This window comes from Oncorhynchus mykiss, chromosome 6, assembly GCF_057628025.1.
Source record: "Oncorhynchus mykiss isolate SJ-2025 chromosome 6, ASM5762802v1, whole genome shotgun sequence".
Classification (NCBI taxonomy): domain Eukaryota; kingdom Metazoa; phylum Chordata; class Actinopteri; order Salmoniformes; family Salmonidae; genus Oncorhynchus; species Oncorhynchus mykiss.
The window spans coordinates 12,736,235-12,880,413 of NC_143027.1; the positions used below are offsets into that span (position 1 = coordinate 12,736,235).

Consider the following 144,179-nt stretch of genomic DNA (forward strand, 5'->3'; position numbering starts at 1 on the left):
CAGGACAGACAGTTTGATGTTCACACTGCCCGTTGTTGAGGTCTGTCTCACTTTTAGAGGATCTTTTGTTTAGTGCACCCAGTGAATAACCGTTGACCTGAACTGAATGAGAGTCCGTGGTATCGGTCCTCTGGTTAATGCCTCTCAGAGACAGTGGTGTGTAGTGTGTGTGTGTCTGTGCACGTATATGTGTTTGTGTACACATCTGCGGTGTGAGTGACAGTGCAGCTGGTTGAGACATGGGACTGGTTGATCTAAAGGGGGAGCAGCAGGGCCTCTCACTGGCCCAGCTCTGCTCTTCCTGGTGTAATGAGTTCTAATTGAATACCTGGGGCCTGGGCTCCATGCTGGCTGACTTGTGTGCTGCTGAATCACATGGACCAATGGTAATATGCATCGGAGCCTCAAACAAGCCAAACAGACAGTGACTCATCTGTGCAGTGGAAATAAAGTATTATTGAGCTCATAAAATACTTTAGCATGTGAACGTGAAATGAATGGTGAGCATACATCCTCAGCCATCCAGGATCTTTGCTCTGCCTCTTGTCCATATTGCTATTGTAAAGAGGATATTCATTTATTCTTTCTAGTTCATGATAAATTCCATTGGGAAGCAGCAAATGTACTGTTGTCCTAAATGTCCTACCTTGGAAAGTATACCAGGGTTTAGCCCATCATTAAATAGGACATGATTTATTTTTAGACCGTGTTTGAATCGTCCGACCTGCCAGTCAAGTAAATGAAACCAGTTCTGCAGGATCAATTCTGTCTCCCTACAGTTAATGCATTTGTATAAAATGTTCTGCAGTTTGCTCTGTTCTTATCTAGATAAATATTAGCCATTTGAGTTCAGCTTCTCTGGGAATATTAGGTTAAAGCCCCAGTGAATCATGCCTGGTAACGTTTATAAGAATTTGATTTACACTCTTAGAAAAAAGGGTTCCAAAAAGGTTCTTCGGCTGTCCCCATAGGAGAACCCTATTTGGTTCCAGGTAGAACCCCTTTGGGTTCCATGTAGAGTCAGTCCTATGTGGAAAGGGTTAGACATGAAACCCAAAAGGGTTCTACCTGGAACCAAAAACGGTTTGTCAAAGGGTTCTCCTATGGGGACAGCCAAAGAGCCCTTTTAGGTTCTAGATAGTAGCTTTTTTTCTAAGAGTGATGGATTCATTCCATATCCTGATAGAAAGATATTGCTCTTCACGGAATAGAGTAGACCCGGGGTGTCAAACATACAGTGATTTGAGTCATAACAATAACAATATTTATATATTTTGGGGGGCTTAATTTTTTTTGGGGGGGGGGAAACTAACTCAATATACTTTAAAATGACTAAAACCAATTGGAAAGGGACTGTTCTTGACTGTCCAGCTCGCTAACAAGCAAAAACTATGGATCGAGGACAATTGTCTGCAAATTGTGACGCCGACGAAATATAACACACTTTCAGTGCGGCCCTCCGGACTTCAATGAAGACCAAATTCGCTGCCTAGGGCAAAATGTGTTGGACACCCCTCTCTCTAGACTTTCCTCCATCTTGTTAACCCAAATATGATTGATTTGAGTATCTCTGGTCGATAAATGAAGTGGGACCTTTATGGACATTGAATTTGATTGAATCCCTCTTCTATGACAAAGAATGGCTCTATGTGGCTAACCAACTAACGTGTTAATGTGTTAATACTGGGTTTTAACGTACCAACGCTGGCCACCATGCCGCCCAGGCGCCTGTGTGCCAGGGTCCTGGTGTACTGTATGGAGCTCATCCCTGCCAACATGGTGTCCTGGTGTACTGTATGGAGCTCATCCCTGCCAACATGGTGTCCTGGTGTACTGTATGGAGCTCATCCCTGCCAACATGGTGTCCTGGTGTACTGTATGGAGCTCATCCCTGCCAACATGGTGTCCTGGTGTACTGTATGGAGCTCATCCCTGCCAACGTGGTGTCCTGGTGTATTGTATGTACCTCATCCCTGCACTAGCTGGTCACTCATACACACACCCTGTTTGAACCCAGCCCTCTGTACTGAGAGCCTTTTGGATTTGTTTGAACCCAGCCCTCTGTACTGGGTTGAACATGTAGTGTAATTGCAGCCACACCTCTGAAGAGGCTCAGGTCTCATCACATATAAACCCTTTTAATGGGCTCTTTGATAGAATACAATGGTGATGGATCCCATGATATACTGTAGTTGAGGTTGTTGCTGTGGTTCAGAGTCAGACTATTTTGGGACTCGATGGTTCACACAGCACACTTGATCATACCAGGGAATGAGGAGACCTTTCTGAAACCCTTATAGGAAGGACAAACACACAGGTACATACACGCACACGCAAACACACACACAGACACACACAGACTCACACACACGCACGCACGCGCACACGCACACACACACACACACACACACACCAGCACAGTACTCTGGAGCCTTAGTCTGGAAAATGAATCCATCATCATGAGTGCTGCCATCTGTGTGCGCACGCGCACGCGTGCACACACACACACACACACACACACACACACACACACACACACACACACACACACTATCCTCAGTACACCCACGTCAGACTATCCAAACAGGACACGGCACTAGGCAACCATGCCATCCCAGCGCAGATGGCTGATCATGTTTATTTTACTCTAATGTACTTAAGCACAGATGCCTCCCCATGTCTGCTAATTTACATCAGTAGGGGGTCCGTATGGGGGCGCCGGTACGCTAATGTGGACTGTCTGTGACGTCAAGGGAAGAGTCAATGGCACTGTGACCTTCAACCATATAATTCCAGTCCCATCCTACCAACACTAAGTGTGTGTCCCACTGGGAACAGACATCAGTTCAACGTCTAGTTTTGATTTACATTTGGTTGAGTTGTCAACTAACGTGAATTCAACGTGAAAACCCAAAAAATGAATCACCATGTCATTGGGTTTAGGTTAAAATTGAGGTGAAAAGAAAGACGAAAAGCCCTGATGTTGATGACTCTTAGCAAACACAATCAGTTTTCCATGTTGATTCAACACCATCATGTAGATTTTTTGGGGGTTGAAATGACGTGGAAACGAAGTTGATTCAACCATTTTCTCCCCAGTGACGTATGTGTTGTGGTTTGCAGTCCGGTGTCAAACTTGTGCGTAGTCAACGCGGACAGGCATGAAATTCTAAATTGTTTTTAGGGTTGGTACTTAACGTTTACTTTAAAAGGTTCACTTTAAAGGGACAGTGGTCATCTTTGACTTTATTCCCTGTTCATCTTCCTCGTCTTCTCTCCATTCACTCTTGACTGTTGATAGGTGTGGTAACAGGATAGGTTTTCACCATATTTCCCATAATCGATCAAGGGCTCTCAGACTTTGGTTCGGGATAGTTCACCCAAGTTACAAAACAATGTATTGGTTCCCTGTAAGCAGTCTATGGACATGGTATGACAGCAGTCTATGGACATGGTATGACAGCAGTCTATGGACATGGTATGACAGCAGTCTATGGACATGGTATGACAGCAGTCTATGGACATGGTATGACAGCAGTCTATGGACATGGTATGACAGCAGTCCATGCTTTGGTTTTGTTTACTTGGCCACTGTTTCAAATGCTAACTTTTTAGCATCTGTGGCACAAATTCAATGCAAGTCAATTGTACCTATATTAGCATTTTTTTGCACTTCATGTCCAAATCATCTATAAGTAACTTAATTGAGTTAGACAATCACATTTTAGATACTTTAGGATGATTCGAGACAAGTAGATGATGCAATGTAAGGACATTGGGATCCAATCTCAGTCTTGGGCTCTTCTCTTTACTGAGGGAGTCTCCCTGGAGGAGCCGTCTTCTCTTGCCCTGTCCTGTGGGTTATAGTTCTGGAGCCGTCTGGTGAGTCAGATCTGTGGGAGAAGGCATTTCCCCTTAATGAGAAGCTTAGGCTCACTTTGGGTGTGTCCCATCAGGGTACAGCGGTGAACTAAGACAAGTGTAGTAGGCAGGGTTGACTAAAGCTTTCACAACAGGACTGCCAGGCAGTGAGGAGGAGGTTTGCCAACCATCCACCTGAGTGAATCCCCATAAAGTTTGCATCATGTTGTGCTGAAACAGTCCGCTCAGTTCAGTCTCTTAATACAATGCTATTACCCACGGGTCCTTGAAGGGCACATTTCTGTACGTCATCGCCTGTTTACTGGCTCGCCAACATCAATATTATTTTGAACTTCTGGTTTATTTCAATGGGGGGGTTGAACAATCCAAAGCATCCCTCTGATTGGTTGAGAGTCTTTAGTCTTGAAAAGAGGACTGACAACATTAAGAATCTCTCCCCACAAAGAGCCTTGAAGAGATTTTTCTCACATCAGAGGACTGATTTTCTCTCCCTTTCCCTTTCTCTCTGCCACTCATCTCATTCTGAGGAATGACTTAGTCAGAGACACAACAGAGGCAGACCCAGTTTCTGAAAGACAGGATCCCCCACTTAGATGAATACAACCACCTAATGAATCACCAGCGAGTTGAATGGAAAACATTTCTCATTTATTTCAAAACTCCCCAAACTGCTTCTGTCTCATCTCTCTCTCTCATTTCTCACTCTCGTTTCTCTCTCTCTCACTCTCATTTCTCTCACTCTCTCTCTGTCTATTTATACAGCGTGGCTTCTGTCTGTTTCCTCATTTCCTCATGTGTGTTTCTCTGCTGCCCAGCTTGGAGGAGCTTTAGACTGTTCATCCCCTTAGTGTGCTTCTGTCTCAACAGGGTTTGCTGTAGTGGCCCAGGCAGCTGCCAGTGGGCTGGAGGAGATGGGCAGGGATTGTGCCACATTTCCCACCCAGTGGCTGTTTGTGTTGTCGTTGTATCATAGGGCTCGGTCGATACCTCTGCAAAACAAGGGTGGACTCCAAACACCCTTGTTTTATTGTCCTTTGATTAGATAATTAAAGTGACACCCACATACCGTTCCAAGGTGTTTGCAGGCTCTATGATAACGCTAGTGCAAAATGTGAATTGTTAACGGTTTTCTTGAGTCGAAGGAGAGGCAGACCAAAACGCAGCGTGGTTATTATTCATGGTTCTTTAATAAAGAAACTATACATCAATAGACTAACAAAACAAGAAATGTGAAAAACCAAACCAGCCCTATCTGGTGCAAACACAGAGACAGGAACAATCACCCACAAAACCCAACACCAAACAGGCTACCTAAATATGGCTCCCAATCAGAGACAATGACTACCACCTGCCTCTGATTGAGAACCATATCAGGCCCAAACACAGAAACAAACAAACAAGACATCCAGCATAGAATGCCCACTCAGATCACATGAATGACTGATTCATATGAGATATTTTGCTATTTTTGTCACTCATGAATAAAATATGTCTGTGTGTCGACTGGGTATAGGGAATTTATTCATTATTTAAATCCCACCTCTACCACGCACAAACACACAAACACACACACACTTAATGAAATGTCAGTCTGTACATAGCTCATATTTTGTCCCATTTCTGTCAACCAAAACATTGCAAACCATGACAAAGGATAGATGATGCAATCTACACACACATTGTGAGATCAGCGGTGAAACCCATAAGTGCACCGTATTGACTCGTATATTGTATTGTGCTGAAGTGGATTGCAGTACTCAGTATATGGGGGCCTGGGGCTACAGTAAGTCTGGGGCCAGAATAGTACAGAGCACTATCGACCTTATCCTGCTGAGCATGTCACTGTGGCCCGATGCTTTCTGTTGCTTCACATCCCTCTAAAAACATAGTGACCTTATATCCCCTCTCTCTCACAACCTCTCTATTCCTATTCCCCATACCCTCGCTCTATTCCTACTCCCCATACCCTCGCTCTATTAGTATTCCCCATGCTCTAGCTCTATTCCTATTCCCCATACCCTAGCTCTATTAGTATTCCCCATAGCCTAGCTCTAGTCCTACTCCCCATACCCTCGCTCTATTAGTATTCCCCATGCTCTAGCTCTATTCCTAATCCCCATACCCTAGCTCTATTCCCATTCCCAATACCTTAGCTGTATTCATATTCCCCATACCCTCGCTCTATTACTATTCCCCATACCCTCACTCTAGTAGTATTCCCCATACCCTAGCTCTTTTCCTACCCCCATGACTTAGCGCTTTTCCTGCTCCCCATACCCTAGCTCTATTCCTACTCCCCATACCCTCGCTCTATTCCTACTCCCCATACCCTAGCTCTATTCCTACTCCACATACCCTCGCTCTATTCCTACTCCCCATACCCTAGCTCTATTCCTACTCCCCATACCCTAGCTCTATTCCTACTCCCCATACGCTCGCTCTATTCCTACTCCCCATATCCTAGCTATATTAGTATTCCCCATACCCTAGCTCTATTCCTACTCACTATACCCTAGCTCTATTCCTACTTCCCATACCCTAGCTCTATTCCTACTCCCCTTACCCTAGCTCTATTCCTACTCCCCATACCCTCGCTCTATTCCTACTCCCCATACCCTCGCTCTATTCCTACTCCCCATACCCTCGCTCTATTAGTATACTCCATACCATCGCTCTATTAGTATTCCCCATACCCTCGCTCTATTAGTATTCCCCATTCCCTCGCTCTATTCCTAATCCTCATGTCCTAGCTCTATTAGTATTCCCCATACCCTCGCTCTATTCCTAATCCCCATATCCTAGCTCTATTAGTATTCCCCATACCCTAGCTCAATTAGTATTCCCCATACTCTAGCTCTATTCCTATTCCCCATACCCTCGCTCGATTAGTATTCCCCATACCCTCGCTCTATTAGTATTCCCCATACCCTCGCTCTATTAGTATTCCCCATACCCTCGCTCTATTAGTATTCCCCATACCCTCGCTCTATTAGTATTCCCCATACCCTCGCTCTATTCCTACTCCCCATTTCCTAGCTCTATTAGTATTCCCCATACCCTAGCTCTATTCCTACTCCCCATACCCTAGCTCTATTAGTAATCACCATACCATAGCTCTATTCCTACTCCCCATACCCTAGCTCTATTAGTATTCCCCATACACTCACTCTATTTGTATTCCCCATTCCCTCGCTCTATTAGTATTCCCCATACCCTCGCTCTATTAGTATTCCCCATAACCTCGCTCTATCAGTATTCCACATACCCTCGCTCTATTAGTATTCCCCATACCCTTGCTCTATTAATATTCCCCCAAACCCTCGCTCTATTAGTATTCCCCCATTCCCTCGCTCTATTCCTAATCCCCATATCCTAGCTCTATTAGTATTCCCCATACTCTAGCTCTATTCCTATTCCCCATACCCTCGCTCTATTAGTATTCCCCATACCCTCGCTCTATTAGTATTCCCCATACCCTCGCTTTATTCCTAATCCCCATATCCTAGCTCTATTAGTATTCCCCATACCCTCGCTCTATTCCTACTCCCCATTTCCTAGCTCTATTAGTATTCCCCATACCCTAGCTCTATTCCTACTCCCCATACCCTAGCTCTATTAGTAATCACCATACCATAGCTCTATTCCTACTCCCCATACCCTAGCTCTATTAGTATTCCCCATACACTCACTCTATTTGTATTCCCCATTCCCTCGCTCTATTAGTATTCCCCAAACCCTCGCTCTATTAGTATTCCCCCATTCCCTCGCTCTATTAGTATTCCCCATTCCTTCGCTCTATTAGTATCCCCCATACCCTCGCTCTATTAGTATTCCCCATACCCTCGCTCTATTAGTATTCCCCATACCCTCGCTCTATTAGTATTCCCCATACCCTCGCTCTATTAGTATTCCCCATACCCTCGCTCTATTCCTAATCACCATATCCTAGCTCTATTAGTATTCCCCATACCCTCACTCTATTGGTATTCCCCATACCCTCGCTCTATTAGTATCCCCCATACCCTCGCTCTATTAGTATTCCCCATACCCTCGCTCTATTCCTAATCACCATATCTTAGCTCTATTAGTATTCCCCATACCCTCGCTCTATTCCTAATCCCCATATCCTAGCTCTATTAGTATTCCCCATACCCTAGCTCAATTAGTATTCCCCATACTCTAGCTCTATTGCTATTCTCCTATTCCCCATATCCTAGCTCTTCTATTAGTATTCCCCATACCATTGCTCTATTCCTACTCCCCATATCCTAGCTCTATTAGTATTCCCCATACCCTAGCTCTATTCCTACTCACTATACCCTAGCTCTATTCCTACTTCCCATACACTAGCTCTATTCCTACTCCCCTTACCCTAGCTCTATTCCTACTCCCCATACCCTCGCTCTATTCCTACTCCCCATACCCTCGCTCTATTCCTACTCCCCATACCCTCGCTCTATTCCTACTCCCCATACCCTCGCTCTATTAGTATACTCCATACCATCGCTCTATTAGTATTCCCCATACCCTCGCTCTATTAGTATTCCCCATACCCTCGCTCTATTCCTAATCCCCATGTCCTAGCTCTATTAGTATTCCCCATACCCTCACTCTATTCCTAATCCCCATATCCTAGCTCTATTAGTATTCCCCATACCCTAGCTCAATTAGTATTCCCCATACTCTAGCTCTATTCCTATTCCCCATACCCTCGCTCGATTAGTATTCCCCATACCCTCGCTCTATTAGTATTCCCCATACCCTCGCTCTATTAGTATTCCCCATACCCTCGCTCTATTAGTATTCCCCATACCCTCGCTCTATTCCTAATCCCCATATCCTAGCTCTATTAGTATTCCCCATACCCTAGCTCAATTAGTATTCCCCATACTCTAGCTCTATTCCTATTCCCCATACCCTCGCTCGATTAGTATTCCCCATACCCTCGCTCTATTAGTATTCCCCATACCCTCGCTCTATTAGTATTCCCCATACCCTCGCTCTATTAGTATTCCCCATACCCTCGCTCTATTCCTAATCCCCATATCCTAGCTCTATTAGTATTCCCCATACCCTCGCTCTATTCCTACTCCCCATTTCCTAGCTCTATTAGTATTCCCCATACCCTAGCTCTATTCCTACTCCCCATACCCTAGCTCTATTAGTAATCACCATACCATAGCTCTATTCCTACTCCCCATACCCTAGCTCTATTAGTATTCCCCATACACTCACTCTATTTGTATTCCCCATTCCCTCGCTCTATTAGTATTCCCCATACCCTCGCTCTATTAGTATTCCCCATAACCTCGCTCTATTAGTATTCCACATACCCTCGCTCTATTAGTATTCCCCATACCCTCGTTCTATTAGTATTCCCCCAAACCCTCGCTCTATTAGTATTCCCCCATTCCCTCGCTCTATTAGTATTCCCCATTCCTTCGCTCTATTAGTATCCCCCATACCCTCGCTCTATTAGTATTCCCCATACCCTCGCTCTATTTGTATTCCCCATACCCTCGCTCTATTAGTATTCCCCATACCCTCGCTCTATTAGTATTCCCCATACCCTCGCTCTATTCCTAATCACCATATCCTAGCTCTATTAGTATTCCCCATACCCTCACTCTATTAGTATTCCCCATACCCTCGCTCTATTAGTATCCCCCATACCCTCGCTCTATTAGTATTCCCCATACCCTCGCTCTATTCCTAATCACCATATCTTAGCTCTATTAGTATTCCCCATACCCTCGCTCTATTCCTAATCCCCATATCCTAGCTCTATTAGTGTTCCCCATACCCTAGCTCAATTAGTATTCCCCATACTCTAGCTCTATTCCTATTCTCCTATTCCCCATATCCTAGCTCTTCTATTAGTATTCCCCATACCATTGCTCTATTCCTACTCCCCATATCCTAGATCTCTTAGTATTCCCCATACCCTAGCTCTATTCCTACTCCCCATCCCCTAGCTCTACTAGTAATCACCATACCCTCGCTCTATTCCTACTCCCCATATCCTAGCTCTATTAGTATTCCCCATACCCTCGCTCTATTAGTATTCCCCATACCCTAGCTCTATTCCGACTCCCCATACCTTCGCTCTATTCCTACTCCCCAAAACCCTAGCTCTATTCCTACTCCCCATACCCTAGCTCTATTCCTACTCCCCATATCCTAGCTCTATTAGTATTCCCCATACCCTAGCTCTATTCCTACTCCCCATACCCTAGCTCTATTCCTACTCCCCATACCCTCACTCTATTCCTACTCCCCATACACTAGCTCTATTCCTACTCCCCATACCCTCGCTCTATTTGTATTCCCCATTACCTCGCTCTATTAGTATTCCCCATACCCTCGCTCTATTAGTATTCCCCATACCCTAGCTCTATTCCTACTCCCCATACCATCGCTCTATTAGTAATCCCCATACCCTAGCTCTATTCCTACTCCCCACACCCTAGCTCTATTCCTAGCTCTATTCCTACTCCCCACACCCTAGCTCTATTCCTACTCCCCATATCCTAGCTCTATTAGTATTCCCCATACCCTCACTCTATTAGTATTCCCCATACCCTCGCTCTATTAGTATCCCCCATACCCTCGCTCTATTAGTATTCCCCATACCCTCACTCTATTCCTAATCACCATATCTTAGCTCTATTAGTATTCCCCATACCCTAGCTCTATTCCTACTCCCCACACCCTAGCTCTATTCCTACTCCCCATACCCTAGCTCTATTAGTATTCCCCATACCCTAGCTCTATTCCTACTCCCCATACCCTAGCTCTATTAGTATTCCCCATACCCTAGCTCTATTCCTACTCCCCATACCCTAGCTCTATTAGTATTCCCCATATCCTAGCTCTATTAGTATTCCCCATACCCTTGCTCTATTAGTATTCCCCATACCCTAGCTCTATTCCTACTCCCCACACCCTAGCTCTATTCCTACTCCCCATACCCTAGCTCTATTAGTATTTCCCATATCCTAGCTCTATTCCTACTCCCCATACCCTCGCTCTATTAGTATTCCCCATATTCTAGCTCTATTAGTATTCCCCATATCCTAGCTCTAATAGTATTCCCCATACCCTAGCTCTATTCCTGTTCCCCATATCCTAGCTCTATTAGTATTCCACATACCCTCGCTCTATTATTATTCCCCATACCCTAGCTCTATTAGTATTCCCCATACTCTAGCTCTATTCCTATTCTCCTATTCCCCATATCCTAGCTCTTCTTTTAGTATTCCCCATACCATTGCTCTATTCCTACTCCCCATATCCTAGCTCTATTAGTATTCCCCATACCCTAGCTCTATTCCTACTCCCCATACCCTAGCTCTACTATTAATCACCATACCCTCGCTCTATTCCTACTCCCCATATCCTAGCTCTATTAGTATTCCCCATACCCTAGCTCTATTCCTACTCCAATACCCTCGCTCTATTCCTACTCCCCATATCCTAGCTCTATTAGTATTCCCCATACCCTCGCTCTATTAGTATTCCCCATACCCTAGCTCTATTCCTACTCCCCATACCCTCGCTCTATTCCTACTCCCCATACCCTAGCTCTATTCCTACTCCCCATACCCTAGCTCTATTCCTACTCCCCATATCCTAGCTCTATTAGTATTCCCCATACCCTAGCTCTATTCCTACTCCCCATACCCTCGCTCTATTCCTACTCCCCATACCCTCGCTCTATTCCTACTCCCCATACACTAGCTCTATTCCTACTCCCCATACCCTCGCTCTATTTGTATTCCCCATTCCCTCGCTCTATTAATATTCCCCATACCCTCGCTCTATTAGTATTCCCCATACCCTAGCTCTATTCCTACTCCCCATACCCTCGCTCTATTAGTATTCCCCATACCCTAGCTCTATTCCTACTCCCCATACCCTAGCTCTATTAGTATTCCCCATATCCTAGCTCTATTCCTACTCCCCATACCCTAGCTCTATTAGTATTCCCCATACCCTAGCTCTATTCCTACTCCCCATACCCTAGCTCTATTAGTATTCCCCATATCCTAGCTCTATTCCTACTCCCCATACCCTCGCTCTATTAGTATTCCCCATATCCTAGCTCTATTAGTATTCCCCATACCCTTGCTCTATTAGTATTACCCATACCCTAGCTCTATTCCTACTCTCCACACCCTAGCTCTATTCCTACTCCCCATACCCTAGCTCTATTCCTATTCCCCATATCCTAGCTCTATTAGTATTCCCCATACCATAGCTCTATTCCTACTCCCCATATCCTAGCTCTATTAGTATTCCCCATACCATAGCTCTATTCCTACTCCCCATATCCTAGCTCTATTAGTATTCCCCATACCGTAGCTCTATTAGTATTTCCCATATCCTAGCTCTATTCCTACTCCCCATATCCTAGCTCTATTAGTATTCCCCATACCGTAGCTCTATTCCTACTCCCCATACCCTCGCTCTATTAGTATTCCCCATATCCTAGCTCTATTAGTACTCCCCACACCCTAGCTCTATTCCTACTCCCCATACCCTAGCTCTATTAGTATTTCCCATATCCTAGCTCTATTCCTACTCCCCATACCCTAGCTCTATTCCTACTCCCCATATCCTAGCTCTATTCCTACTCCCCATATCCTAGCTCTATTAGTATTCCCCATACCGTAGCTCTATTCCTACTCCCCATACCCTCGCTCTATTAGTATTCCCCATACCCTAGCTCTATTCCTACTCCCCATACCCTAGCTCTATTAGTATTCCCCATATCCTAGCTCTATTCCTACTCCCCATACCCTAGCTCTATTAGTATTCCCCATACCCTAGCTCTATTCCTACTCCCCATACCCTAGCTCTATTAGTATTCCCCATATCCTAGCTCTATTCCTACTCCCCATACCCTCGCTCTATTAGTATTCCCCATATCCTAGCTCTATTAGTATTCCCCATACCCTTGCTCTATTAGTATTCCCCATACCCTAGCTCTATTCCTACTCTCCACACCCTAGCTCTATTCCTACTCCCCATACCCTAGCTCTATTCCTATTCCCCATATCCTAGCTCTATTAGTATTCCACATACCCTCGCTCTATTATTATTCCCCATACCGTAGCTCTATTAGTATTCCCCATACAATAGCTCTATTCCTACTCCCCATATCCTAGCTCTATTAGTATTCCCCATACCATAGCTCTATTCCTACTCCCCATATCCTAGCTCTATTAGTATTCCCCATACCGTAGCTCTATTCCTAATCCCCATACCCTCGCTCTATTAGTATTCCCCATATCCTAGCTCTATTAGTACTCCCCACACCCTAGCTCTATTCCTACTCCCCATACCCTAGCTCTATTAGTATTTCCCATATCCTAGCTCTATTCCTACTCCCCATACCCTAGCTCTATTCCTACTCCCCATATCCTAGCTCTATTCCTACTCCCCATACCGTAGCTCTATTAGTATTCCCCATACCATAGCTCTATTCCTACTCCCCATATCCTAGCTCTATTAGTATTCCCCATACCGTAGCTCTATTCCTACTCCCCATACCCTCGCTCTATTAGTATTCCCCATATCCTAGCTCTATTAGTATTCCCCATACCCTCGCTCTATTAGTATTCCCCATACCCTAGCTCTATTCCTACTCCCCATATCGTAGCTCTATTAGTATTCCCCATACCCTAGCTCTATTCCTACTCCCCATATCCTAGCTCTATTCCTACTCCCCATACCCTCGCTCTATTCCTACTCCCCATACACTAGCTCTATTCCTACTCCCCATACCCTCGCTCTATTTGTATTCCCCATTCCCTCGCTCTATTAATATTCCCCATACCCTCGCTCTATTAGTATTCCCCATACCCTAGCTCTATTCCTACTCCCCATACAATAGCTCTATTCCTACTCCCCATATCCTAGCTCTATTAGTATTCCCCATACCATAGCTCTATTCCTACTCCCCATATCCTAGCTCTATTAGTATTCCCCATACCGTAGCTCTATTCCTAATCCCCATACCCTCGCTCTATTAGTATTCCCCATATCCTAGCTCTATTAGTACTCCCCACACCCTAGCTCTATTCCTACTCCCCATACCCTAGCTCTATTAGTATTTCCCATATCCTAGCTCTATTCCTACTCCCCATACCCTAGCTCTATTCCTACTCCCCATATCCTAGCTCTATTCCTACTCCCCATACCGTAGCTCTTAGTATTCCCCATACCATAGCTCTATTCCTACTCCCCATATCCTAGCTCTATTAGTATTCCCCATACCGTAGCTCTATTCCTACTCCCCATACCCTCGCTCTATTAGTATTCCCCATATCCTAGCTCTATTAGTATTCCCCATACCCTCGCTCTATTAGTATTCCCCATACCCTAGCTCTATTCCTACTCCCCATATCGTAGCTCTATTAGTATTCCCCATACCCTAGCTCTATTCCTACTCCCCATATCCTAGCTCTATTCCTACTCCCCATACCCTCGCTCTATTCCTACTCCCCATACACTAGCTCTATTCCTACTCCCCATACCCTCGCTCTATTTGTATTCCCCATTCCCTCGCTCTATTAATATTCCCCATACCCTCGCTCTATTAGTATTCCCCATACCCTAGCTCTATTCCTACTCCCCATACCCTCGCTCTATTAGTATTCCCCATACCCTAGCTCTATTCCTACTCCCCATACCCTAGCTCTATTAGTATTCCCCATATCCTAGCTCTATTCCTACTCCCCATACCCTAGCTCTATTAGTATTCCCCATACCCTAGCTCTATTCCTACTCCCCATACCCTAGCTCTATTAGTATTCCCCATATCCTAGCTCTATTCCTTCTCCCCATACCCTCGCTCTATTAGTATTCCCCATATCCTAGCTCTATTAGTATTCCCCATACCCTTGCTCTATTAGTATTCCCCATACCCTAGCTCTATTCCTACTCTCCACACCCTAGCTCTATTCCTACTCCCCATACCCTAGCTCTATTAGTATTTCCCATATCCTAGCTCTATTCCTATTCCCCATACCCTAGCTCTATTCCTATTCCCCATATCCTAGCTCTATTAGTATTCCACATACCCTCGCTCTATTATTATTCCCCATACCGTAGCTCTATTAGTATTCCCCATACCATAGCTCTATTCCTACTCCCCATATCCTAGCTCTATTAGTATTCCCCATACCATAGCTCTATTCCTACTCCCCATATCCTAGCTCTATTAGTATTCCCCATACCGTAGCTCTATTCCTACTCCCCATACCCTCGCTCTATTAGTATTCCCCATATCCTAGCTCTATTAGTACTCCCCACACCCTAGCTCTATTCCTACTCCCCATACCCTAGCTCTATTAGTATTTCCCATATCCTAGCTCTATTCCTACTCCCCATACCCTAGCTCTATTCCTACTCCCCATATCCTAGCTCTATTCCTACTCCCCATACCCTCGCTCTATTATTATTCCCCATACCGTAGCTCTATTAGTATTCCCCATACCATAGCTCTATTCCTACTCCCCATATCCTAGCTCTATTAGTATTCCCCATACCATAGCTCTATTCCTACTCCCCATATCCTAGCTCTATTAGTATTCCCCATACCGTAGCTCTATTCCTACTCCCCATACCCTCGCTCTATTAGTATTCCCCATATCCTAGCTCTATTAGTATTCCCCATACACTCGCTCTATTAGTATTCCCCATACCCTCGCTCTATTAGTATTCCCCATACACTCGCTCTATTAGTATTCCCCATACCCTCGCTCTATTAGTATTCCCCATACCCTCTCTCTATTAGTATTCCCCATACCCTTGCTCTATTAGTATTCCCCATACCATAGCTCTATTCCTACTCCCCATACCCTCGCTCTATTCCTAATCCCCATATCCTAGCTCTATTAGTATTTCCCATACCCTAGCTCTATTCCTACTCCCCATACCCTAGCTCTATTAGTATTCCCCATACCATAGCTCTATTAGTATTCCCCATACCATAGCTCTATTCCTAATCCCCATACCCTCGCTCTATTAGTATTCCCCATGCTCTAGCTCTATTCCTATTCCCCATACCATAGCTCTATTCCTAATCCCCATACCATAGCTCTATTCCTACTCCCCATACCCTAGCTCTATTAGTATTCCCCATACCATAGCTATATTAGTATTCCCCATACCATAGCTCTATTCCTACTCCCCATACCCTCGCTCTATTAGTATTCCCCATACCTTCTCTCTATTAGTATTCCCCATACCATAGCTCTATTAGTATTCCCCATACCATAGCTCTATTAGTATTCCCCATACCCTCGCTCTATTTGTATTCCCCATTCCCTCGCTCTATTAATATTCCCCATACCCTCGCTCTATTAGTATTCCCCATACCCTAGCTCTATTCCTACTCCCCATACAATAGCTCTATTCCTACTCCCCATATCCTAGCTCTATTAGTATTCCCCATACCATAGCTCTATTCCTACTCCCCATATCCTAGCTCTATTAGTATTCCCCATACCGTAGCTCTATTCCTAATCCCCATACCCTCGCTCTATTAGTATTCCCCATATCCTAGCTCTATTAGTACTCCCCACACCCTAGCTCTATTCCTACTCCCCATACCCTAGCTCTATTAGTATTTCCCATATCCTAGCTCTATTCCTACTCCCCATACCCTAGCTCTATTCCTACTCCCCATATCCTAGCTCTATTCCTACTCCCCATACCGTAGCTCTATTAGTATTCCCCATACCATAGCTCTATTCCTACTCCCCATATCCTAGCTCTATTAGTATTCCCCATACCGTAGCTCTATTCCTACTCCCCATACCCTCGCTCTATTAGTATTCCCCATATCCTAGCTCTATTAGTATTCCCCATACCCTCGCTCTATTAGTATTCCCCATACCCTAGCTCTATTCCTACTCCCCATATCGTAGCTCTATTAGTATTCCCCATACCCTAGCTCTATTCCTACTCCCCATATCCTAGCTCTATTCCTACTCCCCATACCCTCGCTCTATTCCTACTCCCCATACACTAGCTCTATTCCTACTCCCCATACCCTCGCTCTATTTGTATTCCCCATTCCCTCGCTCTATTAATATTCCCCATACCCTCGCTCTATTAGTATTCCCCATACCCTAGCTCTATTCCTACTCCCCATACCCTCGCTCTATTAGTATTCCCCATACCCTAGCTCTATTCCTACTCCCCATACCCTAGCTCTATTAGTATTCCCCATATCCTAGCTCTATTCCTACTCCCCATACCCTAGCTCTATTAGTATTCCCCATACCCTAGCTCTATTCCTACTCCCCATACCCTAGCTCTATTAGTATTCCCCATATCCTAGCTCTATTCCTTCTCCCCATACCCTCGCTCTATTAGTATTCCCCATATCCTAGCTCTATTAGTATTCCCCATACCCTTGCTCTATTAGTATTCCCCATACCCTAGCTCTATTCCTACTCTCCACACCCTAGCTCTATTCCTACTCCCCATACCCTAGCTCTATTAGTATTTCCCATATCCTAGCTCTATTCCTATTCCCCATACCCTAGCTCTATTCCTATTCCCCATATCCTAGCTCTATTAGTATTCCACATACCCTCGCTCTATTATTATTCCCCATACCGTAGCTCTATTAGTATTCCCCATACCATAGCTCTATTCCTACTCCCCATATCCTAGCTCTATTAGTATTCCCCATACCATAGCTCTATTCCTACTCCCCATATCCTAGCTCTATTAGTATTCCCCATACCGTAGCTCTATTCCTACTCCCCATACCCTCGCTCTATTAGTATTCCCCATATCCTAGCTCTATTAGTACTCCCCACACCCTAGCTCTATTCCTACTCCCCATACCCTAGCTCTATTAGTATTTCCCATATCCTAGCTCTATTCCTACTCCCCATACCCTAGCTCTATTCCTACTCCCCATATCCTAGCTCTATTCCTACTCCCCATACCCTCGCTCTATTATTATTCCCCATACCGTAGCTCTATTAGTATTCCCCATACCATAGCTCTATTCCTACTCCCCATATCCTAGCTCTATTAGTATTCCCCATACCATAGCTCTATTCCTACTCCCCATATCCTAGCTCTATTAGTATTCCCCATACCGTAGCTCTATTCCTACTCCCCATACCCTCGCTCTATTAGTATTCCCCATATCCTAGCTCTATTAGTATTCCCCATACACTCGCTCTATTAGTATTCCCCATACCCTCGCTCTATTAGTATTCCCCATACACTCGCTCTATTAGTATTCCCCATACCCTCGCTCTATTAGTATTCCCCATACCCTCTCTCTATTAGTATTCCCCATACCCTTGCTCTATTAGTATTCCCCATACCATAGCTCTATTCCTACTCCCCATACCCTCGCTCTATTCCTAATCCCCATATCCTAGCTCTATTAGTATTTCCCATACCCTAGCTCTATTCCTACTCCCCATACCCTAGCTCTATTAGTATTCCCCATACCATAGCTCTATTAGTATTCCCCATACCATAGCTCTATTCCTAATCCCCATACCCTCGCTCTATTAGTATTCCCCATGCTCTAGCTCTATTCCTATTCCCCATACCATAGCTCTATTCCTAATCCCCATACCATAGCTCTATTCCTACTCCCCATACCCTAGCTCTATTAGTATTCCCCATACCATAGCTATATTAGTATTCCCCATACCATAGCTCTATTCCTACTCCCCATACCCTCGCTCTATTAGTATTCCCCATACCTTCTCTCTATTAGTATTCCCCATACCATAGCTCTATTAGTATTCCCCATACCATAGCTCTATTAGTATTCCCCATACCCTCGCTCTATTAGTATTCCCCATATTCTAGCTCTATTAGTATTCCCCATATCCTAGCTCTATTAGTATTCCCCATACCCTCCCTCTATTAGTATTCCCCGTACACTCTCTCTATCCCTATTCCCAATGCCCTCTCTCTATACCAATTCCACATACCCAACCCTCTCTTTATCCCTGTTCCCCATACCCTGTGTATTTCTATTCCCCATAACCTCTCTATTCCTTTTCCCCATACCCTCGCTATTCCTATTTATCACACCCTTTCTCCATTATTTATCCCCAGTACCATCTCTCTATCTCTATTTCCCATACCATATCTATTCCTATTCCCCATACCATATCTATTCCTATTCCCCATACCATATCTATTCCTATTCCCCATACAGCTCTGTTCCTTTTCCCCACACCATCTTTCTATTCATATTCCCCCATACCATCTCTCTATCTCTATTCCCCATACCATATCTATTCCTATTCCCCATACAGCTCTGTTCCTTTTCCCCACACCATCTTTCTATTCATATTCCCCCATACCATCTCTCTATCTCTATTTCCCATACCCTATCTATTCCTATTCCCCATACAGCTCTGTTCCTTTTCCCCACACCATCTTTCTATTCATATTCCCCATACGCTCTCTATTGCTATCCCCATACCCTCTCTCCATCCCAATTCCCCATACACTCTCTATTGCTATCCCCATACCCTCTCTCTATTCCTATTTCCCATACCCTCTCTCTACTCCTATCCCCATACCCCCTCTCTATTCCTATTGGCCATAACCTTTCTCTATTCCTATTTCTCATTCCCTCTCTCTATTCCTATTTCTCATTCCCTCTCTCTATTCCAATTCCCCAGGCCCTCTCTCTATCCCTTTTTGTCATACCCCCTCTCTATTCCTATTCCCCATACCCTCTCTCTATTCCTACTTCTCAAACCCTCTCTCTATTCCAATTCCCCATAACCTCTCTCTATCACTATTCCCCATACGCTCTCTATTGCTATCCCCATACCCTCTCTCTATCCCAATTCCCCATACGCTCTCTATTGCTATCCCCATACCCTCTCTCTATTCCTATTTCCCATACCCTCTCTCTACTCCTATTCCCCATACCCCCTCTCTATTCCTATTCCCCATACCTTCTCTGTATTCCTATTTCCCATACCCTCTCTCTATTCCTACTTATCATACCTTCTCTCTATTCCAGTTCCCCATAACCTCTCTCTATTCCAGTTCCCCATAACCTCTCTCTATTCCAGTTCCCCATAACCTCTCTCTCTCTATTCCTACTGCAGTGTGAGTTTTTATATGCTCTTAATTACCCCCTCTGTCTCTCTCACTCATGCAACCTGTTGCATCTCTCTCTTTCCCCCTTTCTCTCCCTTCCCCCCTCCCTCCCCCTCACTCCTCCAGTAGAGTTGTGTAATAATAATAGCACCCGTGTGATTGGGGATCTAACCACAGACTCCTCTGGCCAGTCTAACCACAGACTCCTCTGGCCAGTCTAACCACAGACTCCTCTGGACAGTCTAACCACAGACTCCTCTGGACAGTCTAGCTACCACTGATTCTCTGTTAGTCATTTGACCCTATCATCATCAATGTAAGTTAACACACTGTCATTACATGACATAGAGGCTTCCATAACTGATGTTAACTATAGGAATTTACACCACATGGTTCCTTACATGTTAATGAGTGGGTTAATTAGGAACAATCAATAGATCTAAGTTGTCTCCACAACACCACTTCTCAGATTGCAAAAACATATTTTCAAAGGTTACTTGAATTTTTTTTTTTTCCTCTAGATATATTTGATGTTAGTTTGAAAGAATAATGTCCTCCCAAACCTCTCTACAGCACCCCGAGCACACTTGGTGAGAGAATGAGCAACGAGTGAACTCTAAGCCCCTGAAAGTGCTTATGGTTTTTTCTCTATTACACAAAAAAGGAACGAACTCATTCCCACGATGTTGGCCGAGAACACTGATGCAGAGCACCATCTACTGGCATATTGGTGAACTACAACCCACCATATAAAACGTGAACAACGTTTAATCAAATACTGGCCAGAGGAGTCTGTGGTTAGTCTGTGGTTAGACTGGCCAGAGGAGTCTGTGGTTAGACTGGCCAGAAGAGTCTGTGGTTAGACTGGCCAGAGGAGTCTGTGGTTAGTCTGTGGTTAGACTGGCCAGAGGAGTCTGTGGTTAGACTGGCCAGAGGAGTCTGTGGTTAGTCTGTGGTTAGACTGGCCAGAGGAGTCTGTGGTTAGTCTGTGGTTAGACTGGCCAGAGGAGTCTGTGGTTAGACTGGCCAGAAGAGTCTGTGGTTAGACTGGCCAGAAGAGTCTGTGGTTAGACTGGCCAGAAGAGTCTGTGGTTAGACTGGCCAGAAGAGTCTGTGGTTAGACTGGCCAGAGGAGTCTGTGGTGCTCTGAAATAGATCACAACTTCACAGTTTCTACTTTCAGCTGTTCTATTGAAGGCAAATGTCACAAAACTAGAAACTGAATTTCCAGAAGATATTTCTGAAGGAATGTGTAGTGAAATAAAAGTGTGTGTGTGTGTTCAGCTGCTGAAAGAAAATTAGTTTTTGTTATAAAGGTGAGGGACGAGGAAATATCACAGATAGTACCTTTATCATGTTAGTTTGAAGACACACACATACAGTTGAAGTCGGAAGTTTACATACACCTTAGCCAAATACATTTAAACTTAGTTTTCACAATTCCTGTCTTTAAATCCAAGTAAAAAATTCCCTGTCTTAGGTCAGTTAGGATCACCACTTTATTTTAAGAATGTGAAATGGCAGAATAATAGTAGAGAGAATGATTTATTTCAGCTTTTATTGCTTTCATCACATTCCCAGTGTGTCAGAAGTTTACGTACACTCAATTAGTATTTGGTAGCATTGCCTTTAAAAAAATGTAATTGGGTCAAACGCTTCAGGTAGCCTTCCACAAGCTGTGTGAATTTTGGCCCATTCCTCCTGACAGAGCTGGTGCAACTGAGTCACGTTTGTAGACCTCCTTGCTCGCACACTTTTTCAGTTCTGCCCACGCATTTTCTATGGGATTGAGGTCAGGGCTTGTGGTCAGGGCTTGTGATGGCCATTCCAATACCTTGACTTTGTTTTCCTTAAGCCATTTTGCCACAACTTTGGAAGTATGCTTGGGGTCATTGTCCATTTGGAAGCCAAGCTTTAACTTCCTGACTGATGTCTTGAGGTGTTGCTTCAATATATCCACATAATTTTCCTCCCTCATGATGCCATCTATTTTGTGACGTGTAGGAGTCCCTCCTGCAACAAAGCACCCCCATAACATGATGCTGCCACCCCCATGCTTCACGGTTGGGATGGTGTTCTTCAGCTTGCAAGCCTCGCCCTTTTTCCTCCAAACATAACGATGGTCATTATGGCCAAATAGTTCTATTTTTGTTTCATCAGACCAGAGGACATTTCTCCAAAAAGTACAATCTATAGACACTAGAGATCCTGGTTAGAGTCCAGGCTCTGTCGCCGTGACCGGGAGACCCATGGGGTGGCGCACAATTGGCCCAGCGTCGTCCGGGTTAGGGGAGAGCCGGGAAGTCCTTGTCCCATCACGTTGGCAGGTATGCCCTTGTCCCATCGCACTCTAGCGACTCCTGTGGCGGGTCGGCGCATTGGTGCGGCTGGCTTCCGGGTTAAGCGGGCATTGTCAAGAAGCAGTGCAGCTTGGCTGGACGCACAGCTCTCGACCTTTGCCTCTCCCGAGTCCGTACGTGAGTTGCAGCAATGGGACAAGACTGTAACTACCGATTGGATACCACAAAATTAGGTAGAAAAGGGCATAATAAAAAAAATAGTATAAATAAAAGAATTCCCACCAAGTGGGTTAACCCTATTGGCTCGATGAGTAGTGTTTGCCATTGCGCCAGCGACCCAGGTTCTCTTCCCTGCCCCGCCGTTCGCGACAATTTGCTACAAGCGCAGTTCGCTGCAAGCACACAACAATTAAGAAACACAAAGCACAAACAAATTAAAGACAGTTATCTACAATAAATATTTATTGTCAAGTTGATTCATAGTTACAGTACATTTATACAGTGATGCTGTACAATAATGATATTCAAGACTTACTAAGTCAAAGGAATGTTACATTTCCAAGCTGAATGCTGAACGACCTACATTACCATACACACTGTAAATACTTGCAACAATGATATACTGAGACACCTTTGTGCTGCTGTCAGCAACCCTACGTCGTTACAGGATAGCCTGCTCCCTTCATTTTAAATCTGTAAAACAGATTTATACACACTCATGTGTAGTTTCATGGTCCGTTACTCACACACACGCACGCGCACGCACGCACGCACACGCACGCACACACACACACACACACGCACACACACACCAATACTCAACACAGAGGAAACGTGTCAGCATAAGCCAGTATGTGATCAGTCAAAATATACAAGGTCACATCGCACTACAAATCATCTTTCTCCTCATATATCGTAAGATGCCTCACTTTTCCTGTCGCGCATTGATATGTAGGAAACTACTTGATAGAGACAACATTCTTCTATTTGACCTCTGGACCAAAGTTAATATCCATGGGAGATACGCTGTAGACATATATACTGCATCATGTCCTCTAGTTAGGTCATCGTAGATGGAGATGGGGTCACAGCCCTCGTTTGCTTCTGAGTTAACCTTCATAGGCTTTCCATCTCTCTGTAGACCATTGATCTGGTGGAATTAGATGCTGCATGGTCTATCAGGCAGATGTTTCCTGCTGTAGGCTTCTCTTTTGTCACACACTCCCCAACAGAGATACTGCTGAGCTGACACACTCCATTCACATGTCAACCTCACACACACTCACACACATCTCCCGTGGTGCGTGCTACTGCTGTTAGACCTGTGTGTAGCGGATGATCTCACTCAGGTCGTAGCCCGTCACAGCGAAGGCGTAGCCGTCCCCGTCGCAGAACTTAGCCCCGCAGATCTGGGTGTCTGTCACACACTCGTTATACATGTGCACGATCTGGAGGGAGAGAGAGGGAGGGAGGCAGTCAATGTCTGTCTGTCTGTGTGTGCGTGGTGTCGTGAGGTCCCTCCCTGGTATGGTTTGAGAGGTTACCTCCACACTGTTAGTCTCTGGGGTCATGGTCAGATGCCACACTCTAACCAGAGAGTCCTCAGCAGCAGAAAGAAGCTTGGGGCACAAACACACAGACAGACAGAGACAGACAGACATGGAAAATTATCCATTAGCATCAGAATTCACTCCCTTGCATTAAGATGTTTTGCCTTTCTACATGGATCTCTAGTAGTTTGCTTTAAAATCAGTTTGCATACAACTGGTGATAAACACAGTCCATTGTCTGGAGATAGATAGTCATATGGAAATTGCCAATCCCTCCCACTGCCCCATCCTGACAGCATCTGGTGTTGACCTCACCAGGCCAGAGAAGGGGGCGATGTCCAAGGAGTAGATCCAGCGTGCGTGGGCGTTGACCTCTGCGTGGACGATCCCTGTCACGGCCTCGTAGAGACGGATCTGCCCTGTGCCATAGCCTGCCACCACGGTTCCCTTCCACAGCTTCACTGAGGAGCAGCTCATACTGGTACAAGAAGAGGGCAGAGGTGTTGAGGTTAGTGGTGGCATTTCCACAGATGCCAGGCCAATGGCAAGAGGAACTCATAACTACAAGGCCTCTATGGCCTTATCTGAAGAAGGGAGTTCAAATGTGGTTAAAAGATCCTACTGTCAGTAACTCACTTACTCGAAACCAGGGATCTTGTTGAGCAGCTGGAAGTCCTCTCCTGACTTCCACACACAGAGATTGCCAGAGTCGTCAGCACTCACCATGTCTGCAATGCACTCCTGGGGGAGGGAGAGCATCAACGACAGGGTCAATATCTAAAGCTGTGATTGATGCATATTGACAGACAACTACACCTTCATCTGTCTGTCGGTTCTACATGGTTACGGTTATTATCGAACATAACACTTGGCCCCAGATGGATAATGCTTTTCCGAAATTAACAACAGACACATACACATGGTGTTTGTGCATAGTACCAGGCTACCGGAACATTCTGAGGCCAAATCCGTGATGGACTCCTTGTGCTCCTCCAGCACCTCTGAGAGGGTGATGTTACTGCCTTTAATGGGGACGTCAAACACCAGCATAGAGCCAGACGAGATGCCTGCAGAGAGAGAGAGAGATGAAATTGGCTGGGTTTTGGTCAACATCCTGTCAGGTCTGAAGTGATTGCAGGAGAGCGAGGGAGAGGCCTAGCTTGCCGTGCTCATTCTGTACTTACCCACACAGATGTATTTTTCCCGCACTGCTGCAATCCCTCGAGCAAACACTGCCTGGGCTGTGGGTACAGATCAGGATATATCATCAGCAGGGTCCTCTGAGCTCACACACTCAACCTACAGTACACCAAACTCCTCTCCATGGTAGACACCCCTCCATGGCAAAGACACCCATCCATGGTAAAGACACCCATCCATGGTAAAGACACCCATCCATGGTAAAGACACCCATTGTGTGCACTGGTAAGGGTTAGAGGAGACTCAGTATTTGTATATGGGGCAGAAGTTACCTGTTTGGGTTTCAGGCGTGTCCAGTGCATGCCAGTATACCATTATGGATCCATCTGACTCATACATCTGGAACACAGACACACCTGTCAAGACCTGACCAACAGGCGGACACCATTGTACAAGGCCACACACATGTTACAGGAGGCTGCTGAGGGGAGGACGGCTCATAATAATGTCTGGAACGGAGCGAATGGAATGATATCAAACACATAGAAACCATGTGTTTGATACCATTCCACTCCAGCCATTAACACAAGCCATCCTTCCAAATTGAGTTAACACCAACCTCCTGTGACACACAAGCACACAATCCACTCACCTGGATGCCTTTCTGAGAGGTGAGCACCAGGATGTCACGAGATGGAAGGACACACCAGGCTGCCTGAAAGGAGAGACAGCAAGTTTCCCCTTCAACAAAATATCAAATACTGCACCAACTCATGTCCATCTAACATGGACATTAAAGAAGGAAGTAGCATATCATTCATGATCCACTGACACCCTCTTGGTCAGCGCTAATAACAGTCTACCTGCATGATGAGGGAGGAGCTGGTAGCTACGTTGGCCTCTTTGGACTGCAGCTGGCGGTGGGAGTAGTTGAGTCCGTCCCAAGAAGCACTGACCATATTGACCATGTTGGCGTGTACCACTGTGAAATAGGTCAGGCTCCGCGGGGCTATGCGCAGCACGCTCAGGTTGTTGTATAGCGCAGACGCACTGCTTTTCATCTGAATGCTCTTCTCTTTGTGGTACATCTTTCAATCTTATCAATTCAATTGGGTAAAAAGGGAGAGTGCAAATAGTGTACTTAATGACGACAATTCTGGGGAACAATGAGAAATAAAGCTGGTTAGTATTGCAGTGTGTGCCAGTATGTCGCTGTGTCTCCGAGTTGGGTGAGATGTGGGAAAAGAGGTAGCGTAAAATATGTCATACCAAAACACACAATGGCAGCTACATAATGTTGCCCAACGTGAAGATTATCATTCTCATTGAGCAAGTTCAGCGAACATGCTGACCTACTAGCCAGCTAACGTTAGTCATCCAAATGATTTTTGACCATGCCACACTGGGCCCTTGAATCAAGCTAGCTGTATAGCTAATCAGCTTGACATGCACTCCTATGAATTGGAAGACGTTAGAAGCCATCTAGTTATCAGTCTAGCCATTGCCGGCAAAGTTATCTAACGGATACGTTACATCAATTAGGAACTAAGTTAGTTAGCTAATGTAATGCAATTCAGCAAAATGTAGTTAGTTAGATAATGTATTGCAATTCAGCAAACATAAATAGTTAGCTAAAGTCGCCTTTAAAAGTCTATTCATCTTTCTTACGCTAGCTAGCTAACGTTGGCTAGCTACTGCTAGCAAGCCTAAGCTTGGAGGCAAGTATTGTCGAACAGAATACCGTATTGTGAACTACCGTTAGATTCTATCATATATTCTGCTATTCGCTAGATAAATACAGTTAGCAATATTATATGTTACGTTATTCATTCATCAACAAGTGCTAAATAGATTGCATTTCATTTAGCGAGGAGGAGATTACCATTGCGCGTCCTTTGCAGCCATAGTGACAGCTCCACCTTTGCGTGAAACGTCATACGTTTTGTGTACACAAAAAAAGGTAGTGGCGTTTTCAGTTGCCAAGCAATCCTGTCTTTTTGGGTTGGAAAAAAGTAGGGCAACGAGAGAAGTGTTCTTATTCTTCTCACATCAGATTGAAGACAAATATTTTCAGCCTGCTCTTTGTTTAAGGTACCTAAATATTGTTATCTAGATTAGAAAGCAACCTTGTTATGTTTGTTGATGCATTGCTTCACTTGGCTAGGTTGTTCAATCACTGCAGGCAGCTTCAAAGATTTTTCACTTCTTGTCCAATACAAAGTGGTGGTTCAGAATTATTGTTATTGTTGCACTCAGCAGACAGTCTGGTGTGTTTCAAGAAAGTGATAACTCTCTCCAAATAGAAAACCCACCAAGAAGGCCTATTGTAACCTCATCCATAAAACATAAATGTACAAATTAATCCAGTACTTTTGAAAGGAGTGAGAGTAGAAAAGGACAAGATTCTGAACCAGAACGTTATTGCTTTGAATGGCTGCACATTTAATAGTATCCTACATCTTTTTTTCACTCACACAATTCTTATCTAACCTCAGCAAAATAAGAAACGTCCCTTTTTCAGGACCGTGTCTTTCGAAGATAATTAGTAAAAATCTAAATAACTTCACAGATCTTCATTGTAAAGGGTTTAAACGTGGTTTCCCATGCTTGTTCAATGAACAATAAACAATTCATGAACATGCACCTGTGGAACGGTCTTTAAGACACTAACAGCTTACAGACGGTAGGTAATTAACGTCACAGTTTATGAAAACTTAGGACACTAAAGACTGACTACTGACTCTGAAAAACACCAAAAGAAAGATGCCCAGGGTCCCTGCTCATCTGTGTGAACGTGCCTTAGGCATGCTGCAAGGAGGCATGAGGACTGCAGATGTGGCCAGGGCAATAAATTGCAATGTCCGTACTGTGAGACGCCTAAGACAGCACTACAGGGAGACAGGACGAACAGCTGATCATTCTCGCAGTGGCAGACCATGTGTAACAACACCTGCACAGGATCGGTACATCTGAACATCACACCTGCGGGACAGGTACAGGATGGCAACAACAACTGCCCGAGTTACACCAGGAATGCACAATCCCTCCATCAGTGCTCAGATAGTCCGCAATAGGCTGAGAGAGGCTGTACTGAGGGCTTGTAGGCCTGTTGTAAGGCAGGTCCTGGCAAAAAGTGCTCTTCACTGACAAGTCTCGGTTTTGTCTCACCAGGGGTGATGGTCGGATTCGCGTTTATCGACGAAGGAATGAGCATTATACCGAGGCCTGTACTCAGGAGCGGGATCGATTTGGAGGTGGAGGGTCCGTCATGGTCTGGGGCGATGTGTCACAACATCATCGGACTGAGCGTTCTGTCATTGCAGGCAATCTCAACGCTGTGCGTTACAGGGAAGACATCCTCCTCCCTCATGTGGTACCCTTCCTACAAGTTCATCCTGACATGACCCTCCAGCATGACAATGCCACCAGCCATACTGCTCGTTCTGTGCGTGATTTCCTGCAAGACAGGAATGTCAGTGTTCTACCATGGCCAGCGAAGAGCCCGGATCTCAAACCCATTGAGCACCCTCTGGGACCTGTTGGATCGGAGGGTGAGGGCTAGGGCCATTCCCCCCAGAAATGTCAGAGAACTTGCAGGTGCCTTGGTGGAAGAGTGGGATAACATCTCACAGCAAGAACTGGCAAATCTGGTGCAGTCCATGAGGAGGAGATGCACTGCAGTACTTAATGCAGCTGGTGGCCACACCAGATACTGACTGTTACTTTAGATTTGGACCCTCCCTTTGTTCAGGGACCATTTCTGGTTAGTCACATGTCTGTGGAACTTGTTCAGTTCATGTCTCAGTTGTTGAATCTTGTTATTTTCATACAAATATTTACACATGTTAAGTTTGCTGAAAATAAACGCAGTTGACAGTGAGAGGACTTTTCTTTTTGTGGCTTATGTGCTTACTCAGGCTCCCGGCAAAGATGTCCCGCGCTGCATCAAAATCCCGTGCTGAGAAGGGGCGCACCAACTCTGCTCCTGCACCCCCCCCTCCTCCTTCCCAGAGTCCAGATGTGGTGGACATTGTCCCGGGCCGCCTGACAGAGTCTAACTGGGTGTCCATGCTAGTGCAGGAGGAAGGAGAGGAGGTGGTGGTGGAGGTCCTGTATGAATTCATGAACCATATCATGGAGAAATGTTACACTGTGTATCTCCAGAGACAGGTGAGGCCTTACGTTCACAGGTGGACACTACCTGTGTCAGACAGTAGTCGGATACATTCACTGTGCAGAGATGACATTCTGATTTTGTTTCAAACAAATATTAATAAATGTACTGTAGCCAATGAAGAATCCTTCAGTTTACGTGGCTTATCAGTTTAATGTGGGCAGTATACAGTGCATTCGGAAAATACTCAGACACCTTCCATTTGTCCACATTATGTTATGTTACAGCCTTATTCTAAAATGGATAAAAAAAAAAAAAATGTTCATCAATCTACACACCATACCCCATAATGACAAAGCGAAAACAGGTTTTTAGAAATGTTTACAAATGTATTAAAACAGATACCTTATTTATATAAGTATTCAGACCCTTTGCTATGCGACTCGAAATTGAGCTCAGGTGCATCCTGTTTCCATTGAGATGTTTCTATAACTTGACGGGAGTCCACCTGTGGTAAATGAAATTGTTTGGACATGATTTGGAAAGGCACACACCTGTCTATATAAGGTCCCACAGTTGACAGTGCATGTCAGAGCAAAAACCAAGCCATGAGGTCGAAGGAATAGTCCATAGAGCTCAGAGACAGGATTGTGTCGAGGCACAGATGTGGGGAAGGGTACCAAAAAATGTCTGCAGCATTTAAGGTCCCCAAGAACACAGTAGCCTCCATGATTCTTAAATGGAAGAAGTTTGGAACCACCAAGATTCTTCCTAGAAGAGTAATAGTAATCGCTGCTCAAGGTGCTTCAACAAAGTACTGAGTAAAGGGCTGCCCGGCCAAACTGAGCAATCAGAGGAGAAGGGCCTTGGTCAGGGAGGAGACCAAGAACCCGATTTCACTCTGATAGAGCCCCAGAGTTCCTCTGTGAAGATGGGAGAACCTTCCAGAAGGAAAACCAATACTGCAGCACTCCACCAATCAGGCTTTTATGGTAGAGTGGCCAGACGGAAGCCACTCCTCAGTAAAAGGCACATGACATCCCACTTGGGAAGACTCTCAGACCATGCGAAACAAGATTCTCTGGTCTGCTGAAACCAAGATTTAACTCTTTGGCCTGAATACCAAGCGTCACGTCTGGAAGAAACCTGGCATCATCCCTATGGTGAAGCATGGTGGTGGCAGCATCATGCTGTGGGGATGTTTTTCAGTGGCAGGGACTGGGAGACTAGTCAGGATCAAGGAAAATATGAAAGGCGCAAAGTACAGAGAGATCCTTGATGAAAACCTGCTCCAGAGCACTCAGGAACTCAGACTGGTGCAAAGGTTCACCTTCCAACAGGACAACAACCATAAGCACACAGCCAAGATAATGCAGGAGTGGCTTCAGGACAAGTCTCTGAATGGCCTTGAGTGGCCCAGCCAGAGTCCGGACTTGAACCTGATCGAACATCTCTGGAGAGACCTGAAAATAGCTGTGCAGCGACGCTCCCCATCCAACCTGACAGATCTTGAGAGGATCTGCAGAGAAGAATGGGAGAAACTCCCCAAATAAAAGTGTGCCAAGCTTGTAGCGTCATAGCCAAAAAGGCTGTAATCGCTGCTCAAGGTGCTTCAACAAAGTACTGAGTAAAGGGTCCGAATACTTATGTAAATGTGATATTTTTATTTTCTAAAAACCTGTTTTTGCTTTGTCATTATGGGGTATTGTGTGTAGTTTGATGAGGGCACAACACAATTTAATCCACTTTAAAATAGGCTGTAATGTAACAAAGTGTGGAAAATATCAAGGGGCCTGAATACTTTCCGAATGCACTGTGTATACGATTGATTTAATCAATTCACTTTACAATAAGTGCCTTCCTTTGCTCAGAGGATCAAATGCACTGTTTCAATCTGGCTGGTGACCAATTTCCCTTTACTATCCTCTCACCAATAATGCTGCTAATTCTTTACTGGACTGACAATGAAATGTCTCCTCTCTAGCCAGAGTTATTCACAACGTCTTGGGCCCGAGATTCTTTGGTGCAGATTCTGGAGTGGCAGTTCCTGGTCCAGGATGAGGGGGAAGGACCAGACAGTGCCCCCTCCTGGGAAGAAGATTCAGAGCCCCTGCCGTCAACTACAGACTCCTGGGCACAAGGCTGTGTGCAGGTTCTGCAAGTCAAGCCAACAAAATACCCTTCTCCCCTACAGGTAGCTCTGAACAATACTCCATCGAGCTGCATTGTGTTTCCACTCTAACAAGTCTACCTGGAAATAAGCCAAAATGTCAAGGATATATCTAGCAGTAAATATGTAGTAGTAAAGGAAGTAGATAACTCCATGAAGTATATTGTTTGAAGCTAGTTGCTTGCTTACTGGTGAGTGGCCGGTGTAATGCTAATACCTGAAAGTGAATCATTTAATCATAATAATGTAATCTAACACATCTCTGGTGTTTTCCTCCAGAGGTCCACTCCGGTTGGTGAGGCGGCTGGACGGACCGGTCATAGGGCCAATCACAAGACTCACACAGTGAGCCAGCTTAGTTCCTCTCCCAAGCATTCCAGAAAAGACAGAAAAGCCAGAGAGCCACCAGGTTTTAGGGGTTTCAAACTATCCCCTGCTCCCCCACCCATAACTGAGGGAGGGACCTGGAGGCAGCATCACACATCACCCACCACTCCTACAGAGGACTACCTGCAGTCTCCAAGGCATTCTCTGAACAGCTCAGTGACTGAGGAAGAAGAGTATGTAGAGACATGCCCAAACATTTCTGTCCAAAGTGCTAAGCTCCACCCTCAGCGTGGAGGCTTCCCATCCTTGCGGAGACTGGATCTTGCCCGTCTTCCACGCCATCGTGTCTGGCCCCAATATGAAGTGCTGGATGCCAGTCCCTCAAAGCACCATCCATTGAGAACCCGAGGTCCACTGGCAGCAGGGCAGAATCTTGAGAAACAACACACCACACAGACAAAGGCAATGAAACCCTTGACCAACGACAAAGGCCCATCCATGGCCCAGAGGAGAAGTCCCCTGACTGGGGCAGTCTGTCTGACCATTAAAAGGAGGAGTATTCCGCATGGGGGCAACAGTGAGGGGATTGTACCCTTCTCTGGCACCCTGATGCTTGATAGCATGGAGCTGGCCCCTGGGGTCACTCTCAAAGGCCCCCAGGGGACCCGTTTCAGCCCCCTCAAAGGATGCCCAGCCCAGCTAGAGCACAGCGCAGAGCTGAGGCCCATACGGAACAATCTGCCTGTGCCACTGTTTTCCCTGGAGCAGCTGATGTCCGGACCAGACCCTCAGGTCAACACACTGATTTGACACCAACTGGGCCATTACTCAAGAACTTTGGGAAGGTCAATTACTGAAGACAAAATAATGGGATCCATTTCATGACAATAACTTCAAGAATGAAAGAAATGTACAAATTGTTGAGATTAAATAACGTTAAAAAATATATATTTATTTTAAAATGTGTAATTTTCCAGTGATTTCTACATACAATGAAAGTAGACATTTGAGTTAACTTCACTATTCCCAACTAATCAGATATTTGATGCTCCATAGTGGAGCAGTAGGCCATATGTGGGCTTTCAGACTGAGGCAGAAAGGCATTTTATTTCAATGCTATGAGTAAATTTAACAAGATGGCACGGTGTCATATTTATTGCTCGAATTGTCATAAATTGACAGTATTTTTTGCAAATCAAGTTTATATTCGTGTGCGCTCTTTGCTGCTAGAATCCTAGTACGGCAATGGCGACACCACGTGACTAATGCGGAACAACAACAAACGTAAAAATTGAATTTGTTGCAGTCAAGAAGCCCTTGTTGGACGACAGTCACTTCCCTGAATAAATGCCTCTCGTCAGCACCAAGTCAAGCAGCAGCAGTTAATGTCGTAATAATTATTTTTTTTATATTGATGTACGCGATGTATGGAACATGGTTAGTTCTCCTTATACTTTCCCAAACGCATGGACATTGTATGTGCCAAAATCATACCACAAACTTCAGACCCAACATTGTGATGGTGATGTCCGATGCATTTGTAAGTACTGCCACTTTGACATTTTGTAAATATTTTTGATTCGTTTTACACAACATTCTCATCAGATTTTGTGTGGATTATATTGAAATGTAACTTTCCTGATGATTGATAAGTTGTTTCCACCAGTGAGTTTTAACAAGATTTAAGCTTTCTGACAATATCAGATATGTCTATATCCTGAGAAATGTTTTTGTTACTTACAACCTCATGCTAATCGCATTAGCCTACGTTAGCTCAACCATCCCGTGGAGTTGTAATATCCCTAGTTAATTTATCACTGCTCTGATAAGGTTGGAGGGTGGTCATGGATCAGTTATTATCAATAGAGACATAGTAGATGCTCTGTTACTACCTCAAAGAAGGGAGAAAGAATTAGGATGGATGTTTTTTTAAAGGTATTCAAACTCTTTATTTCCCTCTTGCTGAAGGATGGGCGGCTGACCTTTGACCCTGGGAGTAGGGTGGTCCAGTTACCATACTTAAACTATCTCCGGGAGCTAGGCACTGTCTTCATCAATGCCTACACCAATTCTCCAATCTGTTGCCCCTCAAGAGCAGGTAAGATGTTGGTGTGCATTTGTATGGAAGACCTCAAGCCAACAGCAGATCATTGGTCAATAATGTGGGCTATGTTACGATCCATTCACAACATACAGAACAAGAAGTTGAATTGCATAATGCTGGTGGATGACTCTGATTCCAATAGTTTGTGAGTAACAGACATGTTCAGTACAAAGGAATGGAATGTAACCAGCTCAAATTGTATTCAAACTCAAACAATACTACAACTGCATTTCAATCCAGTGGCCACCATAGGTCCATGGAAGGAAACATTTCACGGTCTGATTTATGTTGATTATTTTTCTCAGCTATGTGGAGTGGTCGCTTTGTCCATTTAACTGAGTCCTGGAATAATTATAAGTGCCTGGACCCCAATGCCACAACGTGGATGGACATGCTCCAACAGAATGGCTATAACACCTTGAGTGTTGGGAAGCTGGACTATACTTCAGGAAGTCACTCTGTCAGGTGGGTGGGCACGGCAGTGAGTCATGAATGTCAAACATACCCTCGTAAAACTGACTATCCTACCGATCCTTGACTTCGGCGATGTCTTTTACAAAATAACCTCCAAAATAGCGCTTCAGCAGGTATATTTCACTGGTCATCCCCAAAGCCAACACCTCCTTTGGCAGCCTTTCCTTCCAGTTCTCTGCTGCCAATGACTGGAACGAATTGCAAAAATCACTGAAGCTGGAGATTTACAACTCCCTCACTAACTTTAAGCATTTCTGTCAGAGCAGTTTACTGTACCTGTACACAGCCCATCTGTAAGTAGCCCACCCAACTACCTCATCCCCAGTATATCTCTACTTGCACATCTATCACTCCAGTGTTAACGCTAAATTGTAGTTATTTTGCCACTATGGCCTATTTATTGCCTTACCTCCTTAACCTTACTACATTTGCACACACTGTACTTAGCTTTTTCTATTGTGTTATTGACTGTACATTTGTTTATCGCATGTGTAACTCTGTGTTGTTGTTTTTGTCGCAATGCTTTGCTTTATCTTGGCCAGGTCGCAGTTGTAAATTAGAACTTGTTCTCAACTGGCCTACCTGGTTAAATAAAGGCGAAATAAATTTAAATAAATAATAATAATTTATAACAGAACTGACAGCATCATTTTACAGGAAACCGTGAGCTCACTTAAAGTAGCCAGTCTTGTAATGCTAAGAGATGCAGAGACTTTATGTGTAGATAGATAGGCTTGTGCATGGAAATGTTCTATTCAGTCTAATTTTCCCCAAATGTGAACAGTCCCTTGATTTCTGACTCATGTCTTTATTTAGGCCTATGTTTTTTCCCTCGTGTCAAGTTTGGTAATGTCACATTTTTATGATGTGTGTATTTCCACTCCAGTAATCGTGTGGAGGCATGGACGCGAGATGTGCCTTTCCTTCTGCGGCAAGAGGGCCGGCCGGTGATAGACCTGGTTGGGGACGCGTCCACAACGAGAGTCATGACCAAGGACTGGAGAACCACGGACATTGCCACCCAGTGGATCCGCCACAAAGCTGCAGCTCTCTCCCAGCCTTTCGCCCTCTACCTGGGCCTGAACCTGCCACACCCTTACGTCACAGACTCCTTGGGGCCCAACGCTGGGGGGTCCACCTTCCGCACCTCTCCTTACTGGCTCGAAAAGGCACGTTCTCTTCAAGAATTACTACTAGTTCCTATTTACAATTTTATAGCAGTCATGTGTCACGTTAGCAGTCTAGCTTTGTTTTAACTGTGCTAACCAAATGTTGATACATCTTCAGAAGCATTTGACTTTACTCTAGATTGTCAAACCATGTTGATTGATTCCCATCTGCAGTCTGCGCTTGTGTTCCATTTCGCAGCATGTGTAATAAGGAGCTGCTGTCCACACACAGGTGATGCCTGAATTCATCTCTATTCCAAAATGGCTGCCATTGTCCGACATGCACCCTGTGGACTACTACTCCACCTTCACCAAGAACTGCAGTGGGAACTTCACAGAGCAGGAGGTCAGAAAGATACGGGCCTTCTACTACGCTATGTGTGCCGAAACAGATGCCATGCTGGGTTAGTGGTGACTTAATTGTTTGTGTCTGGAATTTCATTTGGCCAAATGTGTACATCCGTACAATGTTTTACAGTGTTGCAGAATGTGGTGTTCAGCAATGGACAGTTTAGCAGCTACTGGTGTTATACTGGTTTATTGCAGATGTATTGCTGTTGGTGGTAAAACATCTAGCCACGTGCCAGCCAGGCAGCCACCAACCATAGGATGTTCTGCAACCTTGTGCAACTCAATCAGTTTTCATGCAAATCAAATCAAATGTTATTTGTCACATACACATGGTTAGCAGATGTTAATGCGAGTGTAGCGAAATGCTTGTGCTTCTAGTTCTGACAATGCAGTAATAACCAACGAGTAATCTAACCTAACAATTCCACAACTACTACCTTATACACACAAGTGTAAAGGGATAAAGAATATGTACATAAAGATATATGAATGAGTGATGGTACAGAACGGCATAGGCAAGATGCAGTAGATGGTATCGAGTACAGTATATACATATGAGATGAGTAATGTAGGGTATGTAAACAAAGTGGCATAGTTTAAAGTGGCTAGTGATACATGTACTACATAAAGATGCAGTAGATGATATAGAGTACAGTATATACATATACATATGAGATGAGTAATGTAGGGTATGTAAACATTATATTAAGTGGCATTGTTTAAAGTGGCTAGTGATACATTTTTTACATGTATGGCAGCAGCCACTCAATGTTAGTGGTGGCTGTTTAACAGTCTGATGGCCTTGAGATGGAAGCTGTTTTTCAGTGTCTCGGTCCCTGCTTTGATACACCTGTACTGACCTCGCCTTCTGGATGATAGCGGGGTGAACAGGCAGTGGCTCGGGTGGTTGTTGTCCTTGATGATCTTTATGGCCTTCCTGTGACATCGGGTGGTGTAGGTGTCCTGGAGGGCAGGTAGTTTGTCCCCGGTGATGCGTTGTGCAGACCTCACTACCCTCTGGAGCGCCTTACGGTTGTGGGCGGAGCAGTTGCCGTACCAGGCGGTGATACAGCCCGACAGGATGCTCTCGATTGTGCATCTGTAGAAGTTTGTGAGTGCTTTTGGTGACAAGCCGAATTTCGTCAGCCTCCTGAGTTTGAAGAGGCGCTGCTGCGCCTTCTTCACAACGCTGTCTGTGTGGGTGGACCAATTCAGTTTGTCCGTGATGTGTACGCCGAGGAACTTAAAACTTACTAACCTCTCCACTACTGTCCCTTCAATGTGGATAGGGGGGTGCTCCCTCTGCTGTTTCCTGAAGTCCACAATCATCTCCTTTGTTTTGTTGACGTTGAGTGTGAGGTTATTTTCCTGACACCACACTCCGAGGGCCCTCACCTTCTCCCTGTAGGCCGTCTCATCGTTGGTAATCAAGCCTTCCACTGTAGTGTTGTCCGCAAACTTGATGATTGAGTTGGAGGCGTGCATGGCCACGCAGTCGTGGGTGAACAGGGAGTACAGGAGAGGGCTCAGAACGCACCCTTGTGGGGCCCCAGTGTTGAGGATCAGCGGGGTGGAAATGTTGTTACCTACCCTCACCACCTGGGGGCGGCCCGTCAGGTAGTCCAGTACCCAGTTGCACAGGGCGAGGTCGAGACCCAGGGTCTCAAGCTTGATGACGAGTTTGGAGGGCACTATGGTGCTAAATGCTGAGCTGTAGTCGATGAACAGCATTCTCACATAGGTATTCCTCTTGTCCAGATGGGTTAGGGTAGTGTGCAGTGTGGTTGCGATTGCGTCATCTGTGGACCTATTGGGGCGGTTAGCAAATTGGAGTGGGTCTAGGGTGTCAGGTAGGGTGGAGGTGATATGGTCCTTGACTCATCTCTCAAAGCACTTCATGATGACGGAAGTGAGTGCTACGGGGCGGTAGTCGTTTAGCTCAGTTACCTTCGCTTTCTTGGGAACAGGAACAATGGTGGCCCTCTTGAAGCATGTGGGAACAGCAGACTGGGATAAGGATTGATTGAATATGTCCGTAAACACACCAGCCATGCGGTCTGCACATGCTCTGAGGACACGGCTGGGGATGCCGTCTGGGCCTGCAGCCTTGTGAGGGTTTACACGTTTAAATGTTTTATTCACGTCGGCTGCAGTGAAGGAGAGTCTGCAGGTTTTGGTAGCGGGCCGTGTCAGTGGCACTGTATTGTCCTCAAAGCGGGCAAAAAAGTTATTTAGTCTGTCTGGGAGCAAGACATCCTGGTCCGCGACGGGGCTGGTTTTCTTTTTGTAATCCGTGATTGACTGTAGACCCTGCCACATACCTCTTGTGTCTTAGCCGTTGAATTGCGACTACTTTGTCTCTATACTGACGCTTAGCTTGTTTGATTGCCTTGCGGAGGGAATAGCTACACTGTTTGTATTCGGTCATGTATTCGGTCATACATTGATTAGGTCTAAAACATTCTTGGCAAAAAAAACTGTTTTCAAATGTAGTTTGGAAGTTGAATAAGTAGTCCCTTACATTACACACTTCTACTACCCCTTGAATGTAATCCCAACAGACACTCATTCTGTGGCGGTCCGTGCTATCTGGGATCCTTGCAATGTCCCTACTCCATTTGATGTTGATATTTTAAAATAGATAAAGTTAGGTAAGGGTTGAGGTTAGGGATGTTCGAAGGATCCCGGAGAGTACTAACCATTCTGTGGCTGCGCTACTCTCTGTGGTCCTTCTAGGCCAGGTGATCTCAGCTTTGCGGGACACAGACTTGCTGGACACCACAGTGCTGCTCTTCACGTCTGACCACGGCGACCTGGCCATGGAGCACCGACAGTTCTACAAGATGTCCATGTTTGAGGGCAGCTCCCATGTCCCCCTGCTCATCATGGGGCCTGGGGTGAAGTCTGGCCTGCGGCTGAGTCAGCCAGTGTCCTTGGTGGACATCTATCCCACTGTGCTGGGTAAGTACAGGAGTATATCCGGGTCAGAAGCACAGAGCTCGATGATGGAGGGATTCAAAGGGTTGTTACACATCCTGGTCAGTAAACTGGTTCCATTCCACATACATGTTTGCAGAGATGGCAGGCGTAGCAGTGCCAGGTGGCCTTAGTGGTCATTCACTCCTGCCTTTGCTGTCTCAGTCTGCTGCCCGGCCCGCACGGCCTCGCCCAGACTGGGTATTGAGTGAATACCACGGTTGCAATGCCAATGCCTCCACCTATATGTTGAGGGAGGGCCAGTGGAAGTACATTACCTACGCAGATGGTGTGAGTGTCCCCCCGCAGCTATTCGGTGAGTGTGTGTGTCCCACACTGAAAGATTACTGGAGGAAAGAGGGTTTAGGGTTTGTTTTTATCCCTCACCATCACTTATCAGAATGTAAATTACACATGGTCCAATATCTAATCCTTTTATTTAGTGGATAAAGATGATTTGGAACAGTACCACTACTGTGTGTACTTGGTATGTGATTTTTAAGCATAGCCACATATCTTTTGGCATTATTTATCTGTCAACTGACTTCCCTAGTTAAATAAAGGTTAAATAAATATGTCATGTCATTCCCCACTAAAACTTTTGCCAGAATGTTCCCTCAGGTGCAGCCCTCCCTCAGCCGCAGGGTCTACGTAGATCAAATCTCTGCAACCTTTCCTCTTGTAACACTTAATGTCTCTCTCCCCTGACAGACCTAACGGTGGACAAAGAGGAGCTTCACAATGTGGCGTCCAAATTCCCTGATGTGTGTCGTCACCTGGACAAGCTGCTGCGCAGCGTAGTAGACTACCCCCAAGTCTCTCAGGCAATCTGTCTCTACAATAAGCAACAGTTTGCTGCATGGCGAAAGAGTCTTGGTGACAATTATACCCAAGTCATTGCAAACCTGCGTTGGCATCTGGACTGGCAAGAGGATGTGGAGAACAATGAGAAAGCCATCGATGAGTGGCTCATGACATCTGGGTTCTCTTCTGAAAAGCTCAAAGTATCTATGTTTTAACTGGCCTGCTGTATTAGAAAAGCACTAAAATAAAGATGTCATGCCAAACACGACTACCAATAACTGCACAATCCACAACGGTGCTGCAAACTGAAATGATAATTCTGGTCAAAATGTGAGAACACACACCCCTGTAGTTAAAGGGTAATTATAATTCACTTGTTTCTTTGTTTATTTACTCTAGTAAGATTGTGGGCGGCAGGTATAGTAGTGTTAGGCTAGGAACCGAAAGGTCGCTGGTTTGAATACCCGAGGTGACGTGGTTACAAATCTTAAGATATGCCCTTAAGCAAGATACTTAACTTATGTCAGTGCTCCAGTGGCACGATACTACTACGGATGACCCTGTAAAACAATCCATTTCACTGCACCTATCCGGGAAGTATGTGACAATGAAACATAAAAGAAATATATTGTATGTCTGGTAGAGTTTATTGTTCTGTATTATATTAACTTCTGGTCCTGGAGAGTTGTTGGCTTTTGTTCCAGCCCAGCAGTAAAGCTCTTGTAAATATTGGGTCGCATCAACCAAAGATTATGGATATACTGACAAAATACGTTTCTCCGCCCTAACAATGGGAGTCGTTGTCCACACAGGCAAGGCGGGCTGTCTAGCTCCCGCCTATCCTTTCTTTGGATTGGATACATCTTGCTATTGTAATCCCTTTTTGAATATTCGATGAGGGTTATTGACATCAAATTCCTATGTTCAATGGAGAGAGATGCTATGCCACTAGCCTCATGACATAAATATACATCGCCATCTGATCTTCAAAAGGTTCTACAGCTGCACCATGGAGAGCATCTCCAATGGATCACTGCCTGGTATGGCAACTGCTCGGCCTCTGACCGCAAGGCATTACAGAGGGTAGTGCGTACAGCCCAGTACATCACCGAGGCCAAGTTTCCTGCCAACCAGGACCTCTATACCAGGCGGTGTCTGAGGAAAGCCCTAAAAAATGTAAGACTCCAGCCACCCTAGTCATAGACTGTTCTCTCTGCTAACGCACGCAAGCGGTACCGGAGCGCCAAGTCTGGGTCCAAGAGGCTTCTAAACAGCTTCTACCCCCAAGCCACAAGACTCTGTACCGGTACCCCCTGTATATAGCCTCGCTATTGTTATTTTACTGTTGCTCTTTAATTATTTCTTATTTTTGTAGATATTTTTCTTAACTGCATTGTTGGTTGAGGGCTTGTAAGTAAGCATTTCACCTGTTGTATTCGGCGCATGTGACAAATACTATTTGATCTAGAGACAACTCCAATATAGTGTTTTTTCTCAAAGTTGCAGGGATGTCACATGTTTTACTTATATCAGTACACTCATAACTTAAGCATTACGAAACTTATTTTCGATTAAATAAACCTCACGTAGCAGATACGCCCATAAATGTTTTGTTGACCAAATTTGACCCTCATCGACCTCCATACAAAAACTCCCTGCTTGGTTGGCGAAACAACGGGGGAAAAAATGCCACCTGCTGGAGGGAGAAAGGTTTTCCACCCAAGTTGTTGGGCCTCTCTTCCTCTGCATCCTTCCGTGTATGCTCATGCAACGCATCTTGAGTTAGATGGGCGGAGTTGAACGGAAATTACCCAATCGTAACACACAGTTGTGTGTCGTAATGCGCTAGGGTCTGACTGATCCTGTCCACACGTGAGAATTGTGCCGACAACTAAAAGTTGTCATATGCATGGAAATAAAACGATTGCCTATTGAACAACCAGTGAATAAATAAAAGATGAAAGCAACAGCCAAGGAGCAGGTAACTTACATTATATAGTGTGAAGTTTTTCATTTTAGCATTAGGCAATGACGACTAGTACTTAGCTGCCAGCTAACGTTAGCATTGCACATTACATGTGTACTGTAACTCTTCATGTGTGGCTAACGTAACGGTAACATTAGCTAGCGGAGACAATATCTATTCGCTTAGTATTACAGATAACGTTAGTATTTGAAAGGTTGTCGGAATTTGAGTTATGACGAGTTTCTGTAGGTAGTCCAATTTATCTAGCCAACTATAGCTAGCCCATGCCTTTATATCCACCATGCAGCCAATTTGATGCTAGTTAGTTTACGAGCTAGATCTCGCACTACAACATATTCTGATATGTGTGTTAACGTTACACATGATTCTCACGTTTCAAAGATGGAGCAATCAGAGTCTTCGCACGATGAGGAAGATGAGGGACCGACCAGGGCCAAAAGGGGTAAGCCCGAGGTGGTCCAGAACGGGCTCCTCCGTCCCGTGAAGCTGTCGCGCGGTGACCTCTACAAACCTCCCACCGCAGATGAACTAAACCAGCTCAAGGAGGCCGAGAGCCTGTTCCACTGCAGCCTGCTCAAGATGCAGGTGAGACGGGGGTTAGGTATGGGTGGAGGTCGGTGGTTCATTCACAAATTAATAGTTTTCAAGAACATTGACATTGTGTGTTTGTACACACACCCCTACATTCCAGTATTTCTGATGAAGGGGGGACCACACGGCCACTTAGCAACATGACAGCAGTCTCAATGGTCCCATGCATGCATATACATATATATTTGTTAATCTCCATCTGTCTCCCTGCCAATTCCAACAGATGGAGGAGCTGCTGAAGGAGGTTTCCCTGAGTGAGCGCAGGAAGCAGCTGATTGACTCTTTTGTCCAGAGTGTCACTGAGCAGCTCCAGACTGTACCACAGACTTCTGACATGGAGGTATGTCAGTGATACGGTGGTTCCAGGGGATTAGAAATAGTGGGAACTTGTTGTATTTGGTCTGACCTCAATGATCTCCAAAATGTTTGCCATTGATGCCATTGATCTCTCTCTTGCTTTTCCCCCAGCTAAGTGACTTGTCATGGTTGTCAGGAGGGGTGAAGGTCCCCTTTGTCTTGGTGCCAAAGGCAGCCAAGGGCAAGTTTCACATGGCACCGCCCATATCTGTTACCATCATAGGCAGCTACCCACTGGGCACCTGCACCAAACCAGGCATTTCAGTTGATCTGGCAGTCACTATTCCTGCTGTACGTAACGCCACACTGTTCACTCTGAACAATAAGAGTCAACATTTGGTCATACAACAGAAATAACAACATACGTCTGTCTATTCATGTTTTATCTTCAGGATATCCTGCACCCTAAAGATGCCTTAAACCAGAGGTACCCACGGAAGAGGGCGATTTACCTGGCAGGACTGGCACAACATCTTGCCGCCTCTCCCGCCATCGGGGCCATGCGGTACTCATGTCTCCATGGCAACCGCCTCCGTCCTATCCTGTTGCTTTCCCCTCCAGGTACCTAGCAACAGTGCTTCTACATCTGCATAGCTTGCTTTTTGGGGTTTTAGGCTGGGTTTCTGTATAGCACTTTGTGACATCGGCTGATGTTCAAAGGGCTTAATGAATAGATTTGTTTGATTGAACAGTTGGTTCATTCTAAGGCCAAGTCTTGTAGAGCTTAAACCCTTTTTCACGGTGTTCCTTAACTCAAAGCCTAGCTTGGTTGGATTTAGCATGCAATTCATATGGTTGTCGGCAAGCCCCTATTCACTACCTGTTCATGTACCTATTCACAATATTGTTTTGTGTGTGTCAGTAATGATTAAATGAAAGGGCCCCTTTTCCAGGCAAAGACTCCTCCAGTTTCACCTTGCGACTCCACGCCTGCCCTCCACCGGGCTTCTTCAAGCCCAGCCGCTTCCACCCCCAGAGGAACAACATCCGCACCGACTGGTATACTGGCCTGGGGAGCTCTCAGCCAGGTGAGGGCCTCAACTCAAACCAAGCAGCTTCGATATATTGTTTCCAAAAATAAAGGTCTCTTCTGATTTAGGATGTTAATGGAAACTGATTGTTAAACGAGATGAGTGTTCCTTGTTGAGGGAGATGGTACACTAACCTGAATTACAGCTGTGCATTGGATAGATTCTTCACCTTTAAATCAGACTTGAGTCCACGTTCTCATCCATTCCTTTTCTGTGTATTTTTGGGCAGCGACAAGTGAGCCGCCCACTCCCCACTACAACAGCTCTGTTCTTGGGGACATGCTACCCAGGGCCCACCTGCAGTTCCTGACCGCTGTGAGCTCCCAGTGTGCCGCCTTTGCAGAGGGAGTGGCACTGCTCAAAGTGTGGCTCAGACAGAGGGAGCTGGACCAGGTATGGGCCCCTGCACCACCACCCGCTCCCTCTCTATCAAGAGTTTTACTGGGCTGAATGAACCCAGTGCTTAAACTACTCTTTTTCTTCCGCCAGGGCGTTGGGTGTTTCAGTGGATTCCTTGGCTCCATGCTGCTGGCATACCTCCTCTCCTGCCACAGAGTCAGCAACACCATGACAGCCTACCAGCTGCTCCGCAACAGCCTGCATTTCCTGGGTAAGATGCATGAGGTCTCATCTCCTACCTGTCTGTCTACTCCTACTGTTGGAGTAACATTGCATGTACCATAAATACTATACCTGGTGTTATTGCAAAGTGTTTGGTGTTGATCTCATCACTACTCTGTTTAGAGCCGGTCTCATTGTCATCGCTTTCTTCTCAATCTCAGCTTTCAACGACCTGACCGAGAATGGAATTACCCTAGCCAAAGGCCCAGATTCAACAGTGGTGAGGCAGGACTAGTCCAAATGACTTTAAAGGAAAATGCCACCCAAAAACTATCTTTTGGCATTTGTTTTCCATTAGTCCTTTGTTGATATAGTCCCAAAATGTTTTTCATGTCAGCAATCAAGTTTTCAAGTTGTATAACTTTCGAAGTACAGCTGGTATGATCATCATGTGATGCAAAATGCATCATACCGGCTGTATTTCTGTATTTTGAATTGTATCTCTTAAACTCAACTTCTGACATGCAAAACATTTTGGGACAATATCAACAATGGACTAATGAAACAAATACAAGAAGCTAGTTTTTTTGGGGAACTTTTCTTTAGTAATAGAAGGAGTGCTTTTCTATTTTCTCCATTATGGGTCATAATCACATGTTCTTCTCCCCCTTGTTTTCTTTCGTTCCCTCCCTCAGCCCTCTCTCGCCGAGTTCCACACTGCTTTCCAGGTTGTTTTTGTCGACCCCTCTGGACACCTCAACATGTGTGCTGACATGACAGCCTGCACCTACAAACAGGTGAGTGCCCTGTGGCAAGGTGCCTTGAGATTGGCTGGATTGCAGTAACATGCCCTCTGATTGGTTGACTGTAGCTTGTTTGGCTCTCAGGTGCAGCACGAGGCTTCTCTGTCGCTGCAGTTTTGGGACGACCCCACCGTGGATGGATTCCATGCCCTACTCATGACCCCCAAGCCCATGATCAGGACCAGTGACCATGTCTTCCAGTAAGGCCTTGTTCGGAACACACGCTAGCACACACACATTTATTGTTCTCTCCTCTTGTATTAACTTTGACCCCTCCCTCCCCCATATTCTGTTTGTTCTCCTCTCCTGTGTGTCTCTGTCATCAGGCTGTGTGAGCTGGTCAAGCTGCAGGGCTGCTGTAAGAAACTCAACCTCCTCAGTGAACTCATGGACCACAGTGGAAACTACGTCCTCACCGCACTCCCCTTCATCCTCTCCCTCCTGCAACGAGGACTGGGCCAAAGAGTCCGCCTCCTCACCCACTCACTGACCCCTGACCCCGAGGTGAGCATTCTCCTGCTTTCTTTGATTTCCGTATGTTAAATAGTACTGAATGGTTTGTGTTTCACTTTGTAAAATGTGTGTGTGTCTGGTTGAGACAGGTTGTGTGTGTAATTCAGGTCTGTTGACTGGGACAGACTGGTCCAGTACGTTTAGAGAGAACTGTTTACTTGATAACGTTCCTAATGGGTAGTCTGGTTGGTGTGTGTAACAGTGTATGTTTGCTATGGCAGTGGCCGGTGGAGAGTGATGCTCCGAAGCACAACGCCCAGCCACCCCTGTCCTTTGGCCTGCTGCTCAACCCAGAACAGGCGGCCTCTGTACTGGAGAGAGGACCCCCAGCCGATAGTCCCAAGGTCTGTGTCTATTTCTCTCTTCGTGTTTCTGTGTTGACAATTAATACCATGTTTTCAAATGTGTCATCCAGTTGTGTGTGTGTCATTTGCACTGCTGTGTGTGTTTGTGCAGGCTGAGGAGTTCAGGCAGCTGTGGGGGTCTCGCTCTGAGCTGCGTCGGTTCCAGGACGGTGACATCACGGAGGCTGTGGTGTGGGAAGGAGAGACAACCTGTCAGAAGAGACTGGTCCCACGCCAGCTCATCACCCACCTGCTGCAGCTGTACGTACCTCACCACTCCTAAGCACAGATCTAGAATCAGATCATCCTACCTCCAATCCTAACCATAACCATTTTGGGGATGGATAAAGATCTGACCCTGTGTCAGTCGGTTTAATTAAGAATTGTATTTTATTTAACCAGGTTGGCCAGTTGAGAACAAGTTCTCATTTACAACTGCAACCTAGCCAAGATAAAGCATAGCAGTGCGACACAAACACAGAGTTACACATGGAATAAACAAACATACAGTCAATAACACAATAGAAAGTATATATACAGTGTGTGCAAATGGCGTGAGGAGGTTAGGCAATAAATAGGCCACGGTAGTGAAGTAATTACAATTTAGCAAATTAACACTGGAGTGATAGATGTGCAGATGATTATGATTATGAAATACTGGTGTGCAAAAAAGTAAATAAAAACAATATGGAGATTAGGTAGGTAGATTGGATGGGCTTTTTACAGGTGTGCTGTGTACAGCTGCAGCGATCAGTTAGCTGCTCAGACAGATGATGCTTAAATTTAGTGAGCGAGATATAAGTCTCCAACTTGCAATTCGTTCCAGTCATTGGCAGCAAAGAACTGGAAGGAAAGGCGGCCAAAGTAGGTGGTGGCTTTGAGGATGACCAGTGAGATATACCTGCTGGAGCGCATGCTACGGGTGGGTATTATGGTGACCAGTGAGTTGAGACAAGGCGTCGCTTTACCTAGAAAAGACTCATAGATGACCTGGAGCCAGTGGGTCTGGCGACGAATATGTAGCGAGGGCCAGCCGACGAGAGAATACAGGTTGCAGTGTGGGTAGTATATGGGTCTTTGGTGACAAAACGGACGGCACTGTGATAGACTGCATCCAGTTTGGGATCACTACCCTTTTGTTTACCTGTCAGCCCCAGCCTCGAACACAGGTCCTGTATGTACCTAACTGACCCGCTCTGCCCATTTAATCGCCATTTACCCGTTGCTGTCTTAGCTTTCCTGATCAACACCTGCGATTGCTTTATGCCTCTCCAATGTCAATATGCCTTGCCTGCTGCTGTCTCATCTAGTTCTTAATGTTTTATTTCACTGTGGAGTCCTCAGTCCCACTCAAAATGTCTTAGATGGCTCTTTTGTCCCACCCTACACACATGCGGAGACCTCACCTGGCTTAATTGCTGCCTCCAGAGACGAAACCTCATCGTCACTCAATGCCTAGGTTTACCTCCACTGTACTTACATCCTACCATACCAATGTCTGTACATAATGCCCTGAATCTGTTCTACCACGCCCAGAAATCTACTCCTTTTATTCTCTGTTCCAAACACACTAGACAACCAGTTCTTCTAGCCTTTAGCCCTTATCCTACTCCTCCTCTGGTGATGTAGAGGTTAAACCAGGCCCTGGAGCCCCCAGTTCCACTCCTATTCCCCAGGTGCTAGCATTTGTTGATTTCTGTAACCGTAAAAGCCTTGGTTTCATGCATGTTAACATTAGAAGCCTCCTCCCTAAGTTTTATTCACTGCTTTAGCACACTCTGCCAACCCTGATGTTCTAGCCGTGCCTGAATCCTGGCTTAGGAAGACAAACAATTCTGAAATTTCCATCCCCAACTACAACATTTCTGTCAAGGTGGAACTGCCAAAGAGGGTGGAGTTAGCCTGCAGAGTTCTGTCATGCTATCCAGGTCTGTGCCCAAACAGTTAGAGCATCTACTTTTAAAAATCCACCTTTCCAGAAACAAGTCTCTCACTGTTGCCGCTTGTTATAGACCGCCCCCAGCTGTGCCCTGGACACCATATGTGAATAATGGCCCCCCATCTATCTTCAGAGTTTGTACTGTTAGGTGACCTAAACTGGGATATGCTTAACACCCCAGCCGTCCTACAATCTAAGCTAGGTGCCCTCAATCTCACACAAATTATCAAGGAACGTACCAGGTACAGCCCTAAATCCGTAAACATGTGCACCCTCATAGATATCATCCTGACCAACCTGCCCTCTAAATACACCTCCGCTGTCTTCAACCAGGATCTCAGCGATCACTGACTCATTGCCTGCGTGCGTAATGGATCCGTGGTCAAACGACCACGCTTATCACTGTCAAATGCTCCCTAAAACACTTCAGTGAGTAGGCCATTCTAATCGGCCTGGCCCGGGTATCCTGGAAGGATAATGACCTCATTCCGTCAGTAGAGGATGCCTGGTTATTCTTTAAAAGTGCTTTCCTCACCATCGTAAATAAGCATGCCCCTTTTAAAAAAGTAGATCTAAGAACAGATATAACCCTTGGTTCTCTCCAGGCTTGACTGCCCTTGACCAGCTTCAAAACATCCTGTGGCGTACTGCATTAGCATCAAATAGCACCTGCGAAATGCAAATTTTCAGGGAAGTTAGGAACCAATATACACAGACAGTTAGGAAAGCAAAGGCTAGCTTTTTCAAAAAGAAATTGGCATCCTGTAGCACAAACTACAAAAGTTCTGGGATACTGTAAAGTCCATGGAGAATAAGAGCACCTCCTCCTCTAGACCCAAACTGTTACAGACCTATATCTATCTATATCTGTCTTTCTTTGAAAGCCAAGTAAACAAACAGATCACCGACCATTTCGAATCCCACCGTACCTTCTCCGCTATGCAATCTGGTTTCCGAGCTGGTCATGGCTGCACCTCAGCCACGCTCAAGGTCCTAGACGATATCATAACCGCCATCGATAAAAGACAGTACTGTGCAGCCGTCTTCATTGACCTGGCCAAGGCTTTCGACTCTGTCAATCACCGCATTCTGATCGGCAGACTCAACATCCTTGGTTTCTCAAATGACTGCCTCGCATGGTTCACCAACTACTTCTCAGATAGTTCAGTGTGTCAAATCGGAGGGCCTGTTGTCTGGACCTTTGGCAGTCTCCATGGGGGTGCCACAGGGTTTAGTTCTCAGGCCGGCTCTTTTCTCTGTATACTTCAATGATGTCGCTCTTGCTGCTGGTGATTTTCTGATCCACCTCTACGCAGACGACACCATTCTGTATTCTTCTGGCCCTTCTTTGGAGACTGTGTTAAACCTCCAGACGAGTAATACTAAATGCATGCTCTTCAACCTATCGCTGCCCCCGCCCGCCCATCTAGAATCACTACCCTGGACGGTTCTGACTTAGAATATGTGGACAACTACAAATACCTAGGTGTCTGGTTAGACTGTAAACTCTCCTTCCAGACTCACATTAAGCATCTCCAATCCAAAGTTAAATCTAGAATCAGCTTCCTATTTTGCAACAAAGCATCCTTCACTCATGCTGCCTAACACCCTCGTAAAACTGACTATCCTACCGATCCTCGACTTCGGCAATGTCATTTACAAAATAGCCTGCAACACTCAGCAAATTGGACGCAGTCTATCACAGTGCCATCCGTTTTGCCACCAAAGCCCCATATACTACCCACCACTGCGACCTCTATGCGCTCGTTGCCTGACCCTTGCTTCATATTCGTCTCCAGGTCATATATAAGTCTTTGCATGGTAAAGCGACGCCTTATCTCAGCTCACTGGTCACCATAGCAGCACCCACCCATAGTACGCGCTCCAGCAGGTATATTTCACTGGTCAACCCGAAAGCCAACCCCCCCTTTGGCCGCCTTTCCTTACAGTTCTCTGCTGCCAATGACTGGAACGAATTGCAAGAATCACTGAAGCTGGAGATTTACTTTTCCCTCACTAACTTTAAGCATCAGCTGTCAGAGCAGCTTACCGATCATTGCACCTGTACACACCCCAATATCTCTACGTGCACATCTATCACTCCAGTGTTTAATTACAATTTAGCAATTATTTCACCACTATGGCCTATTTATTGCCTTACCTCCTTAATCTTACTACATTTGCACACACTGTATATAGATTTTTCTATTGTGTCATTGACTGTACGTTTGTTTATCCCATGTATAACTCTGTTGTTTTTGTCGCACTGGTTTGCTTTATCTTAGCCAGGTCGCAGTTGCAAAAAGAGAACTTGTTCCCAGCTGGCCTACCTGGTTAAATAAAGGTGAAATAAATAAACCCTCTCCTATACTAGAAGGAAGGAGTAGGCTAAGCTGTTCATCAAAATGCTTGCATCCACACAAAGCCTCTTTGACAACTCTCCACCATCTTTTCATTGTATGATGTTGTGTATGGGAAGTTCTGTTAGAAGCAGGTTTAAGAGAGGCTCCTTTCTCTTCTCCTCAGTCATGCAGATATACCAGAATCCTGTGTGAGATACATTGGAGGGATGCTGGATGATGTCATCAAAGTGGGACGTGAGGTAGTTCTGAGTTTTCTGTAGTAGTGCATCTTACTCTGGGTTGATGACCCCCTCCATACAAACTTTGACATCTGAAACCTGTTAAAGCTCTGTGTGTGTGTGTTCGCCAGGTGTGCAGTACTGGTGAGGAGGAGAGTCTGAAGGTGGTTCAGTCATATGATGATCTAAGCAGGAAGCTGTGGACGCTGGAGGGGCTTCCCTTGTCCATAACTTCAGTGCAGGGGGCCCACCCAGCCCTCCGCTACACCCAGGTAACCCCCCTAGCTACTGTACCCTACCTAGACCCCCCCCCCCCCCCCCCCATTGACACATCTCAACAGGAGTGTATTCATTGGTGCAAAACCTAACAAAAGGGTTTGGCAACATGAGTTTCAGTTAGGTCACTTCCCGTTAAGGCCTGTTTATTTCCATTTGGCTCCTAATCCACTCCAGCTCCTCCATGCAGCAGACGTTAACTAGCGAGTTGGAGATGGTTCATAATTTCAATGTTTGATTTGTGCTTCCTCCATCACACAGGTGTTCCCCCCAGTGCCCCTGAAGCTGGACTACTCATTCTTTGACAGAGAGAAGTTGTCCCGGTCACTGGTACCCCATGAGGTCAAACCTTGCCCTGTGTACATCACCCCTGTCCAAGGTACGGCACACCATTTCTTACGTGTGTGTGTATGGGGGGTGCATGTGTTCATCAGTGCCTTGCGTTCATGTGTTGCGCTTACAATGCTGCCTGCCTTCATGTACTTGGCGGGACTGAACTTTTCTAGGCCTAGTTGTTAGTGTAATTAGGGTTCATACATTCTCTTCAATACAATGTGCAACAACAATCTCACCACAGTGAGGCAGCATTGTATTTGTAATTTGGATAGAATACTAATTCTTCCATTATGGTTGACTTTCCCATCAACCACATCCATGCCTGTTGCTTGTAGCCTACCATTTAGGCTTATAATCCAACTCAATATGCAGGTTAATGCTCAACATTCTTCAATAATGAACACAGTAAGCAGTCAGTTAAACAATCTCAGCCTTCTTATAAAACGTTAATTTTGGAAGCAATATAACTATATGATGGCATGGGACTCGAGGCGTTAACTCATGCCAACCAATGAACGAAGAGCATAGCATTGCGTTTCTTAAAATACAAACAACCCTTCACCTTGGTATATTGGCAATATACCACAAACTCCTGATGTGCCTTATTGCTATTATAAACTGGTTACCAACGTAATTAGAGCAGTAAAAATAATTGTTTTGTCATGACCGTAGTATTGGCTTTCAGCCCATCAGCATTCAGGGCTCGAACCATCCAGTTATAATAAGAACACACAGTGAGCTCCAAAAGAATTGAGACAGTCACATTTTTGTTGTTTTGGCTCAGTACTCCAGCGCTTTACTTTGGCTCTGCACTCCAGTGCATTATTCACAATTCATTCAGGACTATCTGTAATCATGGTAGCATCTACATTAATGGAGAAGTGTTTAGTGTTTCTATTGGCACAAATTTATCTGGAACACAACCAAAACAAACAGCAAATGCATCCAAACAAATTTGTAGTCACAAGCTTGAAGAAGACATTGTGCTGTTAATATGGGACCAAATACTTAACTTTTGACTGCTACAATACACAAGTGAATTTGGCCCAACACTTTTGGTCCCCTAAAATGGGGGGGGACTATGTACAAAAAGTGCTGTAATGTCTAAATGGTATGGATGAAAATACTCTCGGTCTGCACTTTAACCTCATAGTCATTGTATCATTTAAAATCCGAAGTGCTGGAGTACAGAGACAAATATACACTACCGTTCTAAAGTATGGGGTCACCTAGAAATGTCCTTGTTTTTGAAAGTCGAGCACATTTTCTGTCCATTTAAAATAACATCAAATTGATCAGAAATACATTGTAGACATCGTTAATGTTGTAAATGACTATTGTAGCTGGAAACGGCAGATTTATTTTATGGAATATCTACCTAGGCGTTCAGAGGTCCATTATCAGCAACCACCACTCCTGTGTTCCAATGGCACGTTGTGTTAGCTAATCCAAGTGTATCATTTTAAAAGGCTAATTGATCACTAGAAAACCATTTTGCAAATATGTTAGCACAGCTGAAAACTGTTGTCCTGATTAAAGAAGCAATTAAACTGGCCTTCTTTAGACTAGTTCTGTCTGGAGTGTCAGCATTTGTGGGTTTGATTACAGGCTCAAATGGCCAGAAACAAAGAGCTTTCTTCTGAAACTCATCAGTCTATTCTTATTTTGAGAAACTAAGGCTATTCCATGCGAGAAATTGCCAAGAAACTGAAGATCTCGTACAGCACTGTGTTCTACTCCCTTCACAGAACAGCGCAAACTGTCTCTAACCAGAATAGAAAGAGGAGTGGGAGGCCCCAGTGCACAACTGCACAAGAAGACCAGTACATTAGTGTCTTGTTTGAGAAACAGACGCCTCACAACTGGCAGCTTCATTAAATAGTATCCGCAGAACACCAGTCTCAACATCAACAGTGAAGAAGCTACTCCGGGATGCTGGCCTCCTAGGCAGAGTTCCTCTGTCCAGTGTCTGTGTTTTTTTTTTTTTTTTTTTTTTTTGCCTATCTTAGTCTTTTCTTTTTATTGGCCAGTCTGAGATATTGCTTTTTCTTTGCAACTCTGCCTAGAAGGCCAGCATCCCGGAGTCACCTCTTCACTGTTGACGTTGAGAATGGTGATTTGTGGGTACTATATAATGAAGCTGCCAGTCGAGGACTTGGAGGCGTCTGTTTCTCAATGTCTACACTGTATTTCTAACCAATTTTGATGTTAAATGTGCTTTTCTTTTAAAAACCAGGACCTTTCTAAGTGACCCCAAACTTTTGAACGGTAGTGTATAATTGTCACTGGCCCAATACTTTTGTAGCTCACTGTAAATTCCAACAAGATTTGTTCAGCATAGAATAATGCGCATAATTGAGCAACACAAGATATAAGCAGCCTTTCGAAATGGCCAGTAGCTGACAGTAACAATAACAAATAGCACATCCAACTGGTTTAAACACCATCAAAATAATGAAAATACTTAAATGACAAAAATGAATTGTTTAGCATCTAATTGTATATATATACCTCTTGTCGTCGTCTGTGCACCTCTACCACCGTCTGTGCACCTCTACCACCGTCTGTGCACCACCGTCTGTGCACCTCTACCACTGGGTACTTTACTTTTTGTATTTGGATAGTTTTGAAAAAGACCTAATAATTGTCAGCTGTGATGGAGACTGGGTTGGCCCCAGCGCTGTGGTCCTGAGGCCTGCGTAGTTCAGAGCCTGAGGTAGGAGGGCACATTTTATGTATTGCCTTTTGCTGTTATTGCCTTCGGTCAAATCTAACAAATGACCTCTGTTAAATCCTTGGGTTCCCCTTTCTCGTTGGTTCTAAAGCCGAAATGTATCCAAAAAGGGACGGTGGCGTTTTTTTCTGACACCAGATCTGCCATTTTCACTCTTCCTCTCTCTTATCTTACTAAAGGTAGAAGAGGTCACGTGACCCCACATGTTAGTAGGCTCTATGACCCCTTCCACTCTGTCGAGAGGTGTAATTTGATCCCCTCACCTCACTCACATTGCCGTGATTTAGCAAACAGCGCAAAAAACAACAACTTTTAGAACGTTAAGAGTACAAACTAACTGAAAAATCAGACCAATGGTGCCGTCAAATATCCCGGTTTATGATCTATACGGCATACTGCCCAAGCCTAGTGGGTACTGTACAGACCTGAAGTGTTTTGTTGTGGATCCAGAGAAGGTATGCTATTTGTGTGTGTTCTACTATGAACCCTTCTCGCTTGCCTTCTCCTGTTGTAGTGATCTGCCACATGGAGGGCAGTGGGAAGTGGCCTCATGACAGAGTGGCCATCCGTCACATTAAAGCAGCCTTCCACATCAGCCTGGGAGAACTGTTAACCCAACACCACCACTACACCTGCCAGCCCAGTCCCACACACCTGGATGTGTGGAAGGTATGGGTCTCTCTCTGTGTCTCTCTCTGTGTCTCTCTCTGTGTCTCTCTCTGTGTCTCTCTCTGTGTCTCTCTCTCTCTCTCTCTCTGTGTCTCTCTCTCTGTGTCTCTCTCTCTCTCTCTGTGTCTCTCTCTCTCTCTCTGTGTCTCTCTCTCTCTCTCTGTGTGTCTCTCTCTCTGTGTCTCTCTCTGTGTCTCTCTCTCTCTCTCTGTGTCTCTCTCTGTGTCTCTCTCTCTCTCTCTGTGTGGGGGGGGGGGGTTAGGATGGTAGTGCTTATGTTAATTAATGACACACACTGGCATCTGCAGTTGTCACAATTGGGCTTTATAACATAGATTTTAATTTGACTGGTATAGGGAAGCACTGTTCTCAGACCTCTTGACTAACCGTGTGTGTGTGCAGGATGGCTTTGTGTTCAGGATCCAGGTAGCGTACCACCGGGAGCCTCAGGTCCTGAGGGAGAGTGTTAGTCCAGAGGGCCTGCTCATCGTCAGGGACAACGCGGAGGCTCAGGCCCTGGAGATGGCCACCATGCAGCGGCCCCTACTCACCAGCACCCTGCACGGGTCAGGCACCAGCTTTGTACTGGAGCGCTCTCTCTGTCAGCTAGCACTATAGCTTTACACCTTCTCTCTCAAACAGACACACATATCCTAATGTCTCTGTGGTTGTGTGTTCTAGGCTCCAGCAGCTCCACCCATGCTTCGGGGCGGTGTGTCGCCTGGCCAAGCGCTGGCTGGGAGCGCAGCTCTTTAGCGATGCCATCACAGAGGACACTGCTGACCTGCTGGTGGCGTCCCTCTTCCTGCAGCCGGCCCCCTTCACTCCTCCGGGGTAACTAGTTACCTACTTGAAGTATCAATCCCTCTCTGCTAATTTTTCTCTCACTCGTTCTATCGTCACCTTCCTTTACCACAAACTCTTTCTCTCAAATTCTTTGTTGGTCTGTGTAATCTGAGGGATGTGTGTGTCTCTAATATAGTCATACATTTTGTCAGGAGGTTAGGAAGTGCAGTTCAATTTTGTATGTGGTGGGCACATAGACAGATCTGGCTCTCAAGAGAAGACCGGCTATGGCGGCATTTCTCAATACAAAGGCTATGCTCACTGAGTCTTTACATAGTCAATGCTTTCCTTTTAATTTTGGGACAGTCACAGTGGTCAGGTGTTCGTTTAATTATTTTCAGTGTGTCAAGTAATTATCTTTTGTTTTCTCATGAGTTGGTTGGGTCTAATTGTGTTGGTGTCCCGGGGCTCTGTGGTTTGTGTTTGAGAACAGAGCCCCAGAACCAGCTTGCTGAGGGGACTCTTCTCCAGGTTCATCTCTCTGTAGGTTATGGTTAAGGTTTGGGAATCACTTCCATTTAGGTGGTTGAAGAATTGAATGGCTCTTTTCTGGATTTTGATAATTAGGGGATATCGGCCTAATTCTGCTCTACATGCATTATTTGTGTTTTTGTACACAAGGATATTTTAGCAGAATTTGTGAATTCTTGTTTGGTGAACGGACCCCAGACCTCACAACCATAAAGGGCTATGGGTTTTTATAACTGATTCCAGTATTTTTTTTGCCAGTGTTTTCCATTAGTGTTTTGCAGTCATCGGCGAATCATCTGGTCACAGATTAATACTTCATATTATCTAGGCTGCTTTTCATTTAGAAGTTTTAATTTGATATGCATCTTCTAATGATCTATTGATAGGACAGGCGCCTGACAGTCAAAAATTGAGCGATGACGGGGAAACGTGGTCTGTCTGTCCTGCCTCCTGGTACAGTTTGTGGGCTCTGTGATTGGTTGTTGTCAAATTTGTTTTTCAATAAGAAGGGAGAGCACGATGCTCGTGAATTTGCACGTCACATGTAATGTAAGTGGTAACGATGAGTCAAAATCCACTTAGCCAAATTATTGTTCTCTGCCACAGTCATTTATTGTTTTTCACATCTTTCCTATAGCCAGCCACACAGAGTTGTGGTGCATAGGCCACTTACAGTGCTTTGATTGACAACTGAACAGCAAGTGTTGACTAGTTTATTGAAGGTGTTGAACCTACTGAATACATTGGATCTTCTGTATCCCTTTGCCATTCATAAATAATGCAGCGTGGTTCTACTGTATGTCCATGGTATCGGGACAAAGTTCCTAGGTTTCCTATCCTGGGCTTGCCGCTAAAGTCAGTGACTCTGGTCTCATCAGTCAGTGTAGCCTACCAAATTGTGTCGGTGAGAGCGCTGTTCATTTGGCTCCCTAATTTGCACGATGCCAGGCTAACTTCTAGGCTGTCAAATACCTCCACGATGAGACGGTAGCTTCAGTCTCTACAACTCTGTTAACAAAATAATAGCTCTCTTATAAGATGAAATCTGTATTTCCTTTCAAAACTCAGTAGGTTTGGGTTTTATTCTACTTTTATCGGTTTTCTTCACCAACACCGATAATGGCTCTCCTTCCTTTTTTCAATGTCTTTCTCCCTCAGGCCTCCTCCTGTTAACCAGGTCAATTCTCCCATTGGCCACAGCTTAACAAGCTACCTTATTGGTCAAAACTTAAACTTAAAAGTAAACCAACCTATTCACTTGTACATTAAATAAATATTTATTCAAAACAAATGCATTAAGGACATTACAATACAGGAGTTCCCCAGGGTAGCTTTTAAAATGTTTAACTAACGACATACCACTGACTGAGTAAAGCCAGTGTGTCTGTATGCAGATGACTCAACACTATACACGTCAGCTACTACAGCGACGGAAATGACTGCAACACTCAACAAAGAGCTGCAGTTAGTTTCAGTGGGTGTCAAGGAATAAGTTAGTCCTAAATATTGTATTTGGAACAAAACACTCACTAAACCTCAACTAAATCTTGTAAATAATAATGTGGAAATTGAGCAAGTTAAGATGACTAAACTGCTTGGAGTAACCCTGGATTATAAACTGTCATGTTCAAAACATATTGATAGAACAGTAGCTAAGATGGGGAGAAGTCTGTCTATAATAAAGCTCTGCTCTGTCTTCTTAACACTATAAACAAGGCAGGTCCTACAGGCCCTAGTTTTGTCACACCTAGACTACTGTTCAGTCGTGTGGTCAGGTGCCACAAAAAAGGACTTAGGAAAATTGTAATTGGCTCAGAACAGGGCAGCACAGCTGGCCCTTGGATGTACACAGAGGGCTAATATTAATAATATATATATGTCAATCTCTCCTGGCTCAAAGTGGAACAGAGATTGACTTCATCACTACTTGTATTTATGAGATGTTGAATGCACCGACTTGTCTGTCTGAAATACTGGCACACAGCTCAGACACCCATGCATACCCCACAAGACATGCCACGAGGTCTTAATTGAGCTCAGGTGCATCCTGTTTCCGTAGATCATCCTTGATATTACTACAACTTGATTGTAGTCCACCTGTGGATATTTAAATTGTATGGACATGATTTGGAAAAGCACACACCTGTCATCTATATCAGGTCCTACAGTTGACAGTGCATGTCAGAGCGAAAACCAAGCCATGGAATTGTAGACCTCCGAGACAGGATTGTGTTGAGGCACATGTGGGGATGGGTGCCAAAAATTGTCTGCAGCATTTAAGGTCCCCAAGAACACAGTGGCCTCCATCATTCTTCAATGGAAGAAGTTTGGAATCACCAAGACTCTTCCTAGAGCTGGCCGCCCGGCCAAACTGAGCAATCAGAGGAGAGGTGACCAAGAAACCCGATGGTCATTCTGACAGAGCTCTAGAGTTCCTCTGTGGAGATGGTTGTACTTCTGGAAGGTTCTCCCATCTCTGCAGCACTCCACCAATCAGGCCTTTATGGTAGTGGCCAGATGGAAGCCTCTGTTCATCAAGGATCTCTCCTCACATGACAGCCCGCTTGGAGTTTGTCTGGAGGAAACTTAGCACCGTCCCTACGGTGAAGCGTGGTGGCTGCAGCAGCATCCTGTTGCGACGTTTTGCAAAGTATAGAGAGATCCTTGATGAAAACCTGCTTCCGAGCGCTCAGGACCTCAGACTGGGGAGAAGGTTTATAAAGTCTGACTGACTTACATGAGAGATTTTTGCTGGCACCTGAAAATATATATATTTTTAAATCACGGATAATTACAAAAAGTACTCTGATCATAATCGTGTCAAGAAAATTGCCCATGTGTTATGATACTCGTTTTGTCTAACAATTTCACACACACCTAATTCACAGCACTGAGTCAATACATGTTAGAATCACCTTTGGCAGGGATTACAGCTGTGAGTCTTTCTGGGTAAATCTCTAAGAGCTTTGCACACCTGGATTGTACAATATTTGCATATTATTATTTTTAAAAATTCTTCAAGCTCTGACGTTGGTAGTTGATCATTGCTAGACAGCCATTTTCAAGTCTTACCATAGATTTTCAAGAAGAAACTGTAACTAGGCCACTCTGGAGCGTTCAATGTTTTCTTTGTAAGCAACTTGTGTATATTTGGCTCTTTGTTTTAGGCATTTGTCCTGCTGAAAGGTGAATTTGTCTCTGTTGGAAAGCAGACTGAACCAGGTTTTTCTCTAGAATTTTGCCTGTGCTTAGCTCTATTCTGTTTCTGTTTATCCTATAAAAAAAGCTCCCTGGTCCTTGCTGATGACAAGCATACCCATAATATGATGCAGCCACCACCATGCTTGATTGTTGGATTTGCCCCAAACATAACGCTTTGTATTCAGGACATGAAGTTAATTTCGTTGTCACTTTTTTTTGCAGTTTTGCATTGGAAAACCTCTCTGGTCTTTGTGTTTGAAATTCATTGCTCGACTGAGGGATTTTACATTTATCTGAATGTGTGGGTTACCAAGATGAGGTAGGCATTTTAGAAACCATGTTGAACACTTATTGACGCAACATTTCAGCTTTTCATTTTTTATTAATTTGTAAAAATGTCTAAAAACAATTTAACTTTCATATTATAGGGTATTGTGTGTAGGCCAGTGACCCCTTGACTTTTTCCATCTTTCGTTCAGTTACAGCCTTATTCTAAAATGGATTAAATTAAAAACAATTGTTCTACACACAATACCCCATAATGACAGATTTGTAGATTGTTGTTGTTGCAACGTCCAAAAAAAATAAAGATATCACAAGCAGCATACTGAGCTAAACGTTTTGAAATGACAAGTTCACGGTCTCATTCATAGCCTAAAAATTCATATCAAGGTCAAGTTTACTGTTCAGCTCCCATCTGAAGGCTGGGGGCATTTAGTTTGCCTTCTACTGTAGATCGCTAAAGTATCCTAATGATTACTGTTCCTTTAATTCAAATATATCGACACAAGACCTAAAAGATGGTTTGGTATGGTTCAGAAAGTTGGAACCAAGCTCAATATATCAGTGTAGCATATTGTCGCCTGGATTTGTTGAAATATCTTCACGCCTTGAAAAAAAAAACATCCAGGATTTTTTATTTTAAAAAAGACACTTACAGGGGATATTTTGGAAAAAACGTATCCTGTTTGAATCGTCCTCTGGGGTAGTAAATACATAACCAACGTAATACTAGTCCCATGCCAATAGGACTTTTAATAGCATATTCTAACATTTGTAATTGGTCATATGTTTTTGCTTTTTGTTCTTTGATACAAAAAAATTGGAGAAGTGGTTTATCCATCTGTTTCTTATGCTCGCTCTCTCCTCTGTCTCTCTCTCTTCCTGTCTCTCCTCTCTCACTTTCTCTCCCCTCTCTCAGGTCTCCTCAGGTCGGTTTCCTTCGGTTTCTCCACCTACTCTCCTCCTTCGATTGGAGAAATAACCCCCTGGTTGTCAACCTCAACAGCCAGCTCACCGGTGAGCACACACTCAATGTGGATTATAATATATCTTACACAACAATGTGCATCTAATCATACTCATGCAGCAGTATATAAAGACCCCATAATATCTCTCTCCTTCCTTCTGTCCTGTCCACTCTGTCCTGTTCTCCCTTATCCTACCCCTCTTTCTCCTTCCTTCTGTCCTGTCCACTCTGTCCTGTTCTCCCTTATCCTACCCCTCTTTCTCCTTCCTTCTGTCCTGTCCACTCTGTCCTGTTCTCCCTTATCCTACCCCCCTCTCTCTCCTTCCTTCTGTCCTGTCCACTCTGCCCTGTTCTCCCTTATCCTACCCCTCTTTCTCCTTCCTTCTGTCCTGTCCACTCTGTCCTGTTCTCCCTTATCCTACCCCTCTCTCTCCTTCCTTCTGTCCTGTCCACTCTGTCCTGTTCTCCCTTATCCTACCCCTCTCTCCTTCCTTCTGTCCTGTCCACTCTGTCCTGTTCTCCCTTATCCTACCCCTCTCTCTCCTTCCTTCTGTCCTGTCCACTCTGTCCTGTTCTCCCTTATCCTACCCCTCTCTCTCCTTCCTTCTGTCCTGTCCACTCTGTCCTGTTCTCCCTTGTCCTACCCCTCTTTCTCCTTCTCTTGTCCACTCTCTCCCCCTTCCCTCTGTCCTTGCCTCTCCTACAACTCTCTTTTTCCTTCCCTCTGTCTTGTCCACTCTCTCTCCCCTTCCCTCTGTCCTTGCCTCTCCTACAACTCTCTTTCTCCTTCCCTCTGTCTTGTCCACTCTCTCTCCCCTTCCCTCTGTCCTTGCCTCTCCTACAACTCTCTTTCTCCTTCCCTCTGTCTTGTCCACTCTCTCTCCCCTTCCCTCTGTCCTTGCCTCTCCTACAACTCTCTTTATCCTTCCCTCTGTCTTGTCCACTCTCTCTCCTACCTCTCTCCTCCCCCTGACTTTCCCTCTCTCCTCCCGTCTGTCCTGTCCTCCTGCTGTAGCTGCTGACTACACTGAGATCAAGAATGACTTCATAGCCTCCAGAGAGTCTCTGCCTGTTATGTTCATGGCCACACCCAACGACAAGAAAGTCTCCATTTGGACCAAGCAGGCTCCCACTGTGCAGGTCAGAACACACACATGCAGCACATTCACCAGTATGTCACATCCAATATCTTATTTGTGCAGCACATTGTACACAGCATAGTAACAGAAGAGGCATACACAGAAACAGAGTAAAAATAAAAAAGGATTTCAAACTTTTCAATTGACTCTCACACTGTCTAGGACAGGCCATGTTCTTGCCAGTCTCTGTATATTAAACAGCATAGTCAATTGTTGGCTTCTGAGAATAGGAAATATACTTACGTCACTGAGGGAGAGAGGGTAATGTATAACATTTACAATATGGCAGAATATGTTATTGTTAGCCATCAGGGATCCTATGGGAGGGATCCTCTGGGAGGAGAAGAGACGCAGTCTAGTACCAATCACCATGACAGCCTTGAGTTGGGTAGGAGTGAGCACTTTGGGGTAGAGGTCAGATGAAGTGAGGAAGAACAGATATCACAAAATTTCTGTCTAGCAACAGAGATGCATTGGCTGTTCAGTGTAGGAGGAGACTCAGCCTAGGAGAAAGGGTTACATATCAGTGCTGGTGTGTGATGTCGAATGCAGCCATGTTGACCCTCTGGGAAGAATAAACTTGGTTTAAGCTTTCATAGTGTCCATCAAGTTTTTACTCTGAGAATTAGAACCTAACAGAATATAATGGTAGAGGTGACATCATAAACATCGGAGTAGAAATGAATTGCACGTTCTTGTTAGTCGGCAGTCACACAGTTTCCCGATTCTTGGACCCTTCCTCAGAGCATACTGCTCTCCTACGTCACACTGGTGACAGATACACTCATACCGTTATCAATATTATTACTACGGCTTGGTAAAAAAAAAAAAAGTCTAAATGCCGGTTGAAGTGACTAGTGTCGTATCTCTCACCATAGGCAGCTCACTGTTTCTTTCCTTGATACTGACCTCTTGCTTTTTAACCTTTCAAGCACCTTGTAAATCACTCATTTAATGCCATACACATTCAGTTTGTCATGTTGTGACACTAATACAATAATTATATTACATGAATTCAAAATGGCAAAAATACAATTTTACCTGAATGCTTCCTTTTTCATTCATGGTGTTCTATCTAGACGAATACGATGGCTATGGCTTCAATATTATCAGGGACAACATGATCATTCATGGTGTTCTATCTAGACGAATACGATGGCTATGGCTTCAATATTATCAGGGACAACATGATCAAGAAGTGCATGTAATGCTCACCAGTTGTGTTTTTCACTGTCCACTTCCAGAAGGAAATGAGTTGATCTTGTTTTCATGTCCGCTGTTTGACCGAGTGCACTGAGAAATACAGCAGCACACAGCAACATGGGGAGGAGATGGAGCTGGCAGCTTCCCATCCTTTTCATGTTGCTTTCCTGTTCCACCTAACCCACTGGATTCCAATGCTCCAAGTAGCTGCTCTCTAGACCTGCCATGTTTTTGTGTCTGTCCGATAACATTGAATTCAATAGGCCTAATGCATGATGTGCAGACCAACTAACATTTCATGTGCCTGAGAAAAACCTGTGTGTTTGCGGCATCTGTCAGGTCACTTTCACATTGATTGATGTACGAAGGCTGCGGGGTAGCTGGTGGAATGATTTGAATACGCCCAAGGACACTGCACTTTTCACTTGCGTAATCAAATGATTGATCGAGAGGCTGAGCACTTTTTGATAGAACAGCTTATAATGGAGCTCTGTGCACATGTTATTACAGCCTGATGTTCTCACCAAGATGCCCATCCTTGACAATGTACCAGATCTTATAATGGAGCTCTGTGCACATGTTATTACAGCCTGATGTTCTCACCAAGATGCCCATCCTTGACAATGTACCAGATCTTATAATGGAGCTCTGTGCACATGTTATTACAGCCTGATGTTCTCACCAAGATGCCCATCCTTGACAATGTACCAGATCTTTGTGATGGAGTCTGGTGTTTAGACAGAGTAAACCTAGCTATTCGATAGAACTCAAACTGTCCTTAGCTGACTCATTCACAGTATTGACCCTACAGCTGTTTAAACCACAGGTGAGGATAGTTCTGAATGAGGAGTTTCAAACATCTCTTTACGGACAACCGACAAGGGTTTGGTAGGATCACTCTCACTATGCTGGCCAGTATCAGGTGTGGGTTATTGAGGGGTTTGTCTCGGTGTGTGCTCAGATGTTGCAGCGTGTGGTGATGGTGGCTGCAGAGAGCCTGAAGATCCTAGAACCTCAGCTGATGGACACCAACCAGATACAGGACGTCAGGGTCAGTCACTCACTCTCTCACTCTCTCACACGTTCTTAAAACTACCACTCGCATGCATAATTGTATAATGTTTTTCTTCATTTCCCCAAAATGATTGCATTGTCAAACCTACTGTAATATACATTCCATCATTATCATTCCTTCTCTGTGTTTGTGTACACACACACACACACACACACACACACACACACACGCGCAGGTGGTCATGCGGCCTCCATTGGATCCCTATGATGTCCTGATCCACCTGAGCCCCAAGCAGGTGCCCTTACTAAGCCAGGCAGTGGACCCGCCTCATGCCACCTTCAGCAGGGGCATCCTGGCTGGCAGAGTGGCCAACACTGGAGGGGCACTACCCGTCATCGACTTCAACCCCGTCACCCACTACCTGGCAGAGCTCAGGGTAAGTACCTGTGTGGTGCTCAATGGGCTCTGGCTTGCTGGCTTTCTTTAGAAGCAGAAAGACAACGTGTAGGTTTTTCCTGACATGCAGTTTGCCATTTATTTCTAGTGGCCTCGTGCAGCCAGGTCTATTGCCTTGTGTATGTAGGTTTCAGACCATGTAGTTCTTGTCATATTGACTCAAGTGGGCTAAAGGCCTTCCATTTTAAACCTGTCTGCTTATCTTTCCCAGGATGCATTTGGAGACCTGGCTCTGTTCTTCTATGACCCCTATGGCGGCACTGTGATCGCGGTGTTATGGAAACCCAAAGCCTTCACCCCACTGCCGTTTAAGGTAAAGACCGGAAGTCACAGAACATATCTTTCTTTCCCTCTCTATTTGCTTATTCATTTCTTTATGTGTGTCCCTCTGGAACAGACCTCCCAGATGGTGGCTCGTCGTGTGGAGGTGAGTGGGGAGGAGGCTCACACTGTCCCCAACGTGGAGGCCATCCTGGAGGATTTCAGGGTCATGGGCCAGGGCCTGGTGAAGTCTGTGGAGCCAAGGACGGAGAAATGGGTGGTGTAGTGTGGACTGAGGTCACACACACCCCCACACACACATGTACCATGATCATATTTTAACTTGCACAATCAAGTTCGACTTTAAATTCATTCCCCATAGCCAGCAACTTTCTTAGTGCAAAGGTTGCATGTTCAGATCTCATCACAGACAACTTTAGCATTTTAGCTAACTTTGCAACTACTTAGTATGTTAGGTTAAAAGCTTAAGGTTAGCTAACTCCTAACCTAGCTAACATTAGCCACCTAGCAATCTAGCTAACGTTAGTCGTAAACAATTTGGAATTGGTCACATATCATACGTATTGCAAATTTGTAACATATTGTAGGAATCGTAATTTGTAACATGAAGTGGATGGACATCAACAAATTGATAATACCATATGAAATGCAGCATCATACTAAATTGAGTGAATTTACTTTTACTATGTTATGTTTACCCCTGAGTACAGCTTGAACACATTTAATTGTATATCGAAGTCTGTTATCAAAACAAGTCAAGGAGATTTATTGGGTAGGAGAAATGTTGTAAGAAACTAACCATGTGTTTGTTTTTGCTGGTTCTTTACCCAGTCTTATAAAAAACGAGTATTCTCAAGCTTGTCTGTGTTACTGTTTCATCTGGGAGGGTAAATACTGACAGCATGATGCGGTAGCAGTTATGTCCCTATGGTATTCCCCATAGTGTAAAAGCAGTCTAGTTGAGATGATGTATCCTGACCAACAGGGGGTGCTTCACCCTATCTATGAAAGTAGAACATGAATTTAAAGCATGGTCAATCTGCATCTGCATTAGCCATGCAGCATTTACGGCGTTTGCAGAGGTCAGGGCATTCATACTTGTGCTTTGCAGAGCTGTTGTGAAGGAAGTGAGTTTGTGCTCATATAGGACCTCCTGCCCTCACCTACTGTCAACTAGTCATGTCAATGCAGAGCTTTATGGAGCCCTAGAGTTGTTACAAAAAGAGGAAAAGAGGCTCCGTGGGAGTGCGGTATGGAGCTCAATTTGGCCTGTGCCTACGGCAGCTCCGCAAAGGCTCACACTGTTCAAGCACCTCGGGCCACATTTTCGTATCGAGCATAAGTTTTCTCTTAGAGTACAGGCAGGCATGCCTGAGCATGACTGACTAGGCTACACCCTCCCCTTCTCCTGGGAAGAAACCTGGGGACGCATAAGTAACATGAAGTGTCATTACTCTGGCCGTTTGGGTGTAACGATTACCATTTGAAATAGCGTAGAAGTACGTTCTCACTGGTTTCATAATCACAGAGCTGCCAAATATCGCCTCGGCGGTAAATTCCAAAGGGCTTGCATATTCTTTCACAACTGCAAAATGGGTACGAGTTAAAAATAAAAATAATTCCAAAAATTGAACGCCTTGCTTGCTTTACCTTACTTACACATCATAGTGAGTGTAAATAAAGCATAAATAACAAGTGTTTGCTTATTTTTATGAACCTCTTGCCTATTTTTACAGTTGCAAAAGAATACGCAATATTCTATAGAAGCAAAAAGACGACGTCTGGGTTTTTCCTGACCTGCGGTTTGCCATTTATTTCTTGTGGCCTCGTGCAGCCAGGGCTATTGCCAGTGCCGTGCAAAAGTTTTTATCCCCCTTTCTGTTTTTCCTATTTTGTTTCATTACAGCCTGTAATTTAAATTGATTTTTATTTGGATTTCATGTAATGGATTTACACAAAATAATCCACATTTGTGAAGTGAAATGAAAAAAAATTACTTGTTTCAAAGAATAAAAACAGGAAAGTGGTACGTGCGTATGTATTCATCCCCAAATGCTTTGAACCCCCTAAATCAGATCTGATTGCACACAGGTAGATTTTAAGTGTCACATGATCTCAGTATATCTACACCAGTTCTGCAACACCACTAAGCAAGGGGCACCACCAGGGCAAGCGGCACCATGAAAACAAACGAAGCTCTCCAAACAGGTCGGGGACAAAGTTGTGGAGAAATACAGATCGGGGTTGGGTTATAAAAAAATATCAGGAACTTAGGACATCCCACGGAGCACCATTAAATCCATGATTAAAAAATGGAAAGAATATGGCACCACAACAAACCTGCCAAGAGAGGGCCGCCCACCTAAACTCACGGACCAGGCAGGGAGGGCATTAATCAGAGAGGCAAAAAAGAGACCAAAGATAACCCTGAAGGAGCTGCAAAGATCCACAGCGGAGATTGGTGTACCTGTCCATAGGACCACTTTAAGCCGTACACTACAGAGCTGGGCTTTATGGAAGAGTGGCCAGAAAAAAGCCATTGCTTAAAGAAAAAAATAAGCAAACATGTTTGGTGTTCACCAAAAGGCATGTGGGAGTCTCTCCAAACATATGGAAGAAGGCACTCCGGTCAGATTAGACTAAAATTGAGCTTTTTGGCCTTCAAAGAAAATGCTATGTCTGGCGCAAAACCCACTGCTGTACACCAGTGGAACCCATCCAACTTGAAGGAGCTGGAGCAGTTTTGCCTTGAAGAATGGGAAAAAATCCCAGTGGCTAGATGTGCCGATCTTATAGAGACATACCCCAAGAGACTTGCAACTGTAATTGCTGTAAAAGGTGTCTCTACAAAGTATTGATTTGGGGGGGTGAATAGCTTTGCACACTCAAGTTCTATTTTTTTTGTTGTCTTGTTTGTTTCACGATAAAAAATATTTTGCATCTTCAAAGTGGTAGGCGTGTTGTGTAAATCAAATGATACAAATCCCCCAAAATCCATTTTAATTCCAGGTTGTAAGGCAACAAAATAGGAAAAATGCCAAGGGGGTGAATAATTTCGCAAGCCACCGTAGTTCTTGTCATTTTGGTTATTGGGTTAATGGCCATCTGTTTTGAACCTGTGTCTGCCCATCTTTCCCAGGATGCATTTGGAGACCTGGCTCTGTTCTTCAATGACCCCTATGGCAGCAAATGCATCACAACATCCAGTCAACTCCGGCCACATTTTCAGATCAAGCAGAAGTTTGCTCTTAAGAGGACAGGCAGGCATGCCTGAGCATGACAGACTAGGCTACATCCTCCCCTGCTCCTAGAAGAAACCTGGGGACGCAGCAGTATCATGAAGTGTCATGACTGTGGCTGCTTGGGTGTACCGAAAACCGTAGAAGTAAGTTCTCACTGGTTTCATAAACATAGAATCAAATTTGAGCGCGCTTACATGTTCTTTCACAACTGTGAAATGTGTATGCAGTGGGGTGGGGGTCTATTGATCTATATTAAATTGTTTTAAGAAAGTCATACCAAGGATAATTTTGCTGTTTGGATTTTAAGACCCCTTGAAGTATATCTTTTTTTTTTTTAATTACAAAATAATTTTATGAAAAATGTAATTTGGCCTTACTACTTAAATTATCCCATACAAATGCATTGAGTAACAGTCTCACTATGGAACAACAGAAGCCCCCCCCCCCCCCCCCAAAAAAAATAAAAAATCGAAAGGAAGTTTGTTCTGAAGTGTCTCTTATATCTGAGTGATATATAAGAAATATCAGGAAACACAATTGTTTTTCTTTCATGTATTTAACTTGTTTTTGTCCCTAAACAGTCTGTGTACAGTACCAGTCCAAAGTTTGGACACACCTACTCATTCAGGATTTAAATGTATTTTTACTATTTTCTACATTGTAGAATAATAGTGAAGACATCAAAACGTGAAATACACACATGGAATCATGTAGTTACCAAAAAAGTGTTAAAGAAATCAATTTATTTTATTTTGAGTTTATTCAAAGTAGCCACCTTGAAGACAGCTTTGCACACTTGGCATACTCTCAACCAGCTTCATGAGGTAGTCATGTGGAATGCATTTCAATTTCAACAGGTGTGCCATGTTTAAAGTTAATTTGTGGAAATAATGCGTTTGAGGTAATCTATTGTGTCTATCGAGTGCTATGATGAAACTGGCTCTCATGAGGACGGCCACAGGAAAGGATGACCCAGAGTTACTTCTGCTGCAGATGAGTTTATTAGGATCTCTTTTAGTCCTCCATTTGGAGTAATCTTCCAAGAGTCCTTCAACATTAAAATACCATTTATAATACGATCACATTTTCACATTTAACACACTATTACAGACATAATACACTGACAGATTGACCAGATAAATACTCTTAACAGTGAAATTATAGATTGATTCCTTCATCTACCATATTCCTGTACAACCTTCCAATTTATTATATTTAAATGGTCCTAAAGTATTGTTTGAATTTATATATTGAAAGGTTTCTGGTTTGCTCAGATACAATTTTCCATTTCTTTATTGCTCTAAATTGAAATTTTATTTAGCCTATTTCTCTTTTCTGTCTGTCCACCATCTGTGTTATCCAATCTATTCCTAGTACTTACTGAATGTTTGTCTCTAACCAACTGAATGCTATTATGAATGGAGTTAGTCCTCTTTAAATGGTGTACATTGCGAAATTAAATAAGCATGTTTTTTTTCTCAATTTTCTTGTTGATTGATGACCAACCAAGAGCATTGTGCATGACTACAACAGCACCTTAAACCAATCCTTGCTGCTTTGTTCTGTTCAATCTGCAGCCTGCTGACGCATTTCCCCAGACCACAGAACAGTATTTCACCTGACTCCCAATGTAATGCTTGAGTTGTTTGCTTAATCAGTCCTTGTAAATATTTAGCTATCCTGATCATGCATGCTGTTTTAATAAAAAAATGTTTTTACATAGATTTGTTTTTTGAGACCATGAAAAGCAGTTGTCTAGCTGCACTCCTAGTAGTTTAGTTTCTGCTACTTCCTCAATTGGTACTCCCCCCCCCCCCCCCCCATACTTAATTGTATCCCATGTTGTGTTGGCCTTTTCCTGGTGGAACAGACCAACATAACTTTGGTTTTCTAAGTGTCCAAAACCAGGTTGTTCCGGCAAACCCACTACATCTATTTGTAGAGCTTGCTGTACCCGTTGAACCGATTGTCTTGCTGTATAAATTGTAGTTTCATCTGCAGATGTAGTAGCTTGAGTTGCAGATAAGGCTAAAAGAAGGCCGTTGGTTTTGTCGTGGAAATTCTTACACAGGGACACTCAGTCAATCTTACATGAATCCTTGTTTATTGTTAGCGCTCTGGAGAGGTTCCAGACCAATATCTCATTAGGCTTCTTTCTTTCTAAGGGGAGACCTTGAAACTGAGATTGATAATTAGTTCTCAAAACGCGGTCTGGGCGTACTGCCGAATTGCAGCTACTGAAAGTGAGTGAAGATTTGTACAGTCAGCCACTTGCATGAACACAGATTGTTTATTAGAACAGCACATTAATTGAAGACCGAAATTAGTTATAAGCACAAACATTAAAATTCCTATTACAGTATATATTAAATAAAGATGTGGCCCAAGGCAGCTGCCATGCGGTATTCCACTGTTTAAAGCATGAGGGGAAGAAAACTATATATATGTATATGTATCTGATATGACTGTACGCAATACAATGCTGCCGCCTCAAGCCCATAATGCAATAATTTTGTCAATTATTTAATGATCCACTAAATCAAGTACTGCACTAAAATCTAAAAATAGTACCACCACAACCTGCCATTATCCATAGCATTGAGCCTGTGGTCAGTCATGTCAACCAATGCACTGGTAGTGGAATGATTTTTGCCTTATAAAGGCTGATTGGCTGTGATCAGATCATTCTTTTCCATATACTCCCATATTTGTCTACTCACAATACCCTCCAATATCTTACTGAGTGAATGGGGTAGACTAATTGGTCGACTATTGGCAGGAATAATGGGTTATTTGCTGTCTTTTGGGATTGGACACAGTTTAGCTTCCATACATTTGACTATATCCCCTTTTCCAGTGACCAAATAAATATGTATTTCAGTGGAGTTATAATCTGGGGAGCAGCACAGTGAAGCAAAACATTATCCATAAGATCATAACCTGTAGATTTACCATCAGGTAATGACTTCAACAGGTTTAACACCTCCTCCACTGTAGATTTACCATCAGGTAATGACTTCAATAGGTTTAACACCTCCTCCACTGTAGATTTACCATCAGGTAATGACTTCAATAGGTTTAACACCTCCTCCACTGTAGATTTACCATCAGGTAATGACTTCAATAGGTTTAACACCTCCTCCACTGTAGATTTACCATCAGGTAATGACTTCAATAGGTTTAACACCTCCTCCACTGTAGATTTACCATCAGGTAATGACTTCAACAGGTTTAACACCTCCTCCACTGTAGATTTACCATCAGGTAATGACTTCAACAGGTTTAACACCTCCTCCACTGTAGATTTACCATCAGGTAATGACTTCAACAGGTTTAACACCTCAACTGACACTATTTGTAGATTAAAAGAGCATTTGTTTTGTTGTTGCTCATGATCATCAATTCATCGGACTATCGCTTGTTTGGAAGAATGGGTGATTACATTATCGCTCAGTAAATCAATTTTCTTTGTAAAACAATCTGCAGAATGATTGGCAATATCAGCTGGTTTTGTTGTTCTTCCGTCAACCTCGACACTAGATGGGTATGATGAAATAGATGTACCAAGTAAGCCCTGAACTGTATTCCATAGCTTTTTTAAATCAATTTTACAATCAATAAAAGCATTTTTGTAAAAAAACATTGTTTTAATGATTTAATTTAACTGCATAATTACATAATGTTCTATAATTCTGTTCATAATTTTCTAGTTCAGATTTGGTTTCTAAGACTTTTGCCATATTTGGAGATGGACGAGCCCCAACTGTCCTCTTTCTTACTGGGGCATGATAGTCCATTACCCCAGTGAGCAAATCAATAAAACATTCTGTAGCGTGATTTAAATCATCCCCTAGATAAATCAGCTCCCAGGGTACAGCAGCCAAATCATTTTGAAATAGCTCATGTTTAAATGTGTAAACATTTCTCTTGACCACGATCCTTGGGGGTTTCTTTGGAACCTTGGTGTTCATGATTATGGTCTATCCAGCCCACTGGCATTGATCTGGTTTGTAAGCATTGCAATGGTACATTACAGAAGATCAGATCAATGCACGTGACTGAACGGTGACCTAACTTAGTTGATGATCTAGTTCTATCATTAACCATCTTTTTTCTAACCACAGCTCTCGGCATATCTCATTCATTTAGTTATATCTAAATTACAATTTATATTAAAATCACTCAAGTTCAATACATCTGTGACCTTGTCAAACCCAGTGCATAAATCATCCAGATAGGACACCTTAGAGCTAGGAGGTCTATACACACATCCTACCAATATGGGTGCCTGGTGAGGCAGATGTACCTGAGCCCATAGTACCTCTACTTGACATACATTAAGGTCATCCCTTCTCTTAGAGGGTGTATGATTCTGAATGTACAGAGCTACACCCCCACTATTCCTATTCCTGTCCCTTCGATGTAGACTATATCCATCAATGTTAATTTGCCCATCATTTACAGATGCATCCAAATGTGTTTCGGTCAAAGCTAAAATATGAATATTACTGATGTTGACCACGTTAACCTTGTGTATTTTGTTAGGAAGGCTATATACATTAACCTTAGCTATGTGCAACCCTTTCCTTGTCAAGTGGAGATCAATAGAGCATGTATTCATTATAGTGGAGATCAATAGAGCATGTATTCATTATATTGGAGATCAATAGAGCATGTATTCATGTATAGTTGAAGTTGTCATGATACACTACAACACAAACTCAGATTTGAACATTGGATTAAAATAGCCAGGGAGTTACTCTAGAGTGTGGTGGATGAATCAGAATTAGTTGGGTAATTTAAGTAATTAAGATGTAATATCTGCATAATATTCTTATGTGATATACTTTTTATTAGAATGTATTTATAATTGCAACTGCCAACACTAGAGTAATTTCTTCCCTCAGCTGGGGCTCAGTCACTTGAGGTCAGGCTTGTCTTTTACATGTCTCTGGTGCTATGCAGAATATCAGAAAGGGAAGAGGACAGGATGGAACATTGTCTTCATATGTGAATGTATCTGTTTAACCATGTGAAGGGATGGCGTGATTAAGGGGGAATCGATTACTTTCTCCACAATGTCTGTGCGCAAGTCACTCCCCTCAGTGAGTTTGTCCAGGAGAGTGGTCAAGAAGGGGTTTTACTTTAGATGGGAGTATATAGAGTTGACAATTGAGTTATGTCATTGGATGAGGTAATGGTTCTGTGCTGTGAAGTACTAGGAATGAGATTAGAACCTAATTTTAGGGACCAAACTGAACGATAATTTATAGCGAATGCTATCTGGCTATGGGATACTCCTCTCTCTCAAGTAAAAGTCTTTCTTTGTGAACTGTTCCTGAGATCTGTGGTTCGTCATGTAGGTTGAGAGGGGTGTATCTTGGCTATAAAAGATATTTGTAATATTCTGTAGTCACTTTCAATGGTTCATTAGAGAGAGCGCATCATTGAAAGTCAAAGGCTATTGCAAAGCTCTTATTATTAAAGATGTTGTTTAAGTATAACTCTGACTGGTGTGTGAAGTTTAACTCTCCTCATTTGGTAAAGCAGAAATATGCCACCACAAGTCCCGATACAGTTGGATTAAAATAGCCAGGGAGTTCCTCTAGAGTCCCTATACAGTTGGATTAAAATAGCCAGGGAGTTACTCTAGAGTCCCGATACAGTTGGATTAAAATAGCCAGGGAGTTACTCTAGAGTCCTGATACAGTTGGATTAAAATAGCCAGGGAGTTCCTCTAGAGTCCCGATACAGTTGGATTAAAATAGCCAGGGAGTTCCTCTAGAGTCCCGATACAGTTGGATTAAAATAGCCAGGGAGTTCCTCTAGAGTCCCTATACAGTTGGATTAAAATAGCCAGGGAGTTACTCTAGAGTCCCGATACAGTTGGATTAAAATAGCCAGGGAGTTACTCTAGAGTCCCGATACAGTTGGATTAAAATAGCCAGGGAGTTACTCTAGAGTCCTGATACAGTTGCCCGTTGATGTAAAGTTTATTCATCACCAAGGAGATTTGTTGGTTCAGGCAATGCTTTTTTTTCATAATGGGATAGTTTTTTTCTCCTTTCATTGATCTCTGTGGGGAAGTGATCATTCATTCCAAAATCAGTGTTTGAGTTCTCTGCCCCTGCTCTTCGCCATTTCCTTTTGCTTAAAATGTGCAAAACATGCAATAACAGCCTGTGGACTATTCCCAGAGGCCTTGCCCATTCTATGGACTGGAGAAAGTGACATTTACGCCCATCTGTGGGCAGTTTCATTTGAGGTGACATAGTCACAGCTTCTGCTGTTGTCATTCTCTGGTATCCCTGAAAATATTAGATTGTCCCGCATTGATTGTCCCCATGGTTTCTTTAAGTAGTTTGTTCTCCCTTTGCATCAACTCCACCTTGCCAGCAATAGAGTCTACAGTACCTTTCAACACTGTCTTCTCTTTCCTTAGATCGACAATCGGACATTGGCTGAATTCTAGATGTCGTCTTGTAGTATATCCAAGATATCAAGGTTGGCAAGCCTTTCATTGATAGATTTCAACAAGTCAACATCCATATCCGTAAACCACTCTCCACGCACACCCGCTTGTTTGGGGATGGTTTGATGCCATTGTTGATACGGCTTTGCCAACTTGGATATGGTTTGTTTTGTTGAATGGGTTTGTTGTCCTTAACAGTGCTTGAAACCAGTGACATATTTCTTTGAGATCGTCAGTACCTTTCGTCAGTGAATCATTCAAGCTCTTCCATGGATTCTGAATCATCTAGCGTGTTTGCAGGCAGAGTAAAATAATGACAAAACAACTGATGTATCTTTCTGGACCTACAGTTGAAGTCGGAGGTTTACAGTGCCTTGCGAAAGTATTCTGCCCCCTTGAACTTTGCGACCTTTTGCCACATTTCAGGCTTCAAACATAAAGATATAAAACTGTATTTTTTTGTGAAGAATCAACAGCAAGTGGGACACAATCATGAAGTGGAACGACATTTATTGGATATTTCAAACTTTTTTAACAAATCAAAAACTGAAAAATTGGGCGTGCAAAATTATTCAGCCCCCTTAAGTTAATACTTTGTAGCGCCACCTTTTGCTGCAATTACAGCTGTAAGTCGCTTGGGGTATGTCTCTATCAGTTTTGCACATCAAGAGACTGAAATTTTTTCCCATTCCTCCTTGCAAAACAGCTCGAGCTCAGTGAGGTTGGATGGAGAGCATTTGTGAACAGCAGTTTTCAGTTCTTTCCACAGATTCTCGATTGGATTCAGGTCTGGACTTTGACTTGGCCATTCTAACACCTGGATATGTTTATTTTTGAACCATTCCATTGTAGATTTTGCTTTATGTTTTGGATCATTGTCTTGTTGGAAGACAAATCTCCGTCCCAGTCTCAGGTCTTTTGCAGACTCCATCAGGTTTTCTTCCAGAATGGTCCTGTATTTGGCTCCATCCATCTTCCCATCAATTTTAACCATCTTCCCTGTCCCTGCTGAAGAAAAGCAGGCCCAAACCATGATGCTGCCACCACCATGTTTGACAGTGGGGATGGTGTGTTCAGCTGTGTTGCTTTTACGCCAAACATAACGTTTTGCATTGTTGCCAAAAAGTTCAATTTTGGTTTCATCTGACCAGAACACCTTCTTCCACATGTTTGGTGTGTCTCCCAGGTGGCTTGTGGCAAACTTTAAACGACACTTTTTATGGACATCTTTAAGAAATGGCTTTCTTCTTGCCACTCTTCCATAAAGGCCAGATTTGTGCAATATACGACTGATTGTTGTCCTATGGACAGTCTCCCACGTCAGCTGTAGATCTCTGCAGTTCATACAGCCTCTTGGCTGCATCTCTGATCAGTCTTCTGCTTGTATGAGCTGAAAGTTTAGAGGGACGGCCAGGTCTTGGTAGATTTGCAGTGGTCTGATACTCCTTCCATTTCAATATTATCGCTTGCACAGTGCTCCTTGGGATGTTTAAAGCTTGGGAAATCTTTTTGTATCCAAATCCGGCTTTAAACTTCTTCACAACAGTATCTCGGACCTGCCTGGTGTGTTCCTTGTTCTTCATGATGCTCTCTGCGCTTTTGACGGACCTCTGAGACTATCACAGTGCAGGTGCATTTATACGGAGACTTGATTACACACAGGTGGATTGTATTTATCATCATTAGTCATTTAGGTCAACATTGGATCATTCAGAGATCCTCACTGAACTTCTGGAGAGAGTTTGCTGCACTGAAAGTAAAGGGGCTGAATAATTTTGCACGCCCAATTTTTCAGTTTTTGATTTGTTAAAAAAGTTTGAAATATCCAATAAATGTCGTTCCACTTTATGATTGTGTCCCACTTGTTGTTGATTCTTCACAAAAAAATACAGTTTTATATCTTTATGTTTGAAGCCTGAAATGTGGCAAAAGGTCGCAAAGTTCAAGGGGGCCGAATACTTTCCCAAGGCACTGTACATACACTTAGGTTGAAGTCATTAAAACTAGTTTTTCAACCACTCCACAAATTTCTTGTTAACAAACTACAGTTTTGGCAAGTCGGTTAGGACATCTACTTTGTGCATGACAAGTAATTTTTCCAACAATTGTTTACAGACAAATTATTTCACTTATAATTCACTGTATCACAATTCCAGTGGGTCAGAAGTTTACATACACTAAGTTGACTGTGCCTTTTAAACAACTTGGAAAATTCCAGAAAAAGATGTCACGGCTTTAGAAGCTTCTGATAGGCTAATTGACATAATTTGAGTCAATTGGAGGTGTACCTGTGGATGTATTTCAAGGCCTACGTTCAAACTCAGTGCCTCTTTGCTTGACATCATGGGAAAATCAGAAGACATCAGCCAAGACCTCAGAAAAATAATTGTAGACCTCCACAAGTCTGGTTCATCCTTGGGAGTAATTTCCAAATGTCTGAATGTACCACGTTCATCTGTACAAACAATAGTACGCAAGTACAGTGGGGCAAAAAAGTATTTAGTCAGCCACCAATTGTGCAAGTTCTCCCACTTAAAAATATGAGAGAGGCCTGTAATTTTCATCATAGGTACACTTCAACTATGACAGACAAAATGAGAGAAAAAAATCTGGAAAATCACACTGTAGGATTTTAATGAATTTATTTGCAAATGATGGTGGAAAATAAGTATTTGGTCAATAACAAAAGTTTTTCTCAATACTTTGTTACATACCCTTTGTTGGCAATGACAGAGGTCAAATGTTTTCTCTAAGTCTTCACAATGTTTTCACACACTGTTGCTGGTATTTTGGCCCATTCCTCCATGCAGATCTCCTCTAGAACAGTGATGTTTTGTGGCTGTTCCTGGGCAACACAGACTTTCAACTCCCTCCAAAGATTTTCTATGGGGTTGAGATCTGGAGACTGGCTAGGCCACTCCAGGACCTTGAAATGCTTCTTACGAATCCACTCCTTCATTGTCCGGGCGGTGTGTTTGGGATCATTGTCATGCTGAAAGACCCAGCCACGTTTCATCTTCAATGCCCTTGCTGATGGAAGGAGGTTTTCACTCAAAATCTCACGATACATGGCCCCATTCATTCTTTCCTTTACACGGATCAGTCGTCCTGGTCCCTTTGCAGAAAAACAGCCTCAAAGCATGATGTTTCCACCCCCATGCTTCACAGTAGGTATGGTGTTCTTTGGATGCAACTCAGCATTCTTTGTCCTCCAAACACGACGAGTTGAGTTTTTACCCAAAAGTTATATTTTGGTTTCATCTGACCATATGACATTCTCCCAATCTTCTTCTGGATCATCCAAATGCTCTCTAACAAACTTCAGACGGGCCTGGACATGTACTGGCTTAAGCAGGATTTGAGTCCCTGGCAGCGTAGTGTGTTACTGATGGTAGGCTTTGTTACTTTGGTCCCAGCTCTCTGCAGGTCATTCACTAGGTCCCCCCGTGTTGTTCTGGGATTTTTGCTCACTGTTCTTGTGATCATTTTGACCCCACGGGGTGAGATCTTGCGTGGAGCCCCAGATCGAGGGAGATTATCAGTGGGCTTGTATGTCTTCCATTTCCTAATAATTACTCCCACAGTTGATTTCTTCAAACCAAGCTGCTTACCTATTGCAGATTCAGTTTTCCCAGCCTGGTGCAGGTCTACAATTTTGTTTCTGACAGCTCTTTGGTCTTGGCCATAGTGGAGTTTGGAGTGTGACTGTTTGAGGTTGTGGACAGGTGTCTTTTATACTGATAACAAGTTCAAAAAGGTGCCATTAATACAGGTAACGAGTGGAGGACAGAGGAGCCTCTTAAAGAAGAAGAAGAAGTTACAGGTCTGTGAGAGCCAGAAATCTTGCTTGTTTGTAGGTGCCCAAATGCTTATTTTCCACCAGAATTTGCAAATAAATTCATAAAAAATCCTACAATGTGATTTTCCAGATTTTGTTTCTCATTTTGTCTGTCATAGTTGAAGTGTACCTATGATGAAAATTACAGGCCTCTCTCATCTTTTTTTTTTCAATTTAAAGTTTTATTAAGTTTTCTTGTTTTTCAATCAACCAGCAAAACACATTCCACATTCACAGGTGTGACAGGCTTAAAAAAATAAAATAAAAAAGTAAAAAAAATACAATAATAATACATTTGAAAAAAAATACAATTAAAATGAAAGATGAAGAATGTGTTTTTTTTTTTTTTTTTCCCTTGGTGCATATATATATATACATGAACGTCAGAAAAACTGACATATTTGGAAAATGTGGAAATGATCATTGTAACCTACAGTGCTGTGAAAAAGTATTTGCCCCTTTTAAAATGTTCTCTACTTTTGCATATTTTTGATACTGAATTTTCAACCAAAACCTGATATTAGATAAAGGGAGCCTGAGTGAACACATAGCACAACAATTACATACTGTACTTATTTCATAAACAAAGTTATGCAGTACCCAATGCCCTTGTGTGAAAACGTAATTGCCCCCACTCTCAATAACTGGTTGTGCCACCTTTTTAGCTGTAATCACTCCATCCAAAAGCTTCCTGTAGTTGTTGATCAGTCTGGAGGGATTCTGGCCCACTCTTCCATGTAACTCCGTGACATTTGTGGGTTTTCAAGCTTGAACTGCTTGTTTCAAGTCCTGACACAACATCTAAATTGGGATTAGGTCTGGACTTTGATTAGGCCATTCCAAAACTTCAAATGTGTTGCTTATCAGCCATTTTCATGTAGACTTGATTGTGCGTTTTGGATCATTGTCCTGCTGCATGACCCAGCTGTGCTTCAGCTTTAGCTCACAGATGGATGGCCTGACAGTATCCTATAGATTTATCTGATACAGAGCAGAATTCATGGTTCCTTCTATTAAGGCAAGTCGTCCAGGTCTGTTGGTATGAGGTTCATACTGTGGAATGCAGTGTTTGGTTTTCACCAGGCATAATGGGACCATGTTGTCCAAATAGTTATAATTTTGAATAATCTGTCCATAGAACATTCTTCCAAGACTTGATGATCATCCAGGTGCTTTTTGGCAAACTTCAGTCATCTTTTTGGATGACATGGGTCCCATTATGCCTGGCGAAACCCAAACTCTACATTGTGTTTTGAGAACATTTGCCGCGACCTTACGAATGTTCTGGGAACTTCACAGAACCAATTTTAGGTTTGCTGGGTAGTCTGTCATGCTCAAGAATACCACACAATTTTGTGCAATTGGTGTTAGCATCGCAGTGCTAGCTGCATCGCAGTGCTAGCTGTGTCACCAGAGATTCTGGGTTTGAGCCCAGGCTCTGTCGCAGCCGGTCGCGACTGGGAGGCCCATGGGGCGGCGCACAATTGGCCCAGAGTCGTCCTGGTTAGGAAGGGTTTGGTCGGCAGGGGTATCCTTGTCTCATCGCGCACTAGCGACTCCTGTGGCGGGCCGGGCACAGTGCACGCTGACCAGGTCGCCAGGTGTACGGTGTTTCCGCCGACACATTGGTGTGGCTGGCTTCCGGGTTGGATGTGTATTGTTTCAAGAAGCAATGTGGCTTGGTTGGGTAATGTTTCAAGGACGCATGGACGCATGGCTCTTGACCTTCGCCTCTCCCGAGTCCGTACGGGAGTTGCAGCGATGAGACAGGACTGTAACCACTACCAATTGGATACCATGAAATTGGGGAGAAAAAAAGGTCTAAAAACAAATATAGAGAACATGAATGTTCACAAAATATGTTTACATACTGAGGAAATTCTAAGGAGAGGCAATATGTTATCCCTAATCAAGCCCCATTGTGGAAATGTAATCATCTTCCATATAATAATGTTTTTTTAGCAACAAACTGGACGCGTGCTCAACAATGGGGAAAAACAGACAGAGTTGACTTAGATTGGTGACAACATGTAAGCAATATTTAAATTAGGATAACCTGACTATAGATGTGGAAAATGAGTGAGGATAACCTGACTATAGATGTGGAAAATGAGTGAGGATAACCTGACTATAGATGTGGAAAATGAGTGAGGATAACCTGACTATAGATGTGGAAAATGAGTGAGGATAACCTGACTATAGATGTGGAAAATGAGTGAGGATAACCTGACTATAGATGTGGAAAATGAGTGAGGATAACCTGACTATAGATGTGGAAAATGATTGAGGACAACCTGACTATAGATGTGGAAAATGAGTAAGGATAATCTGACTATAGATGTTTATTGAAAGCATAAATACATTTGCACAATGAGCGCTTTTCTCTCAAATACTGTACATCGATACAATTGTTTGTTAGCTAGCTAGCACATGTGATCTATATTAGTATTAACATTAAATAATTTAAAACAAAACATGGTATGTAGACCAACAGGCCACTTAAGATTCCCCACATGGCAGTTTCTTGTCAGTCTTGTTAGCAATCTGGCCATCCAGGACTGGATTTTCTGGCAGGTGAGATCAGGCGGGACCATTCTAGCCAATGAGAGGGCAGATACGCGTGTGCGCAACAGCACAAAGTTGTTTTTCTCAAAGTTTCCAGAATGCCAAGGGTATCCACTTATATCAGAACATTTGTAACAGCCTAAACATTATAAAACGTCTATTTGATCAAATAAGCCTCAAGTAATTCAACAATGTCATAGACATTAATACTGAAATGGGCTTGTCTCACAATGACAGATTTTGGGAGGAGTAAATTATTTCGCTTGGCCTCTTCCTCTCTGGTTTTAGTGTTAAGTAATATTTGTCTTTCAAAAAGTCTGAATGACACCTGACGTGTCACAACAAGATAAACACAAACTACATAAACACAATGGAGACCATTATGTGCATCACCACCGCAATGCTTTTCTCATGAGTTAGAGGTAACTGCATACATGGAGTGTGTCTGATAGTGGACGTTGCGAAACAAGTGGGAGGATCAACACAAGTGGGTGTATCGAAACCTAACCCCACAAAGTAGAACTGCACTGTTAGTCACATGTTGTCAACATGTGGTCAACCCTCCATCTGGAGACCTCCTGGGTATTCAGGCTTGGCTTTTGATCCAACCCTGAAACATCCAAGTCTGCTTATCAAGGAACTGTTGAGCAGCTGATGTTTAGGCTACAGTGTGGTTAGACTAGGGCTTGAACAAAAGCCTGCACACCCAGTAGCTCTCCTGGAGGATGATTGCCACCCTTGATATAAAATATTGCACCATTACAACCAAATACTTTAAAAAAATGTATTATTACTTTATTCAATGACTCAGAGATCAAATGGATAAAGTGAGCTACTTCAAATCAAGGTATATAACTCGACATGAATATGTAGATTTTTAAATGATTGATATATGTGTGCCTCCGTTAATTAAATTGATACAAATTATGAAACAAATTTCCATGACTTTTCATGACCTTAAACCCTCATTTTCGATATGTCACGGACAGATTCACAGACTAGTGGCAAATAAAGTTGAACAATTTAAAAAATATGTTTTAACCTTTCTTTAGCTATGCAAGTCAGTTAAGAATAATAATCTCTGGATTAACTATCTAATGTTAGCTAAATGTAGTAATGAATCATTTGGCTACATTTCTTTAAATTTACAATTCTGTGAACGGTATTGTGCAAGTTTTAAATTGACACAGTACCTGTTAGTAAAGGTGTCAGCTAGAGATGACATGCAGGAGCTTGCAGGGATTTGTAGTTTTCCATGATGTCTACTTTGTTGCTAATAAGCATTTTCCAATCTGTTAGTAAATAGAGCCGAATATATTGATAAAAGTCACCTTGTCCTTGAGAGTTTGACATGGTTATCAAAACATCACGCCAGGGAAAGCCTACACGAAACACAGCCCTTTAAGTGTTTCTACAATCCCCGATGGAAAAAAATGGAAAAAAACTGTCTCAGCCTCATTGCAAAATGTGTAGAATAGCATAAGATTAGCTATAAAGCCACAATTTTCTTTCTGCCACCTGGCAACATGTTTAGAATTGCAGGAAATTAGCTCTTCCTCTTCTGAAGTCAAGTCTTCTGATTCTCACACTCTCTCTTCTCCTTTTAGTCCATCCTGTTTCTTTGTTCTGCCTGAAACTTCATCACCATGTACTGTTCCTGCTTTGTCTGGTCTGAATAGAGGTGCCTGTCATTATATCTCTGTAACCGCTCAAAATGTATGCTTCTCACACCAAGAAGCAGTGTGACCCCCTTGTTCAGGAACTAGAGTACATTGCGTTCAACTTAACTGTGAAAGTATAGATTATACAGTATATTATAGATCAATCAGTTCTTGAACAAATATGATGTACCTTGATGTTTTTCTGTTATCTGATATATCCAACATTGCATTTGATATATCAACACAACAGGAAGCCCTACACAGTACATTGTGAAGTAGCAAAACACAAAATGCAGAGTACAAGTAGTCTACTTCAATTCAAACATACATCACACGAGCATGAGTAGAGATACTCAACCTAACACTCACATACACTAAACTATGGCCGTCCCTTTCTTCCCACAAATAACTAAAATACTTTAAACGTTTTAAGTATAGTGGATTTCACGTTTTGTCAGGTAGATCTGAGTGCACTCAACAAACTGCCAGCTTCATTACAGACACCATGCAGGGCCCTGAGGCAGCCGGACTCGTGTCAAGCAAAGGGCTGTCAGACAGTTCTGAGATCTGTTGATGTATTACCAGATGAAAGTATGGTAAGCTCATAAAGCATGTGTAAGGTCTATCCCTATAACTGAGTAAATCTTTGAGTAAATCTGACCTCTATTCAGACCAGACAAAGCAGGAACAACAGAGAAAATGGACAGGCGGAAAGGAGAAGAGAGAGAGTGTGAATCAGAAGAGGCAGAGAGAGAGAAAGAGAGAGTGTTTGGGATTTACAAGGGAGAGACACTGACATCTATAGAGAGAGATTGTGGGAGGGAGAGAGAAGGGAGTGTTCGAGGAGGCTGTCTTTGGCAGGAGTCACAGGAAATCCAGGTCCTATAAGAGACGGAGGCCAGGGCCTCATCCATCACACACACTCAGGAGGACCTACCTACCTACCTACCTACTGTCACCAGACACAGTACAGGAGGCCAGAGCATCAGCCATCACACACATTCAGGAGGACCTACCTACCTACTGTCACCAGACACAGTACAGGAGGCCAGGTCATCAGCCATCACACACACTCAGGAGGACCTACCTTGCCGAGCAGCACTGAACCATGGGAAAACAGAAGATATGGTTGGACAAGCTGGCACGGAACTTCCAGATCCGTAACCTGCTGCTGCGCCAGGCTCTGGCAGAGTGTCTGGGTACCCTCATCCTGGTGGTAAGAGACCCTCTATCTCTCACCACCTTACTCACATTCTCATTCATAATATGTATAGTCAGGTTAGCCTCACTCATTTTCCACATCTATAGTCAGGTTATCCTCACTCATTTTCCACATCTATAGTCAGGTTATCCTCACTCATTTTCCACATCTATAGTCAGGTTATCCTCACTCATTTTCCACATCTATAGTCAGGTTATTCTTACTCATTTTCCACATCTATAGTCAGGTTGTCCTCAATCATTTTCCACATCTATAGTCAGGTTATCCTCACTCATTTTCCACATCTATAGTCAGGTTATCCTCACTCATTTTCCACATCTATAGTCAGGTTATCCTCACTCATTTTCCACATCTATAGTCAGGTTATCCTCACTCATTTTCCACATCTATAGTCAGGTTATCCTCACTCATTTTCCACATCTATAGTCAGGTTATCCTAATTTTCCACATCTATAGTCAGGTTATCCTAATTTTCCACATCTATAGTCAGGTTATCCTCACTCAAGCTTTCCTTGGAAGAGTAGACTGCATGTTTTACTTTCATGATTCTTTGCCACAATAAATATTAGTTTGAGCATATTCATACCTGTATCTCCTTGAAATATGACATTGCAGGTTACATTTTCTTGACTCCTCTTGTCTGTATTAATTCTGAATTAACAGTAACTCGAGTATAGACCATTGTTGTAATGCCAAGATGTGAGAGCGATGGATACTGGTGGATAAGTTCAGCATGGGTTTACAGGTTGTGCTAGACTTTGCACTTGACTTCAAAGTGACGGGAGTCGGGAATGTGAGACTCATATAGGCAGCTGTAAATCACACTCCCTGAGTCTGTACAAAAATATGCTTGCTCTTGTTGGCAAGAACATGGACACATGATACCAGCATAACGATCCAGGATCCTAAGCTCCCCCGACAACCTCATGCCCTTCTGCTGCCATATTTGAGTTTGGTGTGTGTGTGTGTGTGTGTGTGCGCACGGGCATGTTTGTAAATGTGTGTTTGTAAATCTCTGTGTACTTGACACATATTGTGTCTGCCATATTTGTTCCTTTGTTCCATTCTTCATCATGGTGACATGGCACAAGACTTGTTGATATTGAACACTGAGAAATTGCTAGTCTAGAATTCAACATACTGTACATTGTGTGTAAGATGTATGTCCCTGAGGAGACTAAGCAGTGCTTGACTTGGACTGAAATATGTGTCGGTACTAATGTTTTGGTGCCGTTACTGTTTATATTCCGATGCAGAAACTCCACAATACTCTGGAGCTAATATTTTATAGGAGGTGCAGGATCTCAAGCAGTAGAACATTTGAGAGCTTCAATTTAGCACAAAACTATGATATTGTAACAATTTGTTTTTAAAAATAATATTAGGGATGATTGCTTCTTGTTTGCACTTTTGACCGCTGTTGATTGTTTCCCTCTTAGAGTGGCCTCTTCCTAGAAGGACTCATCCCTCCACATCACTCAGCTTTAATAAAACTGACAGATTAAATCTTCCCTCAGTCATTCACATAAAGGAACCCAGACCCTAGGCCATTGGTCACGTTAAATAAAGAAACAAGACAAATTAAACAACCCCTGCTATTTGTATTGTTATCTGGCTCTAGCAGTCAATAGCCACTGAGCACCTAGCGGACAGTTTGGCGAGAATACAACCTGCGGGCGTCTAGGCAGTTAACTTTCACTATTTGGCTCAGAGCGTTGATGGAGGGATCATTCAGTCTTACTCACGGTTGCAGGCTCTTTCACACACGTTTTAAACAACTTTTTTCTTCACTGCTTAATGTTAATGTATGTTATGGGAGGAGGTATTGGGAGTGACAGCGACAACACAATGGGTGAAACGTGAACATGCCAAATGCTCTCCAGGACACAGGTAGACGTCATCTATTGTGCTAACGTCATCAAGTTGTACTAATGACTAAGTAATATAATGAGTGAACAGGTAGGCGTTCTAATGACTGGTTCTCAGGTAGGGAGGAGGAACGAAGGGCAGGGCAGGGTTGTTTATCTCTATGTGTATATGTGTGTTTTTCAGTGTGTGTGTTTTTCAATGTGTGTGTGTGTTTTTCAGTGTGTGTGGTCTTCAGTGTGTGTGTGTGTGTGTGTGCGCATTAGATTTGGCATGCGCACAGCTTCACCCCTATATATGGAGAACAGATCTCTGCATTCTTTACAATTGTATACCTGACTCCAGTTTACACTGAAGAAATAGGAAAAGAGTGAAACTAAACTGAAGTGGTTAATTAGAAGCCTCTGAATGAATGTGGTGTCTCTCCATTTCCAGGTGGTCAGTGGGGAGCCGACAGGCACTCTTTGTCTCTGAAGGTCAGCGGGTGACAGTGACTCTCTATCAGCAGACAGGTCTTTCCTGAGCTCTTACAGGATCACCTGTGTGTGACAGGCGGTTGGACATACAGAACACGTCCTTCAGGCCCCAGCGGTGGTGTGCATGTGCACCGCCCAGGAAACAAGACAGTCCTTACATAAACCCAGGAATTAGGGGGAAAAACAGCAATAATTGTTCTCCTTATATTTCAGCTTCCTTTCTGATATTGTCTGTGTGCTCTGCTTTGCTTAAATCCAAGTGGTGGGAGACCACATACTGCCACACAAAACTACGGCTGACCACCCCCCAAATCACTATCTTCAAACAATGTTCATAGGAGTGCATAACCGCGGGACGTAGTTTGGGGAAGAAATGTGCAGAATAAATGTGCTGAGGACGACTATATCGGTCCTCTAATACAGGACTAGTAAAGGCCCAGTGTTATGGTCCTCTATGTCAGTCCTCTAATACAGGACTAGTAAAGGCTCAGTGTTACCGTCCTCTATGTCAGTCCTCTAATACAGGACTAGTAAAGGCCCAGTGTTATGGTCCTCTATGTCAGTCCTCTAATACAGGACTAGTAAAGGCCCAGTGTTATGGTCCTCTATGTAGGTCCTCTAATATAGGAGTAGTAAAGGCTCAGTGTTATGGTCCTCTATGTCAGTCCTCTAATACAGGACTAGTAAAGGCTCAGTGTTATGGTCCTCTAATACAGGACTAGTAAAGGCTCAGTGTTATGGTCCTCTATGTCAGTCCTCTAATACAGGACTAGTAAAGGCTCAGTGTTATGGTCCTCTATGTCAGTCCTCTAATACAGGACTAGTAAAGGCTCAGTGTTATGGTCCTCTAATACAGGACTAGTAAAGGCCCAGTGTTATGGTCCTCTATGTCAGTCTTCTAATACAGGACTAGTAAAGGCTCAGTGTTATGGTCCTCTAATACAGGACTAGTAAAGGCTCAGTGTTATGGTCCTCTATGTCAGTCCTCTAATACAGGACTAGTAAAGGCTCAGTGTTACCGTCCTCTATGTCAGTCCTCTAATACAGGACTAGTAAAGGCCCAGTGTTATGGTCCTCTATGTCAGTCCTCTAATACAGGACTAGTAAAGGCCCAGTGTTATGGTCCTCTATGTAGGTCCTCTAATACAGGACTAGTAAAGGCTCAGTGTTATGGTCCTCTATGTCAGTCTTCTAATACAGGACTAGTAAAGGCTCAGTGTTATGGTCTTCTAATACAGGACTAGTAAAGGCTCAGTGTTACCGTCCTCTATGTCAGTCCTCTAATACAGGACTAGTAAAGGCCCAGTGTTATGGTCCTCTATGTAGGTCCTCTAATACAGGACTAGTAAAGGTTCAGTGTTATGGTCCTCTATATCAGTCCTCTAATACAGGACTAGTAAAGGCTCAGTGTTATGGTCCTCTATATCAGTCCTCTAATACAGGACTAGTAAAGGCCCAGTGTTATGGTCCTCTATATCAGTCCTCTAATACAGGACTAGTAAAGGCTCAGTGTTATGGTCCTCTATATCAGTCCTCTAATACAGGACTAGTAAAGGCCCAGTGTTATGGTCCTCTATGTCAGTCTTCTAATACAGGACTAGTAAAGGCTCAGTGTTATGGTCTTCTAATACAGGACTAGTAAAGGCTCAGTGTTACCGTCCTCTATGTCAGTCCTCTAATACAGGACTAGTAAAGGCCCAGTGTTATGGTCCTCTATGTAGGTCCTCTAATACAGGACTAGTAAAGGCTCAGTGTTATGGTCCTCTATATCAGTCCTCTAATACAGGACTAGTACAAAACAGTTCAGCTGATAATACAAGTGGAATATAAAAATACTTGCTTGGTATATGTTTTCCAGTTTCTAGAAATACTTTGCAAATGCAACTTATTTCTATGTGAAAACTGACGCTCTGATCCACAGCAACTTACAGTAGTGACCGCATGCATTTGGGAATCAAACCCACAACCCGAGCATTGCAAGCACCATGCTCTACTAACTGAGCCACATCATCACATACCACTTGATGTCTCAATGTACTCAATTACTGTATTGTCCATTGTTTTTCTTCATGGTGATGGAAAGTCTACAGGTACAAACCTAGATGACCAGCCTATGTACAATACAGTAATGTACATGTACAGTAAGTGGTTTGTAAGGATGGTCAATTAATACTGCACAAAAAGTGGTTGTTTTCCATGTTATTTTATCAAGAAAAACATTTCATTTGATGCAGATGTTTTGTGTCTTTGTCCATGACTGCACTATTGGATGTAGTTGTTTGGGACAGGGTTTTGTTCTTTCTGGATTCCAGTAGAATGACAATAGCAGAGAAGGGGACAGAGAAACAACTCTCACTATTCCAACTATTGAATCCTGCTAGATATACTGTTCCTAATTTTACAACTACCTTTTTTTGGCAAGGCAGTGATGCTGTTTTTGTTGTTGCCTGCTCTACAGAGGTCTATATTAGTCCCCGAATACCAGTAAAGGCCCAGTGCACTACTTTTGTAAAATAATGTTGTAAAAAAAAATAATACTTTTTACATTTTTTATTACTATATATTTTTGTGGGGGGATTTTTCAGGTTGTGCTGCAGCACCCTCAGCACCCCTACTTCCTGCGGCTATGTAGGAGTGGCTCTGTGATGGAAAGAGTATGGTGACTTCTTCAAACTTCACCTGTCCTTTTGTCCAAAAAAACTTTTTTCATGTATAGTGTTGTTTGAAAAGACTGACGCCGTCTAAAGCTATCTGAGGTTTCCTGTCTATGTGACTCTACCACCCTCAAACCCTCCCTACCTCCGTACCTCCCTACCTCCAGTGCTGTTGGCTAAAAGGGATACCTGGGTGAACAGGTCTATCGCTAAACATAATGTTGCTGTATGAGGACACAGCATAAACTGCCTGACATTCTGGTGAGTGATTGCATAATGCAGTCATGCAATGTCATGGCGTAATGCTGTCATGACTTGCTGTCGCTATCACCAACAAGCCATTTAGACAGCTGGGATTTAGGTGATTCATTCTGATAGATGCTGTCTTTTTGAGTCATTTCTCACTGTGTCATGAAACTTCAAACGATTCCGAGAATAACCTTTCGGTGTAATTTGATCTGGCTAATTCAGTCGACTCTTTGGCACCATACTGACAAGTTATCAGATGCCGTTGACATTTAACTACATGTCTAAAGATGTAGTGTCCCTGAAGTATTTTTCCACCGAGTTGGAAGCATGAGGCCCTCTGGTCTCATCGGGAGTTTAGACTGGGCTCAGTGATGTTGAACCTCTGCTAGACGCCAAGACCTTTATCGAGAGCCTCACAACTAACCTCAACGTATGTGCCCTGCTGGTCTCAGTGGAATGCATTCACTCCAGGGGGCCTTGCGACTGGATCCCATTTCAATCTTTAAGGTGTCCAGTTTCACTTACAGTGATTTCACACCGCTTCTGACCTGTGCTGACCTTCAGGGATGACAAATCTAGGATATCCGTTTGAACACTGAACAAAAATATACATGCTACATTTTTGCTGAGTTACAGTTAAATCAGTCAATTTAAATAAATTCATTAGTCCCTAATCTATGGATTTCACATGACTGGGCAGGGACACAGCCATGGATTGGCCTGGAAGGGATAGACCCACCCATTTGGGAGCGAGGTCCAACCAGTGGGGAGCCATGCCCAGCCAATCAGAATAAGTTTTTCTCCCTCAGACGGATGTGGAGGTCCTTGGCTGGTGTGGTTACACATGGTCTGCGGTTGTGAGGCCGGTTGGATATACTGCCAAATTCTCTAAAATAACTTTGGTGGTGGCTTATTAACATTCAATTATCTTGCAACAGCTCTGTTGGACATTCCTGCTGTCAGCACGCCAATTCCACGCTCCCTCAAAACTTGAGACATCTGTGGCATTGTGTTGTCACAAAACTGCACATTTTAGAGTGGCCTTTTATTGTCTCCAGCACAAGGTGCACCTGTGTAATGATCATGCTGTTTAATCAGCTTCTTGATATGCCACACCTGTCAGGTGGATGTATTATCTTGTCAAAGGAGAAATGCTCACTAACAGGGATGTAAACAAATTTGTTCTCCAAATTTGAGAGAAATTATCTTTTTGTGCATGGGATCCTTTATTTCAGAAGAAAATGGGACCAACACTTTACATGTTGAGTTGATATTTTTGTTCAGTATATATAATTTATAATTACAAAGCCATTTGATGCACAAAACTTGAGTGACTATTGCAGTGTGTTAACAATGCAAGGTGTATATTTGGCTGTGCTCTGGAATTACACACCTAGCGATGTTGACGCTCAATTTTTGTTGGTACTCATGTTATACTTTTCGTCTCTCCCCTCTCTTGACAGATGTTTGGTTGTGGTGCGGTGGCTCAGCTGGTGCTTAGTGGAGGATCTCATGGCATGTTCCTCACCGTGAACTTTGCTTTCGGCTTCGCTGCCACCCTAGGGATCCTGGTCTGTGGCCAAGTATCAGGTACGCACATCATATGATTAGGTGTATAGGTTCTCCTTGAACAGATTTGATCCCATGAGTTGTTCTAAGGCTCAACCTATAATAGTCATGTGTTCTTCTGCCTGATAAATGACTGTGTTGCAGTGTTGGAAAGGTACTTCCTTTTGGAGAGAAGCCGTCCTGCTTTAATGTTAACAATCTCTCAACATGTGTTATTCCCAGGAGGCCATCTAAACCCGGCGGTGACCTTCGCCCTCTGCCTGCTTGGGAGAGAACGCTGGAGAAAGTTCCCAATGTACTTTGCCTTCCAGACACTGGGCGCTTTCCTGGGCTCCGGGATCATCTTTGGCCTGTACTTTGGTGAGTCCTCTGACATGTCCAGGGATGGAACTGATGCATCCATTGGAGGAATCAGTGTATAGTGTAACACCTTGTTAAAGTTGATGTTATCTCATGATGTTGTCTGTGTGTAATCTCCTCACAGACGCTCTGTGGGGCTTTGCTGGAAAGCTCATCGTTACCGGGCCCAACGCCACTGCTGGCATCTTCGCCACCTACCCTGGCGAACATCTCAACCTGCTCAATGGCTTCTTTGACCAGGTTAGCATCTTCCTTCTGCATACAACCCCCAAACTGATTAGGTCAGGGAACAGAACTACTAGTGTATTGGGAATTCTCCATGTTAATGGAAGTGTCTCTATCGCAGGTGATTGGCACGGCGGCGTTGGTCGTGTGTATCCTGGCTATCGTAGACCCCTACAACAACCCCATCCCCCAGGGCCTGGAGGCCTTCACGGTGGGCTTCGTGGTGCTGGTCATTGGCCTGTCCATGGGCTTCAACTCCGGCTACGCCGTCAATCCTGCCAGGGACCTGGGGCCTCGTCTCTTCACCTCCCTGGCAGGCTGGGGCACCGAGGTCTTCACGTGAGTCCTCCCACAATCCTGTACACCTTTCTGCATTATTCTAGTTGCCTCCTCATCTCTCTGCTGGTCTTCACACCTCTTCTTATGTATCCTAGCACTATACATCTACCCCTCTGTTGAAAATCCTGGTTCGGGCTTTGTGCGTTATTGATATGCAGATGAGACAAAATGGGAGATGGTAATGATGGAACAAACAGATAAAAGCAGAGGATGCCAAGATTAAGAATATATCTTTCTCCTGTCTCTTGTGTAATCCGTGTCTTTGCTTCTCTCTCTCTCTCGCTCTCTCGCTCTCTCTCTCTCTCTCTCTCTCTCTCTCTCTCTCTCTCTCTCTCTCTCTCTCTCTCTCTCTCTCTCTCTCTGGTCCTCACAGTGCCGGTAAGTGCTGGTTCCTGGTGCCCATCTTTGCCCCGTTTATAGGCTCCACCTTTGGGGTGATAGTCTATCAGCTGATGGTGGGCTACCATCAAGAGGGAGAGGCTCGCGACAAGAAGAGGAGGGAGGATGAGGAGAAAGAGGAAGTCAGAGTCAGACTCACTAATATCACCAAAAAGGATGCCCTAAAGGAAGAGATGGTATGAGTCTCTTAACCTACCACTCTCCAGCAGCCTTCACTCCCCACCACTACCACCACTACTACTACCACTACTACTACCACCACCACCACCACTACTACCACCACCACTACTATCACCACAACCACCACCATCACCACAACCACCACCACTACTACCATCACCACCACCACCGACACCAACACTACTACCATCACCACCACCACTACTACCTACCACCATCACCACCACCACCACCACCACCACCACCACCACTACTACCATCACCACCACTACTACTACCACCATCACCACCACTACTACCACCATCACCACCACCACCACTACCAACCCCACCACTACAAGCATCCTGTACCCCTAAAGCGAGTCCCAGTGGGGGGTACCGTCTCCTGGAGGGCCGGTGGGTCCCTCACCATCCTTGACTCTGACAGCTGTGTGTCTGTAAGGAGACAAATACAGCACACACATGCACAATGGACCACAGTCTTTTCCATAGCATCAGCATCGCTCCAGTATATTTAGCTCTAGGCTTCCTTTGTCTTACATTGCAGCTTAATCGTGTCCTTAAGTAAAAAGGGTGAATGTCATGACTCAAACAGAATTATATTAATTCTAAACGTTTAGAAACAATGGAAGTTTATATCCTAATATCTTTAGGGCTACTGTTTGAAATGTTTGCTCTGTTTTATACTGATTGTATGTGTCTCAGAGGAGGCTGGTGGGAGGAGCTGTAGGAGGATGGCCTATTGTAATGGCTGGAATGGAATTAATGGAACGATATCCAACACATCAAACATATGAAAACTACATGTAGTTGACTCCCTTCCATCAATTCCATTCCAGCCATTACAATGAGCCCGTTCGTCTATTGCTCCTCCCACCAGCCTCCTCTGATGTGCCACGACCAGAGTACTGGAATTTCTAAAATGTCAATGTCAACATTCCTCTCACAAGGAAATGCCTGCTTTTTCTTGTTACGGAAATTGAAGGAATACCTTCAAACAGTGAACATAGGTTGAATTTAAGCAGATGTTTTCCTGGTTAGAGGAAAGAGAACACCTCTCTATGGGATAGGTAGTGTGATAATGACTTTTGATTAATGCTTGTTATGTCATTACATGTAATACAGACTGTATACTGTCTATCTGTTGGCAAGGTAACAAGACTACAACCAGAAAACAGTCCGTTCTGTATATCTTATTGTTCAGAGAGTTAACAACTAGCTAGCTGTGAAGTGTTCAAGCAGTATACTTTGATTGTTTCATGGCAACACAGCCTTCTGACCTCTCATTGGAGTGATGAAAACCACCGTTCTTCTTTCCTTCATCAGCTCTTGGGTTTCTCACCATATAAAAACAATTGAGATTCATTGATTTGATTCATTTTCATTGGGTTTGATTGCCAACACTTTTTGCTTGTAAATATTTGCAGTATTTAAACCTGTCAATAAAACCACTGCCATATGTGCCTTGTGTCAGTAACACGTTGCTAGGGTTCTAATGACTGTGCCCTAAGGCCTTTGGTATATTGTTAGTTGGGTCAGGAGTATTTTTTTGTACTATCATTATAATAAAGTTATGTTATGGTTTAAATATGGTTCATGATATGAGGTTTCATGTCTTGTCCTGTTCTCTTCTCCTTCTCCACACACGCATGCACACACTCACGCACACACTCATGCACACCCACCTTTGTACTTTAAAAAAAATGGCCACACCCTCCCCACTCATTCAATTAACTCAACAACAAAAATTAACCACAAATAACTATAACTGTAGCGATACTGTGTTTATAAATGTGGATATCAACATTGCCCCAGCATGGTTTTGTAGTAGAGTCCATGCCAAGCAGGGCTAAGGGCCAGAAGGTTGCGAGTTCACAGACCACCATGGACGAGCTCACTCTCCCTGCCTGTTTCAGTACACTACGTAGTAATTTGCATATACCTTATCCATTTCCCTCCCCCATATCCCAATTTGTGCCACCCATGAGTGAGAAACCTAGGCTCCCAAAACACACAAATAATTAATACTCACATGGGTTGTCATGGCTAATGACCACCGCAGAGAGGATGACTGTTCTAGGGTGGAAGTTTGTCATTGGGTTAGCTGAAACTTTGAAATTGATGATTCAAGAGGAACAACCAAACGGTCCCAGAGTTTTAGCAAGCACCACCCTCGCGGCCCTTTTAAAATATTAAGGTATTTTTTCCTGATTTTTAATCATCAAATCAATAATCATCAAAACATCAAATCCAATCACATTTTTTTAATCAAATTGCATTGGTCACATACAGACATTTAGCAGATGTTTTTGCGGGTGTAGTGAAATGCTTGTCCCCCTAGCTCCAACAGTGCAGTAATATTTAACAATTCACGCTATTATTGTGTCATCACTTTTATCAATTTTTAAAATGTTTTTTTTTACTGTTTTTTTATCCATAACATTTTAAGTGGATCTAACAAGTTTCATGCCTTTTGACATATTATCATGTTATTATTGTGTTATTTCATGTCATAACTTTTATCCACTTTTAAACAGCTGCTTTTACTCCCACTGGTATTTGATTTGTATCCCCTTATGGAGAAGCACAGGGTCTGCCAGCTTTAAAGAACTCTACACTGAAAATGCATACACAAAAAATAGGTGCTTAAACCTAAAAGGGTTCTTTGGCTGTCCTCATAGGAGAACCCTTTGAAGTAACCTCTTTGGTTCCAAGTAGAACCCTTTTAATTCCAGGTAGAACCCTTTTGGTTTCCATGTAGAACCCTTTCCATAGAGAGGGTTCTACCTGGAACCACACAGGCTTCTACCAATAACCAAAAAGGGTTCTCCTATGAGGACAGCCGAAGAACCCTTTCGGAACACTTCTAAGAGTGTACGTACCTGGAGTGAACTTTTAATACATGCATACCGACCCAGAGTGGATTCTCAATCATATTCATTTAATACATGCATACCTACCTGCAGTGACTTATTAGAAAAATATATACGTATATATATATATATATATATATATATATATATATATATATATATATATATATCTATTAAAACATGCATACCTAGTCAGAAAAGCCTTAAACAGGAAAACCTACACCAATACTTACCCGAATACTGACCTGAGTTCCGAACCGCAGTGTACCAGCTGTGTTGCTGCTCGGGAGAAGACCTGTGTGTAATCCTGTTGAACAGTGGAAACACAAACACAATCAAGATCAACAACATCCACAACCACTCAACCAACTACTCACAATCACAGAGCACCGCACCCTCTCAGCATCCTGAAGAGCATCCCCTATTTATTTTTTGGTATTTTACCCTCTTTTTCTCCCCATTTTCAGTCTTGTCTCATTACTGCAACTCCCCAACGGGCTCGGGAGGCAATGGTTGAGTCATGTGTCCTCCTGCTTAATCCGGACGCCAGCCGGACCAATGTGTTGGAGGAAACACCGTTCACCTGACGACTGAGGTCAGCCTGCAGGCGCCCGGCCCGCCACAAGGAATCTCTAGAGCGCGTTGAGCCAAATAAAGCACCCCCGGTCAAACCCTCCACTAACCTGGACGACGCTGGGCCAATTGTGCACCTCGGTATGGGACTCACAGCCAGATGTGATACAGCCCACGATTGAACCCGGATCTGTAGTGATGCCTCTAGCAGTGCCTTAGACCACAGCATTGCCTTAGACCACAGCATTGCCTTAGACCACAGCAGTGCCTTAGACCACAGCATTGCCTTAGACCGCTGCAGTGCCTTAGACCACAGCATTCATTGCCTTAGACCACAGCAGTGCCTTAGACCACAGCATTGCCTTAGACCACAGCAGTGCCTTAGACCACAGCATTGCCTTAGACCACAGCAGTGCCTTAGACCGCAGCAGTGCCTTAGACCGCAGCAGTGCCTTAGACCACAGCAGTGCCTTAGACCACAGGAGTGCATTAGACCACAGCATTGCCTTAGACCACAGCATTGCCTTAGACCGCAGCGGTGCCTTAGACCGCAGCGGTGCCTTAGACCGCAGCGGTGCCTTAGACCACAGCATTGCCTTACACCGCAGCAGTGCCTTAGACCACAGCAGTGCCTTAGACCACAGCATTGCCTTAGACCACAGCAGTGCCTTAAACCACAGCAGTGCTTTAGACCACAGCAGTGCTTTAGACCACAGCAGTGCCTTAGACCGCTGCGCCACTCGGGAGGCCATATTTTCTATTTCTAATAAAGATATTAAATCCCTCCCCCAACCCAAACCGTTACCCTAAACCAGGTCTGTATCCTATTCCTAACCCTACCCCCTAAACCTTACCCTAAACCGGGTTTGTATCCCCTACCGAACCCCTCCCTCCTTTTTCACGTTTTCTTCTTTATTTTTCTTCTTTACATTCAATTATCCAATTTAAGTTTGATTAAAATCAAGTTGCAGATGACAAAAAGAGAACTCCAACTCCCCCCCCGAAACCCCACCTTATCCCTTGCCACAAACCTCACCCTAGACTAGACAGCCACTGACAAGAGGGGTAGAAAAGGTCTGGAAGCCCTGAGCTATCCCTACAAGCCCAAGTCTCCTTACCTATTTAAAGGTAGGGCCAGCTTCAGGCATAAGCTACATAAGCAGTAGCTTAGGGCTACCGATCTCAAACACTATAGTAAATACTACAGTAATGTCTGCCAAAACACTACAGTAAATACCACAGTTTACTAATGTCTGCCAAAATACTACAATCCACAAAAACACACACGAAAAAACACTACATTAATTACTATACTAATTACTTATGCCTAACCCTAACCTTAAATGAAGACAAAAAAGCTAAAAAAATATATTTAAAAGTCTTCCAATTTTCACTTTGTGGCTGTAGAATCTGACTTTGTGGGTCTAGAAGTTAGTGGAAACCACTCACCAGGGTATCAATGTTTTCATTTGCAATTAACGTTTACCACATTATAATGACTTCATGGTATTGATCAAATGAAGCCTAGTTTGTTCTAAAGTAACTTTAATACACTGAAACTGTACTTGTATATTCGTGTGAGAGGGGTAGCTAAACGTTCATGTTTGATATGCTAATGTTACTAGCCAGCATAGCTATCTAGCTGTATTATTGTCTTGCAAGCTCAATGTGTGTAGGAACAAGAAAATAAACCTCTTACTTGTTTGCACAGGCTTGTGAATTGTTGCATTATTCAAGAGTGTAATATGGCTTTGCATTATTCAAGAGTGTAGCTAGCTAATATATTTTAGAGGAAAAGTTGCTTGCATTGTTGATTAGTTTGCAAGCTTACTGGCTACTGTGATAATGATATTTACGGTAAATTTGGAGCTGCAGATCAAGAATGTCACTTTGCCAGCCACAACGGAAAGGAAGACAAGGATTTAATGTCAATTGAAAAGTTTATGTACACATTATGTAAATTGAAATCTTGCTGCGCTGCATTTCCTTAAATAATGTTAATCAATGAGAATAGCCTCCTCGATTGGTAGACTATATTGATCTGTGACATACTTTGCGTGCGGAAAAGCATAGTTCATAAGGGAAGTACTAAAACACCTTGATAGAGGAGGCGCATGCAAGCAGATGAGGAAATGTGTCTAGGATGGAAGGCATTACACTCTATATGCAAAAGTATGTGGACACCGATTCAAATGAGTGGATTCAGCTACTTCAGCCACATCTGTTGCTGAAAGTTGTATAAAATAGAGCACACAGGTCAGCCGTGAATTCGTAGGCCACACAATCTCACAGAACGGGACCCCCGAGTGCTGAAGCGCGTAGCGCATAGAAATCATATGTCCTTGTTTGCAACACTAAATACTGTGTTCCAAACTGCTTCTGGACGCAACGTCAGCACAATAATTGTTCAACGGGAGCTTCAGCAATGCGAAGTGTCGGCTGGAGTGGTGTAAAGACTCTGGAGAGGTCTGACAGACAAATCTAGGTCTGGAAGATGCCAAACTGTAAAGTTTGGTGGAGGAGGAATAATGGTCTGGGGCTGTTTTTCACGGTATGCCCCTTAGTTCCGGTGTAGGGAAATCTTAACGCTAGAGCATACAATGTTATTCTAGATGACTTTGTGCTTTTAACTTTTGGGCAACAGTTTGGGAAAAGCCCATTCCTGTTTAAGCATGACAACAACCCTGTGGACAAAGCGAGGTCCATACAGAATTGGTTTGTCGAGATCGGTGTGGAGAAACTTGACTGGCCTTCACAGAGCCCTGACCTCAACCCCATCGAACACCATTGGGATGAATTGGAACGCCGACTGCGAGCCAGGCCTAATCGCCCAACATCACTGGCCGACCTCACTAATGCTCTTGCGGCTGAACAGAAGCAAGCAATGTTCCAACATCTAGTAGAAAGCGAAAAGCCTTCACAGAAGAGTGGAGGCTGTTATAGAAGCAAAGGGGGGACCAACTCCATATTAATGCCCATAACTTTGGAATGAGATGTTCAACGAGCTGTCCACATACATTTGGTCATATAGTGAAGGCCAGCATCTAGAAGGCCAGCATCGCCTCTTCACGGTTGACGTTGAGACTGGTGTTTTGCGGGTACTAAACTCAGCAATAAAATAAACGTCCCTTTTTCAGGACCCTGTCTTTCAAAGAAAATTCATAAAAATCATAGATCTTCATTGTAAACAATTAATAAACATGCACCTGTGGAACAGTTGTTAAGACACTAACAGTTTACACACAGTAAGCAATTAAGGTCACAGTTATGAAAACTTAGGACACTTAGGCCTTTCTACTGACTCTGAAAAACACCAAAAGAAAGATGCCCAGGGTCCATGCTCATCTGCCTGAACATGCCTTAGGCATGCTGCAAGGAGGCATGAGGACTGCAGATGTGGCCAGGGAAATAAATTGCAATGTCCGTACTGTGAGACGCCTACAACAGCGCTACAGGGAGACAGAATGGACAGCCGATCGTTCTCGCAGTGGCAGACCACGTGTAACAACACCTGCACAGGATCGATACATCCGAACATCACACCTGCGGGACAGGTACAGGATAGCAACAACAACTGCCCGTGTTACACCAGGAATGCACAATCCCTCCATCAGTGCTCAGACTGTACTCAATAGGCTGAGAGAGGCTGGACTGAGGGCTTGTAGGCATGTTGTAAGGCAGGTCCTCACCAGACATCACCGGCAACAAGGTCGCCTATGGGCACAAACCCATCGTCGCTGGACCAGACAGGACTGGCAAAAAGTGCTCTTCACTGACGAGTCTCGGTTTTGTCTCACCAGGGGTGATGGTCGGATTCACGTTTATCGTCATAGGAATGAGCGTTACACCGAGGCCTGTACTCTGGAGCAGGATCGATTTGGAGGTTGAGGGTCCGTCATGGTCTGGGGCGATGTGTCACAGCATCATCGGACTGAGCTTGTTGTCATTGCAGGCAATCTCAACGCTGTGCATTACAGGGAAGACATCCTCCTCCCTCATGTGGTACCCTTCCTGCAGGCTCATCCTGACATGACCCTCCAGCATGACAATGCCCATACTGCTCGTTCTGTGTGTGATTTCCTGCAAGACAGGAATGTCAGTGTTCTTCCATGGCCAGCGAAGAGCCCGGATCTCATTCCTATTGAGCACGTCTGGGACCTGTTGGATCGGAGGGTGAGGGCTAGGGCCATTCCCCCCAGAAATGTCTGGGAACTTGCAGATGCCACAGTGGAAGAGTGGGGTAACATCTCATAGCAAGAACTGGCAAATCTGGTGCAGTCCATGATGAGGAGATGCACTGCAGTACTTAATGCAGCTGGTGCCACACCAGATACTGACTGTTACTTTAGATTCGGACCCTCCCTTTGTTCAGGGACACATTATTCCATTTCTGTTAGCCACATGTCTGTTGAACTTGCTCAGTTTATGTCTGAGTTGTTGAATCTTGTTATGGTCATTCAAATATTTAGTTATGTTAAGTTTGCTGAAAATGTACGCAGTTGACAGTGAGAGAACATTTATTTTTTTGCAGAGTTTATTTAATGAAGCTGCCAGTTGAGGACTTGTGAGGCATCTGTTTCTCAAACTAGACACTAATGTACTTGTCCTCTTGCTCAGTTGTGCACCGGGGTCTCCCACTCCTCTTTCTACACTGGTTAGGGCCAGTGTGCGCTGTTCTGTGACGGGAGTAGTACCCAGCGTTGTACGAGATCTTCAGTTTCTTGGCAATTTCTCGCATGGAATACCCTTCATTTCTCAGTACAAGAATAGACTGAAAAGTTTCAGAAAGGTATTTGTTTCTGACCATTTTGAACCTGTACAGTGGCTTGTGAAGTATTCACCCCCTTGGCATTTTTCCTATTTTGTTGTCTTACAACCTGGAATTAAAATAGAGTTTTGGGAGGTTTGTATCATTTGATTTACACAACATGCCAACCACTTTGAATATGCAAAATATATTTTATTGTGGACAAACAAGAAATTAGACACAAAAACTGAAAACTTGAGCGTGCATAACTTTTCATCCCCCCAAAGTCAATACTTTGTAGAGCCACCTTTTGCAGCAATTACAGCTGCAAGTCTCTTGGAGTATGTCTCTATAAGCTTGGCACATCTATCCACTGGGATTTTTGCCTTTTCATCAAGGCAAAACTGCTCCAGCTCCTTCAAGTTGGATGGGTTCCACTGGTGTACAGCAATCTTTAAGTCATACCACAGATTCTCAATTGGATTGAGATCTGGGCTTTGACTAGGCCATTCCAAGACATTTAAATGTTTCCCCTTGAACCACCCAAGTGTTGCTTTAGCAGTATGCCTTGTGTCATTGTCCTGCTGAAAGGTGAACCTCTGTCTCAGTCTCAAATCTCTAGAAGACTGAAACAGGTTTCCTTCAAGAATTTCCTTGTATTTAGCGCCATCCATCATTCCTTCAATTCTTACCAGTTTCTCAGTCCCTGCCGATGAAAAACATCCTCACAGCATGATGCTGCCACCACAATGCTTCACTGTAGGGATGGTGTTCTCGGGGTGATGAGAGGTGTTAGGTTTGCGCCAGACATAACATTTTCCTTGATGGCCAAAAAGCTAAATTTTAGTCTCATCTGACCAGAGTACCTCCTTCCATATGTTTGGGGAGTCTCCCACATGCCTTTTGGTAAACATCAAACATGTTTGCTTATTTTTTTCAGTCAACTCTTCCATAAAGCCAAGCTCTGTGTTGTGTGTACGGCTTAAAGTAGTCCTTTGGACAGATACTCCAATCTCCGCTGCGAAGCTTTGCAACTCTGATTAATTCCCTCCTTGCCTGGTCCGTGAGTTTAGGTGGGCGGCCCTCTTCTGGAAGGTTTTTAATAATGGATTTATTTTTTAATAATGGATTTATGGTGCTCCGTGGGATGTTCTAAGTTTCTGATGTTTTTTTAGAACCCAACCCTGATCTGTACTTCTTCACAACTTTGTCCCTGACCTGTTTGGAGAGCTCCTTTGTCTTCATGGTGCCGCTTGCTTGGTGATGCCCCTTGCTTTGTGGTGTTGCAGACTCTGGGGCCTTTCAGAACAGGTGTATATATACTGAGATCATGTGACAGAACATGTGACACTTAAATTGCATACAGGTGGACATTAGTTAACTATGTGACTTCTGCAGGTAATTGGTTGCACCAGATCTTATTTAGGGGCTTCATGGCAAAGGGGGTGAATACGTACATATGCACACACCACTTTTCTGTTTTTGTTTTTTTGTGAATTATTTTAGCCAAGTAGTTTTTTTAAAATTTCACGTCACCAACTTGGACTCTTTTGTGTATATCCATTACATGAAATCCAAATAAAAATCTATTTAAATGACAGGTTGTAATGCAACCAAATAGGAAAAACGCCAAGGGGGTGAATACCTTTGCAAGGCACTGTAATCGAACCCACAAATGTTGATGCTCCAGACACTCAACCTTTCTGAAGAAGGCCAGTTTAATTGCTTCTTTAATCAGAACAACAGTTTTCAGCTGTGCTAACATAATTGCAAAAGGGTTTTCTAAAGATTAGCTTTTTAAAATCATAAACTTGGATTAGCTAACACAATGTGCCATTGGAACACAGGAGTGATGGTTGCTGGTAACGGGCCTCTGTTCGCCTATATCGATATTCTATAAAAAAAAGGTCAATTTCCAGCTACAAAAGTTATTTACAACATTAACAATGTCTACACTGTATTTCTGATCAATTTGATGTTATTTTAATGGACAAAAGAATGTGCTTTTCTTTCAAAAACAAGGACATTTCTAAGTGACCCCAAACTTTTGAACTGTAGTGTACCTAAAGGCCAAACCACATTTTTTAAATTATGTTATAAGCCCTTGACTTACCTTCTTCGTCTCACTGAGGTCAATTGTGCATCAAGATACCCACAGGGTTGAATCGTCAGGGTACATTTTATGGATGAAATTGTGCAGTTGAGGGTTATGTCTTAACTCTTTGTAACTCTAACAGTTCTACTGCACATCTCAATTACGTTTGTCATACTGGTCTATAACACACACATGAAAGGTCTATTCATGAGTTATATGCAGTCAAAGTAAAGTCTAATCTATTTTCCCTTTCATAAAGCATTAATAGCTAAGCACTTCATGGTAATTAACTGCAGTTTGCCACTCTGAGCTATAACACTAGCAGGATGTCTAGTGGTTAACAGAGTTGGGCCAGTAACAGAAAGGTTGTTGGTTTGAATCCCTGAACCGACTACTTGAAAACTCTGTTGATGTGCCCTTGAGCAAGGCACTTATCTCTAACTGCTCTGGATAAGAGCGTCTGCTAAATGATTAAAATGTGTGCAGTCAATGTTCTGTTATTTCTATTTACCCATCTCTGGACATGCCTCCCTTATCAGAAAAAATATGGACACAACATGGAATGTTGAAGGAAATATTAACATTTTATTTACATCTTCTAGATGTGACACAGAAATAGAATAATTCTATTGACATTTTTTAGTTGACTGTCTTCAACAGATTTAACAGATTCATATTCAAAGCATTCAAATTCAATTCACCATTTCCGACACATAACAATAACTATTTAAAGCAGAGAGGACACGGTGAAACGAGAGGATTTACTCCGCCCAAAAATGTGTCTGCATTAGATAAGCACTTTTTTGAATGGAGTTCTATGAGAGAGTGTCAATTCAAATATGGCTTATTTGATTTAATATAAGTTTCGTAATGTTTAGGCTGTTACAAATGTACTGATGTAAATTGATGCACGTGGCATTTCGGTAACTTTGAGAAAAACGACTTAAGGCCGGTTAATACTAAAGAAATGTTGGTTAACATTAGTTGTGCATGTTGTTCACATGCTTATCTGCCCTCTCATTGGCTAGAATGGTCCCACATGATCTCGCCTGCCTTCAATCATTGAGGACATGTACAGTGCCTTGCGAAAGTGTTCGGCCCCCTTGAACTTTGCGACCTTTTGCCACATTTCAGGCTTCAAACAGAAAGATATAAAACTGTATTTTTTTGTGAAGAATCAACAACAAGTGGGACACAATCATGAAGTGGAACGACATTTATTGGATATTTCATACTTTTTTAACGAATCAAAAACTGAAAAATTGGGCGTGCAAAATTATTCAGCCCCTTTACTTTCAGTGCAGCAAACTCTCTCCAGAAGTTCAGTGAGGATCTCTGAATGATCCAATGTTGACCTAAATGACTAATGATGATAAATACAATCCACCTGTGTGTAATCAAGTCTCCGTATAAATGCACCTGCACTGTGATAGTCTCAGAGGTCCGTCAAAAGCGCAGAGAGCATCATGAAGAACAAGGAACACACCAGGCAGGTCCGAGATACTGTTGTGAAGAAGTTTAAAGCCGGATTTGGATACAAAAAGATTTCCCAAGCTTTAAACATCCCAAGGAGCACTGTGCAAGCGATAATATTGAAATGGAAGGAGTATCAGACCACTGCAAATCTACCAAGACCTGGCCGTCCCTCTAAACTTTCAGCTCATACAAGGAGAAGACTGATCAGAGATGCAGCCAAGAGGCCCATGATCACTCTGGATGAACTGCAGAGATCTACAGCTGAGGTGGGAGACTCTGTCCATAGGACAACTATCAGTCGTATATTGCACAAATCTGGCCTTTATGGAAGAGTGGCAAGAAGAAAGCCATTTCTTAAAGATATCCATAAAAAGTGTATTTTAAAGTTTGCCACAAGCCACCTGGGAGACACACCAAACATGTGGAAGAAGGTGCTCTGGTCAGATGAAACCAAAATTGAACTTTTTGGCAACAATGCAAAACGTTATGTTTGGCGTAAAAGCAACACAGCTGAACACAACATCCCCACTGTCAAACATGGTGGTGGCAGCATCATGGTTTGGGCCTGCTTTTCTTCAGCAGGGACAGGGAAGATGGTTAAAATTGATGGGAAGATGGATGGAGCCAAATACAGGACCATTCTGGAAGAAAACCTGATTGAGTCTGCAAAAGACCTGAGACTGGGACGGAGATTTGTCTTCCAACAAGACAATGATCCAAAACATAAAGCAAAATCTACAATGGAATGGTTCAAAAATAAACATATCCAGGTGTTAGAATGGCCAAGTCAAAGTCCAGACCTGAATCCAATCGAGAATCTGTGGAAAGAACTGAAAACTGCTGTTCACAAATGCTCTCCATCCAACCTCACTGAGCTCGAGCTGTTTTGCAAGGAGGAATGGGAAAAAATGTCAGTCTCTCGATGTGCAAAACTGATAGAGACATACCCCAAGCGACTTACAGCTGTAATCGCAGCAAAAGGTGGCGCTACAAAGTATTAACTTAAGGGGGCTGAATAATTTTGCACGCCCAATTTTTCAGTTTTTGATTTGTTAAAAAAGTTTGAAATATCCAATAAATGTCGTTCCACTTCATGATTGTGTCCCACTTGTTGTTGATTCTTCACAAAAAAATACAGTTTTATATCTTTCTGTTTGAAGCCTGAAATGTGGCAAAAGGTCGCAAAGTTCAAGGGGGCCGAATACTTTCGCAAGGCACTGTATTTCCATTGTTAGAGCGGTTACTCTGCAATCTTGTCAAAAATGTAAATATAATAGACCATATTTGTTTAAAGGGATAATCCTTCCTAGAAATGAAACATGACGTGCTACGTCATCATTATAAGATTCTCGTCACTGGAGATAGGGGATAACAAACTATCCCATTTCATAAAGCTTCTAAAACAATTACCTGCACTCCAGATGGCCAAATAAGCCAATAGATGGTATGAGCATACTTGTCTAGAACGACCCCTCCCTGCGCTCGCGTCACATCTATTTCTATGGGTACAAGCAGTGTTCATGACACAAACTGTTCACACCCCTCTTGTTGGAGGAAATACTATTTCGCAGGTTTAAAGCTTATTTCTTGTAATTCTACATGGTTTGTCGTGTGGTGCAGAGAAAATTGTGCTGTTTTAAAGCAAATTTTCTTGCAATTCTATACATTTTCCCACTTCTAATGTGTATTAATGTGATATTTGAGTGACTCAAACATTACAACAAAATACATGGGCTAAAAAAAAGAGCTAAAAAAACGGTAGCTGACATGGGCTAGCAGCTAGCTAAGTCCCTGGCAATGGTCAATAAATGTTTCAAAATCGTCATTCAATTCTTAAAACGTATATTAACAATGGTAGCTATGCCACTATTTTAAGATTTACATTGAACATTTGCACACTAGAAACCTTTACCAACAGGATAGTTGGGCATTGTTCTTCCTGATGTTGTATAACCTCTAGGTGTTGACACAGTCAGCCCAACTGGCTATACACTCCTATAGTGGAAAATTGTGTTTTATTAAGACAGCATGCATATTTTTCCTGTTGTTTTCCCCAGAGGGACACCATTAAAGCTAGTTAAGGAGGAAATGGATGCCTTTGCAGCCTGAATTGAGGATGCTTTATGTACGAACCGGTCGCCAGGGGACACAAGTGTGTTTCCGGCTGTGCAGATAAATGCAGGACACCAATGGTAAATCACGTAAGGAATATTAGCCCCATCTGCCGGAAGTAGGACTAGGACAAATTAAGAGACATAAACATCATGACATTTTTTTCAATTTGGCTACACATGAGGAGAATGTGAGAGGCACATTGCATATTCAGAACTGTAAATTCACAAAAAGAAACACTCTTCCATGTTTTCTATAAGAAGTTCAAGCAGTATATTAAGATCATTGTCCAATATTCAAGTGAGAAAGCTGAAAAACAGTCAACACTTCTTTGTGTCTTTTAAGGCATTTGTTTATTTTGACACTGCTTAAGCAAACTGGCTCAAATTAAGATCCTACATCTGTACCATATGTTATTCTTATTTGTTTGTTTGTTTGCGTACTTCCTGTAAGTATATTGGTGTTTTGTGCAAGAAAACCAAAATAAAATAAAAATAGCTAATAAGAAGCAAGAAAAACGCTGGGCTGTCACCCAGAAGTGGTGTCACCAGCTTGAAGTCCTAAAGAAACAGAAATGAGTTACCTATGGTTCGTTTAGCCATTCCTATTGGGGAAATTAATGGGGAAGAATGAGGTTTTGAGATAAACTGCAAAAATAAGGTCTGGGGTTAACATAGGCTGAGAAGATGCTATACATTTTGTTCTATGATATAATATCAGTCAGTTAACATGACCTTAATTCATTATTAAATTTTTTTGTGCTTTATGTGCTTCTTTTGAAACAGATTATCTATGAGATTATCTCATAGAAGATAATGTATAAAATCTCCTAAACCTGTGAGAACCTCAGACCTTACTTTCACAGTTTATCTCAAAACCACATTATTTCCCCATTAATGTTTAACACAGTCCCATTAATTTACCCATATGCTTTGGCCAATGACCCATGGTGTAGTTAATGCCTATAACATTCGCCATTACTATTGGTCTCTATGAGAGGAAAATGCTAGCTAGCTTTACCACCTATGCCGCGTACACGTGCTATCGTAGTTATACAGTGCCTTCGGAAAATATTCAGACCCCTTAACTTTTCCCACATTTTGCTACATTCTGTGCTGAACCAATTGCAATTTCCTAAATCCTTTTTTGTGGCACCTGACCACACGACTGAACAGTAGTCCAGGTGTGACAAAACAGTGCTGTCAAGAAGGTAGAGCAGCACCTTATCATGGACATACTTCTCCCCATCTTCGCTACTGTTGTATCAAAATGTTTTGACCATGACAGATTACGATCCAGGGTAACTCCAAGCAGTTTAGTCACCTCAACTTGCTCAATTTCCACATTACTTATTACAATATTTAGTTGAGGTTTAGGGTTTAGTGAATGGTTTAGTGAGGTGCAATGCACGCTGACCCCGTCGCCAGGTGTACGGTGTTTCCTCATTCCTCTGGTTGGGTTGTGTTTTTGGAGGACGCACGGCTCTCGACTTTCGCCTCTCCCGAGTCCTTACGGGAGTTGCAGCGATGAGACAAGACTGTAACTACCAATTGGATACCACGAAATTGGGGAGAAAAAGGGGTAAAAAATGTATAAAAATAATAATAATAAAGATTGAAAAAAGTCATGGGCCTAGACAGCTGCCTTGAGGAATTCCTAATTCTACCTGGATTATGTTGGAGAGGCTTCCATTAAACAACACCCTCAGTATTCTGTTAGACAGGTAACTCTTTATCCACAATATACTGTAGCAGGCCGTGTAAGGCCATAACATAACATAACAAGTTTTGCCAGCAGCAGACTATGATCGATAATGTCAAAGGCCGCACTGAAATCTAACAAAACAGCTCCCTCAATATTTTATTATCAATCATTTGTGTAAGTGCTGTGCTTATTGAATGTCCTTTTCTATAAGCATGCTGAAAGTTTGTTGTCAATTTGTTTACTGTAAAATAGCATTGTATCTGGTTGAACACAATTTGTTCCAAAAGTTTTCTCATCAATCCACGGAGATTTAACAGTTATTACAGTCATTTTCTTAATGGGTGCATGCTTATTAGCAAATGGAATAAGCAATTTTATAAATGTGTCAAGTGCCGTGTCTGTTTGCTCCTCATTACACACCACAACCAAGAGATATTCTTTACATCAACAACATAGGAATCACTACAAAACTTATTGTATGACCTCTTACACACTATATTAGGCCCAGCCTTTGGAACTTTGGTTTTCCTAGATATGGCTATTGCAATGTGATCACCACATCTGATGGATTTGGATACTATTTTCAAGCACATTTCTGTAGCATTAGTGAAGATGTGATCAATACATCAAATCAAATCAAATGTATTTATATATCCCTTCGTACATCAGCTGATATCTCAAAGTGCTGTACAGAAACCCAGCCTAAAACTCCAAACAGCAAGCAAAGCAGGTGTAGAAGCACGGTGGCTAGGAAAATCTCCCTAGAAAGGCCAAAACCTAGGAAGAAACCTAGAGAGGAACCAGGCTATGAGGGGTGGCCAGTCTTCTTCTGGCTGTGGTGGGTGGAGATTATAACAGAACATGGCCAAGATGTTCAAATGTTCATAAATGACCAGCATGGTCAAATAATAATAATCACAGTAGTTGTCGAGGGTGCAGCAAGTCAGCACCTCAGGAGTAAATGTCAGTTGGCTTTTCATAGCCGTTCATTAAGAGTATCTCTACCACTCCTGCTGTCTCTAGAGAGTTGAAAACAGCAGGTCTGGGACAGGTAGCACGTCCGGTGAACAGGTCAGGATTCCATAGCCGCAGGCAGAACAGTTGAAAATGGAGCAGCAGCACGGCCAGGTGGACTGGGGACAGCAAGGAGTCATCATGCCAGGTAGTCCTGAGGCATGGTCCTAGGGCTCAGGTCCTCCTAGAGAAAGAGAGAAAGAGAGAAAGAGAGAATTAGAGAGAGCATACTTAAATTCACACAGGACACCGGATAAGACAGGAGAAGTACTCCAGATATAACAAACTGACCTTAGCCCCCCGACACATGAACTACTGCAGCATAAATACTGGAGGCTGAGACAGGAGGGCTCAGGAGACACTGTGGCCCCATCCGATGATACCCCGAGACAGGGCCAAACAGGAAGGATATAACCCCACCCACTTTGCCAAAGCACAGCCCCCACACCACTAGAGGGTAAGCCTCAACCACCAACTTACCATCCTGAGACAAGGCCGAGTATAGCCCACAAAGATCTCCGCCACGGCACAACCCAAGGGGGGGCGCCAACCCAGAAAGGAAGATCACGTCAGTGACTCAACCCACTCAAGTGACGCACCCCTCCTAGGGACGGCATGAAAGAGCACCAGTAAGCCAGTGACTCAGCCCCTGGAATAGGGTTAGAGGCAGAGAATCCCAGTGGAGAGAGGAGAACCGGACAGGTAGAGACAGCAAGGGTGGTTTGTTGCTCCAGAGCCTTTCCGTTCACCTTCACACTCCTGGGCCAGACTACACTCAATCATAGGACCCATTGAAGAGATGAGTCTTCAGTAAAGACTTAAAGGTTGAGACCGAGTCTGCGTCTCTCACATGGGTAGGCAAACCATTCGATAAAAATGGAGCTCTATAGGAGAAATTTCTGCCACCAGCTGTTTGCTTAGAAATTCTAGGGACAATTAGGAGGCCCGCGTCTTGTGAACGTAGCGTACATGTAGATATGTACGGCAGGACCAAATCAGAAAGATAGGTTGGCGCAAGCCCATGTAATGCTTTGTAGGTTAGCAGTAACACCTTGAAATTAGCCCTTGCCTTAACAGGAAGCCAGTGTAGGGAGGCTAGCACTGGAGTAATATGATACATTTTTTTGGTTCTAGTCAGGATTCTAGCAGCCGTATTTAGCACTAATTTAGCAATAGTTTATTTGGTGCTTTGTCCGGGTAGCTGGAAAGTAGAGCATTGCAGGAGTCTAGCCTAGAAGTAACAAAAGCATGGATTAATTTTTCTGCTTCATTTTTGGACAGACTTTTCTGATTTTTGCAATGTTACGTAGATGGAAAAAAGCTGTCCTTGAAACAGTCTTGATATGTTCGTCAAAAGAGAGATCAGGGTCCAGATTAACTCTGAGGTCCTTCACAGAGACGACTGTACAACCATCAAGATTAATTGTCAGATTCAACAGAAGATCTCTTTGTTTCTTGGGACCTAGAACAAGCATCTCTGTTTTGTCCAAGTTTAAAAGTAGAAAGTTTGCAGCCATCCACTTCCTTATGTCTGAAACACAGGCTTCTAGCGAGGGCAATTTTGGGACTTCACCATGTTTCATTGAAATGTACAGCTGTGTGTCATCCGCATAGCAGTGAAAGTTAACATTATGTTTTCGAATGACATCCCCAAGAGGTAAAATATATAGTGAAAACAATAGTGGTCCTAAAACGGAACCTCGAGGAACACCGAAATGTACAGTTGATTTGTCAGAGGACAAACCATTCACAGAGACAAACTGATATCTTTCCGACAGATAAGATTTAAACCAGGCCAGAACTTGTCCGTGTAGACCAATTTGGGTTTCCAATCTCTCCAAAAGAATGTGGTGATCGATGGTATCAAAAGCAGCACTAAGGTCTAGGAGCACGAGGACAGATGCAGAGCCTCGGTCTGACGCCGTTAAAAGGTAATTTAACACATTCACAAGTGCAGTCTCAGTGCTATGATGGGGTCTAAAACCAGACTAAAGCATTTCATATACATTGTTTGTCTTCAGGAAGGCAGTGAGTTGCTGCGCAACCGCTTTTTCTAAAAATTTTGAGAGGAATGGAAGATCCGATATAGGCCGATAGTTTTTTATATTTTCTGGGTCAAGGTTTGGCTTTTTCAAGAGAGGCCTTATTACTGCTTCTTTTAGTGAGTTTGGATAGAGAGCCGTTTATTATGTTCAACATAGGAGGGCCAAGCACAGGAAGCAGCTCTTTCAGTAGTTTAGTTGGAATAGGGTCCAGTTTGCAACTTGAAGGTTTAGAGGCCATGATTATTTTCATCATTGTGTCAAGAGATATAGTACTAAAACACTTGAGTGTCTCTCTTGATCCTAGGTCCTGGCAGAGTTGATGATTTCATTCCTGTGCTGGTTATAACTACCCTGGTAGTTTGACTGATAACCTCAACCAGGTTGCATGCACTGATTACAGTTTGAAGCTTTTTCTTGAGTGGGCAGCTTGATGAAAGCCAGTCAATATTTAAATCAGCCATAAAATATACCTCTCTGTTGATATCACATACATTATCAAGTATTTCACACATGTTATCCAGATACTGACTGTTAGCACTTTGTGATCTATAGCAGCTTCCCACCAGAATGGGCTTTAGGTGAGGCAGATTAATCTGTAGCCATATTACTTCATCGGTATTTGACATGAGATCCTCTCTAATCTTTACAGGAATGTGCTTCTGAATTTAAACATCAACACCTCCACCATTGGCATTTCTATATTTTCTAGAAATGTTATGTATTGCTACCACTGTATCATCAAAGGTATTATCTAAGTGAGTTTCAGAGATAGTCAGAATATGAATGTCATCTGTTACTAGCAAATTATTGATTTCATGAACCTTGTTTCTTAAGCTACATATATTAACGTGGGCTATTTTGAGCACTTTTCTTCTGGGATGCTTACTTGCTTTCATTACTTTACTGGGAATCTTAGCAGCAGTAGATGTGCTCATGTTCTTTATGTTAGTGCAGGGTGAGCTGCTCACAGTGGACTTCCTCCTAGGGCACACCGGCTTAGTGCTAACAGTATAAATCTGGTTCATAGGCACATGATTACTGCATACAATAGCTGTAGGATCAGTAGAGGCATTCAGGGCAGTTAAAGGGACTTAAAATTAGGTTACTTATATTGTGTCTACTGACGCCCCTGGTGTAATGTACAATTGCTGAAGCATCATGACAAGTCTGTGTCACAATGGTAGGGATTAGCTGAACTGGGCTTGAGTCATTGATAAGTCATTGTCTCAACGAAGCCTTATAATGCTGTGAAAGGATCCAGGATCTTAAATGATTTGGGTGGATCCCATCCTCCTTATAAAACGTATTTTGTTTCCAAAAGGTATCGAAATTGTCAACAAAAGTTACACCCATTGAGCTGCAATAATCACGTAACCAGTGGTGAAGAGAAATAATCCTGCTAAAGTGTTCAATGTCGTGATTCAGAGACGGCAGAGGGCCAGATATGATGGGCATTTTGTTAGTGTTTAGCAGAGAGTCAATCAACTCTTTAAAATCCAGTTTCAACTTTTCAAAACTGCCACATTAAAACCTGCATGGACCACGATAGAACTAATTTCCATCTTCAGGCGTAGTACACTCAGGAGCAGCTTACCATGAGCAGCCCAGAATCAACACTGGCGAGAAGGACGAGGAAATTCGCCCACTCCCACGCTTCTCAGGATTAGGAGAACCCTTTATGGACGGGTGAGAGGCAGGATAACTTGAGCCTTTGCTCCCGGCACCTGTGGCAGGCCTCCGACAGATGGAGAAGCCCCGCTCGATCCAGAACAGAGACGGAAGGTTGTTGGCGTCGACTTCGAATTCGTAGTTGTAGGCACTGTGGCCGCAGACATAGGCACCCCCAGCGAGGAAGGTGCAGGAAGATCAGGCTCCAGGACGGCCAAACTATTCATTGTTTGTATCCTCTCCAGGCCTCTCGTTGGGAGTATAGACTGCTTTGCAGGAAGTTGTTGCCTTCGGCTTCCACGGCTCGGAACATGCGATCATTGTTGACTGTCTTTCTCCTCTTGCTGTGCTCCTTCGACTCGGCTATCAGATGGGGGAGCTCCTGGCAGTCGGATAACGACAAACAACAAGGTGGAGATGCATTCAACAAGCGCGAACGCAGTCCAGCCACTGGCGTAGAAAATGTAAGCATTCTACTCCTGCATGACCAATGAAGCCACTTCAAGCCTATTATCCCCGGCAAGTAAACAATAGCCACATTGGAACTCCAAGTTGTCCCGAAACAGAGCGTAATAGATAGCGGTCCAACAGCGCTGGAACAGTTCATTTATTTCTCCAGACAAAGAGGGCTCCATTGCAAAACTCATCTGGTACCAACTTCGTTAGCTGGATGGCTAGCAGCTTAGCATCTCTGTCAAGCAGGCTTAAACCTTTTTGTTAAGCAGGATTCCGGGACAAGTCCTTGCTGTTAAAAGCTAACTACATTGCGTAATCCACAGAACAATAAGTTCTGCATTCACATTTAATGAATATCAGTTTTGTTTCAATCAAAAATAACAAACCAAGTGTTTTTCAGCATACAATGTTCAGCTGCACACTCTGATGACGTGCGATGACATGGCGTGCTGTACGTGCGGCTGTACGTAGGGCTGCACGATCAATAAGCTATTCACTGAAACCTACCTCAAGAGCAAGCAGATCCACAGATGATGCAATCTCTATTGCATTCCACACTGCCCTTTCCCACCTGGACAAAAGGAACACCTACGTGAAAATGCTATTCATTGACTACAGCTCAGCGTTTAACACCATAGTGCCCTCAAAGCTCATCACTAAGCTAAGGACCCTGGGCCTAAACACCTCCCTGAGTCCTGGACATCCTGATGGGCCGCCCCCAGGTGGTAAGGGTAGGGAATAACACATCCACCACGCTGATCCTCAACACATGGGCCCCTCAGGGGTGCGTGCTCAGTCCCCTCCTGTACTCCCTGTTCACTCATGACTGCGTTGCCAGACACGACTCCAACACCATCATCAAGTTTGCAGATGACACAAAAGTGGTAGGCCTGATCACCGGCAACGATGAGACAGCCAATAGGGAGGAGGTCAGCGACCTGGCAGGGCGGTGCAACAACATCTCCCTCAACGTGATCACGACAAAAGAGATGATTGTGGACCACAGGAAAAGGAGGACTGAGCACGCCCCCATTGTCATCGACTGGGCCGTAGTGGAACAGGTTGAGAGCTTCAAGTTCACATCACCAACAAACTATCATGGTCCAAACACAGTAAGACAGTCATGAAGAATGCATCGACATAGCCTGTTCCCCCTCATGAGACTGAAAAGATTTGGCATCGGTTCTCAGATCCTCAAAAGGTTCTACAGCTGCACCATTGAGAGCATCCTGAGTGGTAGCATCACTGCATGGCAACTGCTCGGCCTCCGACTGCAAGGCACTACAGAGGGTAGTGTGTACGGCCCAGTACATCACTGGGGCCAAGCTTCCTGCCATCCAGGACGTCTATATCAGGTGGTGTCAGTGGAAGGCCCAAAAATTGTCAAAGACTACAGCCACCTTAGTCATAGATGGTTCTCTCTGCTAAGGCATGGCAAGCGGTACCTTTAATTTAACTAGGCAAGTCAGATAAGAACAATTTGGTATTTACAATGACAGACTAGGTTAAGTGCCTTGTTCAGGGGCAGAATGAAAGATTTTTTAACCTTGTCAGCTCAGGGATTCGATCTAGCAACCTTTCGGTTACTGGCCCAACGCTCTAACCAATAGGCTACCTGCCGCCCCATGTGATGAATAAAATGTGATTTGAAGAGCTTTATGAAGGCAGTTATAGCAAAGGTGGCTAGCCTAGCGGTTAGAGTGTTGGGCCAGTAACCAAAAGGTTACTAGGTCGAATCATTATCGACCGGTATGACCAACTTAACCCTAATTGTGATGTGGAAGAGGGCTGTTAATGAGTTTAAAAAGAGTCCTCAACTACACGATTTGATCCTTCAAATTTACCCTTGGGATTCAATCCTGTGGTGATCTTCATGTTCCATTGACCTCAGCGAGAAGAAGAAGAAGAAGAAAAAGGTATGTCTCCTGCCTTTACCGGCCAATGGGGGAAATGGAGCCAGAACAGGCTTTATATCAGCCTTTTATAGTTTGGACGTGTTATAACACATTTACGAAATGCTTATAAAGGTGTAATTCATGCGTTATGGCTATGTAGTCAAAATAACTCATCCTACCAAATGTCTCAATTATTTACTGTAACATTTTATATCAAAGCTACTGTCCTGGCAACTGTGCACGCAGTCTCACACACCCATCACACACTCCTTTCCCACATCGGACTGTCACACATGACGACTGTCTGTTGCCTTTCCGATCAAGATTGTTGTTTTTTGTCTGAACTACACCTGACATCTGATCATGTTTCAGTGTCATTACTGTGAAATGCTTACTTACAAGCCCTTAAGCAACAAGGCGGTTCAAAAAATTGAGTTGAGAAAATATTTACTGTATAAACGAAAGTAAAAATAAAATAAAAAGTAAAGCAATAAAATAACAATAACCAGGCTATATACTGTACATGGAGTACTGGTACCGAGTCAATGTGCGTTGGTACTGGTTAGACAATGTAATTTCTACATAGGGGTTAAGTGACTAGCAGCAGTCTATATAAATAGTCCGGGTGGCAATTTGATGAATTGTTCAGCAGTCTTATGGCTTGGGGGTAGAAACTGTTAAGGACCCTTTTGGACATATACTTGGTACTCCGGTACCGCTTGCCGTGCGGTAGCAGAGAGAGCTATGTGACTGGAGTCTTTGACAACTTTCTGGGACTTCCTCTGACACCGCCTAGTATAGAGGTCCTGAAATGGCAGGAAGCTTGGCCTCAGGACTGTACTGGGCCGTACGCACTACCCTCTGTAGTGCCTTACGGTCGGATGCCGAGCAGTTGCCATACCAGGCGGTGATGCAACCGGTCAGGATGCTCTCGATGGTGCTCTCAATGGTGCACTCGCTCTGATTGCCAAATCTTTTCAGTCTCCTAAGGGGGAAAAGAGGTTGTCATGCCCTCTTCACAACTGTCTTGGTGTGTTTGGACCATGATAGTTTGTTGGTGATGTGGACACCAAGGAATGTGAAATGCTCGACCTGCTCCACTACAGCCCTGTCGATGTGAACGGGGGCGTGTTCTGAGATTTTTGTAGGGGTTTGATTCAGCAAATGAAGTCTGACATTTTAAAGTGGAAATTATTATTAAGATCCTACATCTGTGGAAGAACTGGTATTGCGTAGTTAGTATCCACTTTTCTATTGTATTGATAGAGGAATTTGTTGGATAAGGAAAAGTACTGGGAAAACTTAAGGATAATCCCCCTGCATTAGAGGTTGAGGTTTTGGCCTGCCAACAGGTCAGAATAGTGGTATGAATCATAAGATGCCACATGTCTGAGCAGAAGCAGGTATGAAAAGGTCAGTGTGAGTGAGCAAGTGTGTAGGTGTGGTTGGAAAAGTCTTTCTTCTATGTAAAATACAATAACAATAACATTACTAATTGTTGCTCTAGGAAAATCAAATTCACATTATATGAGGGATGAAGTTTCGTGTCTTGTCCTGTATCTTGCTTTCATTCCACACGCACAAGCACACACACAGACACACACACACACACACATACGCTCACGCACACACACACACGCTCACGCACACACACACACACACACACACACACACACACACACACACACACACACACACACACACACACACACACACACGCTCACGCACAAGCACACGCACACACACACTCGTTCCCATGTATGCTATTCTCATATGACTGTCTGCTTTCTGTCAGATCAAGATAAAATAGTTTTTTGTTTAAACTCACCTAAGATCCTGTCGTTTTTCCATGTCTAAAGAGTAAAACACTATCCTATCAACATGCATTCATTTAAACTTCAATTACAGGTTTTTTATCGCTTTGGTAATATTTTCCCAAGTACTGTATGTAGTACATTTTCACAAGTCTTAGTACAAAACTCCAAACTGGTCAAACTTGTAACAGAGCCAGTCTTTAATTCAAAACCTGTCATTGTGCATTCATTTGGATTGTAAACATCACTAAGCACACAACCATTCTTTCAAAATGTACATTTATTGTGAAATATAATGAGAACATTGGTTTAATCACTAAAACAAAAAGTTCACTCAAGTTTTCCAAAAAGCACCTGGAAGCACCTGGATAATCATCAAGAATCTTTGAAGAATGTTATGTGGACAGAGGAGTCAAAAGTCTAACTTTTTGGATGACATGTGTCCCATTATGCCTGGCGAAAACCAAACACTCTATTCCACAGTAATAACCTTATACCAATGGTCAAGCATGGTGGTGATAGTGTGATGGTTTGGGGATGCTTTGCTGCCTCAGGACCTGCACGACTTGCCTTAATAGAAGGAACCATGAGTTCTGTTCTGTAATAGAAGGAACCATAAATTCTGCTCCGTATCAGATAATTCTATAGGAGAATGTCAGGCCATCCGTCTGAAGCACAGCTGGGTTATGCAGCAAGATAATGATCCAAAAACCATAATCAAGTCTACATGATCATTCAAAGTTGTTTTCCGCCTACTGTTGTTCCTTTGGATTCAGAAGGATTCACTTGGTTATAATGCAAACTCGTCCATCACATGAAACCTGTTTTGGTCATCTAGAAAATATAAATTAGAGGGAGGATACCAACTTGTGCCTTGTTTAAGGTTTGTTGTTAAAATTAGAAGTTTAATTGAACAGGAAGTAGGTTCACTGTACATGCTGGGACAGAACAGCCTAGTATTTCCCTTAAGCCAGATTGTGCCAGCAAAGGAGGAAGTCAGATCAATGTATTTCCACCTAGCAAGATGTCAGAATTGTATAACACTTTTACTGAGTACACAAGCCGCACGGCCCTCCAGTGACCACAAAGACCTCCAGTGACCGCAAGGCCCTCCAGTGACCACAAAGACCTCCTGTGACCTTAAGGCCCTCCAGTGACCACAAAGACCTCCAGTGACCGCAAGGCCCTCCAGTGACCACAAAGACCTCCAGTGACCGCAAAGACCTCCAGTGTCCGCAAAGACCACCAGTGGCCCAGTGCATCACACAGCATCATCAAGGACCCCACACACCCCAGCCACGAGCTGCCTCTCTCTTACCGTTGGCAGAGAGTATCGGAGAATGAGGTATGATACCAACAGGCTCAGAGACAATTTCTATCTACAGGCCATCAGACTGCTGAACACCTGAACTGGACAGGCCACCTGCTCTGATTGTCTTAACTTTAGCACACATCACAACTACTGCTACCAGACTCTTATTATACTGCTCAATTTATACACCAGCCCCCCACCCCCTTTCCCCAATACACGTGTAAATATTGTACTATAAATTGAGCCTTCCTGTATTAAACTTATGCTAAAATGTTTATTTGATTCTACTGCCGTGTACTTCATGTTATTGTTGTTGCATTGTCGGGAAGGAACCTGCAAATAAGCCTTTCATTGGACGATGTACACCAAGCGTATCGCTGTACATACAACTAATACAAATTGAAACTGGAAAAAAGCCAAAGAGAGTGTGGGAAAAACGTTTATTTTTTAAATGTTATTGAATCTGGCTTTATTGACATGATATTATAGCAGAAGAAATACAAGAAGACAAAAGCTGTCTCACCTGAGAATACATTGTTCTAAAACCTCTCCTATTCCCTGTCCGGTAACAATTGACAGTTTCGAATTAAAGACTGGCTCTGTTACAAGTTTGACCAGTTTGGAGTTTTGTATTAAGACTTGTGAAAATGTACCACATACTTGGGAAAATATTACCAAAGCGATAAAAGACCTGTAATTGAAGTTTAAATGAATGCATGTTGATAGGATAGTGTTTTACTCTTTAGACACGGAAACACGACAGGATCTTAGGTGAGTTTAAACAAAAAACAATTTTATCTTGATCTGACAGAAAGCAGACAGTCATATGAGAATAGCATACATGGGAACGTGTGTGTGTGTGTGTGTGCGTGTGTGTGCGTGTGGAATGAAAACAAGACACAGGACAAGACAAGACATGAAACATTATTCCTCTTATGTGAATTTGATATTTTAAGAGCAACACTTAGTCATGTTATTGTATTTTAAGTAGAAGGGAGACTTTTCCAACCACACCTACACACTTGCTCACTCACACGCACAGACTGACCTTTTCATACCTGCTTCTGCTCAGACATGTGGCATCTTATGATTCATACCAATATTCTGACCTGTTGGCAGGCCAAAACCTCAACCTCTAATGCAGGGGGATTATCCTTAAGTTTTCCCAGTACTTTTCCTTATCCAACAAATTCCTCTATCAATACAATAGAAAAGTGGATACTAACTACGCAATATCAGTTCTTCCACAGATGTAGGATCTTAATAATAATTTCCACTTTAAAATGTCAGACTTCATTTGCTGAATCAAACCCCTACAAAAATCTCAGAACACGCCCCCGTTCACATCGACAGGGCTGTAGTGGAGCAGGTCGAGCGTTTCACATTCCTTGGTGTCCACATCACCAACAAACTATCATGGTCCAAACACACCAAGACAGTCGTGAAGAGGGCACGACAACATCTTTTCCCCCTCAGGAGTCTGAAAAAATTTGGCAATCAGAGCGGGTGCACCATCTAGAGCATCCTGACCGGTTGCATCACCACCTGGTATGGCAACTGCTCGGCACTGCTAAGTCACTACAGAGGGTAGTGTATAAGACCCAGTATAGTCCTGGGGCCAAGCTGCCTGCCATTTCAGGACCTGTATACTAGGCGGTGTCAGGGGAAGTCTAAAAAAAAATTAAAAGACTCCAGTCACATAGCTCTCTCTGCTACCGCACGGCAAGCGGTACCGGAGTACCAAGTATATGTCCAAAAGGCTCCTTAACAGTTTCTACCCCCAAACCATAAGACTGCTGAACAATTCATCAAATTGCCACCCTCACTATTTAAATAGACTGCTGCTAGTCACTTAACCCCTATGTAGAAATTACGTTGACTAACCAGTACCAAAGCACATTGACTCGGTACCAGTACTCTATGTACAGTGGGGAGAACAAGTATTTGACACACTGCCGATTTTGCAGGTTTTCCTACTTACAAAGCATATAGAGGTCTGTAATTTTTTTATCATAGGTACACTTCAACTGTGAGAGACAGAATCTAAAACAAAACTCCAGAAAATCACATTGTATGATTTTTAAGCAATTAACTTGCATTTTATTGCATGACAAGTATTTGATACATCAGAAAAGCAGAACTTAATATTTGGTACAGAAACCTTTGTTTGCAATTACAGAGATCATACATTTCCTGTTGTTCTTGACCAGGTTTGCACACACTGCAGCAGGGATTTTGGCCCACTCCTCCATACAGAGCTTCTCCAGATCCTTCAGGTTTCGGGGCTGTCGCTGGGCAATACAGACTTTCAGCTCCCTCTAAAGATGTTCTATTCGGTTCAGGTCTGGAGACTGGCTAGGCCACTCCAGGAACTTGAGATGCTTCTTATGGAGCCACTCCTTAATTGCACTGGCTGTGTGTTTCGGGGCTTTGTCATGCTGGAAGACCCAGCCACGACCCATCTTCAATGCTCTTACTGAGGGAAGGAGGTTGTTGGCCAAGATCTCGCGATACATAGCCCCATCCATCCTCCCATCAAGACGGACATGCGTTGGCTTGAGCAGGGGGACCTTGCGTGCGCTGCAGGATTTTAATCCATGACGGGGTAGTGTGTTATTAATGGTTTTCTTTGAGACTGTGTCCCAGCTCTCTTCAGGTCATTGACCAGGTCCTGCTGTGTAGTTCTGGGCTGATCCCTCACCTTCCTCATGATCGTTGATGCCCCACGAGGTGAGATCTCGCATGGAGCCCCAGACCGAGGGTGATTGACCGTCATCTTGAATTTCTTCCATTTTCTAATAATTGCGCCAACAGTTGTTGCCCTCTCACCAAGCTGCTTACCTATTGTCCTGTAGCCCATTCCAGCCTTGTGCAGGTCTACAATTGTATCCCTGATGTCCTTACACAGCTCTCTGGTCTTGGCCATTGTGGAGAGGTTGGAGTCTATTTGATTGAGTGTGTGGACAGGTGTCTTTTATACAGGTAACGAGTTCAAACAGGTGCAGTTAATACAGGTAATGAGTGGCGAACAGGATGACTTCTTAAAGAAAAACTAACAGGTCTGTGAGAGCCGGAATTCTTACTGGTTGGTAGGTGATCAAATACTTATGTCATGCAATAAAATGCAAATTAATTACTTAAAAATCATACAATGTGATTTTATGGATTTTTGTTTTAGATTCCGTCTCTCACAGTTGAAGTGTACCTATGATAAAAATTACAGACCTCTACATGCTTTGTAAGTAGGAAAACCTGCAAAATCGGCAGTGTATCGAATACTTGTTCTCCCCACTGTATATAGCCTGGTTATTGTTATTTTATTGCGTTACTTTTTATTTTATTTTTACTTTCGTTTATACAGTAAATATTTTCTCAACTCTATTTTTTGAACCGCATTGTTGCTTAAGGGCTTGTAAGTAAGCATTTCACAGTAATGACACTGAAACATGATCAGATGTCAGGTGTAGTTCAGACAAAAAACAACAATCTTATCTTGATCGGAAAGGCAACAGACAGTCATGTGTGACAGTCCGATGTGGGAAAGGAGTGTGTGATGGGTGTGTGAGACTGAGTGCACAGTTGCCAGGACAGTAGCTTTGATATGAAATGTTACAGTAAATAATTGAGACATTTGGTAGGATGAGTTATTTTGACTACATAGCCATAACGCATGAATTACACCTTTATAAGCATTTCGTAAACGTGTTATAACACGTCCAAACTATAAAAGGCTGATATAAAGCCTGTTCTGGCTCCATTTCCCCCATTGGCCGGTAAAGGCAGGAGACAATGCAGTGATAACCAACGAGTAATCTAACCTAGCATTTTCACAACAGCTACCTAATACACACAAGTGTAAAGGGATGAAAAATATGTACATAAAGATATATGAATGAGTGATGGTACAGAACAGCATAGGCAAGATGCAGTAGATGATATAGAGTACAGTATATACATATACATATGAGATGAGTAATGTAGGGTATGTAAACATTATATTAAGTGGCATTGTTTAAAGTGGCTAGTGATATATTTTTAACATGTATGGCAGCAGCCACTCAATGTTTAATATAATATAATTAATACGGGCCTGGACGGTCCAGAATGTCCTCCCATGTTCATTCCTCCTTATAGCGCTGCTCCTGCTGCTGCTGCCTGTTCCCACGCTGCTTGGTCCTTTGGTGGTGGGTGATTCTGTAACGGCCGTTGTTGGTGGAAGAAGGTGAGGACCAAGGTGCAGCGTGGTATGTGTCCATATTTATTAGAATGAACACGGAAATAACCAAAATAACAAAGAGAACGACCGAAAACAGTTCTGGCTGGTGCAGACACACAACAGAAAACAGAAAATAATCACCCACGAAACACAATAGAAAACAGGCTTCCTAAATATGGTTCTCAATCAGGGACAACGATAGACAGCTGCCTCTGATTGAGAACCATACCAGGCCAAACATAGAAATTGCAAATCATAGAAAAACTAACATAGACTACCCACCCAACTCACGCCCCGACCATACTAAAGATGGTTGTTTTTTGTCTAAACTACACCTGACATCTGATCATGTTTCAGTGTCATTACTGTGAAATGCTTACTTACAAGCTCTTAAGCAACAATGCGGTTCAAAAAATAGAGTTGAGAAAATATTTACTGTATAAACAAAGTAAAAATAAAATAAAAAGTAACGCAATAAAATAACAATAACGAGGCTGTATACACAGAGTACTGGTACCGAGTCAATGTGCGTTGGTACTGGTTAGTCGACGTAATTTCTACATAGGGGTTAAGTGACTAGCAGCAGTCTATATAAATAGTCCGGGTGGCAATTTGATGAATTGTTCAGAAGTCTTATGGCTTGGGGGTAGAAACTGTTAAGGAGCCTTTTGGACCTATACTTGGTACTCCGGTACCACTTGCCGTGCGGTAGCAGAGAGAGCTATGTGACTGGAGTCTTTGACAATTTTCTGGGACTTCCTCTGACACCGCCTAGTTTACAGGTCCTGAAATGGCAGGAAGCTTGGCCCAGGATTGTATTTGAGTCGTACGCACTACCCTCTGTAGTGCCTTATGGTCGGATGCCGAGCAGTTGCCATACTAGGTGGTGATGCAACCGGTCAGGAAGCTCTCGATGGTGCTCTCAATGCTGCACCCGCTCTGATTGCCAAATTTTTTCACTCTCCTGAGGGGGAAAATATGTTGTTGTCGTGCCCTCTTCACGACTGCCTTGGTGTGTTTGGACCATGATTGTTGGTGATGTGGACACCAAGGAATGTGAAACGCTCGACCTGCTCCACTACAGCCCTGTCGATGTGAACGGGGGCGTGTTCTGAGATTTTTGTAGGGGTTTGATTCAGCAAATGAAGTCTGACATTTTAAAGTGGAAATTATTATTAAGATCCTACATCTGTGGAAGAACTGATATTGCGTAGTTAGTATCCACTTTTCTATTGTGTTGATAGAGGAATTTGTTGGATAAGGAAAAGTACTGGGAAAACTTAAGGATAATCCCCCTGCATTAGAGGTTGAGGTTTTGGCCTGCCAACAGGTCAGAATAGTGGTATGAATCATAAGATGCCACATGTCTGAGCAGAAGCAGGTATGAAAAGGTCAGTCTGTGCGTGTGAGTGAGCAAGTGTGTAGGTGTGGTTGGAAAAGTCTCCCTTCTACTTAAAATATAATAACATGACTAAGTGTTGCTCTTAAAATATCAAATTCACATTAGAGGAATAACGTTTCATGTCTTGTCTTGTCCTGTATCTTGTTTTCATTCCACACACGCACAGGCACACGCACACGCACACACACACACACACACACACACACACACACACGCACACACACACACACACACACGTTCCCATGTATGCTATTCTCATATGACTGTCTGCTTTCTGTCAGATCAAGATAAAATTGTTTTTTGTTTAAACTCACCTAAGATCCTGTCGTGTTTCCGTGTCTAAAGAGTAAAACACTATTCTATCAACATGCATTCATTTAAACTTCAATTACAGGTCTTTTATCGCTTTGGTAATATTTTCCCAAGTATGTGGTAAATTTTCACAACTCTTAGTACAAAACTCCAAACTGGTCAAACTTGTAACAGAGCCAGTCTTTAATTCGAAACCTGTCATTGTGCATTCATTTGGATTGTAAACATCCCTAAGCACACAACCATTCTTTCAAAATGTACATTTATTGTGAAATATAATGAGAACATTGGTTTAATCACTAAAACAAAAAGTTCACTCACGTTTTCCAAAAAGCACCTGGAAGCAACCTGGATGATCATCAAGAATCTTTGAAGAATGTTATGTGGACAGAGGAGTCAAAAGTCTAACTTTTTGGATGACATGTGTCCCATTATGCCTGGCGAAAACCAAACACTCTATTCCACAGTAATAACCTTATACCAATGGTCAAGCATGGTGGTGATAGTGTGATGGTTTGGGGATGCTTTGCTGCCTCAGGACCTGCACGACTTGCCTTAATAGAAGGAACCATGAGTTCTGTTCTGTAATAGAAGGAACCATAAATTCTGCTCTGTATCAGATAATTCTATAGGAGAATGTCAGGCCATCCGTCTGTGAGCTGAAGCTAAAGCACAGCTGGGTTATGCAGCAAGATAATGATCCAAAAAACATAATCAAGTCTACATGATCATTCAAAGTTGTTTTCCGCCTACTGTTGTTCCTTTGGATTCAGAAGGATTCACTTGGTTATAATGCAAACTCGTCCATCACATGAAACCTGTTTTGGTCATCTAGAAAATATAAATTAGAGGGAGGATACCAACTTGTGCCTTGTTTAAGGTTTGTTGTTAAAATTAGAAGTTTAATTGAACAGGAAGTAGGTTCACTGTACATGCTGGGACAGAACAGCCTAGTAAACATGTGTGTCTTTTAAGGCATTTGTATAATCTGTCAGATGTAGAATCGTAATTTGAAGGATCGTAATTTGATCACTCTGTTGCTGAGAATTTTTAAGGTGAGATGTCTCACCGCTATGACGAAAACTGTAAAAAAAAAAACAAATTAAACATTTTGTTAACTTCGCTATTTAACGACTGACATAGTATGTTTGCACATTTAAAATAACCAATACAGCTAATAAGGAGCAAGAAAAAGATGGGCTATTACCCCGGTAGTGATGTCACACTGACCTCATTAGTGAATAGAGCTAGCCAGCTTGTAGTCCTAAAAGCCGTAAATAAATTACCTCTGGTTCGTTCAGCCATTGCTATGCTGGAAATTAATGTGGTTTTGGGATAAACTAAACTAGTAGGGTTTATGAAGGTCTAACATGCTGATCAGACCGGACACGTCGCATGCACGAGCATTGCAAAATAAATGTAGAAATCCATGTTATTCAATTATTGCACCCCCACTGCTCGCGCACCAATGAGTGTCTGCGTTGCCAAGGGCTAAAATAGAAGTCATTCCTATTTCTGATGCAGATCGCGCTGCAAGTCCTGCCTTTCCCATTTCCTCATTGGTCTATAGAAGCAGGTACCCACGTGCCATCTCCTTATTGGTTATACCCACGTGGCTGGTTGAAAGACGAACTGTTGCCGGTTGTCGTGGTAATACTATGAAAGTTCATGCCAATCACCATATAAGTTAAATGATGAAAAAGCCTGGAAGGAGGGGAGATGACTAGAAACAATTCAGTTGACCGTTTTTATGTGTGGATTAATTGTCAAAGTGGAGGACCTTGTGCATTTCAGGTAAAAAAACAACCTAATGTTTATATCCCTGGACAAATTAGCTAGCAACAGTAAGCTAGCTAAATAGGACAAATTAGCTAGCAAGTGCAAGCTAACTAGCTAAATTGCCATAAATGTTTAATGCTTTTCGACCTGTCCCCAAATTAGTGTCATTGGTTCAGAGTTTGTTTTGATATTTTAACCTGCGTGTTGTGACCGAGTTTGGTGTAGGGGGACAAAATAAATGTATGCACGATGGCGCATGCGTGCAGCCGGTTTGGGTTCCGTGTCAGGTTAACACAGGCTAGGAGAGCTTATACATTTTGTTCTATGAGATAATATCAGTCAGTTAACATGACCTTCATGAATTATGAAGCCTTTATGTGCTTTATGTGTTTCTATTGATTACATAAATGCTTTAAAATTCACAAAAATTGACAACAGCTGATGAAGATGATCTCACAGAACAAAACGTATAAGATCTCCTAAGCCTGTGTTTACCACAGTCCCACTCATTTCCTCATAGGCTTTGGCAAATATGCATTGGCGGAGTTAGTGCCTACAAAAAGAATGTATTACTATTGCTCTCTATAAGAGAAAAATGCTAGCTAGCTTTACCACCCTGTGATACAAGTGCTATCGCAGTTATATGTGGGACATTCCACTTGAATGACCCTCCAAGTTGGAATTAAAAGTTGGAAACTTAGAGAAAATGTTGATACCCAACAGTTTCACAACTGGCCTTTACCTTTTCAACCAAAATACGATAACAAAATATATTTGGGGACAAATACAACCTCATCAATATGGATAATGTACCTAGTCTGACCATATTGTCAATGTTAACCAAGCTAGCTAACGGTATCATTATTATTTTATTTTTATACAGCTTTATCTCCCCAATTCCGTGGTATCCAATTAGTCTTGTCCCATCCCTGCATCTCCATACGGACTAGGGAAAGTTGAAAGCTGTGTGTCCTCCGAAACACCATCCAGCCAAGCCGCACTGCTTCTTGACACAACACCCGCTTAACCCGGAAGCCAGCGCACCAATGTGTGGGAGGAAACACCATACACCTGGCGCTGTGTTAGCATGCATGCTCCCGGAAAGCATCCCAGGTGAAGCTAGAATAGTGTAGGTATAGTGTAGGCTGACCGGTAGTGTAGGTATTGCTGAAATGGGGAATTGAATTGTAATGCTTTAAATATGAGTCTTTGTTAAATCTATTCAATAAAAGACAAACTGTTGCTGACAGGTGTATAAAATTGAGCACACAGCCATGCAATCATCAAGTCATGATTTAATATTGAAACTGTTAGTGAACTTGTTAGAGAACAGCTACGCAAACAACTAATTTGTTACACGACTCAGTTCAAATGCAAGTCACAAAGATGACAGACTAACAGTAGTGTGTGTGTGACCCGAGCAAACACGCACACAAGCAAACAGCATTACCAGAGGAATAAAGAGGGCAGAAATCAAGTCTGAACATGACATTGATTTCATTCTTGGATGTGTATTGTAATAATCAGGGAGAGTCTTCCATAAGGTAGGGGAGAGTGGGGTAAGCTGAGCCAAAGGGGTAAGTTGAGCCACTCTTGTTTCTAGGACACCATACACAAAATTAGTAACTTGACCAAATATTTAGGAAGAGGTCATCATTTCATTAAGTGTGTATGAAGAAACCACATGGAAAAAGTGGTAAGCAAGTTAGGTCAAAAAACCTACTGAATTTATTGTGTTAGAGGTTTCATGATAATTGTATCTAAACCAAATATTGTTCCATACATCAGCAACAATTTCTTAGCAACAAAAGAGTGATCAAACTAAGATCCTACATCTGAAGAAGTGCTGATATCGCGTAGGGTAGTATACACTGTTATGTTGTATTAATAGGGTAATTTGTTGGATAAGGAAAAGTACTGGGAAAACTTAAGGATAATCCCCCTGCATTAGAGGTTGAGGTTTTGGCCTGCCAACAGGTCAGAATAGTGGTATGAATCATAAGATGCCACATGTCTGAGCAGAAGCAGGTATGAACAGGTCAGTCTGTGCGTGTGAGTGAGCTTGTGTGTAGGTGTGGTTGGAAAAGTCTCCCTTCTACTTAAAATACAATAACATGACTAAGTGTTGCTCTTAAAATATCAAATTCACATAAGAGGAATAATGTTTCATGTCTTGTCCTGTTCTCTTCTCCTCCTACTACAATCACACACACACACACACACACACACACACACACACACACACACACACACACACACACACACACACACACACACACACACACACACACACACACACACACACACGCACACACACACACACACACACACACACACACACACACACACATAAAACAAAATAAATCACCTACTAGTACCTTATGGAAAAGTCTCCCTGATTCTTAGAATACAAAATCAAAGTCCTCCTGTTCAAACTTGATTTCTCACCTTCTAATTGTTTACTTATCTGGTAATGCTGTTTTAGTAGAACACACACACACACACACACACGCACACAGACACACACTACACTACATGACTGAGTCATGTAAGAAATGAGTTGTTTCCGTAGCTGTTCTCAAACAAGATCACTAACAGTTTCAATATTAAATCCCTACATGACTTGATGGTCATTCTTAGTCCTGTGGGGGTGGTAGAGTAGTTCACTTCAGGAAGTCTCAGACAGACATACAGTGTTCTCCGAGTTCCTCTAGCTACACTCATATTCTCATTCATATTTATTCTCCTTTTGGTAAATGTGGCCTCTCTCACCTTTCAGTCCATAACATCCGTCAGTCTCTCTCTCTCCCTCTCCCTGTCTCTGTCCCTCTCTCTCTGTCTCTCTCTCTCTCCCTTTCTCTCTTGTTCTCTCTCTCTCTCTCTCTCTCTCTCTCTCTCCCACTCCCTGTCTCTGTCCCTCTCCCTTTCTCTCTCTCTCTCTCTCTCTCTCTCTCTCCCTCTCACTGTCTCTATCCCTCTCTCTCTGTCTCTCTCTCTCTCTCCCTCTCCCTGTCTCTGTCCCTCTTTCTCTGTCTCTCTCTCTCTCCCTTTCTCTCTTGTTCTCTCTCTCTCTCTCTCTCTCTCTCTCTCTCTCCCACTCCCTGTCTCTGTCCCTCTCCCTTTCTCTCTCTCTCTCTCTCTCTCTCTCTCTCTCTCCCTCTCACTGTCTCTATCCCTCTCTCTCTCTCCCTTTCTCTCTTGTTCTCTCTCTCTCCCTCTCCCTGTCTCTGTCCCCCTCTCTCTCTCTCTCCCCTTCTCTCTTATTCTCTCTCTCTCTCTCTCGATCTCTCTCTCTCTCGATCTCTCGGATCTTAATTTGAGCCAGTTTGCTACAGCAGGAAAATAATCTTGCAGCAACAGGAAATGTGAATTATTATGTGGATTAAAATTAATGGTCCGACATTTTAAAGTGGAAACTTTAGAAGCCTTTTAAAATCTCAAATACACTACATGTTTGCTTTTCCTGTATTCTCAGCAACAAAAGACGAATGAAATTAAGATTTTACATCTGTATTTACTGCCAGGAGCCCTTTTTTAAATGTGCTCTTATCCATTCTTGTTGTGTCCCTTGGGAGTAGCTACAAGGAGCTGGCAACGCCCAACAAACCTGGCTTATCCACTAACTGACTGCTACCTGACTGCCTGTTCTGGGCATATGTTTTCTATCATTACCAGCATTCACTCGGCTGCATACCTTAGACTTTATAGTCATATCAGTCTTATTAGGTCATAAAACCCAGAGGTTGCTGGGGCAGATTTCTGGCGTTAAAGGGGCAATCTGCAGTTGCTACAACCATCTGATGGGGATTTAAGAATCAATTGAATGTAACCATTGATTCTTTAAGAATACAACTCAAAAATGCCTCATGACCTTAGTTCAACTGTCGTATCCCATCAGAACCTAACATACTCCAATGTTTGTAAACAAAGCAAACAAACACCATTTAGCCTCAAAACATGGTTAAGTCTAGAATTTTTATATGGTGGATGGTCAGTCCTTGCATCCATAGCTCTGTCTATTAATTTGAGAGTGGTTACATTTCTCCAGCCCTATCTCTCAGCTTTTACCAAAACAGGGGCAGGGAGTACACTTTGTTACTGCTTCAACTGCTGATTGCTGCTTTAAATTCTTCTCTAAATCAAAGATGTTTTCCACCTGCTGTGATTTCTTTCGATTCAGCAGGATTCACTGGGTTGTAATGGCAACACGTCAGTCACATAAAACCTATTTTGGCAATCTAGAAAACGTGAATTATAGGGAGGAGACCAACTTGTGCCTTCTTGTTTCAGGTTTGTTGTTAAAGTCAGTGGTTTAATTGAACAGAAAGTAGGCCTACAGTACATACTGGGACAGAACAGCCTAGTATTTCCCTTAAACCAGATTGTGCCAGCAAAGGATCAAAGTATTTGCACCTGGCCTGATGTCAGAATTGTATAACACTTTTAATGAGTACATAAACCAAAGCAACATGGCTTCTTATCCCCAATATCCCCAACAGTAAAGGGACTGGATATACCCTGCTCTCCATTCATGCAGGCACCTCCATCGTATGTCTTAAACGGATCTGGTTTATACTGATTACATAAGCCAAAGCATTGTAAAAGAAACGTCCTTTCGCTGTCAACTGCGTTTATTTTTCAGCAAACTTAACGTGTAAAAACGTTGTAACAGTCAGTATCTGGTGTGGCCACCAGCTGCATTAAGTACTGCAGTGCATCTCCTCCTCATGGCTTGCACCAGATTTGCCAGTTCTTGCTGTGAGATGTTACCCAACTCTTCCACCAAGGCACCTGTAAGTTCCCGGACATTTCTGGGGGGAATGGCCCTAGCCCTCACCCTCCGATCCAACAGGTCCCTGACGTGCTCAATGGGATTGAGATAAGGGCTCTTCTCTGGCCATGGCAGAACACTGACATTCCTGTCTTGCAGGAAATCACGCACAGAACGAGCAGTATGGCTGGTGGCATTGTCATGCTGGAGGGTCATGTCAGGAGGAGTCTTCAGGAAGGGTACCACATGAGGGAGGAGGATGTTTTCCCTGTAACGCACAGCGTTGAGATAGCCTGCAATGACAACAAGCTCAGTCCGATCATGCTGTGACACTCCTCCTCAGACCATGACGGACCCTCCACCTCCAAATCGATCCCGCTCCAGAGTACAGGCCTCGGTGTAATGCTCATTTCTTCAACGATAAACGCGAATCTGACCATCAGCCCCTGGTGAGAAAAAAAACCTAGACTCGTCAGTGAAGAGCACTTTGCCAGTCCTGTCTGGTCCAGCGACGGTGGGTTTGTGCCCATAGGCGACGTTGTTGCTGGTGATGTCTGGTGAGGACCTGCCTTACAACAGGCCTACAAGCCTTCAGTCCAGCCTCTCTCAGCCTATTGCGGAGATTCTGAGCACTGATGGAGGGATTGTGCGTTCCTGGTGTAACTCGGACTGTTGTTGTTGCCATCCTGTACCTGTCCCGCAGGTGTGATGTTAGGATGTACTGATCCTATGCAGGTGTTGTTACACCTGGTCTGCCACTGCGAAGACAATCAGCTGTCCGTCCTGTCTCCCTGTAGTGTTGTCTTAGAAGTCTCACAGTACGGACATTGCAATTTATTGCCCTGGCCACATCTGCAGTCCTCATGCCTCCTTGCAGCATGTCTAAGGCACGTTCACGCAGATGAGCATCTTTTTTTTTCTCAGTCAACAGGCCTCTTTAGTGTCCTAAGTTTTCATAACTGTGACCTTAATTGCCTACTGTAAGCGGTTAGTCTTAGCGACCTTTCCACAGGTGCATGTTCATTAATTGTTTATGGTTCATTGAACAATCATGGGAAACAGTGTTTAAACCCTTTACAATGAAGATCTGTGAAGTTATTTAGATTTTTATGAAATATCTTTGAAAGAATGGGTCCTGAAAAAGGGACGTTTCTTTTTTTGCTGAGTTTGTTGCACTTTTTCTGAGTACACAAGGCAAGAATTTATATTTTTTAAATGTTCTTGAGTCTGGCTTTCATCACATGATATCATTGCATAAGAAATTCAAGAAGACATAAGCTGTCCCACCTGAGATTGAATTCTTCTAAAACCTCTCTTATAAATATCTCAATGGTTTACTGTAATCTTTCATGTCTAAGCCATTGTCCTGGCAACTGTACCCCTAAACTCAATACATTAGAACAATTCTATCAAACTTATTGTATACACTAATTATTTTCTGTGATGCTACATTTGGAAGATTTGCATCACTAGCTAAGTTTCCATCCAATTGGCGACAGATTTTCATGTGAATATTCAAAAATCTGCATAAATAACATATGCTCATTCTCACACCAGTGTGACTTTTTGCCGATCAAAATCAGTGCGTGATGACATAAAGCACAAAAATGTCATTTTTTGTTTAATTTTTAATGTACTGAATGAAAATCCAATGTTCAGTGTGTTTACATTGCATTTTCAACTTTAACTGTTGTGTTAATAGCAAATGTGCCTTACTCTGGTCATAGCTGCAGGACGTATGTTTGTTGAGGGTGCTGCAGCATCCCCTGAAAAGTTTCAATAAACAAATATATTATTACAAATAAAATATACATTTCATTTCTTCACAAAAGTAGTGCACTGGGCCTTTACTAGTCCTGTATTAGAGGACCGATATAGCACGGGCAAATGCTTTTTTATAGGTATGACTTTATGACTTTAAACTGTGTATGAAAACATGGTTACTGGCAGACAAGAATGTGCCCTTTAGACAAGAAATGAATCCAATATCCGATTCAATAACGGGGATGTGTCCTTTAATAACTTGTAAATGTTTTCTGTCGAAACTAATACTACTAACAATTGGTAGCTCAGACCACTAGGTGTGTTGTGACAGTTTGCATTCTACAGAGAGCATTTCAAATCAGTTGTACCCCTGCCCTACAGTCAGTATATTGCTTCCTGTTTTGGCTGTAAAAACCAACGTGTTTATGTTGTTTAAGTGGGTTGTCTCCCACTGGCTGCACAGTGTCTCTGCTCCAAGCAGCCTCTGAAGCTTAGTTGGTTTTGGATCTAGTGCCTCTGACCATCAGACCCCAGGGGGGATGGATGATGCCATGTGCCGGCCATGTGTGCCGACCCAAAAGCCTTTTGTACCAGCACTCTGTCTATAATATACATCAAAACTCTGTCCAAGAACCAGTGGAAAGAACAGAGAATGAGATAATACAAAAGCAGCCATCTTTGGCCATTTGACAGGTCATCTAGCCAGCCTAGCTGTACACAAAAGGGTATGGGCCCTGGGTCTGTCATGCAAGTATTAGCAGCAGGGCTGCTGGAAAGCGTGTGGCAAGATGGCCACACCACTTTTGATTTAGTTTAATAAAATATAATGATGCAAAGCGTTAATAACAGGGGCAAAGTGATGTTTTTTAGTTTTTTTTTACAGATTTGCCTCATGATTTGTCATCTCACGCTCTGTCCTTCACATCGGAGTGCTGCTGCAGGCTCTTTGTGTGTCTTGACCAATCAGATTAACGGAAACTGCAGGTCGTGCACAACACACAAAGCTCAAGACACGCTCTCCATCTTTCCTCTGGTATTGACTTAGCAAGCGTGATAACACCACTCCTGACAGACACAAGCAAAAACTTTTGCATAAATGTAGCAGCCTATTAAACCTAAACTTTAGCAATCTGACATGCTGTAGGGACCTATTGCCAGTGGTGTGAAGTTCTTAAGTAAAAATACTTTAAAGTACTACTTAAGTCCTTTCTATACTATTTATATTTTTTACTACTTTTACTTTTACTTCACTACATTCCTAAAGAAAATAATGTACTTTTTACTCCAAACATTTTCCCCAACACACAAAAGTACTCGTTACATTTCCAACTAACATACTTATCAAGAGAACATCCCGGGTCACCCCTACTGCCTCTGATATCTGGCACACTCACTAAACACAAATGATTCATTTGTAAACAATGTCCAAGTGTTGGAGTGTGGCCCTGGCTATCTAAAAAAAACTTGTTACCATCTGGGTTGCTTAATATAAGGAATAAGAAATAATTTATACTTGCAGCTCCTGCACCTAAATATAAACAGTACACACAAAATGAGTACCGGGCACTAATGTTTGTCTAAGTCCCAGCTCAGTTGGTAGAGCATGGCACTTGCAACACCAGGGCTATGGGTTTGATTCCTGCAGGGAACAAGTATGTACAAGTATGTACCACTATTGTAAGTCGAACTGGATAAGAGCGTCTACTGATTTACAAGAAAAGAAGTCAAGCACTGCCTGCACCTATTCACTGATATTTAGGGTGTGTTGTTATGTGTGTCCAAGTGCAGTCTATTTTCCCCTTTTGAACACGTGAAGAACTATGCTCCCTGGGTGAACTGCCTGTCTGTACTACAGTCCCTCATGAAAGCCTCTCCACTGTATCAAATATAAGGTTTTCCATTATTGTTCCTGTATGAGAGCGACCTCCACCATAGCATTTTTGTAGGATCTTGTTGTGAAATGGGCAACAGCCAATCGGATAAGAAAAATAAAGATAATCTTGTTTACATTGTGGGAGGCAACCCGTCTGCCTAGGGAGACTAGTCTAGTATTACTGAAGTCAATGTTTAATGCTGTTGAATAAAGAATGAAGGAACAACTTATATTTGTATATTTACATTCAAAGTCACTTTTATCAACACATTCTCACAGAATGATTTGACATTTGTAAAGAGATGAAGCAGCACATTAGAAGTTGTTCATAGCCCCCCGCTGGTTATTTCTTAGATTTATTGCATCTCAGATATAATGTTACCAAGGGAGACACAGTTCTACAGTGTTCCCGTGACAACCACTGACAGCACTAGACATACATCAAAACATCAAAGGAGAAACAGCTTCAAGGCACCTATTATTTTCCATTCAAACCAAGAAATGTACCGTATCTGCTCTGGGGCAACAAATACTATACAGTGTATTTTCCACTGAAGTTATATAGAGGACATGGACTTCCATACTTTTGACCAGAGCCCTATGGGCCTTGTATTTGAACCTAGAACTGGGTTCAAATACTATTTAAAATATCTCAATTACTGTCACATACATTTTGAAGTAAATGTTCAAAAACATTTTTTGGGGGGGACAAGTAGTTAAAATATGGAATGTATTTGGAAATACACTTGGAAAGTATTTGCATGTATTTGAAAATACTTAAATACACTGACACAAATATACTCCCATGCATTTAACCCAGGTATCTGAAAATAATATTTGAAATAAGTATTAGAAAATATTTTCAAATACTTTCAATAGAAGTAGTTGATTATGGCCACATTATTTGAAAATACTCAAATACACATAAAATAAGTATTTAAATAACAAATACACATGTCTCCACACAGTAGAGTATAGAAGTTGGCATGTTCATGTGGTCAGGGGGGTTGGTGGTTAACGTCAGCCTGCTCTTTACTGCAGTTTGAATCCACCTGGCCCTCTCATTAAGGTATATTTAAACAGCAGGACAGAAAAGGGAACGCGGGCATTCCCAAAGCATTACTGTACTTTCTCCACCACCAGGTCAACGGTCAGGGGAGGAAAGCTTGAGAGGTGATGTTGATGGAGATGATACCTAGTTCCGTGTAAAAGGATGTACACATTCCGAGCTCAGCTGTAACATTTACAGTACATAATGACATGTTGGGGGTCAGAGAACTCCCCTTTCTGTAATCCTTTCACAAATCATAATTTCCAATAAACAATGTGTCGTGGAATTATTCTAATCAAAAGGAGCCTTTTAGATTTCTTAAAAACAATCAAACTTCATTATTTAATTACTGAGGTAATGGAGCTTGTCAACGACCCTCCCGTAGTTGATTCGTTGAGAGCCCAACAAGCAGGACTAAGCCAAAGCATTTTATATCAAAGTCCATCCTCCTGGATGTTCATGACAAATCACAGATGAGAGAATTTATACAAAGGTACATCTTGCTCTCATGCAACAGACATCAGGATTTACATGGCGCCAAATATCTGTCTCTAGTTCATTTACTGCTTGCTCATACAGAAATACTAATGCAACATAGACACTAGGTCCTTTTCTTTAAAAAACTGGAGATTGGGTCTCCCTGGTACTGACAGACAGGCACACAGACACTAATCATGGAATGGAATGCTGTCTTATCACCAAGCCATCGTAAATATAATGTCAACGTTAAATCTCAGAGGCTTCTCTCCCTTCACACAGACACATGAGAGTTCTAAGAAACCTATTATGTTGCCTCTAAGAAAAACAGTGTGAATACCAATATAGGAAATGCATTCTGATATAAAAGTAATGTGATTAACATAATGTGTAATTCTATGGCAAATGCTAATGGCTTTAAGCCAGTCCCTCATTCCTCGGTACCTCTTCTTAACACTAATTATTCTATATTAAAGCCTAAAACCTCGACACCAGTCTCTCCTAAAACAACAAACGACATGGAGCAGTAAACAGAACCCTCCTGCTGAGAGCTGGGACATTTCCGTGCCACAGGGTAATAGCAGGTTCCAGGTTCCATACCTCTGCGGCTTCTATGTCTGTACGTACACACACACTTTTATTGAAATAAAATGAACAATAACCTGGGAAATACCAGGCTCCATAAATAAAACATCATCAATCTGACTAGGTAGCCTGGTGGGTAGGAGCATTGGGCCAGTTACTGAAAAGTTGCTGGATCAAATCACAGAGCCGACAATGTGAAAATCTGTCGTTCTTCCCCTGAGCAAGGCAGTTAACCCACTATTCCCCAGGTGCCGATGACATGGATGTCGATTAAGGCAGCCCCCTGTACCTCTCTGATTTAGAGGGGTTGGGTTAAATGTGGAAGACACATTTCAGTTGAACAACTGACGAGGTATCTTCCATACCTCTGTGGCTTCAATGTCTGGAGGTACACAAACACACACAAAAAACAACACATTATACTTTTAGAAATCTTAATTAAAATAATAACCTCCCCTTATCAAACTTACTATACTTATGAATTGTATCATATTCTATTTTACTACTACTTCACAGGAAGCTGCAGCCAACTCCAACACCCCCGGAATGGTTTCCAGGTTCTCTCTTTATCAGAAAAAGCAACTGGTTTCCTGAGCTTACACACTGCTCGTAAAACTCCACCTTGCGCCTCACACTCCACCTTGAGCCTATGTGCTTGTGGAACAGTCATTGTTTCTCCTGCTCAGGCAGGTGCCAGTTGTTGTGGTGAAAGCTGGCCATGTTCAAGGACCGGGACTTCCAGTACTACTCACAGTGCAATATCTCTGAGAAACTTGGAACAACTTGTCCTAAATTCACACATAAAAAGAGTTCTAGATGCATCTAAATGCATTCTAAGCAAGGAATGTTGAGAAACACACCAAATTCAGCAATGAACCAAATGCTGGTGAGACTACACTATCTGATTCTTACCATTGATGATGATATTTCATAGTCTTGCAGGAAGATACTGATGTAAGTATAAGTACTTGCAAGTCGCAAGTATAGCTTTGGGGTTGTTGCCACCAAAACTGAGTTACAAATCAATATTGCCTATCCCAAGCATCTTTGAAATTATCTGTATAATGAAAGCACTGTACAAAATAAATATATTTTTATTTTTATTATTCTGCAACAAAATAAAGGGTCAAGGGAAGCCAATTTGGATTTGGCTTCACACCAATCACATCACATTAGAAGCTCTAAGACCAGGTTGAGAAGCAAAAAGTCAACTTGAATTGTTGCATGTCATCCTCCGGTGGCTAGCTAGCTAGCTAAGATCGTCCCTTTCCTAAATTATCCATGGATGGAGATAGAGAGTTGGACTTGTGGTTTTATTTAATTCTCCGTAAAGGTCAATGATTATAATGCAGATTCTGATCCAACCATAAATTCATACATTGTTCCCCTGGCCTGAGAAGATGGAAGTTCAATATGCAGCTAACGTTAGGCTAATGTTAACCAGCTGGCCTGGCGCATTGTTGCCCATGAAAGGAAGTTAGGCTAGCAAGAAAACATTTTAGCCAGGTAGCCTAGGACAACAAAAACTAAAAGTGTGTATTACAGAGTCATAGACCGTTTAGGCAACATGAGAGGATGGCATCGGCATTTCTCTACAAGTAGGGTGAGTCAACATGTTTTTCTACTTGCATGAACACACACAGAAATCAGTACCATGGATAGGCACATAATATATAGTTTACGTTGATTGGACTAAAACGTTTTTGGTATCTTTTATTTGTCACTGTATTACACTAAGCATAGGTGATTAGATTATGTCGAAATGGTGCTGGAATAGTGGAGGCAGCTCCTGTTTTCTTTGCGACTTGCGGTAACTCTCCATGGTTCTAAATCAATAGTTGTTTCGTAGTCTGAAAATGTTGGAAACCTTACCTTTCTTGATCATGCTGTAGTTTATGTAGCTGTTTGTTACATTCAATATGTTTTGTGGACTTCACTGGACAGATGTTGCTCTCCGGTTTTGTGATGAAACAAATGTGTGGTTGAAATTATTCTGCCACTGTCTTCTTATTGTCGTGGCCTTGGCCTAAATATCATGGGGTCAAGAAATATGAACTAACAGGTTATAGAGCAAAAAATGCAATTATCACAACACATAGGTTGTAAAATGCCTTTTTTTTCCCTAGCTTTGCTTCCCCGGTGATTTTACCCACGCACCGCTACTGTTTGCCACAGCAAATGTCAATCCTTTTGATTCAGTTTAATAAATTATATCGACGCAAGATGTTAAGTGTCACGCCCTGACCTTAGTTATCTTTGTTTTCTTTATTACTTTAAAAAATACCTAAAGTTGTATTACAAAAGTAGTTTGAAATGTTTTGGCAAAGTTTACAGGTAACTTTTGGGAAATTTTGTAGTCAAGTTGTGCAAGTTGGAACTGGTGTTTTTCTGGATCAAACGCATCAAATAAATGGACATTTGGATATATATGGACAGAATTAATCGAACAAAAGGACCAGTTGTGATGTTTATGGGACATATTGGAGTGCCAACAGAAGAAGCTCGTCAAAGGTAAGGCATGAATTATATTTTTATTTCTGCTTTTTGTGTCGCGCCTGCAGGGTTGAAATATGTTTTCTCTCTTGTTTACTATGGTGCTATCCTCAGATAATAGCATTGTTTGCTTTCGCTGAAAAGCCTTTTTGAAATCTGACATGTTGGCTGGATTCACAACATGTGTAGCTTTAATTTGGTATCTTACATGTGTGATTTCATGAAAGTTTGATTTTTATAGGAATTTATTTGAATTTGGCGCTCTGCATTTTCTCTGGCTTTTGGCCAAGTGGGACGCTACCATCCCACATATCCCAGAGAGGTTTTAATGGGGAGATGGACCTGGGAGGAGATATTAGATGGAGCAGGACCCTGGACACAGCCGGGGGAGTATCGCCGTCCTAAGGAGGAGTTAGAGGCAGCGAAAGAGGAACGGCGATACTACGAGGAGAAATACAGGAGAATAGAGGAACATATGAAAGTACACGGCTAGCACGGAAGTCCGAGAGGCAGCCCCAAGATTTTTTTGGGGGGGGAGACACACGAGGAGATTGGCTGAGTCAGGTAGGAGACCTGAGCCAACTCCTCGTGCTTACCGTGGGGAGCGTATAACTGGTCAGTCACCGTGTTATGCAGAGATGCGCGGTGTCTCCAGTGCGCTATTCTAGCCCGGTGCGCTTTATTCCAGCTCCTCGCATTTGCCGGGCTAGAATGGGCATCCAGCCAGGACGTATTGAGCCAGCTCTATGTTCTGGATCTCCAATGCGTATCCCACGGTCCAGTGTTTCCTGTGCCTCCTCCCCGCACTCACCCTGAGGTGCGTGTCTCCAGCCCGGTACCACCAGTGCCAACACCACGCACCAGGCTTCCTGTGTGCCTTCAGAGCCCAGTACGCCCTGTTCCTCCTCCCCAAACTCGCCCTGAGGTGCGTGTCCCTGGCCCTGTACCACCAGTGCCGGCACCACGCCTATAGTGCGCCTCGGCAGTCCAGTACGCCCTGTTTCTCCTCCCCGTGCGTGTCCCCAGCCCGGTACCACTAGTGCCGGCACCACGCACCAGGCCTCCAGTGCGCCTCCAGGGTCCAGTACGCCCTGTTCCACAGCTGTTTATCGTTGTCTCTGATTGGGGATCCTATTTAGGTTGCCATTTTTCCATTTTGGTTTTGTGGGTTATTGTCTATGTGTAGTTGCATGTCATCACTCGTTATTATCAGCTTCATGTTCGTTTTGTTATTTTGTTAAGTGTTTCTTCGTGTTATTCATAAATAAAAATGTATTCAAATCACGCTGCACCTTGGTCTCATCGTTACGACGAACGTGACATTAAGAGGGTCAAAGTGCTGTTTTTTTAGACAGACTTGCCTCATACATCTGAGTGCTGCTGCAGGATTTTTGTGTGTCTTGACCAATCAGATTCACAGAAATCGCAGATCGTGTGGGCAGGGCACAAAGCTGGAGGCGCCCTCAACACTTTCTCAGATATTTATTTAGCAAGCGTGTTAACACATCACTCCCCACAGACACAAGCAAAAACTCACATAAACTTACATAAATGTAACAGCCTATATGCCTTAACATTAGCGATCTGACATGCTGTATTTCATGGAAACGAGACATTTTTTTCAGACTAATCAACTGTAGGCAAAACTAACAACAGCAGCTGCATAGTCTAGCACAGGTCTGCCCAACCCTCTTCCTGGAGATCTACCTTCCTGCAGGTTTTCAGTCCAACCCTAATTTAACACACCTGATTCTTCTTATTAGCTGCTCAACAAGGACCTTAACTAGCTGAATCATATATGCTAAATTAGGGTTGGACTGAAAACCTACAGAACAGTAGATCTCCAGGAAGAGGGTTGGACTGAAAACCTACAGGACAGTAGATCTCCAGGAAGAGGGTTGGACTGAAAACCTACAGGACAGTAGATCTCCAGGAAGAGGGTTGGGCAGCCCTGGTGTAGCACTTCTAGCTGCTACCGGATTTCCCAAACTAGGTCCCATTTTTCCCCTTAGCACAACACAGCTGATTCAAAAACCAAAGCTTGATAATGAGTTGGTTAGCTGAATCTGCTGTGTAGTGCTAGGGCAAAAAACTAAATGTGCACCGGGGGGCCCAGGACCAGGTTTGGGAAACCCTGATCTAGCCTACAATGCGCCGTGGACAAAGCAGTAATGTTGTGTATTATAGCCCATTTGTTTGTGAGAAAATGTGAATGGGATCAAATGTTGTTTATATTCAAACTTGGGCTGACTGGGCCACCTGGACTTTTTATATCCAAAATTAACAACTGGAAGGAAAAAGTTAACACAGTAGCTGACATAGACTGATTTCACGTTTTATTAGGTCTACAGTAGCATAGGGCAGGACTACACGATGCAAACCTGCACAAAGCAAGCCCTGTGAGTTTCAGTGTCCAATCATGCTTTCTCTGTGTATAAGAATCTCCCTAGTCCTTTCTTTAAAACATAATTCATATGAACAAGTACAAGATTGCTGCGGTTTAACAGGGTTTTCATCTTCCCCAAGGGCAGTTAAAAAAAAAACATGTAGCCTGATTAGAAAAACTCTGGTCCTATCTAAGCCCATATTCAACCTTTTAAAAAATATTAATCACATCATACCATATAAGGTCCGGAGTTTCGCCTGGTTAGGTTACCAGATTAGGTAAAACTATGGGCCCCAGAATATTTTTCTCTCACACCACTCTGGGGACCTGTGGTGCCACCTCTAGTAGGAACTGTTATTAATAGCCTGGTCCCAGATCTGTTTGAGCTTTTCTCTACTTCCTTGTCATTATTTGTCATGATGATTCCATAAGGAGTTTGCAAGAGAGCAAAAACAGACTGACACAAAAGCTAGTGTATTACAGACTGGCACCCAGGCTATGTAATTACCACTTTTGTGTCAATCATCCACAAAACACCAACTCCACAGACAGTATTGTTGTTAAACATATATTAACTCCTCAGGTTATCACCTAAAAAAAGTGTCTTATAATATTTACATATGTAATCCACTTTTTTTTATACAGTATGTGTAAGGGAATGTCATAAGAACAGTTACAATACTGTAGCAGTCCGTAATTAAAATTCTGAAAAATAATGTACATTAATAGAGCCCAACTGATATATCGTTACACTGATATTATCGGCCGATATTGGCCTTACAGCGATATATTGATATCTGCCGATAATTCCTCTGATATTCGATAAATAGGATAACAAAATGTTTAAACTTTATTATTACGGTTAGGAGGCTCAAACACAAAGTTTACCAGAGGATAGCCGGAAATCACTTTCTCAGCAAAACCTCTCACACACCTAGTCTGGTTCCACATTTGCATGTGCTTCAGGCAAGAGAAGAAAGCTGTGAAGTAGCAGAGGCATGAAGGAGTGGCTGCTCAGCTGCAGTGTTATCCCCGTAAAACCCAGGTGTTATTACTTGACTGTGCGTGCATGTTTGTATTCATGTTGTGTTCCTAAGGAATCTGTATGTGGGTTTGGGTGTTTTCATGCATGTTCAATCATGTAGCGTTCCTAGGTATGATTGATGCTTGTACTCAAGGGTTTCTATACCATTAGCACCTATGCTGCCGCCTCAGGAAAAATAGTTTAGATTGATAATAGATAGAAAATAGATAAGATTTATGTCATGAAATTGTGAAATAATTCATGGCTGCTATCAATACCAGGTTAGGTAGCCGAGTGGTTAGAGCAGTGGTCGGGTTGAAGGTTCAAATCCCAGAGCCGACAAGGTGAAAAATCTGTCAATGTGCTCAAGCAAGACACCAGGGTCACTGTTGATAATGGCAGGCCGTGACCCCACTCTCCGAGGATGTCTCAGGGAGTTGGGATTACATGCTGTGAAACAGGACAAATGTAAGCACCCACCAAATTATGAATATATAGGTAATCATGATTATTGGCATCATAACAATGATAGTCAGAGGAGTTGGATTGCAAGTTCCAACAGAATCATACTCACAATAGCCGTGTTTTTCCCTGGGCGGCATAGAAAAGTTTGAGAATTTGGAACTAGACGTTCGCATACTTGAGGGCGTTACAGCATGTCATCACACCCACATGTGGTGAGAGCCTGCCATAACCTATATTTACTGTACCAGTCAAAAGCTTGGACACACCTACTCATTCAAGGGTTTTTCTTCATTTTTACTATTTTCTACATTGCAGAATAATAGAGAAGACATCAAAACTAGGAAATAATGCATATGGAATCATGTAGTAACCAATAAAGTTTATTTTAAATTTGAGATTCTTCAAAGTAGCCACCCTTTGCCTTGATGACAGCTTTGCACACTCTTGGCATTATCTCAACCAGCTTCATCTGGAATTATTTTCCAACAGTCTTGAAGGAGTTCTGAGCACTTGTTGGCTGCTTTTCCTTCACTCTGAGGTCCAACTCAACCCAAACCATCTCATTTGGGTTGTTGTCAGGTGATTGTGGAGGCCAGGCCATCTGATGCAGCACTCCATCACTCTCCTTCTTGGTTAAATAGCCTGGAGGTGTGTTGGGTCATTGTCCTGTTGAAAAACAAATGACGGTCCCACTAAGCTCAAACCAGATGGTATCGCTGCAGAATCTGGTGGTAGCCATGCTGATTAAGTGTGCCTTGAACTCTAAATAAATCACAGACAGTGTCACCAGCAAAGTTCTTGAAATTTTCCGGATTGACTGACCTTCATGTCTTAAAGTAATGATGAACTGTCATTTCTCTTTGCTATTTGAGCTGTTCTTGCCATAATATGTACTTGGTCTTTCATCAAATAGGGCTATCTTCTGTATACCACTCCTACCTTGTCACAACACAACTGATTGGCTCAAATGCATTAAGAAGGAAATAAATTGTTGAGAGAATTCCAAGAGTGTGCAAAGCTGTCATCAAGGCAAAGGGTGGCTACATTACAGAATCTCAAATATATTTTGATTTGTTTTAACACTTGGTTACTACATCATTCCTGATGTGTTAGTTCATAGTATTGATGTCGTCACTATTATTCTACAATGTATAAAATAGTCAAAAAACCGAAGTCGAAAAACCCTTAAATGAGTAGGTGTGTCCAAACTTTTGACTGGCACTGTAATAAGTTTGACCACCCAAATGAATTTACTCTAGAACATGACTAATATATATATATATATATATATATATTCACCGATATTGTCGGCCGTTATTGATATATTGATTTTTACCGGTATATTGATATCGGCTGATAATTCCATCGACATTCGATACATATGATGAAAAAATTTATTTCATGTTTATTGCGGACATTCTCATTCAACCCTTATTTTACCAGGTAAGTTGACTGGGGGACAGCTACAGGGGGAGGAGAGGGGTGGATAAGCCAATTGGAAGGTGGCCATGATGGAAATGGTTTGCGGGGGAGATTTATTTTGAAGCAGTCTAGTGCTCTTGCAATTCACCTAGCTTCCACATGGGGGAGAAATCCTAGGTGTAGCACCTTTAAAAAAAAAGATTTTTTACTTTTAACACTTTTTTGTGGCATCCAATTGGTAGCTGCAACTCTACTACAAACTCGGGAGAGACAACGGTCGAGAGCCATGTGTCCTCCGAAACACGACCCTGCCAAGCCACACTGCTTGACACACTGCTTGCTTAGCCCAGAAGCCAGCCACACCAATGTGTCGGCGGAAACACCGTCCAACCGAAGTCAGCTTGCAGGTGCCTGGCCCGCCAAAGGAGTCGCTAGAGCACGATGAGAGAAGGACATCCCGGCCGGCCAAACCCTCCCCCAACCCGGAAGATGCTGGGCCAATTGTGCGCCGCCTCATGGGTCTCCCGGTCACGGCCGGGTGTGACAGAGCTTAGATTTGATCCCGAGTCTGTAGTAACCTCAGCACAGCGATGCAGTGCCTTAGACCTCAGGAGGCCTAAAGATGAGACATTTGTAATCAAAAGATCATATTAAGATGTAAATATTATAGATCGGTAACAGAATAGCAGAATAATACTGCAGCAGATTCAATAATGCTGTATTTGAAAAAAGTACACTCAATGTAGGCTACTGCCCCTTTAAGAGCTAGCATTCATTTTGTGGTTAATGTTATCCGGGATCCTTGGGAAAACCATATCCTTACCAATAATGTGCATAAATCCTGGATGACTGACAGGGGGCGCTGTATTGAAGCCACTGCGCAGTCATTTTGGTACTCCTCAAATTTACAAAAGATTTTGGAAGCTATAGAAATGCATTTATTAAAGTCTACACTAATTTTTGACAATTATTATATTGTGAGCTAAACATATAT

General features: G+C 43.1%; 5 protein-coding genes across 10 annotated transcripts; 4 read left to right on the forward strand and 1 right to left on the reverse strand.

The window, feature by feature from the left end:
* Positions 1–22,740: 22,740 nt before the first annotated feature.
* Positions 22,741–26,964, reverse strand: wdr54 (WD repeat domain 54). 4 transcript variants are annotated; one of them, XM_021605301.3, is made up of 10 exons: positions 26,874–26,964; positions 25,855–26,087; positions 25,644–25,706; positions 25,324–25,390; positions 25,036–25,092; positions 24,791–24,918; positions 24,492–24,592; positions 24,167–24,329; positions 23,846–23,920; positions 22,741–23,749 (listed from the first exon to the last, which is right to left on the reverse strand). In XM_021605301.3, the coding sequence occupies exons 2-10, from the start codon at positions 26,077–26,079 to the stop codon at positions 23,618–23,620; spliced, it is 1,011 nt and encodes a 336-aa protein (XP_021460976.1). In that variant the 5' UTR covers positions 26,080–26,087; positions 26,874–26,964; the 3' UTR covers positions 22,741–23,617. The 4 variants fall into 4 exon arrangements, with proteins under 4 accessions (XP_021460976.1, XP_021460975.1, XP_090093151.1 ...); XM_021605300.3 differs by having other exon boundaries at positions 25,855–26,147; positions 26,874–26,956; XM_090237025.1 differs by having other exon boundaries at positions 24,769–24,918; positions 25,855–26,147; positions 26,874–26,923.
* On the forward strand, positions 26,946–32,564 carry LOC110525291 (uncharacterized). Its single transcript, XM_021605299.3, has 4 exons — positions 26,946–27,082; positions 28,909–29,161; positions 31,090–31,299; positions 31,555–32,564. Exons 2-4 carry the CDS (start codon positions 28,922–28,924, stop codon positions 32,410–32,412), a joined length of 1,308 nt encoding a protein of 435 aa, XP_021460974.2. The 5' UTR covers positions 26,946–27,082; positions 28,909–28,921; the 3' UTR covers positions 32,413–32,564.
* A 74-nt stretch (positions 32,565–32,638) lies between these two features.
* arsk (arylsulfatase family, member K) lies at positions 32,639–39,743 on the forward strand. Of its 2 annotated transcripts, XM_021605296.3 has the most exons (8): positions 32,639–33,142; positions 33,571–33,700; positions 34,012–34,171; positions 35,067–35,349; positions 35,582–35,753; positions 38,437–38,661; positions 38,777–38,992; positions 39,388–39,743. In XM_021605296.3, the coding sequence occupies exons 1-8, from the start codon at positions 33,017–33,019 to the stop codon at positions 39,693–39,695; spliced, it is 1,620 nt and encodes a 539-aa protein (XP_021460971.3). In that variant the 5' UTR covers positions 32,639–33,016; the 3' UTR covers positions 39,696–39,743. The 2 variants fall into 2 exon arrangements, with proteins under 2 accessions (XP_021460971.3, XP_021460972.3); XM_021605297.3 differs by lacking the exon at positions 38,777–38,992.
* Positions 39,744–40,263: 520 nt separating this feature from the next.
* LOC110525289 (nucleolar protein 6 (RNA-associated)) lies at positions 40,264–64,920 on the forward strand. Of its 2 annotated transcripts, none has more exons than XM_090237023.1 (26): positions 40,264–40,656; positions 41,849–42,052; positions 42,282–42,398; positions 42,527–42,706; positions 42,808–42,976; positions 43,309–43,443; positions 43,676–43,839; positions 43,936–44,056; positions 44,229–44,287; positions 44,703–44,804; positions 44,895–45,010; positions 45,137–45,314; positions 45,545–45,667; positions 45,780–45,928; positions 50,133–50,208; positions 50,319–50,459; positions 50,725–50,842; positions 54,048–54,202; positions 54,605–54,768; positions 54,884–55,036; positions 59,922–60,019; positions 60,985–61,109; positions 63,273–63,362; positions 63,562–63,762; positions 63,994–64,095; positions 64,180–64,920. In XM_090237023.1, the coding sequence occupies exons 2-26, from the start codon at positions 41,849–41,851 to the stop codon at positions 64,327–64,329; spliced, it is 3,390 nt and encodes a 1,129-aa protein (XP_090093149.1). In that variant the 5' UTR covers positions 40,264–40,656; the 3' UTR covers positions 64,330–64,920. The 2 variants fall into 2 exon arrangements, with proteins under 2 accessions (XP_090093149.1, XP_036835325.2); XM_036979430.2 differs by having other exon boundaries at positions 40,350–41,461.
* A 17,725-nt stretch (positions 64,921–82,645) lies between these two features.
* aqp3a (aquaporin 3a) lies at positions 82,646–92,969 on the forward strand. The gene is made up of 6 exons (XM_021605302.3): positions 82,646–83,058; positions 89,773–89,899; positions 90,101–90,238; positions 90,363–90,478; positions 90,585–90,802; positions 91,176–92,969. Exons 1-6 carry the CDS (start codon positions 82,951–82,953, stop codon positions 91,381–91,383), a joined length of 915 nt encoding a protein of 304 aa, XP_021460977.1. The 5' UTR covers positions 82,646–82,950; the 3' UTR covers positions 91,384–92,969.
* The last annotated feature ends 51,210 nt before the right edge of the window (positions 92,970–144,179 follow it).

Coding starts and splice junctions, on each gene's coding strand:
- wdr54 (XM_021605301.3), bottom strand. CDS start 26,079: ATGTACCACAAAGAGAAGAGCATTCAGATGAAAAGCAGTGCGTCTGCG. Junction 25,391..25,643: donor CCTCTCAGAAAGGCATCCAG/GTGAGTGGATTG, acceptor TCTGTGTTCCAG/ATGTATGAGTCAGATGGATC. Junction 24,593..24,790: donor CAGAATGTTCCGGTAGCCTG/GTACTATGCACA, acceptor TCCCTCCCCCAG/GAGTGCATTGCAGACATGGT.
- LOC110525291 (XM_021605299.3), top strand. CDS start 28,922: ATGTCCCGCGCTGCATCAAAATCCCGTGCTGAGAAGGGGCGCACCAAC. Junction 29,162..31,089: donor CTGTGTATCTCCAGAGACAG/GTGAGGCCTTAC, acceptor TCTCCTCTCTAG/CCAGAGTTATTCACAACGTC. Junction 31,300..31,554: donor AATACCCTTCTCCCCTACAG/GTAGCTCTGAAC, acceptor GTTTTCCTCCAG/AGGTCCACTCCGGTTGGTGA.
- arsk (XM_021605296.3), top strand. CDS start 33,017: ATGTACGCGATGTATGGAACATGGTTAGTTCTCCTTATACTTTCCCAA. Junction 33,143..33,570: donor TGGTGATGTCCGATGCATTT/GTAAGTACTGCC, acceptor CTCTTGCTGAAG/GATGGGCGGCTGACCTTTGA. Junction 34,172..35,066: donor TCAGGAAGTCACTCTGTCAG/GTGGGTGGGCAC, acceptor TTTCCACTCCAG/TAATCGTGTGGAGGCATGGA.
- LOC110525289 (XM_036979430.2), top strand. CDS start 41,438: ATGAAAGCAACAGCCAAGGAGCAG. Junction 54,203..54,604: donor CACACCTGGATGTGTGGAAG/GTATGGGTCTCT, acceptor GTGTGTGTGCAG/GATGGCTTTGTGTTCAGGAT. Junction 63,363..63,561: donor ACCAGATACAGGACGTCAGG/GTCAGTCACTCA, acceptor ACACACGCGCAG/GTGGTCATGCGGCCTCCATT.
- aqp3a (XM_021605302.3), top strand. CDS start 82,951: ATGGGAAAACAGAAGATATGGTTGGACAAGCTGGCACGGAACTTCCAG. Junction 83,059..89,772: donor TGGGTACCCTCATCCTGGTG/GTAAGAGACCCT, acceptor CTCTCTTGACAG/ATGTTTGGTTGTGGTGCGGT. Junction 90,803..91,175: donor TGGGGCACCGAGGTCTTCAC/GTGAGTCCTCCC, acceptor TGGTCCTCACAG/TGCCGGTAAGTGCTGGTTCC.